The following is a 125,257-nucleotide window of genomic DNA, read 5'->3' on the forward strand; positions in this document are numbered from 1 at the left end:
AAAGTAAACGCCGTCATTTTGGAGGTGGTTGCCCCCCGCAGAAATATGCCGTGCAAGCGGTCGGACGGCGAACGCCTTTCCAAGGGGCGATTATGCATCAAGCCGAAGGAATGTGCAAGTGTACGGTGCATGGCAAGTCGTCCGGCTGTTACCCAAGCTGAGCCGTCAACTCTCGTTGCAGCATCTCCGCCCCTTAGTCGGCCCGTTCGTTCTTCAGTCCGCAGAGCACTGCTTAAGTTTACGTTCGTTTGGCACCAAATTGCTCGACGTGTTGCGTTGGGCTTGACAGTTACTCGCGGTGACGTACTGTTCAGCCCCCTTTAAAAAAATTAGAATCCGCAAATTTGTTACGTATTGTTACGCGCACGCACGCACGCACGCACGCACACACACACACACACACACACACTTGTGTGTCGCTTGTGTGCGCATGCGTGCCTGCGTGTGTCGGTTGACTCTCCTCCCCCGCCCTCGAAAGATAGTTCGTAAGCCACTGTTCAATCGAGAGACTTGCTTCTCGCATTCCCGAGTTGGAGATGTGTGAACGCAATCGAATTCATTCATTCATTCATTCATTCATTCATTCATTCATTCATTCATTCATTCATTCATTCAAGCACGGTTTTCATATCAGTGTCCTTTCTTGCGCAAGAAAGATTGCAACAGTTTATCGACACTTTATTCTATGAAAGTAGCAGCACCATGTCGGCAGCATGTATTGCAGGAGCTTGCGATAAAAAAAAAAGGTTAAAATAAATTATGGGGTTTTACGTGCCAAAACCACTTTCTGATTATGAGGAACGCCGTAGTGGAGGACTCCGGAAATTTCGACCACCTGGGATTCTTTCGCGTGCACCTAAGTCTAAGTACACGGGTGTTTTTGTAGTTCGCCCCCATCGAAATGCGGCCGCCGTGGCCGGGATTCGATCCCGCGACCTCGTGCTCAGCATCCCAACACCATAGCCACTGAGCAACCACGGCGGGTAGAGCTTCCGACAGTATAACGTCGCATTCGGAAGCAAGGCGTTCTGGCCGGGTCATCAAAAGGCGCGAGAGTAGGCAGCAAGACGAGCAGTAGCCGAAGAACTTGCAATGTACAGCGGACGGGCGAACCAGCCTGCTCTGCCGCACCCACTCTGAAGCGGAACGAGACGTTCCTTTGAGGGATCGCCAGCGGTTTGTGTGCAGGTGCGAGTAAAGAGCAGGCGCAAGAGACAAAAATCTGGGGTCTTTCGCTCCTTGTATATGACTCTGCCTAGGCACAACGGAGAGGGTTTCTCAGCGCGTGTTGTAGGCGCTTGTCCCTAGGCGTGCCGGCATTGCGGAGTGCGGAGTTCGCTGGCCGTTCGCGCTGTGAAGCAGTGGCAGGTTCGAGGAAATACGTTCCTACTCGCCGATAAAACAGTAACTCTAGTTTGGCATGCACCCCCGTGGTCTGTACACGTTTGCTCATGAGTAGTACATTGACACATGTGACGAGGAAAAAAAACATTTATTGAAACGTACCGCATTTTCGAAGCACCAATGACAATTCACTGTGAATTGCGAATACCAATATACACAAAACCAAAACTGACGAGCCGTATCTCAATAAGAAACGCATTCACCGGGCCTGGTGAATGATTTTCGCGTGTTCAGCATGCTTCCTACACAACGATTCATTCCAACGTCATATTACCCAATCCGCCGACCTCGTTCAGCAGTGACGACATTGAGACGCTGAGCACAAACTTTCAGGTGTAATTCACGGCCACCGTGGCCTCATTCTGACTGTGACCAGACGCTAAAGCCTAGTGTACTCGGCTTTACATGCTCGTTAAAGAATCCCAGGAGGTCGAAATAATCCAGAGCTGTCCACTCAAGCGCTACGGTGTCTATCATGCACCGTATGTTGCTTTCGAAAGTTGAACTTCATTACTAGATTATTGCATTAGCACCTGCTGTTGACGTACAGCAGTGATGTTTTCCCAATTGTGTCTTAAGCATTTCTCTATCAGTAATCGCAATAGGAGCGACAACAAAGATCTTCCGAACGAAGAAAGCAAAGCTGTGCACCAGGCAGCGATTCGTATTACCACTGGCGCCTTGTAGAGGAGCAATACCACTAAGACACAACGCAGATCGAAAGAATTATCTGGCTTCGAGAGCCGTAACGTCGCTTAAACTATGACATCTGGAACATCACTCAATTCGTCACTGTCTAAACTGATCGCTTCAGTAGCGGAGGAAACGTGTCATTAGGACGAAGACTTATAACTAGGAAGTAAAACCTAGGTGTACCACCCTCCCCCCACCCCCTTTCGGGTGTCAACTCTCGTATTTTTCTGAATAAGTCCTTCCACCACCACCACCTAACGCGTTGCTCGATTCTGAACAGCATATCACCGTAGGCGGTTTAATACTGCCTAGTAGGAGAATTCCATGAGCCGGTAATTCGTTCGCGAAACAATTCCTGGCGATGACGGGTGGTGCCCCGGTGACTACCGTGTCCATAACCGGGGTCATAGCGATCATGCTCCCAGCGACGAGCAATGTGTTCACGTTCGCTCGTGCGCTGTTCCAAATTTCCTCGTCTGGCTGTCGAGCGTCTTGAATCTTCTATAATCTGAAACTGGAGGAAAAAATGCAGAGTAAAATGCGAGTCTGAAAAACGCAGGCATTGCATGGTCTCTCTTTTACCTTCCGAGAGACGAAAGGAGAAAACCGTCACTCCATATAGTATCCTGGTTTGACCACGGTGCAAAAATTTGAAAATTTAAAATTAGATTATGGGGTTTCGCGTGCCAAAACCACGATCTGATTATAAGGCACGCCATAGTGAGGGGACTCCGGAAATTTGGACCACCTCGGTTTCTTTAACGTGCACCTAAATCTAAGTACACGGGTGTTTTCGCATTTCGCCCCCATCAAAAGCGGCCGCCGTGGCCGGGATACAATCGCGCAACCTCATGCTTGGTAGCCCAACACCATAGCCACTAAGCAATCACGGCGGGTGCAAATATTTGCGCTCATCACACTTGTTTTTTACACTGCTAGCATGTCAATAAGCTGAAAAAATGTGCTTAAGATAGGAAAAGAGCAATTGAAATACTGTTGACAGAATGGCGAGATTTTGTCTATGCTTCATTTGTGTTCGTATCATCTTTAGCAAAACGAACCAACTTGATCAACGTCATGGTTAGGGAATCGCTATATTCAGTATGGCGGAAGTCTAAATTTCCCGGCCCTGTTATATTCTGAGGAGTTGGCTTTACTTAAAAATCGAAGGCGAGCTAGAAGTCTGTGGCTATACTAGATACCATTTCATGCAGTTACCAGAACTATGAGCTAACGATATCATGAAGGATGCCTAAATTTTATAAGATCCCTCACTGCCGTAACTAAAGCACGAGTAATGGCCGCATAAAGTTCACAAAACGTTCTTAATTTAGGACTTATAACTACACTGAAGATACAATGAATATACAAAGCAATGTACAAAATATCAACATATTTCGTGTAATCCTAAGTGATCATCTGTCGTGACACGCACTAAACATTGGTGCATCGCGCAATGAGCATAAATCACATACTGCGCACTCTACCTGTTTACTCTTTGTCCTCATTATGTGTACCTAATGTATAATTACTTTGCAGTCAACTTACGACTTACATCTACTGTAAGGCTTTGTTCCTTAGTAAATATTTTGCGATGTTTTCCAGATTTTGTCTGCTTGTTTCTCTCTCTCTCTCTCTCTGTGTGTGTGCGTGTGTGTGTTATTGAAATAGTTTATCGCAAGTTGCAACCCTTAGACAACAACAACAACAACCCCCCCCCCCCTCTCGCCACCTCTCCATGCAATACCTTCACTGTTGACATGCAAATGAATGAAATGAAAAATACAGTTGTGTCGAAGTGGGTTTCTTCGTTCACGACAGATGGCCTAAAGGAATAGCGGACACAGGAACAAGGGCAAACGCAGGCAAAAAAGACATAATAAACTATAAAAAATAAAGGACACATTACACACGGCAAGTTACCGCATTCTAAATGCTGTGTGTCTTTTCGTGGCTGTATTCGTTCCGGTTCCTGCGTTCAGCTATTCTTTTGTACCGACACTAACGAGAGAAACTTCAGGTTAGATTGGTAGTCAGTTTAGGCATCTCTTCTGGCTGATATATAATGCTTTCGGAGCTTGATGGAAATTTCTCGGACAGAAAAATTGACATTTAACGAGCAAATGCAGGACAATGCTCCAGTTGAAAAATATTTGCGCCGGAATGGTTAGCACACATTGCACTCATTTAAAGCAAAACAGACCTGAATTCGCAATTCCCAATGTATAGTCTACAAATATAGCAAAAGTTTCCATTGTTTTCTCCTACGAACAGATGCTTTCAAATAAAATGTTTTGCGCAGTGCAAGGTTTCATATACTCGTATGAAACCTCAAGCTCGCCTTCGATATTTAAGTAACGGCGACTCCTCAGTATTGGCCTCGAGCTCCACCACTGGAAAAGCTGGCGCCACCGTCGGCGTGACGTGCTAGGAGGGATCACGTGGACATAGCGGCCGCGTCGGCTGCTTCGGGCGCGCCGAAGCGAGCTGAAAACGAGTTTAAATTCCCTCGTACGCTGCGGTTTTCATTTAGTGGCGAAATTTTCCCGCTTCGAGTGTCTCCTTTACAACGCTTGAAAGCACTACAACAGGTAGTGGCTGCCTTTGAAGGCGCCCGACATGGTAGGCTACTGCTCGGTGCCGCAGGGCCGGACGCACGTAACGGAGGCCGGTGTCGGCCTTATTCACACGTAGCCGCAGGACAAGAAGCTGTGCGAAGCTTGGTTCGCGAAACATAAAACCGGCAAACAGTCATCGGCTACAACTCGGGTATGCAAGCACAGACGCGGGGAAGATTTCTGCTACGGCGCCCGGTCTGCGATGTTCTGAAAACGCGCACTGAGGCGCACGCCCGAGTCAGCTGCCTGTCTAATGTCATGACGGTTTGGTCTATCAACTTGTCGATACTACAGATACTGGCTAGTTCAGTGGAGTGGAAAGGCAGCGGTAAGAAGCACATTTGAAGAAAGCATGGCATATGGTCATGTTTGTGTTATGAATTAATGCACTGGATTACAGAAAAGGAGCAGCGGGAAATCGCACGCTGAGCACGCCGATAAACATACAGTGCGACGCAACTCGAGAAATAGTATAGAATGGTCAAAAAATTTTGAAGAAAAAAAAGATTGAATCGTCGCGACGGCACATCGCAGTCCCCGTAGGCGTCGAAGTCTCTGCAATGAAATTATTTTTGAACAGCTCTGATAGCGCCCACGCAACAATGGTTGCTTGTATACTGTCAAATGCTCATATTCTGCGGCCTAAAGCTCATGGCACAGTGCGAAAACGAGCGCGCGGAGAAAGCGAAACAGTGCGCGGACAAGCATGCAGACGCGCAGTCGGTCGCTGCGAATCTGCGCGATCGCTGCATTGAGGCTTCATTCTATTACGCTCCATTTAGTTATACAAACACTATAAGAACATATTTCACATAGTTTGCTCTCAGTGTTCACCTACCTTTCACGCAAGAAGCCGGTTCGGCAGACTCCATCGCGGCGACCGTGCGCAGTGGCGTTCACTGTACGTATTCGGTAAAGAGATAGCGACTGTAAACGATTGTGTGTTTTCAGCTTGCCCAAGATTATTATTTAGACAGTAAGAAACTTCTATCGTTTCGAAAGTGCTTGCAGAAATGTCCGGGAAAGCTCGCGCGTGGTGTTTTCAGTGAGCGCTGACAGCAAAAGCTATGAGGAGCGCGCCACGTGATCCCTCATACTACGCCAGCCAGGCGCTTCCGATAGAGGGCGACTCCGTAACTCCTCGCCGCCAATATAAATGGGCCTAGAAATTCAGACTTCCGCAATACCGAATATAGCGATTCCCTAACTATGGTTTATTATTTCTGTGCTGTATTTCTATAGTCGTGCCTCCCTCACACAGTGCTCTTCAGAGTCTGTCAGGTATAAGTAAATAAATATGAAGCTGCAGTGTATATTTACGAGGTTTAATTTCGTAATAAAGTAGGCACGTCTGAAAAAAAAAAGAAAGAGGTCGAAGTGCACTTCCAGATTCTTACCGTGCTAAAATACATAGTGAAGTCACATAATAAACTTTAATGATACCCAGTGTAACAATTGACCAGGGGTCTTGGCGATGCCAATAAATTTCAAACAAAATGCTACCTTGCAGGGTAACGCAAGTTAGAATTGTAGGTAGGTGCGCGTGGATCACTACCCATAAAAGTAGTTTATAATCTAAGCCTATACAAGTAGACCAGAAAATACCGTAGTTTTTTTTTTCCAATTGATTAAGCAAACTATTCTTCCGCACAACAGGTCCAGCTACTTAGTCACTTTCCTCACCGCGTTCCATTGCGACGTGCCGGGTAAGTAAGGTTTTGCTGGCTGAATAAAAGCAGCAAGGCGCGCTGACTGCAAGAAAGGGCGCGTGCAGATGGTGCGCAGACCGATGTGCTGCAGTAACTACAACGCGGTCCGGCTCGACGACGCACCTCAGTCCGACGCCTGGAATTTCCTGCTCGACGCTCGTTGATGGGGCTGCGATCACGTCCAGCGCGGTAGGGAGGCCGACTGTGACGCTCTTCTATGGTACAGTTCGTGAAGATATGGTAGTGGACGTTCTCATTGTATACGCTTATTGACGGCACCAGGGGTTGAACAGGTTCATCCACCTGCTGTGGGAAGAAGCAGAAATAATAACACCTACAGACACACACAAAAAGGTGTCTAGGTGCTTAGTATCAGTGCTAGCATATATATATATATATATATTGGACGTAGCAATAGAAGTAATGATGACTGTATTTGTGGCCCCCTTCATGGGAACGCCTCTGCGGGCCTCAAATTTTGCCGGGCGAAATCTGGTGATTCAATAATCGCTATTTAAAGCTACCCAATTTTTATTTGACGCCACAAAGTTCCGCATTCTGTTGTTTTCAAACCAACGATAAGTACTAAGCAAAGTTGGGAATGATGCCAAGACTTCCCGAAAAATTGGGCATGGAAGAGTATTCTTTCACAGTCACACACGACTCTCATTAAAAATTTTCTTTTCTGTTTTGTTTGCTTTTTAGCATATGAAATGTTGACACAAAATTTGTTTTCGACCTCTGAAGATATGTTCTTATGGTGTCCAAACAAAGCGGTGCATATTGCCATTCGATAAAATAAAAGAACAGCAGGTGTAATAATAAATAATAAGTGCAATAATATTGATGACTAGATGATGACTACATAAGAACCGCAAAGCGCACGGAGATGTGCTCTGGTCTTTGCATCCACCGTGGCGAGCCGACTTGTGAGGAGGCCGTACTTCTTATCGGTCACGTTTACCAAGAGCCACGAAGTAAGGAACATAATATAGTGCAACAACACAGTCACACAGAAAAAAAAAAGAAACACAGACGAAGTGATGTGCTCTTCCTTTGTTCATTCCCTTGCCACTGTGTCGATTCGTTATAGTTACCAGAAATCGATGGAACGAGAAATGAAAGGCGTAACGTTAGGAGACAGGAGGACAGTCTTGTGGATTAGCGAGCAAGTGGCGGTAGCCGATATTCTTGTTGACATTGGGAACAAGCAATAGAGTTGGGCATGACGTGTAGCTCCGTTGGTCAAAACGCTGTCGTCTATTAAAATTAGAGAATGGGCGCCTACGAGAGCGGAAGCGTAGTCGCGGGCGGCAGTGAAATAAGTTGTTTGATGAAATTAGGAAACTTGCACGTGCGAGGTGGGGGTCAGCGAACTCAGCACATGGATAATTTAAGATCGCTGGGAGAGGTTTTTGTTCTGCAGTGGAGATATATATGATAATGAACACGATTATGATGAAGACTAGTCCAGTAACTTGACCCCTAACACTATAATGTTGACGCTTTAGCCAATAGCCACTGAAGTCGGTCTGTAGTTTCCGCCCCAGTTGATTAGCTCATTTTATATTCGTATATGCTGCCACTGTACAAATAACAGGTTTCTAAAAAGCTTTAAATAGAAGGAAAATGTTTAAAGTGCAACCTATATGACGACAAAACAAGGAATGCTGCATAGAGGACATTTTAGAAATTTATGCAAGTGTCTTTAATTCACTGGTGAGCTTTTTTTAATTGATGCTCCTCGTTCTATGTGTGCGCTGAATAAACCACCAGCTGGAAACTTGTAACTATCTCAGTCTCCGCTTCTTTTCAACGGTATTTGCATGTTTTTTTTCTTTTGTGTGTGAATGTCTTTCTCACCATCATATAGCCAGCTAGCAATCGGCTTGAGGCAGTTTTCAGTAGCGTATGTTATTGCCCCGCAAGATTTGAAAACGGCTTTTTACAATGGGCGGTAATTTTTATTTGACGTTTAATTATGACGTTTTACTTAAACAGTCAACCAATAAGTAAACTGATTTCATCAATTTATATTACTATACTTAAAAATGGGACGTTTAGAGTTTGTTCTTTATGCTCAATATCGAAGTTGAGTATAGGAAGGTTCTACGTACCTTGTTTTGTACTTGGGAGGGAGACCAATTTTGCAATGGACTGGATCCGGTGTCGTCGAGCGGGAACTCAACTGCATGACAGCAGGAGCACAATAACGCATGTTATTGCTTAGGCAAAGAAATGCCGCACATTATTTCTGGCCGGTTGTACTGTGACATGATGACACAGAGATTTGACTAGCATTATTTTTTTAATTACAAAAGTGCTTTGTTACTAGGTCTCCAGCCCACTTCCGTCTAATCGTGTCATTGAACTGACATCAGCCATGACCCACAATGAAATCTGGAACAGATGAAGAATGGTTGCAATATTTTGTGCCATACTCGGCATCAAGTTCGTAGCAGTCGTGGCGCATTCGACTAACTGTCTGTAATTTTTATTACCCTTTCGTCCTACATCTGCTCTCAAGGCGGTGGAGTCTATGCGCATATTTGGCAATAGTGTAACGAATAAGGACGATCATGTGTGCATTGCAAAGAAGTAGTTCACGAAATGACAGTGGTGCCTGCTTCACAACCTGCTGCGGTCGGCAGTCAATGAGTTCAAAGCTGGATGACACGCTAAAGTGGACTGATATTTAGAAGACACTATTCCTTGGCGAGTTGACGCCTCTTTTCCTTATCGGGTACATCTATTTCTAACCTCTGCTTCTAGCCTCTATCGAGGGCCCATCCTGGAGATAGCACAGTCTACAAGATGTGACGAAACTGATGGTGATGGTGACGTTGACCATTATGCATATAATTTGTTCTGAGAGCCCCACCGATGATGAAAACGTTGATCGTGAGGATTGTTCTGCTGGTGCTGCCGATGCTAAATGTTGAGAGAAAGTTGGAAGGCGACTTAACGTTTAGTTGACGACGATGAAACGTTGCCTAGGCAGCTCTCAAAATAAATTATATCGTTCATACACCCTGTACTACCCTACCCTCCCCCAAACTCACTCAGGAAGACACTGTCTTTCATTGACTTCAAGGAAAGCTTGAATCTCCTTCCTACTTTTTTTTTGTCCTGTTGGCTCATCCCCCTAGGTGGTTAGCGCGAGCCATATTTTTGCCAGCAGGCTTTCTTTGCATAGAAAGGTAACAGAGGTGACCGGGGATTGATCTCGTAATGGCTTTTGACAACATTGAAGCTGCATTGTTCACAGAAGTAACTCGCATTTATCGGTTTTGATTGATTGATTTTTCTGATTCTGAAGCTTTGTTTATATCTTAAGGATAACACTTGCGAAAGCCTGCGCAGAGAGGCATTGGGAATACACAGTACGTCTGCGATAAACGTAACATCCGTTGATACCATGCTCAAGGAAAAAAAAAACAAGAGCAAGTTCATCGTTACGGTGGGAACATGGAAAATTCCGAGGGCTCCTATTTTTCGGAACCACCTGTCAGCAAGTACAGCCCAGTATGGTTACATCTTATCAAGGAACACTGAATCATCACTTCTGAAGCCATTAGAATTTGGCTTAATATGCTTGCCTGGGGAAACATGTTTTTTCTATAGATGCTCGTGCAAATTGTCACATTGCTAAAAAAAAATAAGTTGAAGAAATTGAGCGGTTCCCTTGACTTGAATGCGGATTGAGCGTTACGTTGAAGAGCGAATCAAATTACAAATTTAACTGCACACTTTTAGCTACCGAGCTCCTAGCTATGTACGAGTAGATGAGAATCGAATAATCGTTTTGCTCTGCATCGATTGCACCGCAGGTGTGCTGCATTATAAGGAAAAACTTAAAATCTGCGGACTGTAGGGAGCTTTCTTTTGTTTAGCCCATCAATCCTTTTTTTTCTTTCAGACATTCTTGAAAACTGAAAAAAAAAGAACAAGAAGCTTCAGCATCAAGCAAAAATCCCTTTGAATAAGCAGCAAGAAACAATATCACACTTCCAGAAGCTGCACTATGTATTCAGACATATTATAAAGAAGGCAAAATGGATGCTTTATGCACTTTCTTGAAATATACCCTCCATATGCGAGTACAGGTTTTTGCAATATCTTCCTAAACATTGTGGCAGTATGCTGTAAAGTAAGTAATCGCATTTGTCTACTTCAGTTGCTCTACCAGACGTAGTTCACAGAAATGTGCCGAACACTATTCCTTTTGGGGCTGACTTTTGGATTTGTAACATTTGTGCTTTAATTTTTTCCTAAACTTTACCAATATACTCATGAATGTTTTGTAAAAACTATGAAGCACGGCTGAGCTTCCTGCGATAGGTAGACTTTACCTTTCCATTCTAAATGCAGCAATTCATTTTAATAGCTCCGGTCAGTATATGAGAGAATTTCTACATCTGACGAGTATCCGAATAAGTAAATCGTAGTTAGCGCCAAGCTAAAGCCTCATCTAAAAGAAGATTGAATGATTTTTGTCGAGTCCGATTGCAAGCGGAATAACAGAATATCAACGGCTTCTTATGCAAAGCGTCACATTTCGCACTTTTTTTCTTTAGTAACCTGAAAGAAATATGGAGGTCACGTAGGCTCGAATGCAAATTATGTGTTGTTTTTTGCTACAAATCATAATACGCCTTTGACACCCTGTAGCCTCATGACGCGATTTCGCCACTATACTTCATCCCAACCCATACCTTGACGTCATGTCGGACGACCCGACATGACGTCACAACCACGTTCATTCGTGACAATCTCCGACTCACAAAGCAGCACTCTGCACACGGAGCTTTGGGTGAGGTTGCACACTCTAAGAAACATATCCCACGGGTGCATTCATTTTATGCATGAAAAGTTCAGTCACCTCCAACACTGGCTGTTTTAATGGCTGCCCAACATGTGAAGTTAGCCTGAGCTTGCACAGTGTGAAAATCTGCTGATACAGAGCCATTCCTTTTGTGCCGGACGCCCATATCAGTTTTCGTAAAGAGCCGACAAACTTAGCCTACATGTATGGCAAACGATGTGGAAACAATTACGCATGTTCTAACTTTTTATAACAAATATCTTCAATTGCAATTCAATTTAATAAATTTTCCCACACATGGCACAAATAATTATAGAATTTTTAACCTCACATTTGAAGTTATTTCTCAGTGCAGGTACTTTCAAATGTTTCTTCAGCCCCTCGAAAAAAACAAGTTCTAAGGGCGAGCAAAAAATTCACGTGACAGAGCGGCACAGTATCGTTATAAAACTTCGACTTGCACAAACTCACATACCCCATTCGCTGTCGCCATCGGGCGATCCACTTCGCTTCACGTTCACGGGCTCCAGTCGCGACATGACGAACGCGCGCGCGCAAATGATGTACTAGCTGTATGCCGCGCACCGTAGACGCGCCTGCTGCACACGGCGCACCGAAGCTGACGCAACTAGGACGTGCGGCGGGGACAAATCGTAGAGAATAAACGGCCGCACGTGACGGCGCCGCGTCTGTAACGGAGAACCAATCACTGCGTGCGATGTGGCTAAGAGCGTTTTTGGCGGGAAAAAAATGTGACGGGCGTGTCTGGAAGCGCAGCTCGTGCTGCTTGTGTACGTCGGTTTGATCGCGTCGGAACGAAACCGCGACAGAGAGAGAGAGAGGGAGGAAGGGCAGGCAGCCGTCGGCGCGGTTGAGATGAGTCACATCGTGTCTATTTCCAGCGAATGCCGATAGCACCAACAATGCGTGCTAGTTGCGTCAGCCCGTCAGCTTACCAGTGCGCCTAAGTGGAGGCAACAGGTGCGCAAATGCAGTGTAAGCGCTGCAAAATTGCATTACGAAGTGAGGTCGAAGCGTTGCTTAGGCGGACGCTTACAAGTGGTTTTAAAAACCTGGTACGCAGGTGCGTGAACAGCGGCGGTGATTGTTTTGCAGTCGGCGTGTAAAAATAGTTCATTTCTCGCTATCGGGGCGGCGGAAGTTTCGTGAAACACGAAACCAAATGCTGAAGGCATACAACATAGTGCACCGAAACTTTCGTGTAATTGGTTATGTAAATGTGCAAATAAATTTCGTAGCCTTTTTGTGCTATTACCGGTGGAGTTCGTGCCTTTGCCGTTGCTGCAAGCTATGAATGAATAAATTGAAGAAAAAGAAAGAGACCGTGGCGTCAGTGGAAGCGCTGATTTTTGTCGGTGGTCAGGACCGCTTTATCGTCTGATATCTCTCATCTATATTTATATCGCTGATTCGTAAGAGATCTTATAATTATGCGCCTAGCTTAGCAAACAAAAAAACAACAAAAAAAAAACAAAAAAAACCATGCAGCAACACACACTCACTCAGCCCCACACACACATGCACGCATGGGGTGAAAACAAAAAACTGGCGCCCTAGTGTGCTGTGTTCAGTTGCGCGTATCGCCTCAGTTCTGTAGTCGAGGATGTTTTGTACCTAATAACAGGATTTTCTGAAGTGTAAGGTTAGGCTGCTGAGCACGAGGTCACGGGTTCGGATCCCGGCCACGGCGGCCGCATTTCGATGGGGGCGAAATGCGAAAATACCCGTGTACTTAGATTTAGGCGCACGTTAAAGAACCCCAGCTGGTCGAAATTTCCGGAGTCCCCCACTACGGCGTGCCTCATAATCAGAAAGTGGTTTTGGCACGTAAAACCCCACAATTTAATTTTGAAAGTGTACGGTTTTGTAAAACGATGGCGGGTTACACCTCAAGCGTTTGCGTGCGAGTCTCAGCACGAGAAACGTTGCACACAGCGTTGCGGCTGGCTACCGTTTATCTCGGTAGTGTCGCATATCGGTGTCGCATTTCGACGCGTTGCGTCAGCTGCGCGTGACCGCGCGTGGCTTGATAGCGTTTGCCAAATGAAGCAAAACAACTTTGTTTGCCGGCGAAGTCGGCCAGGCTAACTTAGCCTAACTTTCTTTTTTATATCTTGCGACCTTAGCCTAGTCACCACCGCCACCACGGGAAAAGAAGAAAGCCCGTTTAGACCTAGGCTTATAATTGAGTGAATTTGCTTCCTTCTAAAGCAATGATTTCTTGGCAGCCGCCGTGGTAGCTCAGTTACTATGGCGTAGCGCTGCTTAGCACAATCTCAGCAGCGCTTGGTAAGTACTCGCCCGCGTACTTCTTTTAGCGTGTCCGGTATTCGGGCAAGCGCGGGCGGTTTTCCGATTTAGCGGGGGTACAGTGAACTAGAAGTACACTGTAGCAGGGGCGTCAAGGTGAGCGGCCAGATTGGTGGCGCCAGCTGGTGGTGCAAAGCTCAACTACACAAACACAGAGCTAATTACTATATTCTGCTTAGCTGCTGGCGTAAATTTTCGACAGTAGCGTAATCGTGTTCACAATTACGCCGCTGCCAAAAATTTGCACGAGTGGCAAAGCAAGATATGGTGAGTTACTGCAGTTTTAGCTATGCGTTTGTCTGGTTGAGCTCTACAACACCAGGCGGCTTCACCGCTCCGGCCGCTCACGTTTACGCCCCGACCATCCGGTAATCCGCCCAAACCGCTCCCGTTTACCGGAATAGCGTACAAGCTAAACGTCTCTCTTAAGTTTAGGTCCACGGTAAAGAATCCGAGGTGCTCGAAATTCATTCGGAGTCCACAACTACGGCATCCCTCCTAAACGGATCGTGGTTTTGGCACGTAAAATCGGTTATTTTCTTTTTCCCAAGCTGCCCTTGCGTACAACAGAACTAGGCGACAGAGGCCCTGATAAAAGTGCTTGTCCCATATCGCGTACTTCCGCCATTCCCGCTGAACCGGGTGTACGAAAGTCATGACCCCTGCCTGTAGCATGGCAATACGCAGTGCGCAATCAACGCATGACAAAGATAACAGTACAATATTATCAGAGCATAGGTTATCGTGGAGTTGAAGCTGGTCTGTGCTCGTGGCAAGTCTATCTAGGGCGAATACCGAGAGGGAGAAGTTTCGTAACTTTATTCACCCCAATACTGTGTTTACCAGGTCGGTTAATGCGTACTTTATTTGCACGCAGCACGCATCAAAGACCTTTACTTACAGGAACATAATGCAATGATGTTGACAGTGAATGCTTATTTGGAAGGAAACACTCTAGGATGGTGTTATACTTGGGAATTTTACTCAGCGGACACAATTTGGGCATTGACTTTTTGAATTTAGCGTCTAAACCTGTGCCTTGATGTTTTTATTCGTTTTAGAGGAATTGGAACAGGTAGCTCTTTGGGCGTTGCAACTTGTATTGAAAGTATTTCCTGCCTCTTCGAGCGTAATGCGACTTTAAGTAGTGGTAACATGGTATCTGCTGCAGGCGATAAAAGAAATCTGCATATATCCGTCAGCCTCGAATTGATGAATGACACTCGGGGCCCAAACAAGTATAAGGTCTCTACTCAGGCAAACATAATTTGGGCATCATTCTGGCTGCAGGAAGACTTTGCCTCAGGAGACGGTTAAGTAACGCGTAGACCAGTGGCGAAGAAACTCGGCTTCACCGAGTTTGAACAGCTGTTCTTCAAAATGGCCCTATACTATCACCCGTAGTTTTCGCACTCTGGGGTACATTGCTCTAGTTGGCTGCCGATATCATTCTGCAATGTTGCGGAAGCATCACAAAACCTAGTTAACGCCATAGGCGCCGACTACGGGGGGCCCGAGCCCCCTCTGACCCCTCCCCCCTCCCGGTATCGCGCCATTGCCAGAGTTTTGTTACCCAGATCATTTGAGGTTTCTTTTGATTTGCCTCGACCTTTTAACTTAAAATTTTATTGAGCCTAATAGCTTACTGTATCATCGTTGGCGCGGACGTGCACGGATTTTAATTCACACTTCGGTTTCTTCCTGAATTTTTTTAAAAAAGGAGGACCAGCGCATTAGAATTACCAGTGGCGGCTGCCTCATCCGTATTTTCTCACTTCAATATGTATTGTTTCAAATTCCCACTGCAAACAGAATGCACATATACATTACATAATACACAAATAGGACAATATTTATTATACTTTTTTGAAAGAGAAGGAGGTAGCCAATTAAAAATTGTTTCTAAAGGTATGGATAGCTTATGCTTAGAGAATGAATATGTCGCTGTATGTTCACCTCGCTTCAAATTGCTTTGCGTGCTTTTTTTGACCATGAAAAAAAAAAAAAACTTGCAGACTTCAGTGGCCTCTTCGGCAGTCTTTTATCAACGGCGTTTGAAATGCACGTGAATGATATGTGGCTCAGTATTGCTTCTCTTTCCGTAAGCAATGCTAACGACTCACGAACAAAAAAAAAAAAGCTCTTCTCATAATTTACAATATTCATTAGGAATGGAAACATCGTCACTTGTACGCAGAGGTAATATATATATACAGGGTGTCCGAGCTAACTATTATGTGCTTAATCTAAAAAAAGACAGAGCAATTGCGTTACTCGAAGAAAACCAAGTGCATATTGTTTCCGGTGCAGTAGAGTAGCTGCCAGTAATTTTTTCATTACTGAGATTTATTTAGGCAATTGTAATTACTTTTCTAACTCAAGACGTAATATCCTAATTATCAAAATGTCAGTGAGACATTTGTAGGCACAGCCAAGGGACATCTAAGTGTGGTATTTTCAGCGACGTACTAATTTTTTCGGACGATAAATAAACCCCGCGAAATATGAAAAATACCACGTGACTGCGCTCCCACCCGCATTATAGCTACTGTATATGCTACCGTAGGTGGCATATACCTGCGGTAGCACATACAGTAACTCTAACCCGCATCATAAAGCAGCGCCCTCGATCAAGCTCCCTCTGAGTTAGGCAGAACGAAATAAAAGAAATAATGAAAAAACATCGTGATCGAGCTAGTGCCTTATCTGCCGCGCCCCGGCCGAAGCAACGCGTAGCGTTTGGTGTTAGTTGGAAAGAAGCTGTGATAGCTGTTGTGTTAGCGTAGTTAAAGTGCACGGATGGATATCCTTTTTTTTTTTTGGTGCCACAATTCCTATTAGCACAAAAGGAATTGACCACGTCAGTGCAAATGTTTAAAGGTGTGTTTTGTTTCGTCCCAGTTGCCATGTCTTTCTCTAATGAGCAGAAGGCAAAAATGCCTTGGGAGCTGCAAATGACAACAAGAGGAAGGCCGCAAATATATATCAGTCATGGAAGTGTGGAGGTAGACCAAACGCGTCGACTATCATCAGAAATGATGCGGACCTGAGAGAAACCGGCAGCGTCAAGAAACAGCGGCGTGGGACTCCATCTTTGGGTCCTAGCCTACGCACAGATGCTCTAGCATTTACGGCCTCAATCTCTCCTGCTAACATGCGGGACATGGCCACCCAAGTGCCAATTTCCAAGTCAGCACTTTGGAGGATTCTAAACGACGGTCTTTCACCCGTGCCACCTTAACCAGCACTAATGCTTGAAAGATAGGGACCTGTATAATCGTCTAGGTTTCTCGAACTGGGTCCTCACAAAATCCAGTAAGTCATCGGACTTTGTTAGCAACATCATATGCTCAGATCAAGCCAATTTTCTCAGAAACGCACAAGTAAATTTGCATAAGGCACACTGTTGGAGTGACTACATGCAGACTGGGTAAAGCTCAATCGGCACCAGTACCAGTGGTCGTTCAATGTGGGGTGCGGAATTTACGCCGGTGCTATAATCAGTCTCACCTTCTTCTATCACACACTGAGTGGACAGCGTTACGTGGACGAAACCCTTGAAGGAGTGGTTGATGAGTTTCTCAACGAAGTCCCGCTGTCACATCTTTCACTTCTGTGGCATCAGCAAGACGGAGCACCAGCACACAGAAGCGGCCGCGGGAACGAAACTGGCTGGATGCGACTTTTCATGCGCAATAGATTGGAAGGTACGAGCCTGTAAATTGGCCGGCTAGGTCACCTGACCTCTCTCCACTCGGTTTCTTTCTTCGGGGTTATGTGAAAGATCGTGCTTACACGTTCGAGACGGACGTCAGATTAGATCAAGACAAGGATAACAGATGTCAGCAGTAGAATTCGAGCGTTGGTCGTCAAGAGAGCCACTGATGATGTGGTATCGGCGTGAGCTGTATATGTTGTCCCAAAAGTGCTGTCATATAATTCAGGTTATGTCAATAACTCTCTTTACTGTTTCTTTATATGTTCTTGTTGGCCGTAAAATTCGGCTTTTCTTCCTCTCTCTCACTATTACCGAGTTATAGCGTTTATTGAAATTCCCGTGTATCACTTCACACAGACACACTTTCATTTTTTTTTTAATTCACAGACACTTCACAGTCAGCTTAAACAAAATTAGGAAAGGAAAAAGAAAAACTGAGTTTTCCGCACGGTTGGCACTGCCACACGAGAAACGTGTAACATAAGCATAATCAGATAAACACGTGAATACCAGAACACGCTCGAGTGCCGTACAAAAGCGAAGTCAACTAGAACCAACTACTAGAACATCAAGGTAATATGCTAGTCGCCTCACCTGGTTTGAAATGCTCCACTCGGAGCTTCCAAACGCTGCCGCTGCTTTTCGTCGCCGACGTCGCCGCGATGTTTGTATTCATAGCGGTGCGTCCTCCGATGCGTCGATGTTGCGAGTAGATTGTTCTCGAATGTAGATTGTTCTCGAATACTCTAGTTACGAGCGGCCCGATGTGAGAAGGTAAGGAGAGGGCGTTGACGGATGGAGAAGGGCGAGCGCCGGTGGAGGAGGAACTGACTGGAACGGCGGAGCAGCCAGCGCGACCACAGAACTACGGCGCGACTGTCGCGGCTCTTCTCTGCTTTTTCTGCTGCTTATTATTTCTTTCCTTTTTTTTTGACGCGGTTGAGCAGAAGGAGCGCTTCTTTCCTTGGGTGTAACTGGATTGTACTAGAATACATTTCCGTGGAACGAGCGGCGGGGGCCATAGAGTTTTCTACAAAAATTTTTGTAGGAAACTCTATGACGGTGGCGGCGCATGCTTCGCAGTGAGGCACCGACGACGAAAAATACTGTGAGGGCGCTGCGATCGAAGTGGATCGGGCCGCATCAAGGTCGCGCCGTTGGAAACTGCAGGCGATACTTCTCGGAAGGGTCTTTCGTATTACTTCGCGCGCTGGTCTTTTTTGCCTTTCTTTCCCTCCTTTATTTCATTTTTCTTTATTATTATTATTATTATTATTATTATGTTTATTAGACACGTAACAGATGGCGGGCGGGGAAATTCACCGAGCACATTCAGTCTGCAGATAGGAATTTCGATTGTTTATCGTTTATAGCTTATACAGATACCAATCATCTACATTTACACTGCTTTAACGATGAAATGTACTGCTGTAGCTCCACCGGTTAGAGCGTTGCACGCATAATCCGAAGACGTGGGATCATTCCCCACTTGTGGCAAGTTTTTTTTTTTTCACCCACCTTCGTTGCCGTTAATTATTCATTTCTTTAATGCCATTAGTAACCAGAAGTAATTTCCCCTATGTTTTTCTTGGTGTCTTTGTTTGTGGTCTTCTTATCATTATCGGGGCCTCTCGGTTAATCCCCCTTCTTCTTGTTGTTTACATATTTTGACACTTTGCCTAAATGAATACAACCTACATCCTTTATTACATGTTCTGGCATTTAATGATAAATTACAAGCAATTACAATTAGGAATTGTAAATTACATAAAATTGAGAATTACAAGCGATTGGGCACAGCTGAAGTGATGCCTTGTGTTCTTTTGCAAAAGGAATGCATGGTAGTCCTGAGTGTTCTGCAAGGGAGCCGCTGCAGCAGAGCTTTCCACGGCGTCCTGAATATGACGGTAAGACCTCTAGTTTGTCTTAAATTGGTTGAACAAAGTTTAAGCTTGCATATTCTGTAAATTATTTTAAAAATCTTTGTCCATCATCCACTAATACATATTGTGTTGCTGATTTAACTGGTTAAATCAAAGATCACCACAAAACAAAACAAGTTATGTGTCATGCAGGTGTCACCAGGCCAAATCTTTAAATCTTTGTTGGATATCTGTTCATTTTCATTTATTAAAAAACCCACAAGCATCGTTGCACAAGGGGCCAGCTGTACAAAAATTTAATACGATTGCCCGTTTTGCAGGCGATCAAAAGGCACCCTAGCACACATCCTTGCAGAGTGCACTAAGCTCAAGAACCCCCCACCCTCCCTAGCCCCAACCCCCCCGAGCGACGAGACCTTGCTGTCCAGCCCCGACCTACCTACCCAGCTCGCGCTGGCGGCTAGGGGCCAGGCAGTGGCGTAGCTGGGTCGTCTGGCACCCGGGGCCCATAGGTCTTCTGTCGCCGGCTACACCCCTCCCTCCCCCCCCACCCGGTTGTAGCCGGCGGAAAGAGGGGTGTCTTCAGACGTATAAGACACCCCCCCCCCCTCCACAGGCCCCTTGCACCCGGGGCCCACGGCCCCCCGGCCCCCCCCTATTACTACGCCACTGGGGCCTGGAACTGCTGGACGCATATGGGACCTGAGAAGAACGTTCCACCCCATCTGGTGCCAGCGCGCACCAGCCTTTACTAAGGGTTCAGTATAAAAGTTGATTCTTTCTTTCTCTCTCTATAATATGATGGCTGCATGGATTCAGTGTAGTCTGAGTGGTCACCTGAAGGTTGCTACTTATGCTACCGTATGCTCACTGTCTGTTTACATATTTCGATACTTTGAGTAAACGAATACAACCTACATACTCTCACTACATGTTCTCGCATTTAATGGCAGCTTTTCTTCGCTACAAGCAGTTGGGCGTAGCTGACTGAGCCATTCATATTAAGTTTGCAAGATTGCTCATTATGAATCCAACGCTAAATTCATGTTACATTGCAGAAAGCATTATTCTAAAGACTAGCGCAAAATAGCAGGGACAAAGACAGAGAAGATGGCAGGACTAGCGCTAATTAGCGCTCGTCCTGTCATCTTCTCTGTCTTTGTCCCTGCTATTTTGCGCTAGTCTTTAGAATAATGATGACACACCAACTAGCCCAGCTTTCTGCCTTGATTGCAGAAAGCAGCCGTTTAAGTTTCATCTCAACTCCCTGTGGAGGAGGTAGATTTGAATTTGCAGACTGTTCTAAAACGCACACATTCTATCAATGTGATCATTTTATTCGAAACTGCAGTTTATTGCTTCTATTTTGGTGACATTGCAGACGACGCTCAGAGTGACTTGCCAGGCTTGTGGCCGTGTGTTAGTCGAACGACGACACCAAGCTCAGGTAAGACCTGCATGGCTATAGAAATCAGCTCCAACACTATATTTGTGCTGTTTCTTGAAGGCCATTACGACTGTAGGAGCCAGACATTTGAGCATGAACATTTAGGTAGCTTGAGTGCATCATGTTCTAGTACCATGTCATGCCAATTTATTCCCTTTGTTGCATCGACACTTGTCATTACGAATAACGTAGCAGAGACGCCAGAAAACCTGCACCCATGCCCGCTAGCCTCTTATGGCTGCCTCTCTGCCAAGAAATTACTACTCACAATCAGGTAAGACTAAGTATATTGATTGCACTGCTTTTACTTATCTTGCCATAACTTGCCGGATCATATGGGCTGAGCAGGGCTTCATTTCCCACTGCTGATGTACTGTCTAATAAGTGCATATTACTTTTAATTGATATTAAGTGATAATTTGAATGCTAAGTTTGGCCATGCTCTGTCATTTTGCGTTCTGGTACAGTAGAGAGTAGATTCCGTTGCAATTTAAATAGAAAATGCTGCTAAATGACCTTGCAAAATGTGATTACATTCATAATGCAACCTCTACATTACCATGCTATGCAACTGCAAACTTGTGAACTAGAAAACCTTGTTTTGCAATTGATGAACATTTCATTGGCAAAAAACCTCGTGCGGGAAATTAACTTCCAATGGTTAAATAACTTGCAGCACCTACCTCAAGGCCCACAACCAGGCCAGTTTCAAGTGTAAATGGGCCATCTGGTAAGCGAAAAACTACATTCTATTAGACTGGTGTTCAAATTTGAGAGATGCTTTCTGGTGCTACCTATTCTGCCTGTGCATAATGCATGCCTGGATTCCTTGGGCTTTTTTTAACATAATGATTAGCATCCAAAACCACACTTGAGTGTGACACACTGTACCAAATTTAAGACTTTTGTGCACATGGATTTTTGCTGTCAATGTGAAATAGACAAGGAACTACGAGTGTGCATCATCTTAGTTTTCGTTGTCAGCTTGCCTTGTCTAGTACAGGTGGATGGCCTCTACCTTGCACTTCAAGTTGACTGTATGCTTCATCTGCCAAACCTAACCTATGCCTGCGGATTTCTTGATCTCATCCCTCTGTCTGCATAATTCTCTGCTGCCCTCAACTGCCTACTCTTCCTTTTATATATCACCATTCATCTGTTCTACCCATTACATACATGAAACAACCTTTCCAGTTTCACTTCCCCTTATTCTAAACTAGAATGTCATTTGCCTACCTTCTACATTTACATAAAAATATTTTGTTTCATTGCTGATTGCATGGTATGGTATGATGAACTTTATTTAATGTCCTGAAGATCAACCCTTAGGTTTACGCAGGCGGCTCCCACGTCGGGACAGTAAGGTTTAACCTTACCGCCATATCTTGGGCCTTCTGGGCGGCCTGTACTTGATCGAAAAGACCTCCACTGTGTAGGACTCGCTGCCACCAGTCTCTCTCCTTGTCACAGTCTATGAAAGTCACAGGACACTGCCAAAGCATGTGATCCAGAATAATGATGCCATTACACTTCTCGCAATTGATTGGTATCTCTCTTTCAGCATGATTGACATTTTTTCAATTTTCTTAGCAAAGTTCTAGTTCCATAAGCTAGTGCTAGCAGAATGCAATGATTAGATACATTTCTTTTCGAATATGTTAGTAAGCTGCAGATTCTTTATTACATTGTTATTGTTACCTTAATCTTTGTAGATTTTGAACACCAGGTCTTCAAGACCTTGCAAACAATTTTAATGAGGGTTGAGCAGCAAGGGCGCAAACTTGATGCCATTACAGAACAGCTATGCAGTGGCCCTTTGACAGTTGGCCACGCAAAGGATGTGGGCCAAAAACCATTCGAGGAAATCAAGGTATTTGAAAGAATTTGGTGCCGAGATATCGACAAATGAAGGAACAACGACACGCCTGGTCTGATATACTTTCTTTTCTTTACCTGCAGTATCAAATGTACAAGCATATATGAAACTGGAATTCCAGTGCAGGTTTTACAAAAATAATTGTGGTGTAGAGCGAAACGTAACACGGACACTAGGAGGCACATAAAAAGACAATCCACAGGCTACTAAACCAGACTGCTCCTATACTATCAGCGTGAAGCAGACATAGACCACGTGGGAGCACTGAGACATGTGCTACGAAAGTAACGCTATCGAAAGTGTCATTGCTCACGCATGAAAGCTAACTCCTTGGGAGATAACGCTATTGGTGGCTTGTTAATGCAAAATTCAGCAAATACAACGATATGCTCTGCCTCAACAATCAATAGGATGATCTATCCTTTATATCGAGCAACAATGATGGTGAAAACATGATTATTGTTGGCCAGATTGATTGCTGAGACCGAGAATATCGACGTACTTAGTTAATTTTGCATTATCAAGCCATCAACAGTGTTGTTTCCCAAGGAGTTAGAATGCCTCCATAAGCGGTGACAGTTTGTTCTGGTAGATTATGGTGGGTCGTAAATATCATTCCATAGTGCGACTTTCATAGTGTATGTCTCAGTGCTTCCACGTGATCTACGTCTACTTGCCACTGATGGTAATAAGCGGTCTGGTTTTGAGAATAGGTTGTTGCGAGTAGCTCTATGTGTTATCTGTTTATGTGGCTCCTAGTGTTCATGTTACATTTAACGCTGCATCAAAAGTATTATTGCTGATTCACCAAGAAGCCCCCCCCCCCCACCCATCACTACCCATGTTTTACAGATGCAGCAATTTCATGGTCTTGGTGGCAGCAGTATATGACCCGCAACATGGCGCATTTGAGGAATGTTATTAAGCCAAGAAGTGGCTGTACAGTACGGTTGGCTTGGCAAAAAATGAAAGTTTTTCTGCATTGCAAGTGGCTGACACAATCACAAGTAAGGCATTGGCTGCCTGAATGGTTATGTTGTAGGTGAAAAGAAACTTGGTAGAGCCGTTTTCTTTCTCGCTTTCAAAAGTCAAACTTGTACGAGTTTGCATACTTCGCAAATTTCTCAAGCTGAGGAGCGTTAAACCAGCAAATATTAGCTGGTTTAACGGATTGCCCAAGTACTATTGTACTTGGGCAAGCTATAAGAGGGCTAATATGAAATTTCCTGTTGTTTCTGGATACTGTTAAGGTTTTGCTTTGAGGTTGTATACACACTATGTTGCATAAGTAATCTCCAACGCATCTTTCAGGGGCTCTAATGCAAAATTTTCCTACATCAAAAGGAAGTGATGTCGAGAGTGTAATAAAGGTGTGGCTGCGCCACTCTGGCGAAAAACTGCGAAAACAGCAGGCCAAGGCTGCCACATCTGAAGGTGAGCTTTGTATTTAGACTATTGTGAAAAATGCTCAAGACATTATTATCTTGCATGAATACTTAAGATATGAAGGCGAGTGTTTTCGTGCTGATGGGTTTGATCCCCTTATGACAATTTGGATGCTATCTGGCATCCAACATAGCTGCATGGGCTGCTTGTTTGAGAAGTTGCACTTTGCTGAACATGCAATATTTCTATTCTTGCAGAACAATTGTTATTATCAGTGCTCATCATCAGAGTATATGATTTTCTTCTAGGCTCACTGGATTTGCTCTCAAGAGTTTTCGGATTAAATGCCTCAAAGTTCAAGTACAGACCCTAATTTCAAGAGAAGTCACACTGTTCAAGGAATATTGTTTCCATTTGCAAGGGCCAGCACAGTCATTCATAACAGTCTAGCCAGGAAACGGCGCTTCGTTGAAAAAACGTTGGCTTTGGCAAATGCCACCACAATCTTTCATAATAAACTCTAGTGATTGGGAAACTGGTTATATTAGTGTTTGCTTCAGCAGGTGCCATGACCATTACCCGTATGCATTGCCTGCTACAGATGCTTTTTATAACCGGGCAGATAAATTTTCGTTGGTACAGAAAAATTACATTTTCTTACAGCCGGAATTTCATCCATGATTCAAAAGGCAGAATTGACATTATTTGGGCACGGTGCTCATGGCACCTTCAACATTGAATTTAGTGCGATAGATGAAGTAGCCGATGCAATTCACAACCACACGTCAGGCAATTAAGCAGCACCATACATTACTTTGTATATGTATTGAGAACTAGCTGATCACGGCAAGAGTTTGAGCTACTTTTGTCACGTAATGCAGTGTTGGCATTGGCTGTTTAATATATGTAAACTAGCCTTGTATAGTAACTAGCAAGCCGAGGCTACCAAGGCATTACATTAATAAATGATCGACTTTTGCACGCAGCAATATTTGTGGCCCATAAGCATGCCTCAGTGTTATGTGCTGTTAAAAGCTAAACGAGGTTGTTGAATGCGAAAATTCAGCATTCAAGCAAGCCTAGAGTGTGCCCTAATAAGTCCTCAACATATTGCAGAAAAATCCTTGTGGACTACCTGAGGATGTTCTGAGCATGTGCCGAGGCCGGACATACGAGGACCTTCCTGGGCCTTTGCAAGGACGAATAGAGGATGCCCTCAGGACGTTGCAATGCCCTTCCGGGGACGTACTGAGGACATACTCAGGACGTCAGTGCGTTGTCTGGGAAGCACGGAAGCCGCATTTCGACGGAGGCAAAATAGAATACGCACATGCACTTAGATTTCGAGACATGTTAATGGACATCACGGTGTCAAAATTAATCCGGAGTCCACCACTACATTGTGCTGATATTTAGCACACGGATGGTGAATAAGACGGACTGACTGAATAGGAAGGTGCAGATATCGGAGCACCTGAGCTTATTCACGTGGATTTGAATAAATAACTGGTGTTTCTCACGGCAGCTAAATTGAGAGTAGAAGCGTAGTATTTGACCTGCTTAAAGCTCGGGTAATTGTCATCATCGTGTTAAAAAACACGTGGTCACTGCGTTCCGAAGAACTGAGAACGTCGAGGGGAAGAAAAATTGAGAGAAAATGTAAACGTTTCGTGCCAAGAAACCTACGTTATTTTTGTTGTTTGTAATTGAGCTCTACTTTCTTTAAAACTGATGGTAGCGCTAAAAAGGAACGGACACACGAAGAAAAGACGACACGACTTCGTGTGTCCGTTCCTTTTTAGCGCTGCCATCAGTTTTAAAGAATGCATCACCAACTAGCCCAGCACCAAGTTTTATTGAGCTCTACTTGTAGTCTTACAATTTGAAGGTGAAAGCAGAATTTAGGATCTCATAATTCTTTGCGTAAGTATATCAGGAAAGTGAAAGCCTTTTACATGACCAGTAAGTTCACTGTTTATCCGTCACCTATATGGACATTCAACAATCAAACCCTGCTGCTTCAGCTGCTTCAGCAACCCTTCTACTGCTGGGGCCCTCAGTCCCCAGCAGCTGCGAAGCAACTGACCACGGCGGCGGTCAGACCTGCGACGCAGCAGGGGGTGCTAAGAATCCCTGGTTCCGGACAAGCCACCATTGGAATCTGAACCTGGTAACGTTTAACGCTAGAACGTTATCTAGTGAGGCGAGTCTAGCAGTGCTATTGGAGGAATTAGAGGGCAGTAAATGGGATGTAATAGGGCTCAGTGAAGTTAGGAGGACGAAAGAAGCGTATACAGTGCCGAAATGCGGGCACGTCCTGTGCTACCGGGGCTTAGCGGAGAGACGAGAACTAGGAGTCGGATTCCTGATTGATAAGGATATAGCCGGTGACATACAGGAATTATATAGCATTAACGAGAGGGTGGCAGGTCTTGTTGTGAAACTTAATAAGAGTTACAAATTGAAGGTCGTACAGGTCTACGCCCGTGCATCCAGTCATGATGACCACGAAGTCGAAAGCTTATATGAAGACGTGGAATCGGCGATGGGTGAAGTGAAAACAAACCAAACTATACTGTCGGGCGACTTCAATGCCAGGGTAGGCAAGAAGCAGGCTGGAGACAAGTCAGTGGGGGAATATGGCATAGGCTCTACGAATAGCAGGGGAGAGTTATTAGCAGAGTTTGCAGAACAGAATAATATGCGGATAATGAGTACCTTCTTCCGCAAGCGGGATAGACGAAAGTGGACGTGGAGGAGCCCGACTGGCGAGACTAGAAATGAAATAGACCTCATACTCTGCGCTGACCCTGGCATCATACAAGATGTGAACGTGCTCGGCAAGGTGCGCTGCAGTGACCATAGGATGGTAAGAACTCGAGTTAGCCTACACTTGAGAAGGGAACGGAAGAAACTGGTACATAAGAAGCAGATCAATGAGTTAGCGGTAAGAGAGAAAATAGAGGAATTCCGGATCAAGCTACAGAACAGGTATTCGGCTTTAACTCAGGAAGATGACCTCAGTGTTGAAGGTATGAACGACAATCTTATGGGCATCATTAAGGTGTGTACAATAGAAGTCGTTGGTAACTCCGTTAGACAAGATGCCAGTAAGCTATCGCAGGAGACGAAAGATCTGATCAAGAAACGCCAATGTATGAAAGCTTTTAACCCTACAGCTAGAATAGAACTGGCAGAACTTTCCAAGTTAATCAACAAGCGTAAGACAGCTGACATAAGGAAGTATAATATGGATAGAACTGAGCATGCTCTCAGGAACGGAGGAAGCCTAAAAACAGTGAAGAAGAAACTAGGAATTGGCAAGAATCAGATGCATGCGTTAAGAGACAAAGCCGGCAATATCATTACTGATATGGATGAGATTCTTCTAGTGGCTGAGGAGATCTATAGAGATTTATACAGTATCAGTGGCACCCACGACGATAATGGAAGAGAGAATAGTCTAGAGGAATTTGAAATCCCACAAGTAACGCCGGAAGAAGTAAAGAAAGCCTTGGGAGCTATGCAAAGGGGGAAGGCAGCTAGGGAGAATCAGGTAACAGCAGATTTATTGAAGGGTGGTTGGCAGATCGTTCTAGAAAAACTGGCCACCCTGTATAGGCAATGCCTCATGACTTCGAGCGTACCGAATCTTGGAAGAACGCTAACATAATCCTAATCCATAAGAAAGGGGACTCCAAGGACTTGAAAAATTATAGACCGATCAGCTTACTGTCCGTTGCCTAGAAAGTATTTACTAAGGTAATTGCAAATATAATCAGGAACACCATAGACTTCCGTCAACCAAAGGGCCAGGCAGGATTCCGTAAAGGCTACTCAACAGACCATATTCACACTATCAATCAGGTGCTAGAGAAATGTGCGGAATATAACCAACCCTTATATATAGCTTTCATTGATTACGAGAAAGCGTTTGATTCAGTCGAAAACTCAGCAGTCATGGAGGTTTTACGGAATCAGGGTGTAGACAAGCCGTATATAAAAATACTGAAAGATATCTATAGCGACTCCACAGCCGCCGCAGTCCTCCATAAAGAAAGCAGAAAAATACCAATGAAGAAAGGCGTCAGGCAGGGAGATACGATCTCTCCAATGCTATTCACAGCGTGTTTACAGGAGGTATTCAGAGACCTGGATTGGGAAAAATTAGGGATAAGAGTTAATGGAGAATATCTTCGTAACTTGCGTTTCACTGATGATGCGAACTCTTCGTAAATTGCGATTCGTTGATGATGCGAACTCTATTAGGGTATCACTCAGACGACAACATTCGGAGGTTCAAAAATTGATTTCGTGCGTCCTAAATTTTAGAAATACAGATCCAATTAGGTCCTAACCATATCCATTCAAGCGTTACCACAAATTCATAATGTTGCCGTGACGGCTGCAACTGCTGAGCCTCCCCTAAAGAATTGGCAATACATGCGGTGTGCCGCACCAGCGTACATCCCAATTCAGGTAACTGTGAAGCTCCGAGAAAACACGTTTTGCTAGCTTTCGTGCTCCTAAAGTTCTCGCAGCACGATTTTCTAAACATTGTTTATCTGGCACCCGGGCGTCAACCTTTACAAAATAAAGAACTGTAAGATAACTCGTTAGAAAGGGCTGTTAACATGGATAAAATGAGCTGATGATAGTCTGATGATAGCGTCCGCGAATAAGCCACGATCAACCAGACGCAGGCGACGCGTCGAAAGGCTGTGCGCACCCTTTGGTTTCGAACGGTGCCTGTGCGTGCAAGGCCACCTCGCCCACTCGAGAATAGCTGAAAAACGAAACACTGCACTTTGCAACAGCAACTTTATTTTCTGCAGTACTACAGCGGGTGCGATGAGCGACGTCCAGATATGGAAGCACGGGAAAGCCTACGTGAAATAGGGCCGGCCGGCACACGGCAGACATGGCTTTGGTTACAGAATGGAACAGAACGCACCTTCATTTCTTCGTCGGCACGTAGTGTTTTCATAATACCTCCTCAATCAACTCCCGCCAGAATGTTGGTAGTCAAGCATGATAACCTTAGAAGTTAGAACACGTTTGAACAGAATAAGTTTAATGCACGTACACGAAGAAACAGTTAACTTCATCCATTCGCAATAGCTGACTGACTCGAGAACGCACCTTTCTTTCATATCCCAGTTTGATTATGGATGCTGAGTTGCGAGTTCGCCGCTGAGTGCTCACTGGGTACAAACCTTCTGAAGATACAGGCAATGACATGAAGTCCTTTCTGTTTATGCTGGCAATACAAAGCGGAAGCTAAGCTTCTTTGGCAGCGGCGGTGTCCACGAAATTGTCGCGGGTTAAGATGCACTTCACGCTTGCTTGCGAAAGTTATTTTTGCAGCAGAATACAGCAGAGTGGTAGCCCGTAGACCTTGAGTCTTCCAACATCGCAGAAGTCCCAGACAGAACATGTTAAAACCGCTGAAATTCGTAATTAAACCCCTACCTTTCGAAGCTCCCGCTGGGAGGAAACGGAATCCGCACATGCCAGTGCGACGCGCTGGCTCGAGGGTACGTTCCTCCTCGCCCATAAAACAGTAACTCTAGTTTGGCATAGGCCCCCGTGGTCTGCATATATTTGCTCACGGGTGTACACTGAAACATTTGCTGAGGGAAAAAAAAAAACATTTATTGAAACGTATCACATCTGAACCGCATTCTCGAAGCGCCAATGACAATTCACTATGAATTGCGAATACCAATAAACACAAAACCAAAACTGACGAGCCGTATCCCAATAAGAAACGTATTCACCGGGCCTCGTTAATGATTTTCTCGTGTTGTGCATCCTTTCTACACAACGATTAATTACCACCTCATATTACCCCATCCAACGAGCTGGTTCAGCAGTGACGACATTGAGATGCTGAGCACGAAATTTCACGTATAATTCAGGGCCAACGTGGCCTCATTATGACTGTGGCCAGACGCTACAGCCTAGTGTACTCGGCTTTATATGGTCGTTAAAGAATCCCAGGAGGTCGAAATAGTCCAGAGCTGTCCACTCAAGCGCTACGGTGTCTATCATGCACCGTATGTTACTTTCGAACGTTGAACCTCATTACTAGATTATTGCATTAGCACCTGCTGTTGACTTACAGCAGTGATGTTTTCCCAATTGTAGCTTAAGCATTTCTTTATCAGTAATCCCTATAGTAGCGACAACAAAGATCTTCCGAACGAAGAAAGCAAAGCTGTGCACCAGGCAGCGATTCGTATCACCATTGACGCCTTGTAGAGGAACAATTCCACTAAGACACAACGTAGATCGAAAAAATTATCTGGCTTCGAGAGCCGTAACGTCGCTTAAACTATGACATCTGCAACATCACTCAATTCGTCACTGTCTAAACTGATCGTTTCAGTAGCGGAGGCAACGTGTCATTAGCACGAAGATTTATAACTAACTAGGAAGTACACTTAGGTGTACCCCCCTCCCCCCCTTCGGAGGTAATCTCTTTTGTATTTTCCTCAATAAGTGTTTTCACCACCACCACCTAACGCGCTGCTCAATTCTAAACAGCATATCACCGTAGGCGTTTTAATACTGCCTTCTAGGAGAATTCCATGACCCGTTAATTCTTTCGCGAAGCACTTCCTGGCGATGACGGCGGGTGCCTCGGTGACTACCGTGTGCATAACCGCGGTCACAGCCATGATGCTCCCGGCGACGAGCAGTGGGTTCACGTTCGCTCGTGCGCTCTTCCATATTTCCTCGTCCGTTTGTCGAGCGTCTTGGATCTTCTGTATTCTGCAACGGGAGGAAAAATGCAGAGTAAAATGCGAGTCTGAAAACCGGAGGCATTGCTATCTCTTTCAACTTCTGAGAGACGAGAGGAGAAAACCGTCACTCCATATAGTACCTTGGTTTGACCTCGGTGCAAACATGTGAAAATTTAAAATTCAATTATAGGGTTTCGCGTGCCAAAACCACGATCTGGTCTTGAGGCACGCCGTAGTGGGAGGGGGGAGGGACTCCGGAAATGTGGACCACCAGGGTTTCATTAACGTTCACCTAAATCTAAGTACACGGGCGTTTTCGCATTTCGCCCCGTTCGAAATGCGGCCGCCGTGGCCGGGATACAATCCCGCAACCTCGTGCTTAGCAGCCCAATACCATAGCCACTAAGCTTCCACGACGGGTGCAAACATTTGCGTTCATCACTCTTGCTTTTTACACTGCTGACATGTCAATAAGTTGAAAAAATGTGCTTAAGATAGGAAAAGAGCAATTGAAATACTGTTGTCAGAATGGCGAGATTTTGTCTATGCTTCATTTGTGATTGTATCATCTTTAGCAAAACGAACCAACTTGACCAACGTCATGGTTAGGGAATCGCTATATTCAGTATGGCGGAAGTCTGAATTTCCCGGCCCTGTTATATTCTGAGGAGTTGGCTTTACTTAAAAATCGAAGGCGAGCTAGAAGTCTGCGGCTATACTAGATACCATTTCTGCACTAATCATACCTATGAGGCAATGGCATCATTAAAGATGCCTAAATTTTATAATATCCCTCATTGTCATAATTGAGGGCGTCTAACAAGTTGACATTTCCAAATTCCCTGAGTTTTCCAGGTTTTCCCTGAGTGCTTTTGCAAAATTCCCTGAGTGACACAGAACTTTGTTTTACGTCAAGACAGGCTGACACATGTCGCCCCAAGCTGTGACTCTCTAGTAAGCATGCTAAAAAATGACTTAATCCAGTTTTAATAGTAAGGAGTATCATTTATTTTATAAGAAAAAGAATCTGAAGCGAGGGGTTAGTAAAATGCGCAGCAACTAACTTTGAAAAAAAAAGTAAAACTCGTTGCAAATCGAGCGGAACATTCTCAAATACGAATAAAAACGAGCTGCATACATAAACAAATGTTTTCGAGTATCCACTTCAGTCACGATTTATGATCGACTGTGGATACATATGTGTGAAACATAGGTGGTGCTTGAAACTCCACTGAAAACAAATCAAGGTGATAGAATGACTCTGAGCATTTTATGATGAGTCATTACATTCACAGAGTAACTTAATATTTGAATATTGTAAAATCAGTCATGCTACGTTTCCTCATAAAAAGGATTAAATCCCCCGCTCGAATTACATGCAGAAGTTATTCATTAGCCTCAAGCATTTCAAGAAGGAAAAAAATACATATATTTCAAGGTTGCTACCGACATGCCCCACATCAAGCGTCACATAAAACATGGTAGTGCTTTTACCAAAGCAATATTCTGTAACGATACATATCACTCAGAAGCAAAAGGGAAATAATTTAGGTTATCAGAATGTTCAAGTTGCCGTAAGCTTGATGTTCATGGTCTATTCCTAGCTACCACTGCACAGAAATGGCAAAAATATGTCGCGTCTACAAATGTGGCCGCCGTGACTGAAGGTGATCGAGCTACTTTTATCTATTTATAGCACGCTCATCGGTGTGAGGCCGGAACTTGGTCACAAATGAGATTCTCAAAAAATGAGATTCTCAACAGCTGCTGTGTCAACCTCAACACCCCTGACATACTCTCAGCCCGCGCACAACGCCTGAGTTTTGCGTTTCACTGCTTTAAAGAGTATATTTCGGTTTGGATAAGGGACGCCTGCATTCCGGCGTCAGCCAACACTTTGTTTTTTGAGCTCAAACTCCTTGAAAAAAGCGGCGGCAGGCTTCCTTTCCCATTCATTCCTCAGTGCATAGGTCCTTTCTGTTCTTGTCGTCCTTCCGCTGCGCGTCTGACCCACTGACAATTTGAAGCACGCTCTTTGTCAGCTGTACAGTCAACGTCCGATTTTTCGGACGTTGACTTCGGCGGTTTTCGGCCTAAGGGCCGCGAAAACGTCCGAAAAATGGCGCAGTCCGAAAAAATGAATGCATATCTTTTACTACCATTAAAGGCTCAAATCGCCACAGGCACGTCCGAAAAGGCCTACCAGCGCGCTTATTAGGCATATCGGTGCCCGTACTGTGATAGGAGATGGTGGATGGACGCGTGTATAATTAAGGAATAGGTACTGTGTCCCGTGACAATTGCCCCTTCCCACGCTTGCTATGCTTCACCGCGTAAAACTTCTGTATTCAGGCAAAGATGACTTTCGGGAACAAGCATTGTGCAACGCGCCGTACTTTCCGAGCTTCCAAGCCATTCGAGGCCCACAATGACGGAGTCGGTGCCATTGCTTACAGCGGCGAATTTTTTCAATGAGAAACACGGCGCCGGACGGCAAGAAGCTTAAAGGGACACTAAAGTGAAATATGATTTCTTCTGCATCTTTAAATTACCGTTCTACAACAACAAAAACACCACTCTTACCACGATAAGACGGTTGGTAAGCCAGAAAAAGCGCAAGAACGAAATACGGGTGGCGACGCCTACATGAGTTCCCGCATTTGGGGGCTGTGACGTCTTGAATTTTGATGGCATCTTCTAGGGTCTACTAATTATATATAGCGGTACAGATTGACTACGTTGCGTTCTAAAGGAACCAAATATTAAACATGGCAAGTTTCAGAAACCTTTATTGAGCCAACACGGCCGAAATGCGAAAACATACTTTGGGATCCCTGACGTCACGCTGACGTACCGCTGCGAAATTCAAATAAGGATACTTGGACCTTCAGTTCATCATCTAATATTCAAACTATTTTTTTGAAATGACTGCCTGCAGGGTTCTCAAACAATGCTCAGTTAGCCTAAACTGATTTATTGTTTCGTTTTAGGGTCAGAGGCCGAAATTCCCTGAGTTTTCCCTGAGTATTCCCAGACTATTCAAAATCCCTGACAATTCCCGGTTTTCCCGGCTTTCCCGTTTGGTAGACACCCTGTAACTTATGCGCGTGTAATAGCCGCATAAAGTTCACAAAACGTTCTTAATTTAGGACTTATATCTACACTGAAGATAAAATGAATATACAAAGCAATGTTTACAAAATATAAACAATTTCATGTAATCCTACATGATAATTTGTCGTGACATGCACTAAACATTGGTGCATCGCGGAATGAGCATAAATCACATACTACGCACTCTACCTGTTTACTCTTTGTCCTCATTATGTGTACCTAACGTATAATTACTTTGCAGTCAACTTACGACTTACATCTACTGCAAGGCTTTGTTCCTCAGTAAATACTTTGTGATGTTTTCCAGATTTTGTCCACTTGTTTCTGTGTGCGCGCGCGTGTTATTGAAATAGTTTATTGCTTCCTTTAAACAACAAAGCCCCCCCCCTCCTCCTCCACCGCCCGCCACCTCTCCATGCAATGCCTTGGCACTTAACATACAGATGAATGAAATGAAAAATACCAATTGTGTCAAAGTGGGTTTCTTCGTTCACGATCGATGGCCTAAAGGAATAGCGGACACAGAAACAAGGGCAAACGCAGACAAACAAAATAAATAAAAAATAAAAGACACATTACACTTGGGAAGTTACCGCATTCTAAATGCTAAATGCTCCGGACAGGCCGCCATTGGAATCTGAACCTGGCAACGTTTAACGTTAGAACGTTATCTAGTGAGGCGAGTCTAGCAGTGTTATTGGAGGAATTAGAGGGTAGTAAATGGGATATAATAGGGCTCAGTGAGGTTAGGAGGACAAAAGAAGCATATACAGTGCTAAAACGCGGGCACGTACTGTGCTACCGGGGCTTAGCGGAGAGACGAGAATTAGGAGTCGGATTCTTGATTAATAAGGAAATAGCTCGTAACATACAGGACTTCTATAGCATTAACGAGAGGGTGGCAGGTCTTGTTGTGAAACTTAATAAGAGGTACAAATTGAAGGTAGTACAAGTCTATGCCCCTACATGCAGTCATGACGACCAGGAAGTCGAAAGCTTTTGTGAAGACGTGGAATCGGCGATGGGTAAAGTCAAAACAAAATACAGTATACTGATGGGCGACTTCAATGCCAAGGTAGGCAAGAAGCAGGCTGGAGACAAGTCAGTGGGGGAATATGGCATAGGCGCTAGGAATAGCAGAGGAGAGCTATTAGTAGAGTTTGCAGAACACAATAATATGCGGATAATGAATACCTTTTTCCGCAAGCGGGTTAGCCGAAAGTGGACGTGGAGGAGCCCGAACGGCGAGACTAGAAATGACATGGACTTCATACTCTGCGCTAACCCCGGCATCATACAAGATGTGAACGTGCTCGGCAAGGTGCGCTGCAGTGACCACAGGGTGGTAAGAACTCGAATTAGCCTTGGCTTGAGGAGGGAACGGAAGATACTGGTACACAAGAAGCCAATCAATGAGTTAGCGGTAAGAGGGAAACTAGAGGAATTCCGGATCAAGCTACAGAACAGGTATTCGGCTTTAACTCAGGAAGAGGACCTTAGTGTTGAAGCAATGAACGGCAATCTTATGGGCATCATTAAGGAGTGCGCAATAGAAGTCGGTGGTAACGTCGTTGGACAGGAAACCAGTAAGCTATCGCAGGAGACGAAAGATCTGATCAGGAAACGCCAATGAATGAAAGCCTCTAACCCTACAGCTAGAATAGAACTGGCAGAATTTTCTAAGTTAATCAACAAGCGTAAGACAGCGGACATAAGGAAATATAATATGGATAGAATTGAACAGGCTGTCAGGAACGGAGGAAGCCTAAAAGCAGTGAAGAAACTAGGAATAGGCAAGAATCAGATGTGTGCGTTAAGAGACAAACCGGCAATATCGTTACTAATAAGGATGAGATAGTGAAAGTGGCCGAGGAGTTCTACAGAGATTTATACAGTACCAGTGGCATCCACGACGATAGTGGTAGAGAGAATAGCTCTAGAGGAATTCGAAATCCCACACGGAACGCCAGAAGAAGTAAAGAAAGCCTTAGGAGCTATGCAAAGGGGGAAGGCAGCTGGGGAGGATCAGGTAACAGCAGATTTGTTGAAGGATGGTGGGAACACTGTCCTAGAAAGATTGGCCGCCCTATATACAAAATGCCTCATGACCTCGAACGTACCGGAATCTTGGAAGAACGCTAACATAATCCTAATCTATAAAGAAGGGGATGCCAAAGACTTGAAAAATTATAGACCGATCAACTTACTGTCCGTTTCCTACAAAGTATTTACTAAGGTAATCGCAAATAGAATCAGGAACACCTTAGACTTCTGTCAACCAAAGGACCAGGCAGGATTCCGTGAAGGCTACTCAACAATAGACCATATTCACACTATCAATCAAGTGATAGAGAAATGTGCAGAATATAACTAACCCTTATACCCTTATATAGCTTTCTTTGATTACGAGAAAGCGTTTGATTCAGTCGAAACCTCAGCAGTCATGGAGGCATTACGGAATCAGGGTGTAGACGAGCCGTATGTAAAAATACTGAAAGATATTTATAGCGGCTCCACAGCCACCGTAGTCCTCCATAAAGAGAGCAACAAAATCCCAATAAAGAAAGGCGTCAGGCAGGGAGATACGATCTCTCTTATGCTATTCACAGCATGTTTTCAGGAGGTATTCAGAGACCTGGAGTGGGAAAAATTGGGGATAAAAGTTGATGGAGAATACCTTAGCAACTTGCGATTCGCTGATGATATTGCCTTGCTTAGTAACTCAGGAGACCAATTGCAATGCATGCTCACTGACCTGGAGAGGGAAAGCAGAAGGGTGCGTCTGAAAATTAATCTGCAGAAAACTAAAGTAATGTTTAACAGTCTCGGAAGAGAACAGCAGTTTTCGATAGGTAGCGAGGCACTGGAAGTGGTAAGGGAATACATCTACTTGGGGCAGGTAGTGACCACGGATCCGGATCATGAGACTGAAATAACCGGAAGAATAAGAACTGGCTGGGGTGCCTTTGGCAGGCATTCTCAAATCATGAACAGCAGATTGGCACTATCCCTCAAAAGGAAAGTGTATAACAGCTGTGTGTTACCAGTACTCGCATATGGGGCCGAAACCTGGAGGCTTACGAAAAGTGTTCTACTCAAATTGAGGAGGACGCAACGAGCTATGGAAAGAAGAATGATGGGTGTAACGTTAAGGGATAAGAAAAGAGCAGATTGGGTGAGGGAACAAACGCGAGGTAATGATATCTTAGTTGAAATCAAGAAAAAGAAATGGGCATGGGCTGGACATGTAATGAGGAGGGAAGATAACCGATGGTCATTAAGGGTTACGGACTGGATTCCAAGGGAAGGGAAGCGTAGCAGGGGGCGGCAGAAAGTTAGGTGGGCGGATGACATTAAGGCCCAAACAATGAAACGTTCCTTTCCTTCGAGCGCTTCCTAACCTTACGTGAGGCTTCCTTACAGCGAAGGACCGATGGAGGAAGCAAGCATACTCTGAAAGCTCCCTTCACCCGTCCTCACGTAAGGAGGGGTTGCCGCCATGCCTGGGTTCGAGATTATCTCTTAAAAGCTTTAGGCGAACACCAGAACACCCCTATTCAATAAAAAAGGTTGTATCGTCGCACAATCTCTAAGTTGATGAGCTAATATAGAGAAGCGTGGACGCTATTTTTTAGTTTTGTTTACTAAATCTAAAGAAGCAGTGCATTACAGTGCGAAACTTGATGTGCTCCAGCAACGCTGGCACGCCGGCGTCGTGCAACGCCTAGCAACGCTTCCATACCGCACGCGTGAATGAAACGAACGTGCCTGGCAAAACGTACCGTGCTCGCGCTTCTCCGAAGGTGGGCGACAGCACGCACGCGCAAGCAAACGTCACGTGGTTAAGCAGTGAGGCGAAGTGCTCGTTCAGGGCCAGGAGCGGCGTAAGGACGCATGAAGGTAGCTTGGCCCAAACAATAAAACGTTCCTTTTAGGGGTGTGCGAATATTGAAATTTTCGATTACGAATCGAATACGAATAAGACGAAGAACTCTCTTCGAATATCGAATCGAATATCGAATACATGTGTAGTATTAAAAAATTGCAAGAGAGGTAACAATAGCTTTATTACCCTTTTAAAAATAACATTGCATTTTACAAGGTTGCTTCAAATTAAAGAGGTACTCAATTATAGATAACGGACTCAGGTAATGCCCTCAGTCAGGTAAAACGCTTGTTACAGATTGTCGTGAAGGAAAATTAACTGCTCAATATGGCCAGAAAGTAAACGCTCTCTATGCACTGTCACATTTCTACCGGTAGAAAAGACTCTTTCACTAGGAACTGAAGTGGCAGGGATCGCCAAGTACTTCCGGGCGAGTGCACTTAAAAGCGGGTACCTGAAGCGGCCAATGGACTGCCACCACTCACAAGGATTCATGCCCCTTTCCAGAAGGGGCTTTTGCGCGTAGTCTGTACCTTCCCTCTCAGGGGCAGATGCCAAATGTGTCTTCTCTTTGTTCATCACTAGATCGTCAAAAGCATTCCATACACTCGATGCCACCAGTGGACACGAAGTCGACGCTGGCACGGCGGTGTCCCCATGGTGTTCCACGACGGCTTCCTGGAGCTCCCTTGTCACAAGGTTTTTCAGCCAGATCATTTGACATGATCATCTGATGAACTGTGGCCATAAAGCGCGGATCAAGAAACATGCCTAGGCTGGCCACTTCATCAAATTTCCACTCCGCACAAAGAGCCTTGATACATCTTGAATCAATGTTAGCAAACCCTGAGTTGCCTTTGCAACCTTCAAGGCAATGGGGCATTCCAAAAATAATTGGAATTATAAAGCTTGGTGAAAAAGAAACCGAAACTGATCATGTCTCAAATGCCTGAAGCAGATAGACTGAAACAGAGCATACAGATAATGGCAACTCAGGGTTGCAAAGGCAACCCTGAGTTGCCTTTGCAACCTTCGAGGCAATGGGGCATTCCAAAATAATTGGAATTATAAAGCTTGGTGAAAAAGAAACCGAAACTGATCATGTCTCAAATGCCTGAAGCAGATAGACTGAAACAGAGCATACAGATAATGAGCGGATCATGCGAAGTTCTCAGTTAATAAACATGTTCTTAGGAGAATGCGGAGCAAGCATACAATTGGTTAATTGCTCAATTACTCGCAGTCTATCCGAATATTCGCCGTTTCCACCGTTATTCGGCCGTCCTCGGATATTCGTGAATTTCCGAACATGCATTTCTCGAATCGAATACGCTTCGAATATGGAAAATATTCGATTCGTATTCGAAATTCCGAATATTCGCACACCCCTAGATCCTTTCCTTCGAGCGCTTCCTAACCTTACGTGAGGCCTCCTTACAGCGAAGGACCGATGGAGGAAGCAAGCGTACTCTGAAAGCTCCCTTCACCCGTCCTCACCTAAGGAGCGGTTGCCGCGTGCCTGGGTTCGAGATTATCTCTTCAAATCTTTCCGCGAACGCCATTATTCTATTAAAAAATGTATCGTCGCACAATCTTTAAATTGAATAGCTAATATAGAGAAGCGTGGACGCTTTCTTCTAGTTTCGTTTACTAAAGTTAAAAAAAAGTTGCGCATTACAGTGCAAAACTTGATATGCTCCAGCAACGCTGGCACGCCGGCGTCTTGCAACGCCTAGCAACGCCTAGCAATGCTTGCATGCCGCACGCGTGACTGAAACGAACATGCCTGGCAAGACGTACCGTGCTCGCTCTTCTCCGCAGGTGGGCGACAGTGCGCATGCGCAAGCGAATGCCATGTGGTTAAGCAGTGAGGTGAAGCGCTCGTTCAGGGCCAGGAGCGGCGTAAGGACGCATGAAGGTAGCTTTGGAGCTACCTTATGCTGAGGAAGCACCAAGGAAGCCTTCACCGAGGGCCCCTCAGTAAGGAAGCTTTCAGAGTGACATAAGGTAGCCTCACCCCAATGAAGACTTCCTTAGTGAGGTAAGGAAGATTTCATTGTTTGGCTTCTTATGCTGAGGAAGTACCAAGGAAGCACCAAGGAAGCCTTCACCGAGGGCGCCTCAGTAAGGAACTTTTCAGAGTGACATAAGGTAGCCTCACTGCAATGAAGGCTTCCTTACTGAGGTAAGGAAGATTTCATTGTCTGGCCCTAAGACGTTTGCAGGGACAACATGGTCACAATTAGTAAATGACCAGGTAGTTGGAGAAGTATGGGAGAGGCCTTTGCTCTGCAGTGGGCGCAACTAGGCTGATGATGATGATGATGATGAAATGCTGGGTGTGTCTTTTCTCAACTGTGTTTGTCGCGGTTCCTGCGTTCAGCTGTTCTTATATACCAACACTAAGGAGAGAAATTTCAGGTTAGATTGGTAGTCAGTTTAGGCATCTGTTCTGGCTTATAATACTTTCCGAGCTTGATAGAAATTTCAAGGGTAAAAAAACTGATATTTAACGAACAAATGCAGGACAAGCTCTAGATGAAAAATATTTGCGCTGGAATGGCTAGCACACACTGCACACATTTAAAGCAGAACTTACTTGAATTCAAATTTCTAATGCATAGTCTACAAATACAGCAAAAGTTTCCATTGCTTTGTCCTACGAACACATGCTTTCAAATAAGATGGTTTGCGCAGTGCAACGTTTCATATACTCGTTTGAAACATCGGAAATCTACGAGTGTAGAACATTGGACGTTGCAACAAAAGTCAAATTCCATTGAGTCATGGTCGCAAAATTTTTATTTAGGAGGTGAATCCTAAGAAGGCGGCAGACGGTAAAAGTACCATTAAAAATTCTAGAAAAATAAAATTCACCGTTGCTTGGTTCAGCCAAGACGTAAAAAAGAATAAGAATTTTATTCGTTAGCTTATATACGAACCAAGTTTCTCAATTATGACATCATCTTGCGAAAAAACTTTTGAATAGCTGATATAACTACGATGCAATAAGTGCAATGAAGGGTACCATAAAAAATAACCTACTTTCCGTACTATAGCATAAATTTTGCGTGTGCCGACTTTTCCTTTTGCGTATTTGCCGCGTCTGTTCTACCGTTACTCCGGTTTATTATTTCTGCACTGTATTTATATTGTCATGCCCCCTCACATAATACTATTCGGAGTCTGTGAGGTATATGTAAATAAATAAATGAGGCAGCAGTTTATATTTACGGCGTTTAATTTCGTAATATAGTAGGCACGTCTAAAAAACAGAAAAAGGTCCAAGTGTACTTCCAGATTCTTACCGTGCTAAAATGCGCAGCGAAATCAGATAATAAACTATAATAATACCCAGCCTAATGATCGACCAGGGGTCATGGTGATGCCAATAAACTTCAACCAAAATTCTACGTTGCAGGGTAACGCAGTGCGTGTGGATCACTAACCATAAAAGTTGTTTTCAATCTAAGCCTATACAAGTACACCGGAAAATAACGTAATGTTTTTTTTTTGCTGGATGAATAAAAGCAGCAAGGCGCGCTGACTGCAAGAAAGGGCGCGTGCAGACGGTGCGAGGACCGACGTGCTGCAGTAACTACAACGCGGTCCGGCTCGACGACGTACCTCAGTCCGGCGCCTGGAATTTCCTGCTCGACGCTCGTTGATGGGGCTGCGATCACGTGCAGCGCGGTAGGGAGTGATGGGAGTGCAAGGCTGTTTTACGGGAGAGTTTCTGAAGGTCTGGAAGTAAACGTTCCCATTGCATACGTTTATTGACGGCGCCAGGTGTTGAACAGGTCCATCCACCTGCTGTTGGAAGGAGCAGAAATTATGCGTAACACTTACAGACACACACAAAAAGGTCTAGATGCTTATTATTAGTGCTAGCATATATATATATATATATATATATATATATATATATATATATATATATATATATATATATATATATAAAACATAGCCATAGCAGCGAAATGTGTAGCTTTTATTAGAAGCAATGATGATTGTATTTGTAGCCCCTTTCATGGGATGGTGACGCCTCTGCGGGCCTCAAATTTTGCCGGACGAAATCTGGTGATTCGATAATCGCTATTTAAAACTACCCTATTTTTATTTGACGCCATAAAGTTCCGCATTCTGTTGTTTTCAAACCACCGATAAGTACAAAGCAAAGTTGGGGATGATGCCAAGACTTCCCGGAAAATTGGGCATGGAAGAGTATTCTTTCACAGTCGCACACAACTCTCATTAAAAATTTTCTTTTCTTTTTGTTTGCTTTTTGGCATATGAAATGTTGACACAAAGTTTTTTTTGACCTCTGAAGGTGTGTATTTGTGGTGTCCAAACAAAGCGGTGCTTATTACAATTTGATAAAATAAAAGAACATAAGGTGTAATCATAAATAATAAATGTAGTACTATTAAGCAACATTTACAAAGATGATTTAAAACCTCGAGAGTTCGCAGAAATATCTGACTGACACCACCGGTAGAAGATGACTACATGAGAACCGCAAAGCGCAAGGAGATGCGTTCTGGTGTTTGCATCCACCACGCGGCGAACCGACTTGTAAGGAGACCATACTTTTTATCGGTCACGTTTACCAATAGCTACTAAGTAGGGACATAATACAGTGCAACAACACAGTCACATAGAGAAAGAAATACATGGACATAAAGTCACGTGCTCCTCCTTTCTTCATTGCCTTGCCACTGTGTTGATTCTTTATAGTTTGCACTTTAGCGAGCACCAGAAATCGATGGAACGACAAACGATAGGCGTAACATTAGGAGACAGGAAGACAGTGTTGTGGATTAGTGCGAAAATAGCCGTAGCCGATATTCTTGTTGACATTGGGAAAAAGCAATAGATTTGGGCACGACGTGTAGGACCGGTGGTCAACATGCCGATAGCCACTGTAGTCGGTCTCTAGTTTCTGCCCAGTTATTCAGCTCATTTTATATTCGTCTATGGGGCCACTGTGCAAAAGACAGGTTTCTAAAAGGCTTTAAATAGAGGGACAATGTTTAAAGTGCGACTTATATTGCGACAGACAGAATACAGCGTAGAGGACATTTTAGAAATTTATGCAAGTCTTAATTCGCAGGTGAGCATATTTTTATTGATGCTCCTCGTTTTCTGTGTGCGCTGAATAAAACACCAGCTGGAAACTTGCAACTATCTCAGTCTCCGCTTCTTCTCGACGGTATTTGCATGTTTTTTTTTTTCTGCGAACGTCTTTCTCGCCATCGTATAGCCAGCTAGCAGTCGGCTTGAGGCAGTCTTCAGTAGCATCTGTTCTTGCCATGCAAAAGATTTGAAGATAGCTTTTTACAATGGGCGGTAATCTTTATTTGGATAACGTTTAAGCAGGACGCTTTAATTAAACAGTCAACCATTAAGTAAACTGATTTCGTCAATTTATATTACCATACCTAAAAATGAGATGTTTGGAGTATGTTCTTTATGCTCAATATCGAAGTTGAGTACAGGAAGGTTCTATGTACCTTGTTTTGTACTTGGGAAGGAGACCTCTCTTGTGATGGACTGGATCCAGCGTCGTCGAGCGGGGACTCAACTGCATGACAGCAGGAACACAATAACGCATGTCACTGCTTAGGTAAAGAAATGCTGCACATTATTTCCGGCCGGTTGTACTGTGATTGACATAAAAACGTTTACAGCGCAAACACATGCAACCACAAAGTAAGGGACAGGACACAAGCGCTGACTGTCAACTAACGTTTATTAACGGAAGACAGGTGCCTTATATAAGGGGAAAGGCATAAGGGAAAGGGGAAGGGAGTGATACAATCGGGGAAAATGATGATGCGCATCGATAAACGAACGTGCCAGCAGTCAACGCATTCAGGCGCGAAGAAACAAGAAAACGATAAAACTAGACAAACACTAACGTTTACAGCGCAAACACATGCAACCACAAAGTAAGGGACAGGACACAAGCGCTGACTGTCAACTAACGTTTATTAACGGAAGACAGGTGCCTGTATGCACACGGAGTTGCACACGGAGCCTGTATGCAACGGAGTTGGTGCATACTGTATGCAGTATGCACCAACTCGCCCAGAAAGAAGTTTTAATGAAGTACCTTTTAATGATGTACTGTGATTGATGACACAGATATTTGACGAGCGTTTTTTTTAAAACAAAAGTGCGCTTTAGTAGGACTCCAGCCCACTACCGTCTAATCGTGTCATTGAACTTACGTCAGCCATGACCCTCAGTGAAATCTGGATCAGATGAAGAATGGCTGCAAATTTTTGCGCTATACTCGGCATCAAGTTCGTAGCAGTTGTGGCGCATTAGACTAAGTGTTTTTTATGTTTATGAGTTTTTCGCCCCACATCTGCCCCCAGGGCGGTGGAGTCTATGCGCATATTTTGGATGCCATGTGCGCAAAATGAAGCGAATGAGGACGATCCTGGGTGCATCGCAAAGTAGTTCACGAGATGATGGAGCTGCCTGCTTCAGAACCTGCTGCGGTCGGCACTCAATCAGCTCAAAGCTGGATGACACTCTAAAGTGGGTTGACAATTAGAAGACACCAATCCTTGGCGAGTTGATGCCTCTTTTCCATATAGGGTACGTCTATTTCTAACCTCGAGCTGCTTCTAGCCTCTATCGGGAGCCCATCCAGGAGAGAGTATAGTCTAAAAAATGTGGCAAAACTGATGATGATGGTGGGACTGACGATTATGCATATAATTTGTTCCGAGAGCTCCACCGATGACGAAAATGTTGATCATGACGATTGATCCGCTGGTGCTGCCGATGCTAAAATGTTGACAGAAAGTTGGAAGGCGATTTAACGTCTAGTTGACGACGATGAAACATCGCCTAGCACGGCTCTCAAAATAAATTATATCGTTCACACACCCTGCACTACCCTACCCACCCCCAACTCACTCAGGAAGACACTCTCTTTCATTGACTTCAAGCAACGCTTGAGCCGCCTCCAACTTTTTTTTTGTCCTGTTGGCTCACCCCCTGGGTGGTTAGCGCAAGCCATATTTTTGCCAGCAGGCTTCCTTTCCACAGAAAGGTAACAGAGGTGACCAGGGCTTGATCTTGTAATGGCTTTCGACAACATTGAAACGCATAGTTCACAGAAGTAACTAGCATTTATTGGTTTTGATTGATTGATTGATTGATTGATTGATTCTGAAGCTTTGTTTATATCTTAAGGATTACACTTGCGAAAGCCTGCGCACAGAAGCACTGGAAATACACAGTACGTCTGTGAACAACGTAACATCCTTTGATACCGTGCTCAAGGGAAAAAAATGAAAAGCAAGCTCCGCCTGACGGTGGGAATATGGAAAATTCCGAGGGCTCCTATTTTTCGGAACCACCTGTCAGCAAGTACAGCCCAGTATGGTTATATCTGATCAAGAAACACTGAATTATCACTTCTGAAGCCATTAGAATTTGGCATAATATGCTGGCCTGGGGAAACATGTTCTTTCTATAGATGTTTGCGCGAAGTGTCACATTGCTAAAAAAAAACTAAGTTGAAGAAATTGAGTGGTTCCCTTGACTTGAATGCGGATTGAGCGTTACGTTGAAGAGCGAATCAGATTACAAATTTAACTGCACACTTTTAGCTACCGAGCCCCTATATTTTTTACGAGTAGTTGAGAACAGAATAATATTTTTGCTCTGCATCGACTGCACGGCAGGTGTGCTGCATTATAAGGAAAAAGTTAAGATCTGCGGACAGTAGGGAGCTTTCTCTTGTTTGGTCCACCAATAATCTTTTTCTTTTAGACATGCTTTAAAATTGAAAAAAAAAGAAGCTTCAGCATCAAGCAAAAATCTGTATAAACAAGCAGCAAGAAACAATATCACACTTCCAGGAGCTGCACTATCTATTCAGACATATCATAAAGAAGACAAAATGGATGCTTTATGCACTTTCTTGAAATATACCCTCCATATGCGAGTACAGGTTTTTGCAATATCTTCCTAAACATTGTGGCAGTATGCTGTAAAGTAAGTAATCGCATTTGTCTACTTCAGTTGCTCTACCAGACGTAGTTCACAGAAATGTGCCGAACACTATTTCTTTTGGGGCTGACTTCTGGATCTATAACATTCGTGCTTTAATTTTTTCCTAAGCTTTACAATTATACTCATGAATGTTATTTAAAAACTATGAAGCACGGCTGAGCTTCCTGCGATAGGTAGGCTTTACCTTTGCATTCTAAGTGCAACAAATTCATTTTAATAGTTCTGGTGAGTACCTAATGGGAGAATTTCTACGTCTGACGAGTAGCTGAATAAGCCAAACGTAGTTAGCTCCAAGCTAAAGCCTAATCTAAAAGAAGATTGAATAATTTATGTCGAGACCAATTGGAAGCGGACTAACGGAATATCAACGGCTTCTTATGCAAAGCGTCACATTTCGCACTTTTTTTTCTTAGTAACCTGAAAGAAATATGGAGGTCACGTAGGCTGGAATGCAAATTATGTGTTATTTTTTGCTACAAATCATAATACGCCTTTGACACCCTGTAGCCTCATGACGGGATTTCGCCACTATACTACATCACAGCCCATACCTTGACGTCATGTCGGACGACCCGACATGACGTCACAACCACGTTCATTCATGGCAATCTCCGAGTCACAAAGCAGCAGTCTGCACGAGGAGCTTTGGATGAGGTTGCGCACTCTAAGAAACATATCCCATGTGCACATTCATTTTATGCATGAAAATTTCAGTCACCTCGAACACTGGCTGTTTTAATGGCTGCGACAACATGTGAAGTTAGCCTGATCTTGCACAGTGCGAAAATCTGCTGATACAGAGGCATTCCTCTTGTGCCGGGCGCCCACATCAGTTTTTGTAAAGAGCCGACAAACTTAACCTACAGGTATGGCAAACGATGTGGAAACAATTACGCATGTTCTAACTTTTTATAACAAATATCTTCAAGTGCAATTAAATTCAATAAATTTTCGCACACGTGGCGTAAATAATTCTAGAATTTTTAACCTCACATTTGAAGTTATTTCTCAGGGCAGGTAACTTCACATGTTTCTACAACCCCTCGAAAAAAAAACAAGCTCTAAGGGCGAGCGAAAAATTCACGTGGCAGTGCGGCACAGTATCGTTATAAAACTTCGACTTGCACAACCTCACATACCCCATTCGCTGTCGGCACGAGGAGATCCACTTGGCTTCACGTTCACGGGCTCCACTTGCGACATGACGAACGCGCGCACAACTGGGCTGCTGGCTGAATGCCGCGCACCGGGCCCGCACCTGCTGCACACGGCACACCGAAGCTGACGCAACTAAGACGTGCGGCGGGGACCAATCGTATGGACTAAACGGCAAGACGTCACGGCGCCGCGTCTGTAACGAAGAACCAATCACTGCGTGCGATGTGCCAAGGAGCGTTTTTGGCGGGAAAAACATGTGGCGGCCGTGTCTGGAAGCGCAGCTAGTGCTGCTGGCATGCATACGTTTGATCGCGTCTTAAGGAAACCGCGAGAGAGAGAGAGAGAGAGAGAGAGAGAGAGAGAGAGAGAGAGAGAGAGAGGGGAAGTGCAATAGACGTCGGCGCGGCGGAGACGGGTCGCATCCTGCCTGTTTGCAGCGAATGCCGATTGCAGCAACAGGGCCAGTACCACTACCTGGAGGCAGCACATGCAAATGTAGTGTAGGCGCCGCAAAATTGCATTACGAAGTGAGGCAGAAGCGTTGCTTAGGCGGACGCTTACAGATGGTTTTAAAAACCTGGTACGCAGGTGCGTGAACTGCGGCGGTGATTGTTTTTCAGCCGGCGTGTAAAAATAGTTCATTTCTCGCTATCGGGGCGGTGGAAGTTTCGTGAAATACGATACCAAATGCTGAAGGCATGCAACATAGTGCACCGAAACGTCCGCGTAATTGGTTATGTAATTGTCAAATAAATTTCGGAGCCTTTTTGTGCTATTACCGGTGGAGTTCGTGCCAGTGCCGTTGCTGCAAGCGATGAATGAATAAATTGAAGAAAAAGAAAGAGACCGTGGCGTCAGTGGAAGCACCGATTATTGTCAGTGGTCAGGACCACTTTATCGTCCGATATCTCCCTGTATTTATATCGCTGATTCGTAAGAGATTTATAATTATGCGTCTAGCTTAGAAAAAAAGAAATTTAGAAATAAAGCAACACACACTCACTCAGCCTCAGAGACAGATGCACGCATGCGGTGACAACAAAAAACACCTGGCGCCTTAGTGTGTTCACGCTCACTTGTGCGTATCCCCTAAGTTCTGCAGTCGAGGATATTTTGTAGCTAATAACAGGATCTCCTGAAGTGTAAGGTTTTGTAATATGGTGGCGGGTTACATCTCAAGCGTTTGCGTGCGAGTCTCCGCACGAGAAACGTCGCGCGCGGCTTTCCGGCTGGCTACCGTGTATCTCGGTATAATGTCGAATATCTCTGTGGTGTCGAAGGGTGACGCCTTGCGTCAGCTGCGCATAACCGCGCGTGGCTTGATTTGTAGTGAAAGTATTTCCTTCCTCTTCGAGAGTAATGCGACTTGAGTAGTGGTAACATGGTATCTGCTGCAGGCGGTAAATGAAATCTACATATATCCGTCAGCCTCTAAGTCATGAATGACACCCAGGGCCCACACAAGTATAAAGTCTCTACTCAGGCAAACATAATTGGGGCATCGTTCTGGCTGTAGGAAGACCGTGCCTCGAGAGACGGTTAAGTACCGCGTAGACCAGTGGCGAAGAACAGCTGTTCTTCGAAATGGTCCTATACTACCACCCGTAGCTTTCGCACTCTGGGGTATATTGCTCTATTTGGCTGCTTAGATTGTTCTGCAATGTTGGAGAAGCACCACAAAACGTAGTTAGCGCCATAGGCACCCATTAAGGGGGGGGGGGTGTCTCCGGGGCCCGAGCGCCCTCCCCCCTCCCCCCACCTAACGTGCCATTGCCAGAGTTTTGTCACCCAGATCATTTGAGGCTTCTTTCGACTTGCCTCGACCTTTTAACGTAAAAATTTATTGTGTCTAATAGCTTACTGCATTATTGTTGACGCGGACGTGCACGGATTTTAATTCAGACTGCTTTCTTTCTGCAATTCTTAAAGAAATGAGAACAAGCGCATTAGAAGTACCAGTGGCGGCTGCCTATTCTGTAGTTTCGCCCATCAACATTGTTTTAAATTTCAACTGTAAACACCATGCACATACATAGTATATCAAAATATATACACAGGAGAAAGATTATTATATTTTTTGAAGAGAAGGAGGCAGCACATTAACAATTATTTCTAAAGGTATGTATAGCTTATGCCTAGAGAATAACCTATATGTATGTTCCTGTATGTTCTTGTATGTTCCTGTATGTTCACCTTGCTTCAAAACGCATTGCGCGTTTTTTCGACCCTAAAAGAGAGAAAAAAAAAAACTGTAGACTTTTTAGTGACGCTTTCGGCATAGTCTTTTATCAGCGGCGTGTGAAATGATAACTAAAGTAATGTTTAACAGTCTCGGAAGAGAACAGCAATTTACAATAGGTAGCGAGGCGCTGGAAGTGGTAAGGGAATACATCTACTTAGGGCAGGTAGTGACGGCGGATCCGGATCATGAGACGGAAATAATCAGAAGAATAAGAATGGGCTGGGGTGCGTTTGGCAGGGATTCTCAGATCATGAACAGCAGGCTGCCATTATCCCTCAAGAGAAAAGTGTATAATAGCTGTGTCTTACCAGTACTCACCTACGGGGCAGAAACCTGGAGGCTTACGAAAAGGGTTCTACTCAAATTGAGGACGACGCAACGAGCTATGGAAAGAAGAATGATAGGTGTAACGTTAAGATATAAGAAAAGAGTAGATTGGGTGAGGGAACAAACGCGAGTTAATGACATCTTAGTTGAAATCAAGAAAAAGAAATGGGCATGGGCAGGACATGTAATGAGGAGGGAAGATAACCGATGGTCTTTAAGGATTACGGACTGGATTCCAAGGGAAAGGAAGCGTACCAGGGGGCGGCAGAAAGTCAGGTGGGCGGATGAGATTAAGAAGTTTGCAAGGACAACATGGCCACAATTAGTACACGACCGGGGTAGTTGGAGAAGTATGGAAGAGACCTTTGCCCTGCAGTGGGCGGAACCAGGCTGATGATGATGATGTGTGAAATGCACGTGAATTATACGTGCCTCAGCATCGCTTCTCTTTCCAGTAAGCAAAGCTAACGACTCATCGACAAAAACACTTCTAATAATTTACCACATTTATCAGGGAAGGAAACATCGTCACCTGCATGCACAGGTCATAAATATATACAGGGTGTCCCATAGGCACTGACTAGGGGAGGCTCCGGTCCCCGAGCCCCTTCAGAGTTTTTTGGAGAGAGTAGATCCTGCCCCCCCTCCCCTACCCCCGGCAATGACGAAGCACGCTCCTCCTCACTCCCCCAAAACATCTAAAATGTCATTACCAGAGTTTTGTTACCCACAGCATTTGAAGTTTCTTTTCACTAACCTCGATCTTTTCACTTCAAGTTTTATTGTCGGTGATTATTGTTGCATCATTGTTGGCTCGAACACGCACAGCCTTTAATTATTAGTTCTGATTTACTTCTGCAAATCCTGCCATAGGGGGACACGGGCATTAGAAGCGCTCACAGCGGCTTCCTCATCCGTATTTTGTCACTTCAACATATATTGTTTTAAATTTCCACTGTAAACAGCATACACGTACACAGTACATAATATGCACACAGGACAAAATTTATTATATTTTTTGAAAGAGTACGGAGGTGGCCAATTAAAAATGGTTTCTAAAGGTATGGATAGCCAATGCTTAGAGAACGAATATGTTGCTATATGTTCACCTCGCTTCAAATTACTTTGCGTGCTTTTTTGACCCTGAAAAAAACCTGCAGACCTCAGTGACCTCTTCGCCAGAGTCTTTTATCAATGGCGTTTGAAATGCACGTGAATGATATGTGTCTCAGTATCGCTTCTCTTTCCATAATACATGCTAACGACTCACAAAAAAAAAACCTTATCTCATAAGTTACAATATTCATTAGGAATGGAAAAATCGTCACTTGCATGCAGAGGTTATATATATATATATATATATATATATATATATATATATATATATATATATATATATATATATATATATATACATATATATATATATATATATAGTGTGTCCCAGCTAACCATTATGTACTTAATAAAAAAAAAGAGCAATTGCATTACTCGAAGAAAACCAAGTGCATATTGTTTCCGGTTCAGTAGAGTAGCTGCCAGGAAGAGGAATGAACGTTTATTGTAAGAAACAGCGAGAAAGTGTCCTTTCTTCGCCCTAGGTGGGCGGCTCTCTTAGTCCAGAAAGCCGTTGGCTAATGCTGCAGCCCGAGCCCGGTCCACCAGACTTCGCTGATCTTCCAGGCTCTGTGCCTTGAACATAGTCTCCCACGTTTCTTCGATCGCTTGTAGCGGTTCTGAGGCATCATCTTCACTGTTTTTCTCGCGGTGCGGGCACACCAACACCATGTGTGGTAGCGTGTCTGGTACGTCACAATACCGGCATAGGTATGAGAATTTGGTGGGGTGCATTCAGTGCATGATAATTCCATGTACATACGTATTTGTTTGTAGTCTGCGGAGGGCGGTGGCTTCTTCCTTGCCTAATGTTGGATAAGGTGGAGGATATTGTCTTCTTTCCAGTCGGTAATGTTCCAATATTACGGCGTAGTTGAAGGGAATGTCCTCCACCCTCGTCGCTTTCCGGAGACCGTGCGGCAGGAAATCCCGGCTGGTATGCTCTCGGGCAATAGCATGTGCTGCTTCGTTTCCTGCCAGGTGTTCGTGGCCTGGGGTCCATGCGACATAGGTGTCGGGTAGTTCTTGGCGTCTTGTTATTTCTTTTAGAATCTTCACTGCTGCGGCAGAAATTCGGCCTTTTCGTAGGTTTCTACATGCCGTTTGCGAGTCGCTCAAGTTGATGGCTGGGTCTTTGCACGTGGCGGTGCCAAGGACGATGGCCACTTCCTCCGCCGTTTCTGGATTTCTGGCCGGTATGGTGGCAGCGATTAGCTTCTTCCCTTGGTTGTTGGTCACGGTAATTGCGTATGCTCTTCTACCTGGGCATTTTGCCGCATCTGTATATCTCGTGTGGGGGTTCTTTGAGTATTTCTTGCTCAGTGCTCTAACTCTTGCTTGTCTTCTGTCTTTGTGGTATGTTGCATGCATGTTGCGAGGTATTGGAGCCACTGAGATAGAGTCACGAAGAAGTGGCGGCAATCGGGCTTTCGCGTCTGAGTCTGCTATGAAGTTTTCGCTGTATGCGAGCTTGCGAAGTACGGCTCTGCCTGTTTGAGTCAGTTTAAGGCGTTCCGGCTGGCTGGCTCTGTGCGCTTCGCTCATTTCTTCCCAGGTGTTATGGAGGCCAAGTTTGAGGAGTGTCGTGGTTAAGGTCGTACTGGGGAGTCCTAGTGCGCTCTTGATTGCATTTCTGATGATGATGTTGAGTTTTTCAATTTCAGCTTTCTTGAGGAGTAGACACGGGGTGCCATATGTGATCCGGCTTATAAGGAGTGCTTGGATTAATTGGGCGGTTTCTTGCTCTTTAAGTCCTCTTCTTTGGGTGGTTATCCGCCGAATGAGATGGGTTACTTGTGTTAGGGTCTTTTGAAGCTTCGGAAGTGTAGCTGCCCCAGAACCGTCTTTATGTATTTTGAGGCCAAGGACGCGGAGGGAGCCAACTTGAGGGATATCGATTCCATTGAGTCTGACGTTGGGATCTGGAGCGAAGTAGGCTGGTGGTCTTGCCCGGGTCCTTGCCTTGGGTATAAGTAGCTCTGATTTTTCGGGGGCGCACTGGAGACCGCATTTTGAGAGGTACTGTTCTATCTGATGGACACACATCAGTTTTTGCTTCTGCTTTTTGCGTAACTTCGATTTATTTCCTGTCAACCAGCATTTACTCTGCATGTTCAATAAACTTTCATTTGTTAGTACGCCTCAGTCTCTAGCAGAAAGGTGTTCATTCTTTTTACAGTGAAGCTGCATATGCCTAGGCAAAACACTCAGGGTCCGATCCCAAAAACCCTAGTGTAGGGGTAGGAGCCATTGTTTAGGGGGGTGTGAGCCATTGCATTCGTCTTGCATGATGGACGGACAAATTTCTTGTTGTGTAGACATAGAAATGCTTATGCATTTCAAGCGCACATTTATCTACGTATTATTGCAGGGAAGGGACACAGAGGCGAACGGGGTTAAGACAAGATCATGAAGTCATTATTATCTCGCAGCAAAGGTGTGGTGGGCCATTGGCTAGACCGATAGTGACGTCGTTTCTCTCTAACAGCAGAGCGCGCGTGCAGCAGTCTCTCTCCGACTTCCCGATAGGTTCAAAAATGTGTCCCTGTATTTAATTAAATGAAATGTGCAGCCCCGGTGTGTCACTTGGTAACTACAGCGCATAACCGAGTCATAAATATTATGATTAATGCATTACAAAACACAAATACGCAACATAATTCAGAAAGACTTTGATGGACCCACTGGATTAACACAATGAACCACTCATTGCACTTTCCAGGATGGTGATCTTGCAAAGCGCGATGTGTGGCATTCCAAATAAACAATGTGATAAACCCAAGCCAAACGTAACCTAACCTCATTAAAAAACACAAACATAACCAATAATATAGAAACACTTGAATAAACTATTGGAATTAACCCAGTCATAAATACCGGGCCGCACATTTCAGCTTCGCTGGTTTACCATCTGTACAGGGTGCATGGGCAGTAATGTTTTCTGTTATTGTTTGTTAAGTATTGTATAATGTTGTGCCAGTAAAACATGTTGGGCTAGTTGGTGGAATATACTGGTACTGCTTTTTTTGCTGTCTTTCTTCTTAATGTTGTCCCCTTCTTCCTTTTGTAACAACTTTTTTATTCCCCCTCGCATAATACTCCAACCTTGCAGGCTGCGAGGTATCTAAATAAATAAGTACATAAGCACGTCATTCATTCGTCTGCATACACCTCGCACCATTCCTTGCTCAACAAACGTCACTGTGTTGATGTTTCGCAGCGTGCATCTACATTAACTGCCGTTTGCGTTTCGGTATAGTTTGTGAACAGTGTAATGCATAACGATTACATGACATTAAGGTTGTGACCTATGCGGTGCATAAGCAAACCTTGCAAAACATGATATGTTGGATTGTTGAAAATGAGACAAATTGTATATATCGCAGTTACTTTAACAGCATTTAATTTACCACTTGACAAAAACTTCACATAGATTCCAGCACGTACAGTCGCGGACAGAATATTACAGACCATGAAATCTAAGAAAAAGCTGAATATCTCCGCAACCTCACAACACAATCTGGTATTTGCATTTTGGACCTCGGCTAGAATATGCTAACAACGTTGTCGTGGGCAGTTTTACTGGTTACTGCTACAGGCTGCTCGGGAATTGAACGTTTTCGGAGATCCCGTGGTCCATCTTATTCTGTCCACGACTGTACACTGAATCTGCACTTTTTTTGCTTAATTATGTGGTCGTTATTGCATGGCCACATTGTAGATATGAAAACAAAGTTAAATAAATTTATTTGTTGCAATATAACAATATGCGTAGATCACTGCGATTGCAACACCAGAACTTGATACAAACATGCACACTACAGGAAGCAGACAAATGCTCAGGACAAACTCCAGAATGTTTGCATCCTGATACTTACGAAAGTGAACAGTTTCATTCCATGGCTGTCAATGAGAGGGAGAAAGAAAACTTAATTGTGTTCGTGGAAAAAAAACCATTGATAAGCTTAGAGATACAGTCATTACTGAACACTTTCTAAATGAATAATTACAGCTTGCTATCGACATTGAAGCAGCCTTTCGTCAGCAAGAAAAGGAATCAGTTTTTCCAGCTCTGAACATTGAATTGCAGATAATGCAAGCAGGCATAAAATTCTGCCAATATAATCTGTTTAGGAATACCAAATTCGAATAAACATTCAGACTTGCATTTGTACTTTCTCTGGCAAAGCAATCTAGTTTGAAATGACTCCCATAAGCATGTCGTAACAATGCTGATCTGAATGCATGACTAGCTTAAGAAATCTGGATGATTGCTATAAATTACAGTGAAGAAACTATAATATTTAATAACATTATTAATATAACAATAATATTTATTTCCACAAAACAGGCTAACCGTGAGCGGTGTGCGAGGGTGAGCAGAAAGCTGAAAAATTCTAAGGCAAGTGCGCCTGCCGTGGGCCTACGATCCTGCATTATGAATAGAGCGCATTGATATGGTCTTTTTGTTAGAAGTTCCGAGTATACTACGAGCGCGAGACAGGACAACAAAGTGGACGAGAAGCGTGTCTTTTAGAATGCCATGTTACAACGTACAGGTTTCCACAAAAGTGACGGTAACTGCTCGAAACATTTGATGCGTCGGCTTTTGAGCATCTAGAATTATTTAGAGAGGGCTCCCATATATATATATTCGCAGCGCAAGCACGGCGATGGACGAACCAGGCTAGCGCTAAGGTTGAATTTCACAACACAATTTCCATTTTACGTCCAGTAATCACAGAGAACATTTGAGGCATCGTTCAGGGGCACACGGGGGCTTTCGGTTTGGTGCTTAATGTTGCGTTTGGCGTAAGAATACGGCTAGGATCAGGCACCACATATGCGCAATCACGGGCAATATACAGGCATCATTTCTCCAGAAGCTGACGCCGAGCACGGGCAGCGCGAGGATCTTCTTGAGCTGACACAACACGTGGCAGCCGAATTCCGAATACATGCATATTCGGTGAGAGTAGCTATATGAACTTGTCGATAGATCATCTTGTAGATTGTTGTAGCACAGGCAGAACGAAACGGTCATACAAGGCAGATGAGACAACACACAGCGTTGAACCACTTGCGAACAGCTGTTTACGTGCGCCATGTCGCACTGAACTAAAGAAACGGCCGTCGCGCACTCCAAGACAAATCTTAGCTAACGTTTTTAAATTAGTAAACGTGCGTATTATTTGCTTCTAATCAAGAAACGTCAATATTATTATAATGTAAACGTTTTATTCCTCACAATAAAATAATTATGCAGCGCGTGCCACAACACCTGGCAGTAAGCAACCCTGAGCGTCGCACCAGTCACATTGTTGAAATCGCAATGATGTGAAATGAGCCTTCGGAAAATCGCATTGCGACTCGTGCGACTGCACCGATTTTCGTCGTTCCAGCCGCAGCATGTGAAACAGCCTAAACGCGACTGCAAGACACATTAACACAGATGCACCGACACAGTAAAGTCCCCGTTACTTCAGCGCGGCAGGTTTGTCACAAACCTCAGAGTGCGAGTCTAAACTACATTTACCGACGGGTAAGCGGTACAGGCCAGTTGGTACAAACGACGTTTCGCAGCTAGGATGCCTCGGCGTAGCGACGTGCTACATGGAGTGACGAAAGGCGCGACTGCAGCGTCGATAGTTCCAGTGACAGCTTCCGCGGCCACATCGGCAAGTGCGCTCGCATAGGGAGCCGTGAAACTGAAGCATGTCTATGGACGCTCACTAGAACATCAAGGTAATATATGCTAGCCGCCTCACCTGGTTTGAAATGCACCACTTGGAGCTTCCAAACGCTGCCGCTGCTTTTGGTCGCCGACGTCGCCGCGTTGTCTGTAGCCATGGCGGTGCGTCTTCCGATACGCCGACGTTGTGAGTAGTGTTCTAGCAGGAGCGCATCATAATTTGATTTCTCCGTTCTTTCAGCGCATGCGCGAGGAGCAATGGTCGCGCGAGAGAAATGTGGGGACTTTCGGTCCTTGAGATTTCTCTTCGCCTAGGTACTACGGAGAAGAAAGTTGTTAGCTCCGTTCGTCCCTAGCCGAGCTGGCAACGCAATCGACAGAATGCGTGGCCGGCAAGGCGAAGAAGCCGTGTCCAAAGTGAGTTTGTTGCTATTTTGTTGCGACGGTAGCATATTAAATTTTTATTGTCGCAGGGGTATACGTTTGGATGTGAGGTGTCTTCTCGGATGACTTTAGTGGCAAAGCATTACATCGTGCCGATGCATTGTTCATTGAGTGTCGTTGAGCAAGGTGAGCGTACCGCACACTTCATGCCTCGGATATGTATACGTAACGAAAAGGTGTCAATATAAATTTGCAGTTGAAATAAAGCACCATTATAAGAGCGTACGTGCGCAATCGGTATGAGCGCCCGCAGCTAAATTATGTTGAATATGCCGCGAAGTGCGTCTCCTCCCCATTCTAGTTTTCTCGCAGCGTCCTCGCATAGAATAAAGAACAACTTTAGAGAAGGGAAACTGTACCTTTGGCAGTGGTTCGAAAATAAGCAGCGGCAGCGCATGGAACTAACTTTCGGGGACGCCAGATGACGTTGCTCAATCCGGAAGCGGAAGTGCAAACTTTTTTTTTTAGCGCAAAATTCAATATGGCCGTTTTTTGCCGGTCGCGTACGCTGGTACGTGCCGTGCTTGCCCTGCAGGCTATGCGGCATGCCTCAATGCCTTCGCTGCCGCTTAGCTGGTGCGTTCTAATTGCCAAGAGCCTCTACTGACGCCCATACAAACAAGCCACAAGTGAGTGAACAGAACGCGCGACTTTATTGGCAGAAGACAAGCAGTGTACATCCTCGTGCAATAGCAGAAATAAAATTTGCATGTCGAGATACGCTGGAATCATTGACGCGAGCTCGTAAACGGCTCACCGTCGTCGTCGCACGTGGTGGTCAGGTTAACGAGCAAGAACCAGCAGCGGAAACATATTGGACAGAGTGTGCCACTTATTTGCAGCGACAGTCGCCGTTAAAAATGCCCAAATTGCATTGCGAAGCAATCGGGAGACGCAGGCATCTGCTGCCGCAGCCTACACAGCGACATGGGCTACCCCAGATTTTAGCCGTTCACTCCTTTCCAACCTGCACGTTTCTTTTCTTTCGGGGGCCGCTAATGTGTGGCTCACACTTGGTGTCTCACATTGTCTCGCTATGGACAAGTCGCTTTCGTGGGCATCGCCTCCATCAGCTACTTTTGCGGGCCTTTCCACCCATGTAGCTATCAACTTCATACGCATCGGACTATGTAAGCACGTATGCTGGTCTCCGTTCATGCCTAATCGCGGCCGAGAAAGGCCAGAGGCACAATTTGCCCATGGCTGCAGCAGGAAAGGGTGAACGGGGAGCACGAATCACGGTGTGCGTAAATTGGGAGTCTATGTCACTGTGCAGACTGCAGGATCAAATTCTTACTTCGAGAGGCTGCTTCCCAGTTCAACCGATCAGGCCGCAATATTCGAAAAATATAACACTGCGACCATAATCAAGTGACATAACAGCAAAATTAAACAGCAATCAGTCACCGCATGAGGTTCAGACAATACATCATACATTGGCGACGAACCATATGGCAACAGTGAGCATTCACATACACGGGTCTCTTAGGGTACATTGAGCTGCCTACCTACAGGCGTAGTGCCCGACTTCGTCGCACGTGGTGGTCTACTAACGAGCAACAACCAGCAGCAGAAACAGATTGGACAGAGTGTCCCACCTGTTTGCGGCGACAGTCGCTGTTAAAGATGAGCAATTTGCAGTGCAAAGCAGTCGGGTGACGCAGGCATCTGCTGCCGCAGCCTACACAGTGACATGGACTACCCATCATTTTAGCATTGACACCTTTCCAGCCTGCATGTTTCTTTCTTTTGGAGGCCGCTAATGTGTGGCTCACACTTGGTGTCCCCCATTGTCTCAATATGGACAAGTCGCTTTCGTGGGCATCACCTTCATCAGCCACTTTTGCGGGCCTTTCCACCCAACTTCATACAGGTCCGACCATGTAAGCACTTATGCTGGTCTCCGTTCATGCCTAATCGCGGCCGAGAAAGGCCAGAGGCACAATTTGCCCATGGCTGCAGCAGGAAAGGGTGAACGGGGAGCACGAATCACGGTGTGCGTAAATTGGGAGTCTATGTCACTGTGCAGACTGCAGGATCAAATTCTTACTTCGAGAGGCTGCTTCCCAGTTCAACCGATCAGGCCGCAATATTCGAAAAATATAACACTGCGACCATAATCAAGTGACATAACAGCAAAATTAAACAGCAATCAGTCACCGCATGAGGTTCAGACAATACATCATACATTGGCGACGAACCATATGGCAACAGTGAGCATTCACATACACGGGTCTCTTAGGGTACATTGAGCTGCCTACCTACAGGCGTAGTGCCCGACTTCGTCGCACGTGGTGGTCTACTAACGAGCAACAACCAGCAGCAGAAACAGATTGGACAGAGTGTCCCACCTGTTTGCGGCGACAGTCGCTGTTAAAGATGAGCAACTTGCAGTGCAAAGCAGTCGGGTGACGCAGGCATCTGCTGCCGCAGCCTACACAGCGACATGGACTACCCATCATTTTAGCATTGACTCCTTTCCAGCCTGCATGTTTCTTTTCTTTTGGAGGCCGCTAATGTGTGGCTCACACTTGGTGTCCCACATTGTCTCAATATGGACAAGTCGCTTTCGTGGGCATCACCTTCATCGGCCACTTTTGCGGGCCTTTCCACCCAACCTCATACACGTCCGACCATGTAAGCACTTATGCTGGTCTCCGTTCATGCCTAATCGCGGCCGAGAAAGGCCAGAGGCACAATTTGCCCATGGCTGCAGCAGGAAAGGGTGAACGGGGAGCACGAATCACGGTGTGCGTAAATTGGGAGTCTATGTCGCTGTGCAGACTGCAGGATCAAATTCTTACTTCGAGAGGCTGCTTCCCAGTGCAACCGACCAGGCAGCAATATTCGAAAAACATAAAACTGCGACCGTAACCAAGTGACATAACAGCAAAATTAAACGGCAATCAGTCACCGCTTGAGGTTGACAATACATTATACATTGGCTACGAACCATCTTACAGGCATAATGCTTGCCTTTGTCACATGTGGTGGTCTGGTAACGAGCGACAACCTGCGGTACAAACAGATTGGACAGAGCCTTGCACCTGTTTGAACCAACAGTTGCCGTTGAAGATGAGCAACTTCCATTGCGAAGCAATCAGGTGACGCAGGCATCTGCTGCCGCAACCAACACAGCGACATGGACTACCCGGCATTTTAGCGTTAACTCCTTTCCAACCTGCACATTTATTTTCTTTCGGGGGCCGCTATGTGTGGCTCACACTTTGTGTCCCACTTTGTCGCAATGTGGACAAGTCGCTTTTGTGGGCATCACCTTCGGCAGCCATTCTTGCGGGCCTTTCCACCCATACGGCTATCAACTTCATACACTTCGAACCATGTAAGCACATATGCTGGTCTCCGTTTTGAGCAAATCATGGCCGAGGTAGGCCACAAGCACAATTTGCCCATGGCTGCAGCAGGCCAGAACGAACGGGGCGCACCAGTTATGGTGTGTGTATACTGGGAGTCTATGTCACTTTGCGGACTGCAGGAGCAAATGCTTACCTCGAGGGACTGCTTACCAATGCAACTGACCAGGCCCCCACATCTGTAACACAGTTACCACAACCAAGTGTGGCAGCAAAACCAGATTCTGCAATCAATCACTTCACTGTAGCTTGCACAAAGACCCAGGCTATCAAGGAAGAGGAGCAATCATCAACGAGACTAGGAATATGGAAAATGAGAAAGCTTGCATTCAAGAGAGAAGCCACTCTGCTCTGCAAGCATTGAAGGCTAAAAACACCAAGAAAAGTAAAATGGTGCATAGCACATGTGCATAGGTTAATGCAAGACGCATGCCGATGCTGCATCAGCTATTTCAGGAGAGTAATTGCGCATGACAACATACACTAGAAGATACTGCTACAGATATGTTAGGCTGCTAGACAGTGACTGGTATTAAGTATCAGCGAAATATCCAAATATAAAGGTTGACCTTTATATTTGGATGAGGATGAATAACCTCTAACAAAAATGGGCAATGAGAAAGCTTGCATTTATAGAAGAAAAATTACACTTCGCACAAACGGAATTAACATGGCTTGGAAGCTGATTAAGGACGAACTGATGAAACTCAATCTTTTGGCCAGCGTCGTCCGTGCTTGGTCAGATGTTGCAGGTGCATCTGAAGACGAAGAATTTCTAGAAAGTCCTTTTTGAGTTACTTGGATGACTCAGCCAAATGTCCGTGCTGGTGGAATGGTGGCTGAAGCTCTTTGCAGTCTTAACACAGTCCTTTGCAGACTTGATATCTCATCCATATTCTTGTGCATATGCTTCTTTGTTCTTGGTGTAAAAGCCTTGCAAATTCGGCTCCAGCCCCTTCCTGTTGGTGCAGATAGGAGCTCCTGTGATGACCAAGATGTGCTTGGCATAGACTCTGTTGGGGCAAAACGGTGACACGTGAGATATAGCACAGATTAGCCAAATTTATGTGGGTTTTATATGTTCGAACCAATTATACTGAACCATATATATGAACAAACATTCATATCTGCTGCAAACGGCAAGCCAATACAGCATAGATCAAACATATTTATTTCTGAACCATATGTTGTTTACCTTGTAGTAGTAGCCAATGTGCACACAATGACCTTGTCGTAGCAGGCAGCAGCTCCTGTTTAGTGCGTGGAGTGTGTTGCTTTATACTGGTGCCGTCCTCATTACTGCATGTCTGGAACAGAAATTTTGACTGAATCAGAAATTGAAAAAGCAAAGTTTTGCAATATGAAATGCAAAAAGGTGTGACATATATGTTGTAATGATTTGCGACTACGGAACACATGCAAATGTACACTGTCTATTCTAGGGTGCTTAAGCAGCATGTTAAATATTGCTATTGCCCATAAAATTGATGTCTGCCTAACTAAAATGCATGTCAACAGCGCAAGTACTATTAAGATCACAAATGAGAACATTTGTGGGTTCATTTATGCTCTAGAAGTGATCACACTGCTAGTTACTCAAGCAAATGCATGAAAGTCATGAAGCTATTAGAACTGATGCATTATTTTTCTCCACGAACGTGATGCACCGCTTCACTACTGCAAAAATAAATGCCCTACGGTAAACCAATCTGAACAGCAAGAACATTTGGAACCAACAAGTACGAAATATGGGTATCATGCTTGCAACTGTTTAATACATTAAATTCTGTACTTTCACTTCATTTTACCAAAGGATTATTCGGTTTTGTGGACGAAAGACGTTGCCGGCCGACTCGAAAAAATGTTTAATCTGTATATTGATAAGGCTACTCAGTCACCTACAACCACGGCTACAATAACATGAAAAATGAGACGCGCGTTCCGATATCGCTCTTTCTTTCCTGGTTGTGTGTGTAAACCAAACGACAGCCTCGCAAGTAAAGGTTTATTTAGGAAACAGCAACTGAGATCCTCACTGCCCATATGTAATGCAGGATCTAGTTCGTTAACTTGTGCCCGCCTGGAAGGTAATGAGACAGATATTATATAACGATTGAAGCAGCAGTGTTAAACGACTCACCGTTATTGCCGTTGTCAGCCGCAGCAAAATCCAGCTCCCGTTTCGATGCAGACCTGTTCCGAATGGCTCACGACCGAAACCCAACTGCCGGGCTTACATGTCCGCTTGCAAACACGTAACTTCACCCCAAGTTACATAGAAGCGCAAGAAACTAGTTTTAGAAACAAAGAAGCAACCAGTCTTGAGTGTACGAACGAATGAATCCGTGCCGCCGTGCACTCGGAAATACCGGTAAAAATTTTAAATCCAGGCCAGAGGTCACGTGAAAGATCGATGATGCTGAACGCTATTTGCGTTCATAATGGCGAAGAAACAATAAACTTACTAACAAAGAGTACAATATCTAATTAGCAATGATAATTTTGCCCTGTTTTTATGTAAAAGAAAATGCTTCGGTAATTGTAAGAGAAAGTTTGTAAGATAAAATTGCGCTTATTACGACGCCTCTACCGGGAAATGTTGGAACTAACGAACGAATCCCGAGGTGATGCTACTAGGTCGGCTTTGTTAGCAGCGGCGCGCGGTCGATTTTTTCGCCCTCTGTGGCCATTAGTTGAACTTGAGAGTGTACGGGGCCTGGTCCTCGCATAATTTTTCCACACGCGGGGCCTCAGCGGGAAAGCGTCAGTTGGTTTACTAAACTCTTTTTTTTTTTATTGGCAGTGGCGCCATCTATGGGCAGTCGGCATGCTGGCTTGGGCGAGCGATCCGTCCGGTATATTAGGCGCTGGTTTTGGTTGTTTGTTTCCGCGCTCGCGAGGTCTGTTTAGTGTGGCGTGGAGTCTTCTACGTGGAAAACGGTGCTGTGAGACGTACTGAAGAGGTTTAAGTAGGTATGGCTAGACTTTCTGCTGCCGTTGAGGCGGACGGAGCACGCAGTGCGATGTGTACGCGCGTGTTCGAGCCCAGAATCACGTTTCGGCCGCCGGCCAAAACAGACCGAAAATTGGGCGCTTTGTCGACGACGTCGTTCGCCAGCACTCGGATGAAGAGGTAACAACGGCACCATTTCGGAAGTTCGCATTTTAGCAGATTGACTGTTGTTGTTGAAATGCAGTTCCGAAGGCACTTCCGGCTGTCTCGATGTGTTGCCACTGAACTGATCGCGGGCTTCGCTGCGTCTCCGATGTGCCCGACGCAAGATGACGGCGGACAAGAGAAGCAGACTTACATGCGGTGTGACTTCCATTAGAGCGCAGGAGGCTACAAAGAAACAGGAAACTTCAAAACACAGCGTGCGCACGACTTCAAGCCGAAAAGGCCGAAAACGAAAAACAAAAATTATGCGTATCCCGCGCGCTGTGGGAATCGATGTAAGCGAAGCTGTCCGTGTTGGATGCTTTGATTGACGATAATTAGCGGTGACGTTGACGGCTAAAGCTTAATCAAAGTTCAGGCTAAAACGAGAGGGGCGAGTTGACGTTAAACGTTACCCTGCGCGCAGCACTGCTGTTTGTCAGCGTAGTACACAGAAGACACAGGGAGAGGTGTTTGCTTGAGGCGTTGTTGTGCGCGATATTTTATGACTTCTGAGAGGGTACGGCGTTGTCATTTCCTTACATGGCACATCGCATCGTGGCAGAAGTATTAAACTTGGATTATGAGGCTGTAAGTGCCAAAACCACAATCGGATTATGAGGCACGCCGTATATAGTGGCGGACTCCGGATTAATTTTGACACCATGATGTTCTTTAACGTGTCTCGAAACCTAAGTACACTTGCGTTTTCTATTTCGCCTCCGCCGAAATGTGGCTGCCGCGCTAGGGTTCAAATCCACGGCCCCTAGAAATGCCATAGACGCAAAGCTAACGCGGCGGGTGTTAGAAGTGTTGATTTGATGTACGACCGCTTCTGTAGTGCCGCCTGGACCCTGCGGTACGCTTTAATTAATGCGGCACTGCTTCTGCGCGCCCTGCGTAGTTTGTCCACTTGACATATTTGCATGTTTTATTTTTCAGAAATAGCAGCAACGTACTGTACCGTGTCTTGTACTTAAGCTTATCCTGTTTCCCCGCAACCGCTGTCGTATAGTAGTGGGGTTTCCTTGCCTTCTCACGTCACCTACCCGTCTCTTATATTGGGACTGCCTCCTCTCCTTCTCCTCCTCCTCTCTACAGTTCTATCTGCGTCCCCTCTGGCCTCGCACGTTAGTAGAAAGGGAAGCACTGCAGTTTCTGCAATGCTTCCGAGGGAAGTCACGGATAACTACAGCTGTCAAGCGCCTATGTGGCGACGGCCAGGGAACTCCAGAGGGCACTGTGCACATTCGACGTGGTCGCGCAACTCACCGCCCCGTTCCAAAAGCGACGCTCATAACATCCATTTATCCAACCATCCATCCGTGGTGGGGTGAAAACGAGTTTCTCCCGTCGCCTTTTCCCTCTTACTCGCGCTGTCATCTATATACACGCTTTGAACCACTCCCCGACGCAGTGTACGCGACAGCAGCCCACAGCAGCAGCAGCAGTGGGGAAGTCGAAGGAAGAGGCAAAGAAAGCTTCGCTTAAAAAAAAACAAAAAACGCGAGGAATGCTGCGCGCTTTCGGAAGCGTATGTGCACTAGCGCTCCCTGCCAGTTGCTCTGGCGGAGCGCCTGTCTTTCAATCGCACATTTAATTCTGTTGCCCTCCGCCGTAGCGGAGTGCCCCAGCGCAAAGTTTGTCGGTCAGTCCTAATTTGCATTTGGAATTCACTATGAACTACACATTCCCACTTCTGACATAGTGCCCCAGGACATTGCTATTTTGCCCGTGAACATTGGCATTTCAATTTCCCAGAAAGGTTAGGGAAATACACCAAGCGAGAAGGAAAAGTTTCGAAGTAGTTCTGATATTTAGATAAAATGTCACAGGCAATTTCACTGTTATTTTGTGTTTACATATTTATTATATTTCAGTTGGTCTAATAATAATTATGTGAGAGTCAAGTTTTTATACTTCCTACATCATGTCTACGATGACTGTCCTGTAAGTTAGCCAGAATGAGGTGCTGCGTGGCGCTGGGTGGAGGATCATTCATTAAAAAAAATATATATATATGTATGCAAAAATGCCTAAGAGGAGTAGCCGGCGCCACACATATGCACCAACCTCTCCTTAAATAATTTGAATATAAGAAAGTACAAGTATATAACCTCTCCTTAAATAAATTGAATATAAAGAAAAGTACAAGTGTTCAATGACATAGCTTCCATCAAAAGTTAGCGTGGCCGAGGTTCTTCGAATAGATTTAATTTAAACACAGGTAGGCTCACAGCCAGTAAAGCTATGTAAAACGGCTATTTATTCCAAACCAGCACATGCTGAAAATTCGAATACACCGCTGCGCGCCTTTAGGAAGCGGAAATGTCAATGTTTTGTCCGATTCCTTGGTCCGTAAGCTTTTCACGCTGACTATACGTTCACAAGGCGGTAGACTGCTATTTGGTTGATATGTGATGACAAGCGCCGGGCCCTTGATGGTGGAATATTCGACTGTAGAATGGTAGAACTTATGCAAGGTGAAGTAATTTCACGACGCATATCAAGCAAGAGAATCTCAACATGCTTTTTTTGGTAACACGCACGACAAATGAGTAGTCGGCGTAAATGAACATTACCGTGAGATTGTGGACAGACTCGAGTTTACTGTAGGGTCCGCAGGATGACCATGTTTAAGAATTAGGAAATTTTTCAAAAATTCGCCTGCGGCAGATAGCATAATTCTTGTCATTGTGCTGCATTATTTGATGTAGTGCATACTCACGTGGAGTGAAGCAGACGGACTTCACTAGGCAAAATGAGAAGAGTGATTGTCTCTGCGTTATTGTGCGCTCGATTCGCAGCCGCGTCTGCTGCAGTTTTACCAGGAATATTGCAGAGCCCGTGTATCCACTGAAATGTAACTACGTGATTCATTGCGCTTGCTTTTGTATGTTCTTTGAGCATCTAATACAATAGCAAAGTGTTCAAAATTTTCTCTTTTTGCTTTGTAATATGTGAGAGCGAGTTGAAAATCGCTAAAAATGACAAATTTTTTGCGAATTCTTTTCTGATTTTATGAAAACTGAAGCACACAGGATTGCAAAGAGTTGTGCCATGGTGGAAGATGTCTCTGGGGACAATAAATGTTTGCTCTAGCGCCAAATGTGGAATGACGAATGCGGAAGTCGGAAGTTTTATGACAGGAACCATGTATATACACGTGGATGTACTATGAGTAAATTTGGAAGAGTGCCAGTTGCTGTGCGGCTACCATAAACATATCTCTCTTAGATGTAATCCCGTCTACCCATAATTCTATTTTAGGACTTGTTAACATCTAAGGAGGGTAACTAACATCCATTTTGCATAATTCAAATCTTGGTAATAATGGTTTATGTTCTTGAAGAACATAATGAAGTTTGCTTTTGTTTCGTCCGCTAAGCGCGAGGTTTAATGAATGCTTCTCGTGTTGGGTTAAGATGCGATAAGTACGTCGGCGTGTTTCAACCGTTCGTATGACTGGAAATGGTGGGTGACGAGCTTCAGCAATTACTAGAAAACTCGAGGTAGCCTGCGGAACCCCAAGACACACTCGCAGTCCCCTTGCCAGTAAACGTTGAAGACGTTCCTCAGAAGTTTGCGTTAAACCATGGAGAATGGGTGCCAAATAAGCAATTTTTTATTTTATGAGTGCGTTATGAACTTGTAATAGTTAAGAGACAGATCCACCCCGCCACACACACACACGCTGTGCCAGCGAGTCGCCGAAGTACGTTTATTACAGCATTGGTCTGCTTTTAATTTATGCAGCCACGTCTTTGCCAGCACATACCGTACCCAGCTAAAGCTGGTAGTCAGAGCTCGTGTTCAGAAAAAAAACAACAATTTACTGCCTTATTTATTGACCTATTTATTGATATTTATTGACCTGTTCGTAATAGCAGGTATTAGCCACTTGTGAGATGGTCAATTAATATGTAATACAACTGTGAATATATGGTCTTTAAAACACACATACATACACACACACACACACACGCACACACACACACACACACACGCACGCACACACACACACACGCACGCACGCACATACTCACACACAAATGGCCTAAGGTAGAACTGCTCATAAGAACAGATGTCAGCCAATCAGGATGCCGGACATGTTAACAAAGGCAGCGGGCCAATGGCAAACAGCCCTTATGATCGAAAAGCTTGCGGAATTCTGCCTCCGATCTATATTATCTATATTTGTTGAAGACTGAAAACAAAGACGCAAGCTGGCAAACACGATGTTGTGTACATTCAACGAAGCTTGATGTCGCCTTTCTTCTACGTTCTTCTATTCAGTGTGATTAAGCGAGGTGTCTGTTACGCCTCTGAAGGACGCTTTGTCGATGAGAAGCAACAGACTCTTGTTTGCGTACCGCCAACGGTAACACTTGTTCCACAATGACAGTATTTGCCAGCTGTGACCTTTGCGAGCAGGACCTATTGGACGGACCCGTGAAGTACGCTCGGCGAATGGGGCGATTCGCACGTGCTGCTACACCGGCTTTAACAGTGTGTGCGCGTGCAAAACATTGGTGCGGTTTGCTACGGACCAGCGCTTGATTTTATCGTAATGATACTTCCAACGCGTGGATCCGCGCTGCTACGTTTGTTCAGTAGAAAATGGTGGGCTTTCTTACTGCACGATGGCGCAGATATACGCATGGGCCGGTATGCAAATAAGCCTGGTGGCCAACAGTCTCAGCATTCATCGGGATATGTGGGCTGCTACGAAGAGCCGACCTCATCAGTGAGTCAGGAAGGGCGGCGCCAGACTTCTCCTTCTGGAGATACACGGCGTAATTAGGTCTCGTGCAAAGGACACGAATGGCATGCTTCAAAATTATTATATACATATGGGCGGCACGAACAAGCTCCTTACGATGGTTTATGTTACTTGACTAAAGTGTGGGCAGAACGGAAGTGATATTCTGTTTTCACCGTTTAAGTGAGGGTGCCAAACTGCAGTAAACCAGTTTTTTTAAACTTTGCTTCGCTACCTCTCTACAGGCGCTAAACCATGCTGTTTCAGTTTGCTGTAACGCAAACAGTGGTTTTAAAATACTTTGTTTGAGTCCCCTCGTTTTCTTTCAAATGCAAGCATGATGCAAAAGAACAAGAGCAGCATCTTTATCCTAGGCCCCGCTGTCTGGTTGTCTTTGTACTTATGTACTTAAAAGAAAATAGGGCAGTTCGCATGAAGGACGAATCATTGGAATAGATAGCAAGGCGATTATGTAAATGCGCTTAAAATACGTGGACAATAGGTAAAGACAAGACAGGACACACATTGCGCTATGTGTGTCTCGTCTATACCTATTTGCCACGTCTTTTAAGATCATTTACATCATCGTAGTATTAAACCAACTCGTCCAGCTAGGTGTACTCATAGCAAGGTTTAGCGTCGCGCTGTCCCTTCTTGAACGGTGTTTTAAACATACACGTGGGTGACATATTTACGTGACGCAGTACGCAAGGTAACTTCGACTGCACAGCCTAGAGATAAGCTTGGCAGCTACCAGGCGTCTCACAACGCTGCCTTGTAAGGAGTTGTGGAGATTATGGGGTTTCACGTGCCAAAACCACGATCTGATTATGAGGCACGCCGTAGAGGAGAAATCCGGAAATTTGGACCCCCTGAGGTTCTTTAACGTTCACCTAAATGTAAGTACACGGGTGTTTTCGCATTTATCTCCCATCGAAATGCCGCCCGTGGCTGGGATTCAATCCCGCGACCTCGTGCTTAGCAGCCCAACAGCATAGCCAAAGGAGTCGGCGATCTCGTGCAATGTGCGAATCCTTGTTATGCAAAGCAGTCAGCAGGTAGCTCGCTATCCTGCATTGTTTGTATTTCGGTGAAATGTTAAGACATAGACAAAAATCTTTGTATGGGTGAGAAATGGCGCGTGTGTGACACGGGCGTGCGGTAAACGTCAGAACCAAGATGAATGTGACGGCAGTGACACGACGACATACTTGTTTTAGTCCGGCGAAGACACGTTACAGCCTGTTCATATAAAACCTGGGGTGATCCTGAAGGCGGTACACTGTCCCATAGCGTGTCAATGTGCTAGTTGTCGTTAGAAAAGGATTGGGGAAAAGCGCATGCCCTCTGTTTTATAAGCAACTTCCTGCTTTGGGACATGGGACACGCGAAGTACAGTGGGTAAGTTTCACTTCTACTGTCAATTTAACGAGTTCGAAAGTGCTACTTGGTGCTGACACAAGGCTAGCGTGCACGCGTCCGGTGCCTAAGGGGTAAAGCGTCCGGATTTCGTTCTGGAGATGCCGCATTCATTTGCCACAAGACACGCAATTTTTGAATTGAACCTTTGTTTGTACAGCCCCGTCAGATGCCATGCAAACTATCACGGGACATGGCACGTGCCATCACTCATCGTGATTCCATCAGTGAGGTTTATGGCAGCTTCTTGTCAGTAAATTGCGCTAGTGGCATGAATGTTCTCCGTAGTGTATCAGGCAGATATATATTCACATGCTATAACAAGGCTATAAATTGAGTCATGAGTCTAGTGATAGGATTCCTCACAAAATGTGGCTTTTGCTGAATGAAACATTTCCTGCGTGCAAAGGCACACCTACAGTTCCATTAGCATAAGAAGCACTTTAGTGCGACTGTCGGAAGTACACGCGTTCAGGGAGTGGATAATGTCGATTTCGAATTGGCTGTTGCATCTACTTTATAAAGTTGCGAGAACGGCAAAAAAAAGGAAGTCTCCCATCCAGGTTGTGAATGTGGTTGGACAGTGAAGCTCCTGATAAATAGAACGATTACCCATTTCAACGTAGCTTGAAATTATTGACAAGACAACATTCACAGGCACTTTACCTTATTATTAGCCTAAGACCTTTCAACGGCCTGAGACTTCGCTTTCGCCGCTACTTCGTGCACCTACAGAGAGTGGATCAGTTACAAGAAAAATGCACTTAACTACCCTTTCCCCGTGCCTCGTATGCACGCTGCTATACTTGGTGGTGGTGGTGTTGGTGGTGATGTTGAAGCAGGCGGGGTTAGCCTGGCATACATAGCCGGCAATTGTTCCGCCTGATCCTCCTTCGAGTTGAGATCAGCGGTGTGTCACCAGGTGTCGATGAGCCCCGTGTCGCGCAGGAGGGCTATCAGCAGTCGTTGCGTTCTCTTCCTGAATGCCGCGGGTCCTCCGGGGAAAACAACGTCTTCAAAGGTCCTGTGCGTGAGGCCGCTTTTTTGTAAGTTGTCGACCATCGCTTTTCTTTCTGTGTCAAACTGCGGGCATAGCCAAATGAAATGTTCGATGTCCCCAATGTCACCACAGAAAACACAGAGTGGGGAAGCGCGAAGCCCAGTCTTGAATAACCAAGCTGGGGTGTACGCGGAGTCGGTCCTGATGCGGTATAAAAGCGTCGCTTGTTCGCGTGTAAATCCATGAGTCACACAGGATTCGTGTGGATTCTTGTACATCTCTCTAAAGTGAAGGCGGATTGCACCCTTAGGGTTTCGAAAAGCTTTTGGAGCTTTCACTTTTGGGACACATGTCAGCGCTAGGCGTGCAAGGGCGTCAGCTTCCTCGTTTCCATCAATTCCTACGTGTGATGGAATCCACTGAAACCTTATGTTAAATCCCTTGCTCGTTAGGTCGTCGATCAGTGCCAGAGACTGCCTTGTAATTTTCTCTAGAGGTAGGCCCCGATGTAATCTCTGTAATGCTGACTTGGAATCCGTCAGCACCACGACATCTCGTGCAGAAAAGGCCCGTAGTTTCCGCAAAGCCGCGGTGATTGCGGCGCTTTCTACTGTTGTAGAACTACGCGATCCAGTCGGCGAAACCATGACACGTCAAGGGATGGTATGCAGAATGCCGCTGCACAGCTATCTGTTTGTGCGCACACGGAACCGTCTGTGTACACTTGTAGATGGCTTTGAAACACAGTACGCAAGTGGTCCAACACTAAGAACTTGACTTCGGCAGTTGAAATGGTAGGTTTCGTCGGTAGGTGGGGTACATTGAGGCTGCAGGTGACGTCCGGCAAAGACCATGGCGGGTCAAGGCGACTTCGTTTAGGCCATTCCAATCCTAAAAATCGGAAGATGTTCAGTGCCGCATGGAAATGTGAGCGAGTTCTTGCTCTTAGCCGCCGGAGAAGCGCCGTGCCTGCGCGTGACTCGCCCAACCTTAATAGCTGCGTCAGCAAGGCCTGAGATGCCAAGAGGCGGAGTGGAAGAGACTCTGCCTCATTAGGGACTTTCTTGTTTGAAACCGCCGTTGGAACTCCCATCGCCAAGCGAAGTCCCTTTCTGTGCACTGCCTCCAAGCGCTCGAATTGACTCGATGACGGTGATATCAGAGGGAGCTGATAGAGAATGCGGCTTGTTATCAGTGCAGCGTTCAGTTTAAGCATGGATACAGGATTGTTTCCCCAACGTATACCTGCCAATCGACGAAGTGCGTTGATTCTTTGCACTGATGCAGCCACAACACTTTCGACCGCACCACGCCATAGTAGCTTGTTGTCGATGGTGACGCCCAGGAATTGAACATGAGTTGCACGAAGAATTGAATGCCCTCTGATATTCAGCGTCAGACGTGCTGACTTGCGCCTCACTCCCGGGAAAAGCATGAAGGCCGATGTTTCTGTTGATAAAGATAGGCCAAGCGTCGATAAGTGGCGATCGATAGTGGAGATTGCGGTTTGGGCTATTCGGGCCAAACGTTTGTGTTGGTACCTCGAGATCCAAATGCAGATGTCATCTGCGTAGATGGACATTTTAACTGCCGTCCGACATACTTTCACGGCATCTGGAAGGCTGGCCATGGCAACGTTAGAAAGCAAGGGGGATAGGACACTTCCTTGTGGGACGCCGAGGGAAATTCGTCGCTTGTCACTCATTAGACTTCCGAGCTTAACTTGGACACATCGATCACTGAGAAATTCATGGACGAATCGAAGAGCATTTCCCGAGCCGCCCATGGCTCGGAGTCCGTTGTTGATGCCTGTATGAAGCACACAGTCATATGCCTTGGCAACGTCCATAAAGATAGCGAGTGTGGAAAGGCCGTCTACGCGATGGTGCTCGATATGACTTAGTAGATCCAAGACACTGTCCTGGGCATTCAACCGTGGACGAAATCCGGTCATACATGATGGCAGTCTATTTCCTTGCTCGAGATACCATGTTAACCTCGTACATATTAGTCTTTCCATCAACTTTGATGCGCATGATGTTAGCGATACTGGCCGGTATGAGGTGAGGTTTGCAGGATCCTTTCCCGACTTGAGCACTGGCACCACCCATGCTGTCTTCCACGCTTCTAGGATCTCTCCGGTGCTCCAGACGTGATTAAATATGTCCAGAACTGCTCGTTTTCGTTCATATGGCACATTTCTCAGCATCTGATTGCTGATCGAATCGGGTCCCACAGCACAGCGTCTTCTTAGTTTGCTAAGCGCCAAATCCAACTCACGAAAGGTGAACGGCGTATCCATGGTATGGGATGCTTCAGACAACAGAGGGTTCGATACTCCTGCTGATCTGCCAGATGTGTATACGTCTGCAAAATCTTCTGCAAGGGTTTGCAAATCTTTTCCTTGCTTTAAAGCAAGTGCTACGAATGGCCTGTGCAGGCGAATCTTTCCGGATAGGCTATTCATTACTCCCCATATCCTTGTCATGGGAGTAAACGCCGATAAACTCTCACAGAAAGCAGCCCATTGAACTCGTCTTAACTTTTTTGTGTGACGACGGATGACAGCTTTTATCCTATACTTGAGTCCTCAGTGTACGTGGCCTTCCCATAGCACTGTCAAAACAGAAATCTATTGCTACGCAGATTGTTCTTTTACATAAGGAAATGTGTATAGTTACGTCACTCCCTGCTTCGAATGCTACAGATGCCGCTCCCAGCAACTTCAGCTTATGCAACCGCAATCTTCACCGGGAAACGCTTGCGGCGAACGCTATGAGCGAAGGCAAGCTTTCCGGTTCTTTTTTTCTTTCCCTGCCGTGGATGCTGTGGATGCGCGGAGGCGAGCGCCATCTGCTGGTGCTGGAAGGAACCGCGTGGGGCGAGCCTTCGGATCTTTTGCTAACGAATGCGATAGACCCATTGGGAGGTAGAAACAAACAAACAAACAAACAAACAAACAAACAAACAAACGATTATTTATTACGATGGAGCTTCCTGCGGAACTCCATGGTGCATTGGAAAGCCAGTGTTGGAAACGGGGCCTCGTTGGCGTGTTTATGTTACTTGAACCATGGAGTAGAGCTTACGGTGTAAAAACAGAAAGGAACATCCGTGCAATGAGTGCACAGACAAAAAAGCGCATAAAATAATCGCAGAAGGACCATGCGTGGACTTTATCACATCAGCTTTCGTGAGTGATTTACCATATTAGAAATGTTTCAAGTTTCGGAGGGCATTGACAGGAGAACACGTGCTCCCCGTTACTAGAGCCGTGAAGTTTACTTCTTTTGCCACAGATTGCACTTCAATTAGAGGTTTTTTCTGCATTGTTCTCAATTCGAAAAAGAAACGTAAATTGTTTTTGTTCATTTAATAATACTGAGGAATAGGGAGGTACGGTAAATCAGAGTCAGCTATTACAGATTTTAAAAAATTGAAATTTAAGCCACCGCTTTCTCAGTGTAACACACACGCGCGTTCCCCGGCAGTCACAGCTGGGTACTAAGTCTATAGAAAAATTAAAAGCCTAAATATCAACAATTACGATGGGGATGGAGTGTTTTCTGGTGCAAGGGCCAGGTATGGAAAAAGAGCCCAAAAGAAGTGGTCATGAATTGTCAATGGTGCAATCAATATTGAAAGTTTGATATAACATGGCCGTACAGACGTGTAAAGTCAGAAATATCAACAAGACAAAAAACCTAACCAGAGGAAGCGTCCTATATACACTCACATTATTGAAGGTTATTGCCATATATGCGAAATAAACCTGTATCATACAAGCAAGTACCAATGTCCCACTGTTCTAGGAGCCCTAAAAGCAAACAAAATATAACCAGAGCTCGCAAAAGTCTGGAAATCAAAGCACGTAGCTGATATGCACCACACTGGAACTTGAAACACCAATAGTGCCCGTCACGTTTTCAATAACCACCTTTTCAATATCCAATGCAATAAGAGATATGGCCGGTTCGTCCACATCTCCAAGTGGGTTCGACTCCCATCAAAGACCGTGGGTTAGAGTGCCCTAAATAGCTTTATCTTAATAATTTGTGCCTTAAGTAACTTTGCCATAATTAACATCACAGATCGTGCTGACGCTTCTTCGGCTCGGTTTCAGGCTTTCTTACAAAAAGACTGATGGCCTAATTCGCCCTAATTAGCACCAAAGGTCGTGGGTCTTAAATAAAATCGCCTTAATTAACACCACAAGTAGTAAGTTAGACTCACACCAAAGTTCGAAGGTTCGACTCCCTATGAATTTTGGTGCCATGGATTTTGGTGCCACAACGCCGGACGGTGCAACGCTGGACATAGGATTTTTCGTCCCATGGGCCGTCTAAAGCAATTCTGGCACTGGGCGTACTATTAGAACAGGCCTCCGGCCAATGGCAAACACCACTTACGAAACAAAAGCTTCTTGAATTCCGCCCCTGATCACTAGAGTGCCCACTACAGTTGGTGTTCCTTTTACGTAAATAAATTAAATTATGGGGTTTTACGTGCCGAAACCACTTTCTGATTATGAGGCACGCCGTAGTGGGGGACTCTGGAAATTTCGACCACCTGGTGTTTTTTACCGTGCATCTAAATCTAAGTACCACGGGTGTTTTCGCGTTTCGCCCCTATCGGAATGCGGTCGCCGTGGCCGGGATACGATCCCGCGACCTCGTGCTTAGCAGCCCAACACTATAGCCACTAAGCAACCACGGCGGGTCCTTTTACTTTCGTATTCTGGAGATCTTTGAAGCACCATAGGAGTTCTTGTTAACCCTCATAAAGTATATCTAGAGGAAGCGTTCCATATGCACAATCACGTTATTGCAGCTTCCTGCACTATCATTGTCATATGGGCACAAACCGCTGCCACATTGTTCTAGGAGTTATAGAGCAAACACTGAACAGGAGCAGAGCCCGCAAGAATCTATAAATTAATACACTTGGCGAATAAGTATCGCACTGGAACACATAAATACCGTGTCTTTTCTTTTTCTGTGTCTGTATTGCATCGCTGAGCTTACAAATTATGGGCGCCAACTATTTCAAACCAGGATGATTATGTTAGACCAGCGCAGCAGGAGCTTTCAACTGGTTCGTAAAAGCTGTGCTCTCAAAAACAATTTAGAGACGCGCAATACAGAAGCGCCTCCAACTCCACAAACATTGCAAAGCCTTTGCAAAGTGCACTTTGTCACGTTTGTCATGATTGAAGAAATACACACGCATAAATGTCATGAAAACAAAGGCACTGTAACATAATCTCATTAACAACTAATAAAGTAACAACGTAGGTGACGTGAACACAGTATAATTTGCTAACTCGAATGTATATGTAAGGCAGAAACAGAAACCTAAAAAATGAAATGAAGGCACCCTGAAAGAATGGTTGTGAGTATGAACTAGGCATCAGTATTTGACAGAATGTAATCTTTTAGTTGTTTTTAAATTCGTGAACTTTAAGTGTTTTTATATGTAATGGTAGTGTGTTGCGCCCTGATCACTTGAGTGCCCACTTCTGCTCGTGTTCCTTTTACTTTGGTATTCCGAATATCTATAAAACACGATAGGATTTGTTGAAATTTGATTGCTGTACACATAAATGAAGAAAGAGTTTTGCACAGTACTGCAACAGCTGAATTCGAAAGTTTGCAACAACACATAAAGCAGAAGTGATAAGGCAGAGCGAAAAGTAAGATCATGGCCCGAGTTCACAAAACGCCATTACATTAGAAATGTTCTTAATAGAAAACTCTAGCCAATCCTGATACTGGACATATTATTAGCGAAACCAACCCGCCGATGCCGAAGAAACTTTCGAACAAAAAGCTTTGTGAATTGTGCCCTGTATTTTTACGTCATTTATCTTCGCTGCCAGAACCTCCATGTGTGGCTCGAAGGCCGTTAGAACATGGCCCTAGACTACGGCTATTGTATATACGGCAAACACACGACCAAACAACATTTTTCAAGTTTCCCGACAAGATTACATGTAATGGGCCTCAATGTGACATGACGCGTTTGTATGCATTGGTAAACACTAGATTCGTGCCCGGAGTACGCACTATTTGCTTTCGCAGGAACGTATCAGACCGGGTGTTTAGGTGTGCAGAAACATATGCGATAGAGGTCAATCTGTAAAGAGGGCTATTTACCACCCGACTTAGACAGTATAAATATTCGGAGTGTGGGTGGCCTGAGTGTGAAATCGCAAGGTCACTACAGTTGCGAAGGTGAAGGTTTAGGCACAAGGAATCACTTCTGCAGCGCCAGAACTGCTGGCAACGGCTACTAGAATGCATTGTCATCTGCGCGTGGGATTCTTGCCGGTACGTGTTCATAATCGTGATTCACTTGGTGCGGCCAAAATTTTACTTCAGAAATTGATGTAACTGCGCGTGAGTACAGAGAGAACGAAGCACGAATGTTGAACCAGCATTATACAGCTGGATAACAGTCGTTTTGTAGAAACGGTTGAGAAAAGGAGTGATTACAGATAGCAGTGCTAACCATAACTGTTGGTACGCTAAGGTGACAAGCTTTTTCAAAGATTAGAGACTCGGAAAGGGAAAGGTTTAGGCACAAGGAATCACTTCTGCAGCGCCAGAACTGCTGGCAACGGCTACTAGAATGCATTGTCATCTGCGCGTGGGATTCTTGCCGGTACGTGTTCATAATCGTGATTCACTTGGTGCGGCCAAAATTTTACTTCAGAAATTGATGTAACTGCGCGTGAGTACAGAGAGAACGAAGCACGAATGTTGAACCAGCATTATACAGCTGGATAACAGTCGTTTTGTAGAAACGGTTGAGAAAAGGAGTGATTACAGATAGCAGTGCTAACCATAACTGTTGGTACGCTAAGGTGACAAGCTTTTTCAAAGATTAGAGACTCGGAAAGGGAAACCAAAAGACAAAAAAAAGACGCTGCTGTGTCACTTGTGTAGCCGAAAAAAAATTCTTTTTTTTTCTTAAACGAGAGCACTGCAGCTGGTGTACTGGTAGGTTTTTGAAGGTCGCATCATCGTACTTTTCGTGTGTATACAGGAGATACGGCTACTGCACATTAAGAGGTGGCTATGCTTAAAAATATAACCTATATGTTTGCTTATGACAGGCTTTTCAGGAAATGGTACCGACAAATACTGAAGAATGAAGTAATCAGGCTCGGCTACGAGTAAAGATCTGCCGTAAAGATATTCCTTGCAATAAGAAACGGTACGGCGAAATATTCCAGCACCGTATATTTGGATGAGATACTGTGAGGATACGCTTAGCGATCTTTTCTCACATTGGACATACGGTCATATCCGTGCGGCCTGTGGAACCAATATACTACTGAGCACAGAAGATAGGTTTTGAGACAGTTTGACCAATTGTGAAGTTTTGTCACTTAGTTGATTCAAATTACGTGGCGAGTAGGCATGGATAGAAGCAAGTCAAACATTTCGGCATTGAAGAAATGAGGGTCACTTTCGAACGATGCATAATGGTGCATTGGAGTGGCACGATTCTGCGGCATCTTGCGTGCGCTCTACTCGTGTAGCAGTAAAAAAAAAAACGCTTTCGGGCTCAATATAGCGACCCACTGAAAGCATTGAGCTCGTTCAGTGTATTTATTATAGTGGCTGAAATTTCGTGTTTTATTCCAGACACCCCTGGTCGCTGAGGTCAAGGTAATAAACAAGACTGTCCATGTGACAGGAGTTGCGGACATGTTTTGCTCTGCTCTGCAACAAGTGCTCAACTGCACGTGAGTGACTTGCGGTTCGGGCTTGCCGGGCTTACTTTTTTTCAATTGAGCGTGAGGTTGGACTTACTAAATCTGAATAATCACAAGGGAATTACAAGAAATACCACACGAGAGTGTTGACCAAAAGAACATATTGAAAATAAGCTTACACCGTGACACACGTGCATGACTTTTGCAGCAGCTAATAAACTGTGCTAGGAGATATGACGCACAAGCGGCCCTCTTGACGCTTCGAAATATCGGGAGGAATGGCACCGGAAAAAAAAAATTTCGAGAACGCACCGTGCAGGAAACCTATGCGAAATTGGCTGATGAAAAATGCGCCATTCGGTTTCGTTCTTGTCAGACTAGTGTTGTAGCACAGAATATAATGTTATCTAGGTAAGTTTAAATGTATTATCCGGCAGATAGTTCAGCATGCGTCTCCGCGAGCACGCAATCGTAATCACGCCTTCCCACTTGCCGCTCATTGTCGTGGGCACCGAGCCAAGTTCGAATCTGTCCTGTCGGTTTCGTCAAGCTACGCAGCTCACAAGGGAAATTGTCTGAGCCTCCGTATAGCTCGTTGTAGGAGTTAATAAAGAAACGAAATTTAGAAATTGTCGCTTCAGTGTTATTTGCGAACGTTTAAAACACTCTTCCTGCTACGCCGCATACACTGTAAAAATGTTTACACCCTTAAGGGTGTTTTCGTGTCGCACGAGTAACACCCTAACCGTTGGGTAAGGGTGTTACTGTAATACCCCTACATATAGAGGCCGACAACGGAACTCTAACTAGACGTGTGTTGACAAATGACCTAGTTGAAAATTATTCAATAATTCTGATGCCTTGGGCGCACAGGAATGTCCGACACGAGAAGTTCACAGGCAGAGATATGAAACTATCTTGTCGGATATTTCCGTGCGCCCGAGGTTGTAAGAATGAGCGCATAATTTTTGAACTACGTATTTTCTCATCACGCGTCTAGTTAGAGCTCCGTTATCGGCTTCTATCTATTTCTGTGAGGCCTTAACGGTAACGGAGTTACTAGTGCTACAAGAAAACCCCCGTAAAGGTGTAAACTTGCTTACAGTGTATACTCGTTCTGGTTTTAGATGCTGCGTGGCGGTTTTGTAAAATACCTACAAGATTGCACAAGATAAGTAAGAAAACGAGAAGTAACGCGTCAAAAGGACATGAAGCTCTCGTAGGTAGAAGTGCACAATATAAAGCCTTTTCCGTTTATGCGGCAATATAGTTTCCACACTCCCCTCCGCTGTCTCTTCATAGATAAAATGAACACCGAAATTTTCTAATGTGCCTTGTAGTACAGCACAGGCCGACAGTGGTTTTCAGAATTTTAAATCGCAGATTGTAGGTTAGAAAAGAACTCGGCGGCTCCGTCCTAAAGGCGGAGCATAAAGAGCGACAGCAAGGTTCAGCGTCGCAGCTGAATTCATTGGACTGTGTTGCAACAATACGCTGATTCGACATGTTGGAATGACACAGCAAGCGAGGCTGCTAGTGCTGTGGAGAACGAACCGTAGCCTGGTTGCTACCAGACGTCTCAGAATGCCGGAGTGGTGAGGACCATCGCCGGTGACATTGCGGGTGTCGCACCTCAATGATGCTCCAAAAGAGACCGACGGAAAACAGCCAGCGTTAGTGAGCGCCCAATAAAATATTAGACATCATTAACTTGACGTTTACTACCCGTTTCGCTCAAAGTAGTGCAAGCCGAAAGCATGAACCACCGCCATTATTAGAAGCATCAGCAGCATCCCCCGTTGCGATAAACTTTGCTATCGCGTAAAACGCTGCGCTCTTCTGGCGATATTGCGACTGTTTATACTGCGGAGCCATTAGCGTCTAGTTGGTCGGGATATTTCGCGGCGTAGTACTCAAAAAAAGAAAAAAAAATCCCTCCAGCGATTGAAGAGAGGAGCACATACATGCTTGTGCAAAACATTCGTTCCAATAAAGAAGAAGCTCACCGCCGCTGGGAGGCGGCTATCAGAAGTTCAGAGCTGGCAGACCAGCTCTGGGCCGTCCGGCAAGCCGAAGATGCCACTCGAGTCCAAGAACTTCGAGCCGTCACCTGAGGCCACCACATCAAGAACTGCCGGACTATTCTTTACTAAAGTTTCTTCTTCTTCAAAGATCCAAGCAGCATGATTGATTAAAACGTACTCATTCTAACAATGTGAAGTAGGTAGCACTCCCCGCATACGTTTCACAGTAAAGATTACGGATGCGCGAGCTGCCACCGCGACGGCAGCTTGCGACGTGGGGAGTAACGTCACTATCCTTTCATATAAAAAATAACCAGACTAGCAACTAATTGCATTGTTGCTGCAGCACTGCTACGGATATGCAACGCAAACCTAGGACTCCCTAGGAATAGTGTGAATATGAGGAGCAGCAAACGGAAATGAAATGGCAGCACAGGGGAAGTCCGTACGGTCACATTCTCTTGTGGCTGAATAATGTGCTGCAGGAGAAATTGAGCAATGAAGCATTGCGTACTCCCCTCAGCAGTCGTATTCGTGATTTTGGGCCGCCTCGCTGGACACGCACTTTCGAAGAGCCGGTAGGCCGGGATGGCGAGTGAATTTTTCCAATATCTCTTGCGATTAGCCAACACTCGCTCGGTGGGCTTCTCAAGTACTAATAACTGTCTTATACTTCAGCTTACAGCAGGTCGTTGGTACCTTTTCATAACTTCGAAGCTGTAACTGATGTCACTTATTTACTACGTGAGCCCCGTTTCGGACATTCGGACATGATAGCTTCCAAGATCATTTTAACTTGTAGCGGCTTCCTCTGGCAGGTTAAGGAGACTTCCAAAATTCGCCACTGATCTCTACTTTATTACAGATCAGTGGCGTAAAGCGACGAGCAGAATAGAGATGAGTATTTAGCGGCCTGTCCACGAGCACAACATGGCTGGCAGATAGATTCCGGAAAACAAACGAGCTAGACGTTTTGTACAGGTGTGCGGTTCCCACAGTGGTGACCTGAGCCTCGTTTGCTGCCAAACGTGTCATTCTCGCGTGCAAGCCACGCACCGTGCATCTTCTTTCTTTTCTCTTCCCTTATAGTGGCTAATTATGGACGCCTCTTGAACCTCCAAGCGGAGAGTGGTTCCTTGGTTCTCGTTCGTTACCTCCTGGTACTCCGTATAAATAAATCTAGAGTTTCGACATACTCCTAATATTCAGAGCATCGGGACTCTAGAAATGTGATTTGTGGATGTGCTATGTTAAAAGAAGTGCAAAGAGAGATTCTAAGCTTTTCATAGCCGCTTCTGAACTTTCGTCCTTCGACGTTTCTTGTTTACAATTGCTGTAACGCATGATTCTATCTCTCAAAATTTCCTCGTTTTAAATTCTCATTCGTTAGATAAAGAAATTTCGGTGCAATGTACAGTACCACTAGGTGGGTAATGCACAGTACAAAGGTAGACTTCCTACCTTTGCCCAACTTCTATTTAGTTCTTTACACACTTTGCATACTAATATACCTCTACATACTACCGAAAGACGCCGCTCCACTGTCTGTCTCTAGTTCGCATCCCTATGGCTTGGCTCTCTACAACAATAATTTGCGCGCCCGGTAATTCACACTTTCCAAAGACACCTACTGGAAGCGCTACAGATAAGAGTGAGATTTAGATAGGAAACTTACCAGCTCTACAATTTCGACAATTCGACAATTTTGTCCTCACGCAGGGAGGCTTGCTAAATTAAAGAAATATCTTAGGAATGACTGGGAGAAAACACTACGTAAAATTACTTGACTTGGGCCCTTCGATTTACTGTATATTGCCGAGTTCACATTTATTAGACGGACAGCAATGTGTGCGTTTGTCACATAAGTGAGCTTAAAAGGAACTGGTACATAGCTCGTTTTTCTGTGCGCGTTAACTGCCTTTGTTTATCCGGCCTCTTACAATAGCCTGGATGCGCTTGCTTTTCGTAGGTACAGTTACCACCTGCCCTCTCAGCTTACGTATGGAACTCCTGATCAGAACGGAACCTGGGCTCCTGGCCTGATGGCTGACGTCATAAACAACGTGAGTAAAGCATTCTGGATGGAACCTCTAACACGTCATCCCTGGTCTATTAACCGTGGAATAAAGCCAATCCTGGCGCTTTCAAATTACCGCTGTGTGCATGCTGAGAGCGAAGACACGTGGTACTTTCGCCATCAGCACGAGTTATGAACGATCATCGATGACTGTTCTTCAATCAGAACCGTTTCTTACTGACCGGTCGCCCTTCATAAAAACATCTACAAACTGCGTCCGGAATTCGCCCAATGCGCGGAATAAGCTGAGTGCGCTACAGAGTTAACATATCGAGAAAAATCGCAGTTTCGCACAAAAGGCGAAGCATCGATTGCTATAGAAATTTAGTAGACAGCTACACGAAGTAAGGATAGTAGATTTATCGGCCGTATAGAATTGAAAACATTCGCTTAGTAACTAAATGAACAAGCATGGCGTCAGCGAGCCCGGACAAACATGAACACATCGCTATCGATGACCGAGGACACTCGCTGTGAAAACGCTTACGGGAGGAATCGCGGCAGCAGCAGCGAGTGGAGAGACCTTCGCGCTGCGTATCGCTTCAACGCAAGCTGAGCGGGGAGGACACAGCACGGGCAAAAGTATGAGCGATGTGCAGACCGCTTTTAAAATAGGGTACAACGCACGCGCGACCGCGCAATCTCCCTTTCACGCTGCCGTGCCGCTTTCCTAGCTTGCACGCTGCGACGGCGAGCCGCGATCTACGGTTCCCCTTGCGCGTGAACGCGAAATACACAGTCGATGCCGGCGAACAACGCTCCCCCCTTCCTGCCTCGTATGCCCCTATAAGGCCTCTGGCGCGACGGCGCGTTTCGTCGCAGCTTTCCTTTCTTGCGCGCGGCAGATGGAGCTGCAATCGTCGGCTCCTCTGGCGCCTTTTCACTCTCACACACAGCATACGGCGCGCGGCGAAAGTGTTATCGCCTTTGGACTTTATACCGAACGTGACGGCGACGGCGACGCCATGACCGATGGCAAAATTGTGCCTGGAGTGTCCATATCATCCCTATCGCGATGTAAATAGGCTGAATCGTATGGATGATGGGGGGGGGGGGGGGGAGGGGAGGAAGGTTCAACAGAGCCAGTGAAACCGTAGTTTTGAAAAAAAAAATATTGCGTGGCAAGCGCTTCAGAGTGTCATGTAGTAGTTATCTGAAATGTTTCCCAGTGTCCTGAATGTCACATTTACGTCACATCACGTTCACAATCTACGGAATGGGAAGTTTGACATTTGTGGCTCAATTATTTGTGGCTCAATTGTGACTCTACGTCACATCACGTTCACAATCTACGGAATGGGAAGTTTGACATTTGTGGCTCAATTATACGCTTGGTAAATAATTAGTTACCTCTAGCTTTATCGTTCCGTAGGTTTGCAGATTATTTATCAGGAATGTTTCTTTAATAAGCGTCTCCGTCTCCCTTTCTTGTAATTGATTGACAGAGTGAGCGGTGTAATAATTGAAGAAATTTCAACTTCTGGATACCATATCATTTACATTACAGACTGCTGACTCATCGTTTCTTCGTTAGGCTCTCCGGTTTCAGAATAGCCATATTTCTCTCACCCTAAGGCGAAACTCTAAGCGAATCATGTAGTTCGTGAGTCGTCTCCTAAAATGCGGACGATTGCTGAAGCTCGAAATCTGTTTGTGGGAGAAAACTCAACGCTGACGGTGAGCGGTGGATTCCGTTCCAGGTGGTTCATCTCACCATGCCCATTGTCGCCAGGACAGCCAAACGGGATGAATTACTGGACTCGACGTCGACTTTCTACGTGAGACCAGTCAATATTTTCGCTGGCAGAAACCAAACTCGAGAAAACAACATGGCTGGTTACTTGCTGACTTTCGACCCTCAAGTAAGTAGTTACTTATTTTGTAACGGAGGGAGAGAGAGAGAGAAAGAGTAACATTTCATTGAATGAAAAGGTAATGGGTGTTGGGTGTGGGTGGGTGGGTCTCTTTTCCGAGAATACACTCGCCAGAACTACAAGGATACCCCTCTGGGTCTCCTTGTCCGCGTCGGTGAGGATGGTCTCCCACTACTCGCTATTTGTGATTTTGAATCATTGGAAGGCATTTAATCGTCATAATAGTGTAACTATATATGATTGGTAGCTTTATAAGCGATAAGGAACAATTGGAAAAAAAAAGAAAATGATCAGAGATGATACCCACAGTTTACATATAGATCCATAGAAATGCATGGAAAAGCAATAGTAAGGGTGGACCAACTTGAAGTTTAAAAATGCACCTACTTAAATTTGGGGGTGGGGAAACTTAAGTTGCGGGTTCGCCAACTGAAATTTGGGCGTAGGCCAACTTATGCTTAGCACACTTAGATAACTCCAGTGGAGTTTCTCCATGGTTTTCGATATAAGAAAAACGGGAATGACTCCTCAAAGACTAAAATTTGAGTTTTTTTAAGCTTGTGTTTATAGACGTGGAAAACATACAGCGTCAATTAAGCGATTAGAATACTCACGAAATAAATCAGACTCGCACGCGTTAATATACTTTAGCAAAAAGATTGTTTCAGCTTTAAGAATTTTGTGGGAAACGTTGCTCATTCGATCAACATTTACAATAGCCTTACTGAGTTCTTTTCATTAATTTTTGTCCGCGATGAATCGTTTCATAAGTGTGTGATGTTTAATTCGTGTGGAATGGTATTTATCTTTCGCTTAATGTCTAAAATTATTTTTCGGATGAGCAACTTGAGCCTTTGATTATGCACGATTTCGGCAAAAAGGACTTGTAGAGTGGAACGATGCATCCATCACGCTGTGTGTTTATTAGCCAGAGAGCACAGTCAATGCCAACGCAATAAATTTTAACGTTTAAAGCTCCAGGTGAAGCCAGAATGATGTGGCTTCAATCACTGCTTCAGTTCGCCTTAACGCCGTAGCTGTATAAATGAGCAGTTACAGTCGGCGGTACTCAAAACACATGAGTAGCTTCTATTTATAATGAACGCTTTGAGGCTGACGTGCTTCAACTGTGACAATTCACAAACCGCACTCAGCGGAAACCCGTACACAGACGCGAACGTGTGCGCCCGCGTTATCCCAGTCGTGACTCCAAAGCACACATTCCTTTAGCGCGATCCGGCGTAGGCGTTGGGCGTCGCTTCGGCAAAAAGAACGTAGAACGAAGTTCCGAACCGTGCATACCCAAACACTTCCCTGCCACAGAAGTTGCTCATACCTTGCCTTTCATCCTTTACGAAATTATTCCTCGGAATCTTGAGAACAGCAGACCACAAACAAATGTAATGAAAAAAAAAAAACACCGACAGCGCATGTCCTTTATGTTTGGCGTGTTTCCCTTTAAAAGTTCGTTCGCACCACTTTTTCTTCTTCCCAGGGTTGAAATAAGGCGTCAGAAAATAAACAGGTGCTAAAACAAAAGCGTCAAACTGAAAAGTTGTCATCCCGCTCGCAATAACGCGTGGCGTCGTCTGTTACGCTGCATAGAGGGGCGAGAGCGCGCGAGGAGAAACGAGTGCGAAGAGGCGGCGTAGATGGCGCTGCTTTTTATCACTGAAGGGCTTTACTAGTGCGTACGTCATAGGGCACGTGACGGCGCAGCCAATGGGGAGGAGGTGGCGCCGCGTCAAGAGCGTAAAATGAGCGCGCCTTTAGATTCAGCATTAAAATAAAAAGAATTCAAGGGGCACTTATCCGTGGATAACTAAGTGCTAAAGCATTGCGGCCACCGCGCCATACTTTGACATTATTTCACAACGCAGGGTCATCAGTTCGACTCCCAGCTGAGGTCGTGGGTTCAAGTGCTTTAACTAACTTCACCTTAACCTACTGTGCCTTAATGAACTTCGCCTTAACACCAAAGGTCGTGAGTTCGACTCCCACGAAGGGTCTAGAATTCGCAGCCTTTTTGGGCCATCGTTTGGTCACGCCGACAACGTCCGATTTTCCGCCTCATTAGCCATTTAATGTTTTCGCTTTCAAGCAAGTTAAACAATAAAAAAAGCAACAAACCTTGATGTACGGCTGCTAAATGCTGTTTCAGATCAATTTGGTTTTGTTTGTATTCCTTTTCGGGTTTTTAATTTGTTTCCCGTCGCGGCAGCCTCAAGCTCATACTCACGCAGTTCTCACGAGCTGGACGCCTAAACCTCTCAATCACGAAAGGCGCGCTGTGACACATTTTGATGATCTAGCTTCGTGCACAGCTTCCACAACGTTGCACGCTAAGTGCGAGACCGAGTATGGCATCACCTTGCCATCATAATAATCATTTTCCTCCTCATTCTCTATCCCTCCTTCGTTTTCTTTCCCCATTCCCCAGCCGAGCGTAGCATGAGTGGCCGAGCTCTCTGCCTTTCCATAAATGACATTCAGTCTCTCTCACCAAAGATAGTTTGTTTTCGACATTGCTTCGTTGTAATGCAGGCGTTTACCAGCGAACTTCTGTCTTTAATACACTTTTGGAATAAAAAAATATGAACCACCATGGTGTGCTGTGTTCCTTGCCATTTTACGAAAGTTTCTGTGCTCACCGCTGGTATCTTAATAACGGAATCTCGCAATTCAATTATGTTCGTCATAGCTTTTATGAGATAAACCACTCGACACGAATGCTATCCTCGTTTGTACAGCAGAAAACAGAAACCATGGTCAACTAAACCGCCGGTCCACGATGAGTGCGTGCAAACCTAAAGTAGGTATGCTAAACGCGCGCAAGTCTATCAAGGTTTTCCTGTGAATACGACCTTAGGGCCACTGCAGTGCATTTATCAGTTGTTACGTGCACCTGCGAATGTATAAACCCTCACCCATTCCCACACCTGTTATGATCGACCTGTCGGGAGTGAGATACATTCAGTCGTACGTTCTTATGACAAGATGATTTGCCTCGTCCCAGAAGAGGCTGTTACGGTCAGCCTGGACATCAACCTTTCAAGGGTAAGAAGCGTGCAAACGGGCGTCCCCATATCAACATAATTGCCCTCTTCTCCGAAACGATGTCAACCCTTTTTTTTCCCCGAGCTGAAACAATGGGATGGACGAAGAGAAGGCAAACCAGAGGGTGGGAGGCCATCGACGACAGATCCTGATGAATGTAATAATGCTTCCACAGGCTCCCCGGGAAGACGTCGACAACCACAAGACCGAAAGGGCGTCAACCCCTTTACCTCGAGCTGACACAAAGGCATGGAAGAAGGACAGAAAACTCGAAGGGCCTGGTCGACGGCCGAACCTACTTCCACAGGCTCTAGAAGAAGGCGTCGACCACCACAAGACCGCCAGGGGTTATTTAAGGCCAACTTGACCCCCTGTTAATTAGAACCGCTCGAGACTGAGATGGGAGTCACGTCCGTGTACCAATTAAGTGAATACACTCTTTTCTACTTTTGTTTCCATCATGGGAGGTATTCTGTAAGAGTTCGCCTTGTGGACATGTCCATTTCGTCGGCTCTTGAAGTTCTCATTGGCTGTGGCACCTGGCTGCTGTGAACGCGCAGCCTAGCGCAGCCAATCAGAACTTCAGCAGTGGACGAAACGGACATGTTCACAAGGTGGACTCTTACAGAATACCTCCCAATCACGATGCCTGACTTCATCGTCATTTCCCGATTCTTGCGGGGAATATCTACCTCATCCTGTCGAGATGGTATCACACCTTTATCTTGAAGCTCGCAATACATGTGCGGGTATATACTGCCTTAGGGTCCCTGCAGTACATTTGCCAATTGTTACGTGTACTTGCGAATGTATGAACCCTGCTCCATTCGCACACCTATATATTTGCGTTCGCAACATGTGCGCAGGTATGGGCACTGCTCCTCTTCTTTTTGGCCCTCCTTAGCATCGTCCTTGCCTTCTTGGATGTGGCACTCCGCAAGATGGCAGGACTGCGGGCCACAGCACTCGAATCCTGGAACGAACACTTCTGGATGCTATTCGAGAACATGTTCTGCGAAGGTAGTATTACGGGTGCATGAGAACTCTTGGACGTAAACGCTTGTACTGCCTTGTAGCATGTACTTGAAAAAAAAAAACGAGGTTTGCTAAGCAGTTTGTTACCTAGAAGACAGCATAATATTAGAGCGTTGCAAGCTGTTGTATCTTATTATTGAACGATTGAACTGTGTTAAAGCAAGCTTTGGAAGACTTAAATTATAATAGCGAAGAACTTGCTTTATTTGTACTAGGTAAAACCAAAATGATTCTGCCGTACAGTATAATGTTCACTCCATAATACTTGAATTCGCCAGAGTATGCCCATATGTATTCCCAATGTTCCCATCGTCAAATGACTTGAAACGTGATCGCATTGAAGATTACCAAGAGAACCTCGTGTACGAAGTACGATAAGTGCCTTATTCTGATTATAAACGTTGGCATTACCAGGCCAAATTGCAAATTTTGGTTATACGCTGGAGGTTGTTACGTGTCCTCCAGGGAGCGTTCTGCCGCAGAATTCTTTTTTAATCGTCTCATTAAGAGCCGCGATATAACTATTTCAGCACCGCGAACGCATGATTTCAGGAGGCGAGCTCCACTGTAAAGCGAGACACTTTCTCCACATTTTCCGTCTAGCCTCCGCACGCGAAATTCCTTCCCTGCGTTCTCCCATAGCGGACCTCGAGGATCGCGTGACGCATACGTCACGGACCCCGCCTTCATTTTTTTTCTCCTCACTTTCATGTTCTTTTGTTTTGCGGCGCTGCGCACTTCCACTGACGGCGTCGCGCGCGAGCTGTTGGGATTCTCTCGTTTCGCGCAGCGCACGGTTTTGCACGCTGTGCACAAGGATACCTGACTACCGGTATAATGCAGTGCTACACGAATACTGAGGCAGACACAAGCGGATTGCAGAGCGTGATCACCCGTTGGAACACGGTAGAAACTGGCGTAGTTTCGGTAGTTGCGCACGCGACTGCACGACCGTGGGAACAAACAGACGAAGCGGAAGTACATCTCTTTTGCTTCGGCATGAAGTAAAACAAAAAACACGCGGGCAATCCGTTTGTTATAATAATAATAATAATAATAATAATAATAATAATAATAATAATAATAATAATAATAATAATAATAATAATAATAATAATAATAATAATAATAATAATAATAATAATAATTTAAACTTCAATTCGTGAATTCAAGCAACAGATCACACAAGTAACAGATGTTGCCTTGGATAATTCTCGAAGTCACGTGTATCGATGATTGACGCCACACTGCTGACACCAACACGTAGGCGCAGGGACACGAGTACGTCACCGTCCTGCTTGTAGTGCGGTCGCCGCGAGCGAAAGAAAAAACGGCGTTCGGATTGAAATTTCAGACCTTTCCGCGGCGCGTAGCGATGTAATACTTTGACTTTGCAAACACGATCGTTAGCGCGCATTGTACACTCTGCGCTTGTCAGCTTAAAATGGCCAGACCTGGTGAGGGGCGCTTTAAAAGGCACACCACAACAACGTCTAAATGTCGCCGCACCTTCAGCGGCTCTCACTTCTTCCCTAAATTCATTACACAAACGATATAAGAAGCTATTTGTATCGTATACGTCGTTCAGCTATCTCTTCTTGCACGCGCCGCCAGTCTGTAAAACATATATAAGTTGTCCTGAGCTTGAAGTGCAAACATGTGCTTTAAGAGAACACTGATGGTCCTTCATGATTGTGCTTTCAGCATAAAAAAATTGCTTGGGCCGTTGGTTAACGTGTCACTACAGCGACCAACTGTGAAGCCATTAATAAGCTTCTTTACAGGAAATGACATTGTATCTCTGCAATACAATTAGTATGTCGTTCTGTGTTCGTATTGTTCGGATTAATGCGACAGCTTAGTCGCCTTAAACCTTCCAGGTTCCAATTCATTACGTTCAATTAAGGTTAACTTTCACCACGTTTCTTATACCTTTTGAGTTACGAAAAGTAAGCAACTGTAGAACTGATTGAAAACTTTCGATTCCTCAGTGAGTTTTGTAAACTTTACCAAATGTGGACACCATGCGAGAACTCTATACAGGAATGTCATACTAATCACCATTCACAAGGGAATATTCACGAATTCAATATTCACAAGGGAATGCAGTGCACAAGCACTGCATTCCCTTTTTCAGCAAGGTGGTTGCTGAAACTGGTGCAGTCCCCAGACCCCCACTGAAAGGAAACACTATGCCTTTCTTTAAGACCGCGTGCCGGCGATTCTCTGTTATGCTTGAGATCAACGAGTTGTAATTCAAATGGCACAATGCCACTGGCAAGCTTTGAAAAGCTGATTTAGGATCCCAGAACACTGCTCATTGATATCGTAATTTCTGCTCAACATGCTGAACAGCGGAAAGAAGAGCGTCAAGCCCTGATTCTGAAGGCGAGGTAATATACGACGTTTGGAATTTGGCTGTGACCAGACGGGTCGGAATGACGATGGTGGCCGAAGAATTGGTAGAACTGACCGCATTGTCCATGCAAATGTGAACGTGATCCACATGCTGCACTCGTATGCAGACCCCGCTGCTTAATTAAGCTGCTTCAGACCCATTATTGGAATCTGGGCCTATCTTGTAACTTCTCGCATATGAAGACGTATTTGAGGCTTCTGTGTACAACACAAGATATGCTGCTTAGTCACGATGGTTCTCAAAAAGGTAGCCTGAGGTCTACCTACTGGCATGCAAACCAGGTTGTAGTCAGCAGTCTGGGAGAGAGAGAGAGATAGAGAGAGAGAGAGAGAGTAGAATTCAGGAAGGCAGGGATGTGAACCAGTCAGTAGTCTGGTTGGCTACCCTACACTGGTGGAAGGGAGAAGGGGAAGAGAAAGAAGGGAGAGAGAGGGTGTAGATACGTGTACGGACAGCACTTCAGTTACAGTCGCTTGAGCAAATCAGAAGTTCTGAGAAAACACAAAAGTGCCTTCACTGCCTTCTGAGCCGATGATCGGTCGGGATGGTGCTCTAATATGGTCTGTTCACTCAGAGGACGATCATATAGTTTCCTCAATGTGTTGGACAAAGACTGTCTTTGTGCTTGAAATTGAGGACAATGGCACAATAAGTGGTCAATGTTCTCCTCGCATCCGCAAACATCACATGCAGGAGTATCAGTCATTCCAATTAGTGCTGAGTAGGCATTCCTGAAGGCAACTCCAAGCCATAACCGACACAGAAGAGACGCTTCACGTCGGTGTAGACCCGCTGGAGGTTTTAGTTGAAGTGACGGGTTTAGTCTGTGCAGTATTGTGCGCCTTGTATGTGCGGTGTTCCACTCTTCCAAGGAGATCGTGCGTGCTAGAATGCCAAGTTGCCTTGCGGCGTCGGTCCTTGAGAGAGGAATGGGGACGCAGCGGCCTTCTTGGTTTGACGTCCGAGCTGCCTTATCGGCGTCATCATTTCCAATGATACCGCAATGACCTGGTATCCACTGAAAAGAGATATCATGGCCTTTTTCTATTAAGTGATGGACAAGTTCCGCGATTTCGCACGTGAGCTGATCGCAGTCTGGGAGAGATGTCGAATATTCTCTAGTGGCTACATAAGTCGAGAGTCTGTGCTTTCTGGAAATAAAAATTGCTGTGGTGGTTGGGGCATACCGAGATAGACCTAAACATGTGTGCAATGTCTGGCCTTGTTGGCCTAATGAGCCCAGTAATTAATTGTGCCGATGTCAGACATGACAAGCCGACTGCGCTATAAAAATCCCAACAGTAGTTATCTCAATAGTTCATGTATGGATCTCACTCACGTCCCTCAAGTCGCACCGGCGAAACATTTCATCAAATGCACAATTTAGCTAAACTTCTTTAGGTTACCGCAGTAGGGACCTCGCTAACTATCTCTATCGATGATGGCTTCTACAAAATGTTGATCTGTTGCATGAAACTCCTCACCTGCTGATCGAAACGTGGTTATGTGCAGGCTATTGACTCGCGAGTAAATGCCACTGCCGCGCCTTTTCATTCGAACTATTGAGGTCTTGATGGCGATATTTATGCGTATAGAAATGTCCACCTGCCTCAAATGAAGCTTTCGTTGAAGTGCGTGCTTGAGTGCATTCATTTGCTTGGCCCCGTCCCGCCTGTTATTCCACTTAAACAATCCCAACTACAACTAGCTGAACAGGGCCTCTGCCCCAACATTTTTTTTAATCAAATGTGTTCAATATGTTCAACATTGCAGCCTCCGCAAGAATGCCTCAAGCCACGGTACTGCGTATTGTCAGCGCTGTATGGTGGATTGCCATCGTGGTGCTAATGAACGCCTTCGCTGGCCAGATGCGCGCCTGTCTCATGGTTAAATCCGAACGGCCGAGAGTCAACACGCTGATCGACATTGCATCGAAGCCTCATCTCAAGGTTTACCTTCTGAAAAACACTGTGGCCACCCGTTACCTAGAGGTATGTCGTTGCACCTATAGGCGAGAAAGAGTGCGACTACGGATTATCGGCATTTTGTGCAGGCATCAGGTATCAACTTTTTCGAATACGAATTGAATAAGAACAGTAAAGGTCGAATATGGAATGGTCATACGCAGGAATACAACAGGAATAGAGCAGGAATATTTGTTTCAGTTCAAATGGCTGCACAAGCGTAATGACGAGCAAAAAAGGCAGCTAACTATCAGGGGCAAAGGATCACTTTTAAGCAGAAGGTCACTAATTGTCACATAAAAGCACTGCACGAGTAGCGCCTCAACAACATTATAGCTTGGCCCCCCGCCCTCCCCCCCATAAACAACAACAACAACAACAACAACAACAACAACAACAACAACAACAACAACAACAACAACAACAACAACAACAACAACAGTCTCGCCCGAAAGCCGAAGCACCGATCATGATAGCAATTAGTGGATAGCTGTACGAAGTAGGAATAGTAGCTTTAGCAGCCGTGTAAACTTGTAAACAATCGCTTACTCATAGAATGATAGAATGATGATAGAATGTTAAGCGTGACTGAACGAGGACGTAGGAAGAAACAGATACACAGAGACAGCGCTGTCTTTCTGTGTCTGCTTCTTTCTACGTCCTTGTTCAGTCGCGCTTACACATTCTGTCGTGAATTCAAACCAACTAGCCCGCCAGCGTGTCTTAACTAAATTAACAAGCATGGTGTCACGCGCGCACAGGTAAACACGAACGCGTGTTACTCGATGAGTATGGAAACTCGCTGTCATAATACTGGAGGGAGGAATCGCGGTAGGAGCAAGCGAATTGTCCTTCGTATCTCTCACTTCAACGCGAACGAAATGTCGAACGCACAGCGCATACGAAGCTAACGGCACTACGCGCACTATCTAAACATAGCAGATTTATTTGAAGATGAGGCCCGCGTAGGCGCGCACTTTGGCCACGTCGCAGGTCGCTTTCAAGACACACGAGCGCCGGCAACGCGCCCCTACGGCGTCCGCCAGATGCGTCTACTACGGTGTCCGCCATTCGCGTGGTGAAGGCCGTAGTAGACGCCGCGGTTGTCTCCACTCAGTACGAAGCGGTGGGCGAGGAGGACATCGAGGCACCCTAGCAGCCGCCGGAGAAGAACGCTCCTCCTCCCTCGCCTCACCCCCCTGCCTCGCGCACGACAGGAGAGGGCAGGCTTCCGGCCCGCGTTCCTCGCTCGCACACGCGAGATTGAATCGCGTGCGCCGGCTCACCCTCGGGCGCTTTCACTCGCACACACAGCATACGGCGCGCGGCCAAGGTGTTATGTGTGCGTGTGACAACTTTATTAAATATCCCGTTGGAATTTGTACCGAATCTCATGACGGCAGCAACGGCTGTGCCAACGGCAGAAATGTGCCTGGAGTGCCCGTCTTATTGCTACCCCAACAAAAACGCTAAATAAATGGTTGCCAAAAAAGGCCAGAAGTTGGGGGCGCGAAGCTGCTGGCCGACTTGTGTGCCGTAGAGTAATGTGAGAGGGCCCATCACAGGTTTGTAACGTAAACAATAAAACTATTACGCTATTGGATTAACAAAAACAGTAAATGTCAAGCATAATCATAGATTCTCATGGATCTTCCGCCGCGAAACCAGAAACAAAGCTAGCGATACCCATTTCGTTTCTTCGTTGCTTCGAAAATTTTGTCGTCTCCTTTCTGATGAGTAGCGATACTATGTTTAGCAGACGGAGAGCAGGAACGAGAGACACATTGGGTTGTGGTGAAATATTTAGCAGCATTCGAATATTGAAAAATACCGAATAGTTGCCTTTAATATGCGAACACGAATACGTAATCTGCAGTATTCGATTTGTATTCGAAACTTCGAATATTTTCCCCACCTCTAACATATTTATGTGGCCCGCTTGCGCAGACAAGGTTCGTTACCTTGTTTCGAACGCTTACCTGTGTTTCCAACCCTTACCTGCGTTTAAAAAGCCTTGAGGCGAGCAACGCGTATATAAAACTTTATAGAAAGGTATGGGAGCTGACCACAAGCACATTAGTAGTTTCGGGGGTCCTTTCAGCACTTTGTTCGTCTTTCTTACCTTTGTACCAAGCCGTATTTTCGCGCTGCTCGCCTCAATAATGGAAAATGAGCTAGCCCAGCAAACCACTTTTCTTAAAGTAAAAAACCTACTCGCAATTCTTGGAACACTAAATAATATTCACCGGCTAGACAGAAACGCAGAATAGTTGCCACAGTTGCGTACCTTGTGTTCGTTATGTATGTAAAAATGCGTTTTTTTGCAACTGATTTGTTTACCGCTGATACACTGAGGCGTATTCGTATGTGCTCGAACCATCGAAAGGCCGTTAAAGAGAAGCGCTGAAACACGTTTAAATGATGTAATATTTCTTCCAACCCGCTCTTTTCTTTTTTTCTTTTTATTTTGGCGCCGTTATGTTCTTGTTGCGAAAGATTAAGGAAGGTAATACACGGTCGTTTTCAACCTTGTGCCTCAAACCGGAACAGTTGACGTCAGATAGACGGTACGTCTTTATGATTTTGTTATGGCGCAACCAAGAATGGCGCCAGTCGGAAGAAGACTATTTGACGTGTAGAGGCGTAATCAGTTTCAATAGCCGTCGGGTTTATGCATCGTTGTCTCTCTTCTAAATACTGTAAATACAACTTTATGTGTCACTTCTGCAGCGTAACAATATTATTGCCTTTTTAGGACGGCATTTACGCAATAAAATTGTTCGAAGTTTTGCAGGTTTACTTCTTCACATTTCATTGTAAAGTAATTCGTTTATTTTGAAAGAATAAAATTGCATCGTGTAGTCGCCGCCAGAATTTATGACATCAGTGCGAACTTGCTCAGCAGTCTTTCCACCCGTTATTTGTTCTTGCGTATTTTCTGGCTTAAAAGGCCGGCTTATTTAAAACCTACAAGTTCATGAAGTTCAATAAACGTAACGTTTCAGCGAAGCCTAGCTTAAATGAATTTGGACGGCCTCCGAACGTATAGCCGTGATTGCTTCATTGGGAAAAACTTTTTCCGGCAACCTACTCTCTAAGTGAAGGTAAAATTAATGTTTCTCCAGCCCGTCTGGGAATGGGAGGATCGTATGACCAGTTTTCCCGACATCACGGCACACTACCAATTACAAAGGCGCATATACCCATTCCCTCACGCTAGGTTAGACAGGACGCAAGCAGTACACTTCAGACAATTACAGACAGACTCTTACAGAAACCCCAGACTCATGCACGCCATGTATCCAGACATGTACACTACAAACAGATGCACATCGTGTGGCGAGGTTGCCACACTAAATCACATGTTATGGGAGTGTCGGGACCTAACAAACAAGTCGGGCAGTGGCGACCCCTCCGTCTCTTCCACCGCCAGCCTCCAGTAACGCTGGATGGCCGCACTGCTCAGCTCTGACCTGACAGCACAACTCTGGGCCGTCCAGCGAGCCGAGGAAGCCGCTTCGAGACAAGGTCTCGGAACCGCGTCCGCGGCGGGTGCCCAGACCCACTAAAAAGACGCCGGACTCAAATCTTGTTTATTTGAAATAAAAGTTTACGCTCTCTCCAGCCCGTACCATATTGAATCCCTTCCACATCACTACACCTCAATTCGTCAAACTTGCTTCTAACACTGCGTTATGTGTCATTACAGCAACCTTATCTGAAAATCTTAATAATCTTATTAATTGAAAGTGACATTGTATCTATGTATTAACATTTAACATATTCTTGTGTGGTTTTACATTTATTTCGTGTTATCTACATTGTGTCTTCACGTGTATTGTTTTGTTGACATGATCGATCAGTCGATAGATATAGATATATAGATTGATTAATTGATTGATTGATTGATTGAATGGTTAGTATCTTGTCATGAAAGCTGCAGAGCGTGCCATCTTGTGTTTATTTTTCCTCATAACAACTATTTATGCATGTTCGCGAAAGGTGCTTTGTTTGGAGTGTTCATTCGAAATTGCATTCTTCCATTGTCAAATAACTTTTCTTTCCGGCTGTTTAACGTATCTAACCGCTTTCAGGGGGCGCTGAAACTGTGAGCATATACCGGAGGTACCGTAGTCTAAACTTCTATAAAATTTATGCAGTGTTGGGCGGAAACGAATGTGCGTCGCACGGGTTCCACAGCAGCCTGACGCTTTAGATTGTTGGGCCACAAATGCGCGTCCGGAGGGAGCGAATAATTGTCTGCTCGCATACACCGGCCTGTCGAGCACCTCGAGAGCCACTCCTAGACTTCGCGCGCGCGCAGCCAGATGGCCCAGCGTGTCCACAGGGAACTGCCACAGAGGAGCGCGGCTGTCGTACACGGCGAATAGGCAACTGCGCGCGCCACTGGCTCATCTCGGAGTCCACGCAATGAACTCCGCGCGAACTTCGAGGAGGCGGCGCCAGAGGGCACCGCGGGTCCAGGTTGAAGTAGGGTGCCTCGATGCGGGAGCTCCCCTCCGCCGCCGTGCAGGGTGAAGACAACCGCTTCGTCTGCTACGGCGTCCGCCATTATGATGCCCGCTCCGTAGACAGTCAACGGGCGTCGCGCAGCTTTAATGATATGTCGAGAACACGAAATTTTCGCATCAGCAATGTGAAGGTATCAATTCAATATTCTGTCATATTTATTTTTAAAGCGGAATTTCCAAATGGACTTGCTGGCAGCAGAAAAGGGCCGTTCACGCCAGCCGCGCAGACCTTAAAAGAACGTCTTGTTGGGCTAGCTAGTGACTGTTCACCTTGGTTAAAGACACGAAGCATACGCAGGCACGAGTCCCGCCGTCTTTCGCTGTGTCTGTGTGTGAGTCTCGTCCCTTTAACCAAAGCGCAAAGACTGTTTGGCTGCCAGCTGAAACCCGAATTTGTTTAACAAACCTCGTGCCGCCACGGGACAAAAAAAATGATTGTCATCGCACACCCTACTTTCAAATCTTGTTTTCGAATCAGTCATCAGTTAGCCCATTTGCGACTGAATGCTGCAACGCTGAGTAGAAAGCAATAATCGTAACAGTCAAATAACCACTCTGCGGTTGAAACGAGGTCGTGTGTAAGCGATGTTCTACCAATGTTGAATGGTTGTTTCGTGGTCACGGAAACTGCAGTGAATGTGGCAGCTTTTCATTTGTGTCTGTGTTACCTGTCTGTCTTACCTGTTTGCGTCTGTGTTACCTGTGCTGACATTTGCGGATTCTTTAACGTCGCATATTTAAGGCAATATCACATCCATGGCCTTTCGTTGTGATTTCGTAGCATCTAGTGTGATGGATCCGTGGTAGAGGGCATGGGAAATTTCGACCACCTGAGGCTTTATTAACATGCACCGATACTGAACTAGTACAGAGCACCATGCGTTTAACCCCTACAGAAACTCGGCTGCCGCGGCTGGGTGGTTCCCACGTCCTCAGGATGAGCAGTCGAGCGCGATAGCTACGGAGACTATACATCCGGGCCGCTTTTATTGCTTCATTGTAGTTTGAAACGTAATCTATATTTGTTCTGTGGGATATTACACACTAATACTACGAAATGAACCATTTCTGGCGCATTTTTTGTTTAGCTTGGGTATATAGCATGCGCTTTCATTGAAAGTTTTATTATGTGGCCGTATTCTGTTTAGCAATGCTTCCATAGTTATTCTTAATTTTGTTTTGAATTATTTTACCTTACTGTAAATATGAAGATGAGGGTAAACAAAATATTGAATGCATACCAGATTATTTGGTGCCTTACATGTAGCTTATATAGCACTAAATCACGACTCTCACGTAGTAATTGACTATGAAGCCCTGTTTACCATATTTTCTGCACGAATATATTGTCAACTGGTAATTGCTATAAACCGGTCATCGATGCTGCCAAAACAATGTGGCTACACGGCTTCTCAACACTGAGAAAAAGTGCATTCAATAGATAGCAATTTCCGATGTGATAGCTTGTTTCTTTGGTCGGGAACGTTAAGGATTTGAAAAACAACAAGTGCTACAATTCACTACAAATTAACTGCAGCGCAAGTCTTGCTTCCATGCCCACTAATTCTCGCAGCTTCCAGCTGGCGCAGGTGAATGCGTAGCCTTACTCTTGGATAACTTGATATCAGCATGTGTTCCAGAGAATCCTTGTGTCGCTGGCATGCCTCCAGACTGCACTGAACCCTCTTGATTAAATATTCTGTCACAGCCTTAAGAGGAGACTTCAGGGTGAACAAGTTGTCAGTCCAGGACGTGATTCCTTTAACGTGCTCTTCGCAGGACGTGAGCAAGCTCATAACTTCACCGCTCGGATAACACAAGTTCTCACCATCATGAACGTTCTCTCTTAGTGCAGTTAAATATGCATGCTCATGGCTCGTCGAGCCCAGCATTGCAGCCCTGCACTGCTCGCAGTTTTTCGTTTTTTTTAAATTCCTTTCACAAGAAAGCCACCAATATGGTGCAAAATGCAGCACTCAACTGAAGTCAGTGCTTCTTCCAGTCACTCCGTGAGTGGTTCGTGCACTGGGGCACGCAACATCCGGGCATTTCGGACCAGAAAACGCCGTGCACGTGTCTCCCTAGACCGACCGTAACGAAATGTGGGCAGTGCAATGGCGGCCGACGGTCGGAAGGCGGCACTGACCCCTTCACAGAATGACTCCGCCCCCCGAGAGGGCGCGCGCATCGAGGCACCCTAAGGTTGAAGCGGTTGTCTCAGGCATGCGTTTGCTGCAGCAAAAATAGAGACAGCTCACCTAATTCTAGTGGAGTGCGAAAATATTCACTCAGCGAGACCCGTAATTAACGTACACTTTCCATAAGCGCTGGAATTGATAGCGGATGTAAGCACTACCCGTTCAACAATTGAGATAAACAAGAAACGTTTAGGGTATTTGTAGAAAAAGACAGGAACGAGATTGATAGAACCGTATCCGCTACAGGTTAGGGTAAATGTAAAAGGCAGATTTACAGCTTTTAAGGAAGATACGAAAGATTAAGATGATGTCGGCAAAAGGCTCGATTGATAAACATGCGTAGATTACTTGATTAGCTCAAGCAGGCTAGGTGATTATTTCTCACCGCTTTGTTTCTAAGCCGATGTCAATTACAGATCATCACCATCGAGGCATGACAAAGGATCCCGGCCGCAGTGCACGCCTCGTAGATAACGCGTTTCAGCTATTCACATGCTTGGGTAGTCATCATAGATAAGTTCTGTCGAAAATTTATTTTCTCACATGCCCTGGCGTTATCATACATTGAACATTTATTTTCTTTTATTAAGGTGCAGCGGGCAGATGTGACTCCCGGGTATAACACAAACGCAAGACAGAGGACAAAGACGCAATGACAAATTTAACAAACTTTTTATGCGAAGCATATTAACGTAGGTTTCGGGCCTTCGCGCGACGCCCGGCGGTGGCCACCATTGACCCTGAAGTGGGGTCACGTGACATGACGTCACGGGATGACGTCACACAGGCTGCAGATGGGGCCTTATATCGCGCCGTCGGTAGCCTCCCGGCGGTGGCCACCACTGACCTTTAAGTGACCTTCAAGTAGGTCACGTGACATGACGTCACGTGATGACGTCACACCGGCTGCAGATGGGGCCTCATATCGCGCCGTCGGTCGCCTCCCGGCGGTGGCCACCATTGACCCTGAAGTGAGATCACATGATGTGACGTCACGTGATGACGTCACACCAGCTGCAGATGGGGCCTCATATCGCGCCGTCGGACGTCGCCCGGCGGAGGCCTCCACGCTTCGGTTCGCGCCGTCGCGCGCGACGCGGGGGCGGCGCCACCATCGCTGCATCACGTGATATGTGACGTCACGCCAGGGATGAAGCGGCGCGCGCCCGCCGTGGCGTCAGTCTCTGTGCCCGCAACCGCGCCAGCGTCTTTGCGCCGGGCGTGTATGCGGTCAAGATGCCTCCAAACGCAAAGGATACGCTAAGGTTAAGCCCAGTGGATGCTTCGCATTCACTGGGCTTAACCTTGATAAGCCTCCAATTTTTTGTCGTGGTTTATCTTTTTAGTCATGGTTTACCTGCGAATACGTTATTCTCTCGTGATCATCAGTGTAGCTGCACTAATTACGCATGTGTGATCATCATTGCGTTTCCCTTTGACAGAGGTGTGCTCAAACTAGTAATTGGTCCTTGCACCCGTGGAGTACCCGTGGTTCTTGTCCATAGTGCTTGCACCTAAGCACATAAATGTCACCAACTAGCAGAATCCGTCACGTTTGTAAGTTGACATCTCCAATTTCATCTAAATAAATCAAATCAAAGCGACTACAACTACTCCAGTGTTCTTATACATTTGCGATGTGCATACTTTTTGAAATTGCAACTTTACTTGATGTAAAGAAACTTGCCGTATCGTCTGCAAGACAAACAACCATCTATTCGTAACTGTGTCAATTAAAGATAAGTGGCCCAGAAGAAACATTAAAGCACTTCCTACGCTCCTGCCCGTCTTAGGAAGAAGACAGGCCTGCTCTTGGACAGCTTAACAGTAATTAGGCGAAGGCCTCTCACACACGAGAAAATGCTAGTGCCTCGGGTGCTTGCGATGTGCCAAGCCACAAAAGCTCGGCTGCGTATGTTGAGATGCAACAGCCCGTGGAACAACTTGTGAAGAACTGAACTATGCATACTTTATTGTTTGTGTATACGAGCACACTTTCAACTTCTCTCCTCGTTCCCAACTTTTGGGCCCCTTTCCCCTCCCCCTTGAACTGTGTAGGGTAGTCAACCGGGCCCTGTTAGCTAAACCTTCCTTGCTGCCATTCCTTTAACGCTTCTCTCTGTCTCGTTCTATTGCACCTTGGGCCACGCAGTCATCTCAAGGAACAGCCGAGAAGACAGTGTGGAGGATGATTCGCCGCCACCGGACCGACCTCTACGGCCTCCTGCGCTTCTCGAACGAGATGATGACCGAGGTCCTCCAGGAGAAAGCGGTCATCATACACGCCGACACAATTTCTCTGACTGAGGCGCGTGCATCCCACTTTCTCTTACCGCGACGTGAAGCGATCACGATTCCTTCTTTTCGCGAACGCTAAGACAATTCGAACAGGCACCTCTAGGCGTGGCGCATGCGTGGTTTGCATGGCAAAAAATAAAAAGAAGCCGGTTTTCAACATCTTGATTTTCCTTGCACTTGGTGTGCGACATAAACTGGCATTATTCAAAGAACGCGGTAATAAACCTCGCCATATTCTGCCTATTATCCACCAGGCGACCGATCTAATCAGGATTCTATAAATCGAAAATTCAGATAGTTACTGCCCTTTCGCCAGATAATGAAACTGCGATAACGACTTTAAATTAAGACAGAAGCCTTGCGCGAATTTGCAGAATCACAACCCAATTTTCAGTGAGGCTATTAGTTTCGAGAACTGGCAATAATAATTGCAGCTGTTTGTATTTATATCACATACTTTAAAACATTACCTGCACATGACAGAATTTATCTCAAACCTTGGCCACGCGTATCGCTTTCAAGCACTCGTTCATAAATCTTCACAAAGGCAGTAATTTACTCGCGCACATTGTTTCGTCACAACGTTAGCCATTTGTACCTCAGCGTCCTTTGCGAAATTTCACGTCCGTTGTGTTCAGAATACTACCAGAATGGCGAGATAAATTAGGCGTTGTGCGTAAACACACTTATAAATTTTTTGATCGCATGCATAGTTAATTTACAGCTAAAAGCTTAATTAACTTACGCACTCCGAAATTTTTCAACACACTGCCAATAACCTGCCCTTTCTTTTATAAACTATAAACAAAGTACCTTCCTTAGCTCACAGAGTACACCAAGAAATTACTACAAACCTAGCGTAACGCATAATAGAATAGGGAAAAAGGAGAGTTCCGCAATTACTAACAATATTCCTAATCAGGAAAGGGAGGTACACATTTGTAATACATTGCACTTCCCATGACCTGCATTTCCACACACACAAAAAAAACATGGTATAACGTAGAGTGATCTCTGAACACTGCGACGTAGAGGTTATAACGGAGGCCTGACATTTTAAAAACTTGATTAAGAATTTTTTTTCAATGACTCCATTTATTACACACGCATTCAACCTGGCACACAAGTTTTCCATAGCGTTCCCCCAATTTTCGGCAAACTTGGTACCGGTGTTATTAGCAATAATTCTACCAAGGCGCTTTCAAAGCAACCATAACGCCCCGGAGCCTTTGCGTACGTAATTTATTGCAAATGCCTCAGTTAACCCACGCACTTCGACCTTTGTCTGCACATCACCCATTACGGTTCCCCGACTTTCACCAAACATAAACAATGCCTCATTTACATCACCGAGGACACCGCGTTAAATATTGAAGGACGATTCAATATTTATTTCTGTCGATGATAATGAGGTCTGGAATGTTAAAATATCTAAAAGCACATTGTACTTAAGATGACCTGCCCCCACCCCTCCTCCCGTTATGCTTACGACATATATATTTTTTGTAACGCCGAGTTGACACGGTACATAGCGAAACGTGGCTGATAACTCGAGTTTGACGCTTCCGAAGACAGGCCTAAGAATTCTTTTTTTTGTGTGTGGAAATTGTATTGATACAAGCACATATGCCTCCGCAGATAGATTTTCTATAGGAGTCTGCAAATGTCCCTTAATTTTGAATTTGGTGTGACTTGTAGTCATGCCAGGGCAGCGGCCTGAATTTCTGGCACCTAGGTAAGTCACACTCATAATGCTACGGAGCACTTGCCTGCGTAATTTGATTTAGAGGTCACGATTAACCTACATGTTTTGGACGTTTCCTTCGTATTACACGAAATGTGCCCCTTATTTGGTCAAATATAGACATTTTGTCCAGTTAATTTTAGTTCAAGCAAGTGTAAGCTCAAGGTTTAAAGTTTCTGAAAAACCCTGATGGTCTTCAGGTCTAAAAGCAGCTCCAGGCACCTTGACTGGTACCTTGAAGACGCTCACATTTACAGCACACAATGGTCATTGCACAACTATAAAGTGGACAAAACCTAAATGATACGCTGTACTTACGATGGATATCTGTGCTAATTGTACCCTCAACAAAGGTAAAATATAACATACATTAGGTATTTATACCATAGCACAGATTTAATTGATCATTGTAATGTATTCGCTATAAAAGCACAGGTTATCGATCACATGAAATCAAATAGGTTGACTTTACAAGGAACACAATATCACAAGTAAGAGGACACAACTAAGAAGACAAATCGGGCACGAGATGAAAAGTAAAAAAAAGAAACAAGGCAAAAAACAGTGTGCAAATAGAGCGTAAATGCTCCTTCCAGTAATCAAAACGTGATAGCCATTGTTCACAGCAAAGACAGAACGTGTCGGCACAAGTGTTGGTGTGTAGCAGTCGCAACTTTCGAACATTAATTTAAAACGGACGGTAAGCTGATGTTCAACTCACGTAGTTTGTAGTTAGCCCTTAAACTAGACACCAAGCACGAGGCAGTAAGTCGCGGAAACCCATCGATGGTGCATGTTTCAGGCATGCTGTCGTAGCAAGGAATTCTTTATGACCAGCTGAAGGGTAAAATGATTGCAAAACGGGAAATTTGTACATAAAGTGCTGGACTGTTATTGTATTGTAGTAAAAAAACACTGTTTCAGTCGAGGTATGTTCGCAACACGTCGAAACATCCTCTTTTGCAAAACGAAATTTTCAGTTAGGTTCTGCTGAGCTGTCCACACTAGGCCTGCAGTAATACAGGTGCGATGCGATTAGTTCTTAACGCACCTGAAGATTTACTTTGGAGGAGAGTGTGTGCTGACGTTGTGATAGCGCTCCAGAGGCAGATGAAATATTTTTATACACCTGCTTTACGCGTGAATGCCATGTCAGGTAATCGCAAAATGTAACGCCGAGTATCTTGCGAACATTTAGCATAACATTGTTGCGAGTTTCTTACGAAACAAGGTACAGCAGTTCAGCTGCTTTTCTTTTGACACGGAATATAATAACTTTGGTTTTTAAAGCATTATTACTTATTTCGTTGAAGCTGGACCAGGTGGACAGCTTCGACAGTGCTTCATTACATATGATGGCCAGTTGTCGACATCGTGCCCATAAAAAGAATGTGGTGCTGTCGTCGGCATAGGTGATAAATTTAGTGCGTTTATTAACAATTAAGTAATCCTTGGTGCATAAAAATAAACAGAAGGGGATCGAATATGCCCCCTATGGGTACACATCTAGAAACAGGAAGAAATGACGACTATACATAAGAGCCTTGCAAATGCACATACTAGTGGCGGTTGCGTAAGAGGGACTTTAATAAACCGAAGAGCTTCCATTGAGTACCTAGCACGAACACTTTATTTGCCTGAATGTCATGACTGAGAGTGTGAAACTCCTTTGAAAAATATCAATAGCAGGCTTAGTATGAAAAAAAGCTGTTACTATACCGTGTACTATGTTTTCTTCCAATGTTAGTAAACCTGTTTCGGTTAATTATCCCTTTCGAAAGCCGAGTTGATCGTATGATATATTCACCAGGAAAGAAACATGGTATACGAATACAAATTCATTCTTCTAAGCTTTCTGAAAAAAAATAAACAGGGAAAGCCGAAACTGGTATGTAGATTTTCATGGTTTGCTTGTCAGCTCCCTTTATGTATATAGAAACCCTCGCTTTTAGTGATATATGCAATGACCTATTTAACTGTCATCATTTGCACGTTGCTTACATCGAAGACCTAGCGATTGTCAAGGCTCGCCAAAGTTCTGAATTATTCTGCTTCATCTACTGGCGCTAAGAACAAACTGTCGCTAATGCTATGATTCAATAATTTTGCAAGTGCCACGTCACAACGTTTTGTCTTGCAATCAGGACCCGTTATGTTCACAAGGTATACATTGAAATGTTTTGGTCATATTTGTGCCAGTAACATGGTGACTGCTAACCGCAACACTTTTCGGGGTGAAATGTTTCTTGTCACGACCCCAAATAGTGTTTATCTCTTTAATTGCAGCGTCACGGCATTTATTATTGATATCTGAGAAAAGTTGATAATAGATGATCTGCGTCCCGCTGAGCTCACGGTTCATTTTGTTTCGCAGTGCCTTAAGTTCGTTCAGCTCGCACCACCAGTGCAGAAATACATGATGCAACTTATTCCTTTTTTTATTGTTACGTTTATTCGTTTTTTATTAGTTTTTATCATTGCCAGGTGAGCCCGCGCACCTCACGACTTCCTTATAATTTTACACTGCTTGAACGTTTTGAACGGTAAATGGTTAGTGCAAAACCTGGAGAAAGGCTTCAAGAAATGTGCAGTCAGCTTCATTCGCGTCCGTTATTCGTGTGATACGTGAGCAATCGCATATGCTTACTCTCCACATTTGCTCAAAACAAGCTCGCTGAGTCACCTACTGCTTCTCAGGAAGACATTAAAAAGGCTCATCACGTTTATGAGCTCTTCTGGCAGCAGTAACGGCTTCGCTGTCAAAGTGCGAAACATTCGGATTAAGTAACTTTGTTAGTTGAACATTAACGCATCTCGGCGGTTTACGACAGCACCAGACCTACAGCTTCGTTTCAGACGTTGCCACTTAAATACGCGATTCTGTAATAATGCGGAGCAATTCATTGACTTGTTATTCTATTTTAGTGTAGCGTAAAAGCTGTTATATTAAACCACTGGAAATCACAGTGTGGTTATTGGCCGAAGTGCGCAATATCAGGCGGGTGCTTTAACAATGAATTGCAGAGACGCATTTCGGCATTGGTCAAGCCGTAAATGCGCCGGAAAAATTGTGCTATGTGATGCAACTTTTGATGGCATAAATTGATGCCACGTGATGCCATAAGGATACCTTGTGCTCGATCTCGCAGGCAGGCAAGTTTTGCGAGGGCGGTCCCACGGGAGAGTTCTACTGCGGAACGGAGACCATGTACACCTTGATGTTCGGGGCCTACATGAACCGAGGATTGAGTCACATCCTTCGGCAGCGGATTAAGAGAATGTAATATCTCTACACTGAGTTTCTCGACATCCTTGTAGTGTTATATCGCCGCGCGAGTGAGTAACGCTCCAAGTACTACGAGCACTTTCATACTCTTTCTTTCCAGGTTATTCTTGAACCGTGCGTATTAATGTGCAACATTTTTGTCCGTGTAAAGCCGGTGTTTATCATGTGCCTGGCATCTGGCCTCTTTCGCGAAGCAATCAGCAAACAGTATCCAGCAAGAAGAAAGAAAACGCTGTTTGGATAGTAATTGTAAATGACTTATGCCCGAATTAAATTAAAGGTTTCACGCACCAAACGAAAGTGCTCAAGAGTGTGACATCACTGTGCCTTTTGAGATGTTGCTTTTGATGAAATGCCGGGCACCCCTAATCGAGTCGACGTCGCACTCATTCCGCTCCAGTGTGGTTCCGCCCTGCTCCTGTTGCTCTATGAATACTCTGCGCATACTATGACTGTGCAAGCGAATAACGAATCTGTGTACCTACACCTGTTTGCGTTACACGACGTTCTAACGTTGACTTAAAATTTATTTTGTTAACTTTCTTCTGTTGAATGATCGTCACTAACCCGTGATCGTCAATAACCGAGTGCGCGACGGGCAGGAATATTTTTCTACCAGTGCTACTACCACTTCTGCTCAGCCAGCGAGGCCTACCTGAACCGTGAACACCGAACGGAGATACCCTCCCGCATTTTCCGGCCTCCACGGTGATGACGTGGAACATTAGCTCAATGAATATAATGAATAGAATTTATTGATCGGAAAGACAGAGAGGTCGACCTGAGCTAGTGCACTCTAGTCTGCTACTCTGCACTGGGGAAGAGGGAAGGGGAGTGAAAGTATTGGGATGGATGATGATGATAAGAGAAGTGGTGAGTGCTTATGTACATGAGACAGTTGCCTCGCTGGAGCCGCTAGTCGAGCTTGGTGTCCTGCAGGAACTTTAACAATACTTTTGTTGCACGCACTAAAATTGCAGTGTCAGTCCATGGGCCGAGGATAGCTTCCTCCGACAGTAGTTGTCTGCCAACGCTGGCTAGGAAACTGTCTAACGTCCTTCACTCCAGCATATATGCTGGGCAGTCGCACAGTACGTGTTGCAGTGTTTCGGGCATTTGGCAGTGTACGCAATCAGGGTTGTTCGATTGGCCGATGAGGTGTGCGTAGCGACGGGTGAAAGCAACGCCGAGCCGAATCCTGTGTAGCAATGATGTTTTGCTCCGTGTAAGCTTCGGGGGCAAACAGAATTTACCGTCTGGGTCAGTCGTATGTAGACGTCTGTGAATATTATCAGAGTGGGCTCTGTAACCCTTTGTAAGGTCCTGCATGAGTGCCTTGATCATAGAGTTGGTGTCAGGTCGCGAGTAGGCAATCCGTACTTCATCAGAGGAAGAGGAGGCCGATCTTGCCTCACTGTCAGCGAGTTCATTACCAAAGACACCACAATGGCTAGGCATCCATTGAAAGGTGATCGCGTGGCCACTTAACTCGGCACTGTGATAAAGTTCGACGATTTCCAGCACGAGCAGATAGTATGGTCCTTTCTTTAAGAAGTATTTTAGCGCCTGTAGTGCTGATTTGGCATCGCACAATATCGTCCATTTATGGGGTGTCTGCGTTCTCATAAAACGGACAGCCTCTCGTATTCCCGCAAGTTCTGCAGCCGGAGATGTTGATTTGTTGTCTAATCGGAATCGTTGAGTAATTCCAAGTTTTGGGATGACAAATGCGGCCGTTGTGGCAGATGGCGTGACCGAACCATCGGTATATACTTGTACAGTCCCACTATATGATGTAAATATATGGGACAGGGTGAGCTGCTTCAAGCCAATGGAGGAAACGTGAGATTTCTTCCGAATTCCGGGTATCTGAAGCCTCACTAGTGGTCTTGGCAATGTCCATGGAGGTGTCACGGGGTGTCGGTGGCCTGGAATCTTGCAGGTACAATGCTTGCGTGACATGCAATAGCTTTAGAAAAAGCACAGTCAAGGCTGGTGCTTGGAAGTGTTGACAGTGGATGGTGTGAGTGTCTGGTTAGCAGGCGAAGATAGGTTCGCACAGGTTCACAAGACCTGTATATGTCGATAAGACAAGCCCATGCTTCCGCTATTGTGCGCTTAGTTGACGTGCAGCGTGGCAAGCCAAGACATATTCGTAGTGCTTGTGCCTGAAAGCTCTCCAGCGTGCGTATACAAGATGGCCCCATGTTAGATAACACAGGCATGCTGTAGCGTATGTAGCCCACAAAAAGTGCCTGGTACAAAAGCTCAAGCGCTATAACTGAGCAAGTGAGGTCCACCATTGGGACGACAGGCACATACTACGGTATGTCGCTTTTTACCTCACCGAAGTTGTCGAGAGGTGGTCGTTTAACAACGAAAGTGACTTTTAGGACTGGTCAACATTCACCCAGCATGTTTGCCAGATATTCGGCATGCCCTCTCGACGCTCCGAAGTCGCGAAACAGAAGCTTCTAACGCGCATACAAGAATCGGGCGAGTCCTACACATCCTACGCTGGAGGACGTCCTCGCTCGCTGCTGCCGCGCACAGAGTGACATGGCGTAATCTGAACGCGTTCGCCATATACTGAAGGGGAACAATTCAGTCTCCTTCAATGCTCTCGTCATTCGGAGCCCGAACACCGTTCATTATATTATCACAGCATGCCAATGTTTCGACACGGCCCAGTCTATTCATCACTTGCGACACTGGTTTCAACGGTGACGCCGAGTTGCGAACCCTGATACGTACTTTAATCAGCGAGGTACTTCAGGGACATCTTTCTGGACCTGCGATATTTGCAACTGTCCGCCCCACTCCTGCTGGATTGCGTGGCACCATCAAAGACGAACTGGCGTCGCTGAGAAGCTCCAAGCTTGACAAGTCCGCAATACCATTTCGTACGTCCAGTTATGCGGACATTGCCACCCGGCCTATACCTCAACTATTCATTCTCCATTTGCAGAAGCTCAGTGTGACACCCTGGCTTCGACGGCAGCCAATACTCCTGCACAACACTACCACTATTCGTGGCGCACGTCTCACCCTGTTTGTTTCCACTGCGGCATTCACGGCCATATATCGCGCTGCCCGCTGTCGCCAAACGCACATGCTCCACCTTCGGTCTGCAAGTCACCATCTAGCCAAATGTCCAAGCACACGTCCAGTGGCCCGGCACATTCTGTTGCCTCAGTTGACTTTCCTCCGTCTACTGACCCCGTCTCGCTCTAACGTGCAGATCCACACTTGCGTACGCTGATCGACCGACTCACTGGTTTACCACCACCCCCAAAGAGTCCCTTGAAACAATAACTTTTATGTTCTAATCTTCAAGGTGGAGATATATTTCGAATGATTTACCATCCTTCCGGTAACCGATGAGTCCCAGTCATACCTCGCTTACTTCGACTCCGAGTTTTAAAAGCATTTCACGACGATGCGGCGGCTGGCCACTCGGGCTTTCATAAGACCTGCGACCGCTTTAGAACATGCTGCTTCTGGTCGGGCCTTTCTACCTCTGTGCCAAATGCGTTGACTCCTGCGCGTCATGCCAACACAGAAAGTGCTCGGCATCCCTCTGCAGGCTCTACTATGCCCGTCTACCCCCTTCGAATTAGTAGGCCTAGACTTATACGAACCCCTACCACTCTCGTCCTCTGGTGACCGCCGGATCCTTACCGCAGTGGACCCTCTAACGAGCTACGCTGGGACAGCAGCTCTTCGCTCTAGTACTGCCTCCAACGTTAGCGAGTTTTTTGCGCACGGTATCGTACTGCGCCACGGTGCACCTCGTGTCCTCCTAACTGACCGTGGCAAGCCGTTCTTTTCGCGTGTGCTTTGTGAAGTCCTCGAAGCCTCTGACACCGCCCGTAAGACGACATCAGCGTACCACTCGTAAACAAACGATCTTGCAGGGTGACCCGACCACACAAACGGGGACAGCGTTTTACCTTTCGCGACGTTTGCTTATAACACTGCCGTCCAATGCACAATTAATTACAGTCCCTTCTTCCTCGTGTACGGTCGTGCACCGTCTTTCGTCTTGGACAATACATTCCTCTCAGCACCTGCTGCTCCAGTGGCATACCTTCCAGAAGGATTTGCTGCTCGCATCGCCCGATGCTGCGAAATTGCCCGCGCCAACAACGCTACCATTCAGGACAAAAGGAAAGCTCGTCATTGGGCGACGCGTCGCGTTACTTCGTTCCGCCCAGGTGACGAAGTTCTTTTGCGGACACCTGTTCGCGCACCGAGACTCTGTGAAAAATTCCTTCATAGATGTATTAGTCCATGCACAGTGTTGCAAGGAACTTCGGCGTTAACTATCGCGGCACTCCTGTCAGCAGAGCTACTGACCGCCACCGCAGCACTACAGAAATCGTTGACGCCTCTCGCCTGAAACCATACATTCGCCGTACTTACCCTTTCTAGTTGCGTTATTGCTGACCGCTTTCGTGAAGGAGGATCATTTAGTGTGAGCGCTACATCTGCGTATACGCATACGACTCATGCATACATACATACGACTCATCATCATCTTTTGTCTCGGGTGGTGCTTCGGCTCTGTGTCGGGCTGCTGCTCTGAAATAAAAGCATCGCATCGGTGGATGTCTCACAATATATTGTTTGCGTGAAGTGTAGCAATTTAGGTTTAAAGATTTTGACAGACGCAAAAATAGCACTACCTTGCGGTTTAAAAAAAATCATTCTTTATTCTCGGAACCCAGCTACTATTGATTTCCGGATGGGTGCTGGGCATCTTTCATGAAGTGAAGAGCTAACACACAGGCTTTCGAAAAATGTACGTGTTTCAGTGTGAATGCAAACTAAAAAAAGATTGTCGATGAAATTTGAGATTGTCCTCCTGCTATCGAATGATGGGAATGTTATAGACCACATGCGTTTATATTGAGCTCATGACAGGGAAGTGCTAACGGGTGCATAGCGTAAAAAATAAAGATAGGTGATGTATGGTAAAATTTATTTATTTGAAGGGTGCAAGAAAGGGGCGCACAGACATAGACGTCTGCAAAAGATTACTGTCTGAAAAGTCACTCTCTTGCTCCGTTATGTTTATTTTCCTGCTTTCCAGTGACTGCGCGGCTACCCTTGCTCCACAGGAAGCTTTCGGCAGGCATCTTACAGTGTGCAGCAGGCGCAATTATTGTATACCGCAAGCTAAACATTCAGCATCATGAGTTATCACAATAGTGCAATACTGACCCACAGCTGTACGCTTTTAATTTGCATTGTTGCACCACGTACAACGCACGCACAAGGCTGACAGGAACACGGAAATTGAAAGCCACTTGTTTATTTGATTGTTAGCCCCGCTTGCAATCAAGACAGAAAGTTAGTGACTTTCTTTCATGTCTTTTATTGCAGCGTAGCGGCTTTACGAGAGAGCGGAATCGCGGAGTTCAAGTATTTAGGTGCTATGCTTCCGATGGAGCGTTGCAGCATCAAGGAGGAAGAAGAGCAGCTGAAACTGCAAGACTTGGTCTCCGTGTTCTATTTGTACGCTGGCATCATCACCGCCTGTATGCTCGTCTTTGTGGCCGAGATTGTTATTGGTCGCGCTAACCATGGCGTACGCTACAAACGGCGTGTGCGTAAACTCAAGCTTAGGGACTCGCCGTAGAAGTTCAGTTCTTTTATTCACCTTTATTGTCCAATCGAGACTGCATGAGACATCTATGCATTTAAGGATTACTGGCAGGAAATTAGTGCCTTGTTCCGATTGCTTTGTTCCACAGCTGTCGAACCAGCATAATTATACACGAAGAACACTCATTTCCCCCAGAATGCAACAAACAGATGATTAATTACGTTACCCTTTAATGCGATAAATTCGAAGCGTGCGTCAAGAAACACACAGACACACACGCACACACGCACACACGATGAGACAAGAGGGAAGACTGTGTCGCTCTGCGTTTCCAAGGAAAACTAACGATTGGAAGGAAACATTTGTAATATTTAGATGACGTGGTCATTGCGTGCCCTAAAGCCACTGCTGTGGGCTGATTAGCAGGCTCTTAGTAATAGCACGCTATTTTAACCGGATGGGAGCATTAACCGGTCAGCTGTCGAGATAAGCAAAAGTGGTTGATAGCATTGGTGAAAAAAAAGGTAAGAAAAATGCTGATAAGTACCGGATCCCTTACAGGCATAGTTAACTACACAAGTTGGATATAGAGGTTTCAAAGAAGAGATTAACTATTAGGAAGACAGAGAAATCGCTGCACTGATAAATATCTATAGAATCCTCAATTTATTCAGCTACCTCGCCCCATTAAAAAGCGGGTCACAAAATTTTTTGTGTCGGTACCCCTGTAAAGCGGTAGGCTGGTAAAGTATTACCGAGAACTCTGACCATTTCACTTTGACGTAAAGCACCGGCCGTAGAAGCATACGCAGAGCAAAGGTTCGATAATACACGGCGTTATGAAATGCACGTTACACTAAAGGATTGTTACATCCCGGGCAGTTGCAATAGTTACGTTATGGTGGATAGTGCACGCTGGTTTTTCGCGTACTAGGAATTTTGTGTTGCGGAACGAGTGACTAGGTAGACCTAGGAGGCTTGACAGGCATCAGTACTGTGTTGGTCCGGTTTCCAGGTAAGGTTTTAATTAGGAAGTGTCGTCCCATGCTCGGGGTTAGCGTACTGAGTTAAGATGCGCGCAGGCCGAACATGCGTGGATGAAATGCTGTTGCTGCCGCCGTTATACAAGAGCATAATAAAGCACGTTATTTCATGTCCTGTTGTATGTGCAGCACATTTCCTCGACATGAAGCATTGCTTCAAGCCAGTGGCGTCACTAGGGGGAGAGGGCGTGTAATTACTGTGAAGCCGCATGTGCAATTACTGCACACACGTGGTTCAAAGCTGTATTATTTCTTTTCGGCGCATACTTCCTCACGCTCAATGCCAGTTTGCCAGCGCTTACGAAGCGCCTGTATTCCCGCAGAAAGGAATTCCTTCGAGAGTGTGCGTGACCATTCGTGCACAGTGTGGGGTACCTAGCTACTCATCGGCACGAAACTTCTTGTCGCCCAGAGCTTCTTTCAGTTGTTCGAACATATGGAAGCCACTCGGGAAAAGGTCTGGTGAGTATAATGAATACGCAAGACATCCAAATTGCAAGACTGTTATTGTCGCAACTGTTGCATGAGCCGTGTGGGTCTGTGCATTGTCATGTCGCAACAGAACATCTGCAGAGAGCAATCCACGGCGTTTCCATTTGATTTAGGCCAACGATGATTCTTTAAGAGGTCAGAGTATGCTTCACTAGTAATAGGGGTCCCTCGCGACGCGTAGCGCACTAAGATGACGCCTTTTTTGCACCAAAAGAGGGTCACTAACGCTCCCTACTGATGGCTGTGTTCGGAATTTCTTTTTTCTCTCAATGATGAGGAATTGACCCATTCCAAGACAGAAGTCCACAAATAGACGGAACACCAGCACTGCAAACATCACAACAGAAGTTCAAATATAACACAACTTGAACGCAAAAATGTTAAGATCAGTCAAGTTAGGCATGCATCCAAAGAGAAGGAAAGGGTAGGGAGGTGAACGAGACAAATGTGCTTTTTATTGTTGGGAAGGCGACAACAGGGAGAGAGGAAGCATTGCGTACACGAAGAGTAGGATTTGCAGCGTACTATTCTCGATCTGCAAATCATATTGACCGCAAAAGAGACGGGGACATAGGAAGAAAACACATAAACAGCACAGGCGGTAACTTTCAACTGATTTATTCATAGCAGCCAGTGGGCATATATAGGCAAAAGGAACATGCGCAGATCGCGGCAAACAAGAATGCACATCAGCTTATCGTGGCAACAAATTATCAAAGAAATCTATTTCCGCTTGAAACAACCTAACGGAGGTATCGCTAACACAATCTTCGCCTTTCTCATTTATATGGTAAGCCTCCATCAGTTCACGTGCAGTCTCGTCATGGCTTCTGCCCAGAATATTTATCTCCTCAAAAAGAGGTGCACAGCGACAGGCATTGCAGTGCGCAGGTAAGTGCGCCAACAAGCCCAAAAGAAGGCAAGTCCTAAAGAAGTGCAGTTAGAGCCTGAATAGGGCCTTCGGCACCATTGACGGATGTGGCCAGGGTGCACGAATTTCTTTTTTTCGGAAAGTGTTCTATAGTTCAGTTGGCTTAGCGTGATCCGTTTAAAATGATGCCCTGGACGTCATATTGAAGGCATGTCCACTGTATGTGTTCAATAGTCGTTTTTGTTTCTTAAGACCTGCAAATGTCGTACGTAGATGACCATGCTAGATGCATGGCCATTATATCTGGCGGCTATTTCCGAACAGCGTACCCAAACGCTTTCGTGCAGCTTTGACCCTTGGTAATGGGCGCGGCATTTCACGCCGCACACTAACTCAGTGAGCACCGACTAAACCAGGGAATTCTGTAGCGGACGAGGACAGCATTGTATTTTTCTTAACAAAGAACTTAGTTTTGAGACGATGACAGTGTATGTTATGAAAAGCTGCTATCACACTACACGAATTTAGAGACGGACGAGTCGCTGAAGCACAATAGTTTTTTTTATGTACGTCGGGGACATTAGCGCACAATCGTGTGAGCTTATATGCGACACAGAAAAATGCCCTAATGAAAGAGAGGCTGCGTCAGCACAAAACACGTTCCCACTAAAGAAACTGCTAACAACGAAAATACGTTCCACTGCTTCACAAGACACTTTCTGCCCATCGACAGCACCACATTACAAATCAGCATCGTTTTCAGCGACGAAAATCGCAGAGGGTCGGCATTGTATTCACAAGTTGATGAAAATAAATGCAAGGTGTTGTCGCCCAATTCAACGCCTCTCATCGGCAACTGATGACGTTGCATGTGGTTCTTTGCATGGTAGTAGTAAATATATGGGATCATGTGGAGCTATTCATCGCTCAACTTAAGCCGCTTCTATGGCCTGGCTGGCCGTTCCAACGCAATCATGGTAACACCTGTGATCTGTAGGTGACAAACGCTGATTTGTCATTAGGCTCTCATTGTACACCCAACTGGAAAGCAGGTTCATTAAATCGCCACCGAAGAACTTCGTACAGATGGTTCACCAGCGCAGTTGAAACGTGCGGCCCCGGTATTTAACACTGGGTTAATGCGAACGATTCATTCAACGGTGGCTTGGTAGGCTGCCGGATCCTCGGTACACGATTGCTGATTGCCCTCGGCTGTACAAGCCTGTTCTTGTGCCTAGGCCGCGTCATCGGCACGGCGTAGACGAGCTCGTTCCCGGTTCTGCTCGCGGCGTTGCAGTTCGAAAGCTGCCTGCTCCTCGGAAGTACGTGTGACGTGTGGCCTGCCCATTTCGGAGCCGGAGAAAAACTGCTACGCGCGCGCTCGGCTGAAACGGAGAGCAACGACGTCACTGCTGGCGCAGCCAATAGCGCGCCTCTCTTTCTCTTTCGTTTTTCGCGCCTGCGCATGGCGTTGCAGCGGAGGAGTTTTCGGCGTACAGGCGACAGACGGACGGACGAATCGGCTAGACATAAACAGCTTCACTGTAACATTTACCCTCAAAAGCTTTCTCTTCGACTATGACTGGCTCCATATTGGTAGGCAACAGGGCCCACATTTGAAACATTTTCGCTCGTAAGTTTTTTTTGTGATTGGGTAGTCGCCATCACAACTGATATCGTAATGCAGCCGACGCGATGGTGCGCTACATGCAAAGAGGTGGCCACAACACAGGCACTCAGCCAGGCCATGCTCGGAGAATGCCTTCTACTCGCACTCAAGAGAAATGCGTGGGAGCAAAGCCTGTTTCCAGTCGTTCAGAAGACAGAATTTTCGAGTTGGCTTTTGAGCTCCTCGGCGTTATCTTTTGCACGTTCTGCTGGCGCAAGCAACACGCTCCAGTGTTATCACTCTTGGCAATCGTTCGTTGCGTCATCGACAAGCCTGAGTACCGAAAGAAGATATATGTTTCGGGGCCATAGAAAGGCGTCACAAACTTATCTCACTAAGATTCAGTACACGCCAAACTAACTGTCACCACGGCCGGCTTGCTCTTTTACTAACTGCGTCACAACCCCAGGCGCGGCGTGCGTGCCTCAAAAGCACCCCAAAAAGTAACGAAATTAGTTACAATAATGTTGTCGATCAGAGAAATCACCAAAACTTGTCCTGGTAAGATTCTGTACACGCGAAACTACGTCACACGGCCGAGGTGCTTTTCGATAACTGCGTCATAAAGCCGGGTGCGGCGAGAGTGCCCCAAAAGTACCGAGATAAGCAATAATATTGTTAGGGCTCACAGAAAGAGTCGCAAGCATCTTCCAGGACGAGTCACTAACTCAAATGAACTACGTCAGGACGGCCGAACTGCTTTCGCTAACTGCGTCGCAAGTCTCGCTTCCGTGCAGTAAAAGCCCAAAGTGCTTGAAATGTGTCGCAGACTGTCAAACAAAATTTCTCACTTTGCCGTAGTCCAATTGTGCAGTGGTGCCGTGTTGAACTGCAGAAGGAATGTACGCCAGGAGCCCAACAAACACGCTACATTCAAAAGAGACGGGTGGCCGAACAGGCGAACTTCGCATGCGCAACCGGCCTCGTTGGCTTCGTTGGCCTGTCTGGCGCATGTCGCATGCATCTGTCGCCCCTGGCGTGCCGTGAGCTTGTTGTTAGGTAACGTAAGTAAAATAGGTCACAAAGTATAAGTTCATTTATACCCAAACATTTTAGTCTTAGCGTAAAATAATAATAAAAAAAATAAAACATCATAAGTTCATTTCGCATTCTTTTTTTTTCCTCTGCTGGCGTCAACTAGCGGATGGGATTAACACTAGGCTTGACGTGTTTCCTGTTGCCAGTTTTTGCCGAGTGTCCCCTCTTGTTGAATTTCTTTCTCTATGACGATATCATAAGAAGCCAACGAACAGTGGTAGCAAGGACAACATAGAGGAAATTACTTGTACTTACTAAATGAAGTAAAGAAATGATAAATAATGAAAATGAAAGTGGATGGCAAAAGAACTTGCCGAAGGTGGGGAATGTTCCCACGTCTTCGCATTACGCGTGCCATGCTCTATCAATTGAGCTACCACGGAGCCGTTTTCCTGTGCACATTGTGGGTAAGTTTCCTACTAGAACCCTGGGAGTGTTAGCCAGCGTCACCACTCACAAACCTTGGCGGCGGATGTGGAACATCGTTTCCGCCGCAGGCGTCACGAGTACGTGATCTTTCTGGGTGAAGACAACTGCTAAATAAACCCACGCATGCTACCTGAAGGCATCAATGTCGCCGGATTCGAGACCCTCGTTATCTAATAAAGGAGAAGAAAAGGGGTTAACCGAGGGGCTCGGTTTTTATTAAACATACCATAAGAAGCCAACAAACACTGACACCAAGGACAACATAGGGCAAATTACTTGTACTTACTAAATGACTTAAAGAAATGATAAAAAAATGAAAATGAAAATGGATGGCAAAACAACTTTCCGCAGGTGGGGAACGATCCCACAACCTTCTCATTACGTGTGCGATGCTCTGCCAATTGAACTACCGCGGAGTTATGATATGATACTTATCATATGACTTCTTATGATATTACTAATAAAAATTGGGCCCCTCGGTTAACCCTCTTCTCTTTTATTACATAACGAGGGTCTAGAATCCGGCAACATTGATGCCTTCCGGTAGCATGTGTGGGTTTATTGACCGGTTACCTTCATCCAAAAAAGATCACGGTCTCGTGACGCCTGTGACAGAAAGGATGTTCTACGCCCGTCGCCAAGGTCTGTGAGTGGTGGCGCTGGCTAACACTCCCAGGGTTCTACTAAGGAAACAAATATCCAAGAAAGTGGATGGGAAAACGGCGCCGCGGTAGCTCAACTGATAGGGGATCGCACACGTAATGCGAATGTTGTGGGATCGTTCTCCATCTGCGGAAAGTTAATTTTTTCATCCACTTTCATTTCCATTAATTCATCGTTTCTTTATTTCATTTATTAAGCACAAGTAATTTCCCCTATGTTGTCCTTGGTGTCAGTGTTTGTTAGCTTCTTATGATATGACTAATTTTAGAAGTGTCCGACGAAGTACACTGACGTTTCACTTACCTTTTTTTGAGCAAACGCTGTTTTATGCAATGAAACGAAAAGTGACTCGAACACCTCACGCATTCCATCGGACACTTTGAAGTTTGATATCTGTAAATTAGTGCAGTCCGGAGAATTCGTCCTAAGTGAATACGCTTTGCGATCTCTCTAGCTACAACGCGTAGATGAAATTGTGTGTTGTGAAATAATTAAATTAAGAGTAAATTTACGTAATCATATTAATTATTTAAGTAGTTTGATTTCTCGTAAAAGTGATGGCTACCTGATTGAGCAATTAGCTAGCACGGTTAGAATTTCGCTATCTGCCACAGGCAATTTTCAATTACTTGGTTCAACTAAAAAAAAAACACCCTGTACAACAGGCCGCCATGTTCATCGAAGCGTCAAAAAGTATTCCTAAGTACTTGAGTGACGCTACTAGCGGGATGAGCCCTTGCTGATACCAAAGGGTAATAGAAGCCGGATGTCATTGAGGGTAAACAAAAACGAAGGATTTACTGACATTCAGCGTAAACGAAAGATCATCCAGCCGGTTTTCCAATCCGGTCTGATAAGATTGTAGAGCACTATATTTTTGCCATTATGTTACGTTCAGTATTTTAGACCCAAAAGCTGCTTGACAGGCGGCTACGCAGCTGATGGGTTTCGACAGAATTATCAACCCTTTTGATGGCGCGAGCATCTTATAAACACCGCAGCAAAGAAGACACCTCGCCACCGCCAATGGTCGAAAATTTTTTGCTGTATGCTAAATCATTCGCGGTCAAAAAACTGTAGCCATGGTATCTTTTTTTTTATTGTCACACCTAAACTAATTTATGGTTTCACTTCTTGAAATGCACTTCTCTTTTAAATGTTTTAATCGTCTACTCATCTAGTCTGATATGTAAATTACGTCCGATTCTCTCGTTAACAGTTATTTTTTCGTATTGTTCAATTCCTGTATTCATCAGATGGCCCGACGTTTGGCGCACATCACTGTAGGTACCTACCACGCTTGAGGCTCATCATCATTATCCTCTACGCTGCTCTGAACATCAAGTTGCACTTCACACTGGGAAGGCGTAAGTGTACGTCGGAGCCACAAGCAACCATTTTTTTCTAGCGGTCCAGCGAAACGAGTAACGGGTCATGGCACAGTCTTTCGAAGGCGCGTGAGGGCAGGCGTTCGCGGTAGAGAATTTACCACAGCAGACACACCGTGACTGTCAGCCTACTCCCCAAGAATAGAGTACTGTGCGAGGTTTGATTACGTTCGTCGAGGAGCAGAGCAAGGAACTCATCGATGACACGGATGACAGTGGTTGCGTCCTCTCTTTCTGTCTGCGTTGCTTCTTTGTGCTGCTACATGATAAAACAAGCGCTTCAGTCCTTGGGACCCACAAGTGGTGGTCTTCCAGTCGGCTCCGCTTGGTCTCGGCGTCTTGTTCAACGGATGCTGCTAGTGGAAGTTATAAATATCTATGGCACGCGGTACTGCGTCAACAAGACGTAATCGATAAGTAAATTAGTGGAGACACGCCACCAGGCGATTCGATCGCTCCTGTAGCATCATACAGTGCGCAGCTTCAGTCAAATTGTGAATTTCAAGATTGAAGCACGGTTTTCAGTGCAACGCCATTCCTGGAACTCTCAAATGCCTACTACATTTGCCCTCTGGGTGAGGTGACAGTGGGTGAGGCAGGCCGTGAAAAGCGGTGACGCAGGGTGCGGTACTTTTGCATTCGGCTCCGGAAGTGATTTGGCTCAGTTCGGAAAAGTAGTGTATTTCTTAGCAGTTCCACACCGTCTTGAAATTTAGGAATATCTACGAGTGCCGCCTCGACAAACGCGACATTTGTGTCACCTTAAGTTCTGCACACTTTCTTCTTTTGCTCTATGTAAGCGTCACTATTGGCAAGCACCGTCACGTAGCACAAGGCTATAAAAGGCCCGTTAGCAAGTTGGGTGCATCAGTATCTTCGGAAAGGAAGGTTTAAAAAGAGTTGTGGGGGTTTAACGTTGCAGACATGCTCAGCGGCCTATTATGGTTCCCGGAGGGTTTTGGACCAATTCTTACTACCTGGAGTTCATTAATGTTCACCCGAAGCACGGTGCAGTGGCGTTTATGCATTCCGCGTGTATCAGAATGCGGCTGCCATCGACGGAAATTGAACCCTTGACTTCGTGTTTGGCGGCGAAATGCTCCAGCTACTGGGTCATTGCAGCAGTTGTTTAACCAATATTGCCTCAAGTTTCGCACGTGGAGAAAAAAAATGGCTGACAGGAAGCCATTGCTGTTTTCATTTCTAAGGTTGCATCTCTGCTTGTCAATATTTATAATATTGAGAACATGACAAAGGTTCGTATTTTTTTTTCTTTGAGAGCCGTACTGCCCAGAACACTAAAAGAAAGAAAAAAAAAAGGTAAAGACTACCATGTCCGGGTATCGTACAGAACAGATAACACGATTTACAGCAGTGTCTGCGCTGCACGTAATATCTAAGCTGCGAATTGAATAAAGAAAACTTCGTATTTGCGGCTTTATTTTTTCCCCAACACAATTAACTATGGGAAAATATTTTCCTGTTGATATTTTCCTGCAGATTATCGGGAGGCTACCGATGTTATGGCTAAAGAAAGCTTGACAACAATGCAATCTATCTCTCAAAATTAGTCGGAATACACGAACCAAAGTGTCATCATGTGAAACATTTATTTATTTGGTTAATCACTTCATCCCCGTGTTCATCACTGAGAACGTTAGCAAAGACTGATTTCGCTGTATTGTTCACTAGAGGCTAAATCTGTTCTGTTTGCTCGTCTTCTTTACTTATAATAAGAATAATAAGCCAACACTGTAGTATATATATATATATATATATATATATATATATATATATATATATATATATATATATATATATATATATATATATATATATATATATATATATATATAGAGAGAGAGAGAGAGAGAGAGAGAGGGAGAGAGAGAGTAGCTTGGTGCAAATATGGGCATCGCATGTTTTCATGGTACTGCATGATATTGTTCTATACTTCACCAGCTCTGCGCAGCGGATGGCGACGTGTACTTTTTTTTCTTTAATTATGGGGCTTACCATGCCAAAACCACTTTCTGATTATGACGCACGCCATAGTGGAGCACTACGGAAATTTCGACAACCTGGGGTTCTTTGGCGTGCACCTAAACCTAGGTACACGGGTGTTTTCGCCTCCATCTAAATGCGGCCGCTGTGGCCGGGATTCGATCCCGCGACCTCGTGCTCAGCAGCCCAACACCATAGCCACTGAGCAACCACGGCGGGTGGTGTGGGTTGCCTCAGCTAACCAGGAAAGAAGACCATACCCCAATTGTCCCTCCGATAAACGACAGCGAATAAATGAAGCATTCACGAAAATATTAATGGCAAACAACGAGCGGCGAGGCTTCCTCAGATCTCTCTTAAAATGAGCAGCCGGCTTTTGTTACTGATATGGCTAACGAGTTCCGTAGCCTTCGCCACTGTGTAAGGAGTCGGTATACTATGGATTATAAGGATGCGGCAAAAAGATTAATATGTACGAAAACAACGATTTGATTATAAGGCGCGCCGTTGTGGGGGACTCCGGAATAATTTGGACCACTAGGAGTTCTTTGAGGTGCACCTAAATCTGCAAGTGCAAGGATGTTTTCGCATTTCGCTCCCATGTAAATGCGGCCACCGAGACCGCGATTCGATCCCGCGACCTCGTGGTTAGCAGCCGCAGCCCAAGGCCATAACCACTAAGTAACCACGGCGGGGTGTATATATATATATATATATATATATATATATATATATATATATATATATATATATATATATATATATATATATATATATATATATATATATATATATATATATATATATATATATATATATATATATATATATATATATATATATATATATATATATATATATATATATATATATATGTATATATATGTAATGCATGCGTTTGCCTGTGTGTAATGGCGACCGAAACAGGATGCCGATGGTGCAGCACCGATATCGCTGCTACCAAGTTTTCCGTTTCGCTTTGTTTTTACATTTACATTGTTACATGTCTCACACGGTATATAAACTACAGTACCTAAACATAACTCGAAGCCATGAGAAGGGAGAGAAGTCCTTTGCTGACAGAGGCACGAAGGCTGCCCCTTTTATGCCAAACAGCTCTTTAAATGAGTAATGTATGTGGGAGGTAAAATAAGCTTTTGTAGAATTCACGGTGGTATATAGTGGTATAATTGGAAAACTGCATGCGTTCGTTCGCTTCAGTTCAATTTGCTTTCGGTTCTCGTGAGTGACACGTTGGTGCCTCTGCCGAATCCCTTTTGATAAGCCGGTGCTGATTAAGACATTCAATTAGACCCGAGCTTTCCGTTGATAGCACTACTACGCCTGCTGAAGGAACTGTTGGAGCTATGCTATGCGTTCCATAATAATGGATGTGCTTCAGATATCTTTACGGAAATGCAAATATGTATTACGGAAAGACTGTTTAGCAGGCGAAAAAAAATTAACACTGCCATAGAACATCTTCAGTAGAGTGCACGGGATTATGATAAAGCGGGCAGTGCAGGATCTGCAGCGCACCCTTGCGGTGGTCTCGGCAAGACCCCAACCCACGTATCAGTCTGGGTCCTAGCTTTCTAGTCCCCGTAGCCCCTCTGGTTTGCTTCAGGCACTGCGACACCATACGAAATCATGAGACGTTGTTTACAGTTAGAACTTGTGCAAACCCGCTCTTCTCTTCACTGCAATACATTGTGTACGTTTCATCCCATCGCATAAGGCTAATGCGATGTAGCCAATATGGAACGCATATAAGACCCTCGCTTCGCCCTTTCTTTGAAGCTCCAAGTCACAATGAAGTTTGTTAAGATATTATAAGCAATTGTAAGTAATTATAAGCAATCATATTACAAGCAACGGATACGTGGTATATCAAAGTATAAACATGTATAATAAATCGATGTTAGATGGCACTGCAAAATAATTCAGGTTGCGAAAGGTGAAATTGAGCAAAATATACACCACATGTTCTGTGCATCCCTGATGCGATTCCTTCTTGTGAAGGAAGAATGGCTTATGCTACGACACTCTATGTGCAACCTAAGAATATACTTTACAGTATATTTGTGGCAGATAAAGAGAGAGGAGAGTCAGGGTGAACGCTATATGTGTATTTTCAAGGAAGTCTGCCTATATGATATTAAGATCACCGCAACATGACGTTATTAGAGTCGCAGTTTTCTGGCAGCGAGTAACGCCTACTGATTAAACAACCTTCTGATGGTGAGACGTTTAGCAGCAAGCCGCTGCTAAGTCGCATAGCCGCGTTCCGTGATCACCAAAATAATAATAGTGACAAGAACTCGTGTGTAGCGTGCACTTTAAGAGTAGGTCGCACATTAATATAGCTAAGTCTTGTGCTCAGGAAGAGTGCGCAATCTCAGAAGTTCCTTTGACTTCCTGACCTTCGTTGCAGTCGAGACAGACTCCACGCCAAAGACAGAACCGCCTTATGTTGACATCGGGAAGAACAAGAATGCACGTGGACTCCTGTCGAAAAGGCGTTCCAGCAACGCGAGAAAGAGGTCCGCTGACGCAACAGATCCTTAGGTAGCAATGATCTCTACAAACAGCACCCAAGAAAACTAGTGCTCCGTTCACAAAGAAAACAATTTTAAAAGAGATGGGCCAGGACACCAACCATGAATGCAGCTAAAATCGTTTTTAACGTTTCATCTTCCCTACAATGATACTGCGAACAAGGTCACGGAATTTGAAAGGCTCCCGTGGGGGAGCCCAACAGTTAAAAGCAGATTCAGATTTACTTCAGCTTGATGTCCTGGCCCCTTCCTTTAAAATGAATGGTCCCGACCAGACGGCCTTCCGTCGCACACTCGACTTCACAAATAAAACGAACGTTTCTCTGTATAAGCTACGAGGCCCTTAGTCCGTTTCTTATGCTCCCTCAATATCCGAGCTGCGAAGAAGGGCAGTCCGGCATATCATGATGAAATTTGTGCTTTGCCAGAGCATTTTGGTCCACAGATCAACTGCGTCTTCGGTAACAATGTACCGCCCAGCTATAGGATCTGGTCAAACTCATACACTCTTGCCAGGAGCGGGCCGGGACAGTGTGTCGGGCGGTGCGCATAGTCACAGTATGGAAGCGAAGTAGCGAAAAAAAAAATGGTTCCGCGGTATCGCATTCGCGCGTCGTTCTATGAAGCTAGCGTAGTTATTAATCGCTTGTTAGCTCTGTACCATCTTGTGCAGTGTAGACTCGTTCTAACGAGCGTGCTCATACGAGGTGTGTGGACAGACCGTGCAGTGCTCTTCTCTTTCGTGGCCGGCTTTGCCGCCGAAGTAGTACTGTTAGCGACGAGAATCAAGAAAACTAGGGGGAAGGTCAAAGTGCAGTTGAACGCATGTGTTTAAGCGCCATTTAAAACAAAAATGACCAATATTTGGGATTGAAGAAGATGCCCCACTGAGC

The 125,257-nt window shown here is 45.2% G+C and overlaps 3 protein-coding genes across 7 annotated transcripts; 1 reads left to right on the forward strand and 2 right to left on the reverse strand.

Annotated features, from left to right (window-relative positions):
* Positions 1–1,473: 1,473 nt before the first annotated feature.
* Positions 1,474–18,194, reverse strand: LOC135918613 (uncharacterized). Of its 4 annotated transcripts, none has more exons than XM_065452225.1 (4): positions 17,893–18,194; positions 8,542–8,612; positions 6,548–6,727; positions 1,474–2,611 (listed from the first exon to the last, which is right to left on the reverse strand). In XM_065452225.1, the coding sequence occupies exons 1-4, from the start codon at positions 17,972–17,974 to the stop codon at positions 2,396–2,398; spliced, it is 549 nt and encodes a 182-aa protein (XP_065308297.1). In that variant the 5' UTR covers positions 17,975–18,194; the 3' UTR covers positions 1,474–2,395. The 4 variants fall into 4 exon arrangements, with proteins under 4 accessions (XP_065308297.1, XP_065308296.1, XP_065308300.1 ...); XM_065452224.1 differs by having other exon boundaries at positions 6,548–6,730; XM_065452228.2 differs by lacking the exon at positions 17,893–18,194 and adding an exon at positions 11,725–11,846.
* Positions 18,195–30,173: 11,979 nt separating this feature from the next.
* On the reverse strand, positions 30,174–117,203 carry LOC135918614 (uncharacterized). The gene is made up of 5 exons (XM_065452229.2): positions 117,076–117,203; positions 46,816–47,027; positions 43,153–43,223; positions 41,267–41,452; positions 30,174–30,667 (listed from the first exon to the last, which is right to left on the reverse strand). The coding sequence occupies exons 2-5, from the start codon at positions 46,877–46,879 to the stop codon at positions 30,458–30,460; spliced, it is 531 nt and encodes a 176-aa protein (XP_065308301.1). The 5' UTR covers positions 46,880–47,027; positions 117,076–117,203; the 3' UTR covers positions 30,174–30,457.
* LOC135918622 (glutamate receptor ionotropic, kainate 5-like) lies at positions 56,333–113,374 on the forward strand. 2 transcript variants are annotated; one of them, XM_070538620.1, is made up of 9 exons: positions 56,333–56,628; positions 78,020–78,120; positions 82,084–82,177; positions 83,892–84,053; positions 87,989–88,142; positions 92,350–92,567; positions 101,423–101,582; positions 106,466–106,592; positions 111,987–113,374. In XM_070538620.1, exons 1-9 carry the CDS (start codon positions 56,593–56,595, stop codon positions 112,240–112,242), a joined length of 1,308 nt encoding a protein of 435 aa, XP_070394721.1. In that variant the 5' UTR covers positions 56,333–56,592; the 3' UTR covers positions 112,243–113,374. The 2 variants fall into 2 exon arrangements, with proteins under 2 accessions (XP_070394721.1, XP_070394722.1); XM_070538621.1 differs by lacking the exon at positions 111,987–113,374 and adding an exon at positions 106,699–106,875.
* Positions 117,204–125,257: the final 8,054 nt, after the last annotated feature.

Source organism: Dermacentor albipictus, chromosome 5 (genome assembly GCF_038994185.2).
Source record: "Dermacentor albipictus isolate Rhodes 1998 colony chromosome 5, USDA_Dalb.pri_finalv2, whole genome shotgun sequence".
NCBI classification, from domain to species: Eukaryota; Metazoa; Arthropoda; class Arachnida; order Ixodida; family Ixodidae; genus Dermacentor; species Dermacentor albipictus.

Bases quoted from the DNA above. Each gene is read 5' to 3' on its own strand.
- LOC135918613 (XM_065452224.1), bottom strand. From the start codon at position 17,974: ATGAATACAAACATCGCGGCGACGTCGGCGACGAAAAGCAGCGGCAGC. The intron at 8,613-17,892 runs GTGAGGCGACTA...GCTGTCATGCAG, and splicing joins AGTGGAGCATTTCAAACCAG to TTGAGTTCCCGCTCGACGAC. The intron at 2,612-6,547 runs GTGCGTCGTCGA...TTTTTCCTCCAG, and splicing joins ATTCCAGGCGTCGGACTGAG to TTTCAGATTATAGAAGATTC.
- LOC135918614 (XM_065452229.2), bottom strand. From the start codon at position 46,879: ATGTCGCAAGTGGAGCCCGTGAACGTGAAGCCAAGTGGATCTCCTCGT. The intron at 43,224-46,815 runs GTATGTGAGGTT...GCTGTCATGCAG, and splicing joins TCGTGCCGACAGCGAATGGG to TTGAGTCCCCGCTCGACGAC. The intron at 30,668-41,266 runs GTACGTCGTCGA...CTCCCGTTGCAG, and splicing joins ATTCCAGGCGCCGGACTGAG to AATACAGAAGATCCAAGACG.
- LOC135918622 (XM_070538620.1), top strand. From the start codon at position 56,593: ATGCGTGGCCGGCAAGGCGAAGAAGCCGTGTCCAAA. The intron at 84,054-87,988 runs GTAAGTAGTTAC...ACATGTGCGCAG, and splicing joins TGCTGACTTTCGACCCTCAA to GTATGGGCACTGCTCCTCTT. The intron at 88,143-92,349 runs GTAGTATTACGG...TCAACATTGCAG, and splicing joins CGAGAACATGTTCTGCGAAG to CCTCCGCAAGAATGCCTCAA.